General features: G+C 42.8%; 1 protein-coding gene and 1 pseudogene across 1 annotated transcript; both read left to right on the top strand.

Annotated features, from left to right (window-relative positions):
- The first annotated feature begins 48,714 nt into the window (after window positions 1-48,714).
- LOC147438784 (uncharacterized) lies at window positions 48,715-108,122 on the top strand. Its single transcript, XM_086484760.1, has 8 exons — window positions 48,715-50,072; window positions 50,188-50,663; window positions 50,799-50,923; window positions 104,476-104,548; window positions 104,677-104,776; window positions 104,847-104,915; window positions 105,017-106,144; window positions 106,605-108,122. The coding sequence occupies exons 1-8, from the start codon at window positions 48,888-48,890 to the stop codon at window positions 106,962-106,964; spliced, it is 3,516 nt and encodes a 1,171-aa protein (XP_086340886.1). The 5' UTR covers window positions 48,715-48,887; the 3' UTR covers window positions 106,965-108,122.
- A 35,436-nt stretch (window positions 108,123-143,558) lies between these two features.
- Window positions 143,559-144,179, top strand: part of LOC147438783 (uncharacterized) — a 1,014-nt pseudogene continuing 393 nt past the window's right edge.

The following is a 144,179-nucleotide window of genomic DNA, read 5'->3' as shown; positions in this document are numbered from 1 at the left end:
TGCATAGCCCAGGGTCTAAGCATTGGCAGGCTGTCAAGAGGATTTCCACTACCTTAGTGGCACTTTACATCTTGGCTTGTTTTATCCCAAGGGGGGATCATTGCCGCAGACTTACATGCTTTTTCGAACTCAAATTGGGCTGGTTGTTTTGACACGCGAGTGTCCACAAGTGGTTTTTGTTTCATGCTTGGCAATTCATGTATGTCATGGTTAAGCAAGAAGCAACCTACTGTGGCCACTTCAAATTGTGAGGCTGAGTACAAGGCAGTCTTCACAACTATGGTTGAGTGTGTATGGCTCAGACGCCTTATGGCTGATTTGGGTGTTGGACAGGACACTGCCAACACTATCTACACTGACGGTCATAGCGCATTGGCAGTTGCGAGGAACCCAGTTTTTCATGCTCGCACAAAGCACATTGAGGTGCATTACCACTATGGCAGGGAGAGGCTCTCAACAGGAGAGATCAGCTTGGCTTATGTGCCAACACAGGACAACCATGCAGATCTTTTCACAAAGGCATTGTCATGTGAGCCTACTTAAGCCCTACAGGGCAGAGCCACAATGCTTTTCATGTGAGACTACTTAAGCCCTACAGGGCAGATCCACCAAGTGAAGCAATTATTGAAGACCCTCCTTAAGTTGAAGACCAAGAAGAGGTTCTACAACCTGAAGCTATCCTTCGCCATGAAGACAAGGTACTACGACATGGTAAGATTATCCGACGGTATCATATTAAATTCAAAAATTATCCTTTTGAAGATGCTAGATGGATGCAAGGAATATAGCTTAAGGATAGTATGAACCTTGTGAATGCTTACAATACTACATTGGAATAAGCAAATGTACATTTTTTTTAAAAAAAATCCATGTTTTTGTCTTATAAGACTAGTTCTCTTTTTATTGTGCACAAATTTAAATAGTATGCATGCTTAGAATCATGTTTGTGATGACGACCTCTCTCAAACACCAAGTAGAATTTGTCACTCTACTTTGGGAGAATGAAATGGACTTACGCGAGCAGACATGCTTGCGGCAGCTATGTCTTCCAAGCACCAAATGGATTAGTCATCCATCTTGGAAAGATGTCATAGGGTAAAAAGGGATCCTCTACTGCTAAGTAAAATTGACTAATGACTACGACTTTATATTCTACCTTATAGTCGAGGACGACTATGATTTCAAGAGAGAGGTAATGTCATAAAAGCTAATATCTAACCAACCCAAATGATTTTCTCATATTAAACTGATCACTTAATGTGGGAGAATAAAGGGGAACAAGGGTTGAGATACAGACGTGCTTATAGATCTATTTCAACACGGGGCTAATGGTAAAGGGGCCCAAATGAGAAATGGTCTATCAAAGAGCAAGGCTAACCAATGGAGCAAAAGACCTTAGGGTTGGATTCATTAAAGCCTCCAAAGGTAAGTGTTAAAATCCTTAAGACATAGTCTTTAATTTTTAAACTTTAGTCAATTAAGGTCCAAGCAGGCAAGGGGGCAGCTTGCTTAAACAAGGGTTGTGCTTAAGCAGGGGGCCTGCCTGCTTACCAAGTTCAAAGAACTTGCTACAAAGAAGGGGGCAAGCCCTACAAAGGAGGGATGTGAGTAGTATGTATGCACCTCACCAAGGACCTATAATCTCATGAGAGGAAAGGGGCCACATGTCAGGTGTAGAGGCACACTGCTCAAGCAGGCAAGGGTTGTGCTTAAGCAAGGGCTGTGCTTAAGCAAGGGGGGTGCTAGCTTAACCTCACAAGAGGGAAAGAAGGACACTTGTCAAGAGAATACACAACTTGCCCAAAGGGAACCAAGCTCTCATTGGCTAGAGGGCTACATGGCCCAATGAGCTTCAAGGGAAGCCTAGGAAAGGGGGTCGACCAAGCTACCTCTCTCTCTCTCTCTCTCTCATTTTTGAGCATCCCACGAGCCATCTCTCTCTCTGATTCTTCTCTTCACACACTCTTGTGAAGCAAGAACTCCATCTCCTTCTCCAAGCTTGAGACGTTGAGTGCCTACTACAAGAAGCTCTTGGCTATGGATGCAAATCCACACAAGAGAATGCATATGCTTGCTTATCGATCTCTCTGATCTCCATTATCACTATGCTAAGCTATGCTACAAGAACTATGAGTGATTATGTGCAAGGGGGTATTGCTTTCTCGTAGAGCTACTTCTACTTCTCTCCTCTTCCTCACTCCCTGCAAGCTCTCCTCACCTTTCATGGTGTTTGAGGTCTTGGGATTGAGGCTGGGCATTTTTCAAGTTCATCCTAATCATGTTTATTATTGTTGTTATGCTAATGCTTGGTGAGTGAAGCTTTCCATTTTCACCTCATCAAGAAGGTCTCAAGGAACACAATCAGTTGTATTGTAAACAAGTCTTCCGTCATGGAAGAATCTATATTACAAATACCTATTGGAGGGGGGACCATCTTCAACTAATCCGGTCCTCTATTGGTGTCAATTTCTCTAAGCTCTCACTCTCTTTTACAATTATTGTTCATGCCATGTTAATGAAGTAATGTGTTAGTGTTGCTCTCTCCATCCAAGCACTTTCTTTCTCACTCTACATCTACACACAAAGGAATGCTCAAGGAAATGTTCAATATGTTATTCACTTTCCGCTCCAATTCGAGTTAAAAGGCTAATTCCATTACACATATGAGCTTGCTCATTCACACTTGGACACCTATGCTTAGCCAACTAACCCTTGAATGTTCCAGTTATTGTGCGCCTCTCATTGGTGATCACTCTTACCCTTTTTATATTGGACCGACAAGCCCAGCCCATGACTACTAGAAGTGGATGTTGATGGTTAACATGCCCCTCTTCCTAATGTAGATTCCATCCTCGAAAGCTATTGAGTTGAAGCTCGTTCGTCGAGGTGGAAGAGCATTTGAGATGAATTTCCTTAGCCTTCTTCAGTCCTCACTGCAAAATCAAACAAAATTGGCACAATAATTGCATTCTTATATATAATTAAAAAGCATATGCAGTTGTAGGCAGACAAACTGATTGGTAACAGAATATTAAACAATTTGTCAGCAATAAACATTAAATTGTAATATAATCAAACACATAAACAATTGTAAAGGTCAAAAACTAAACAAGTATGGGGTCACTAATTTAACGGTCGAAAGGCACTAGAGATCAACTATTAATACCATGGGCAAGCTTCTCAATTTTCTTTCGTGAATTAAGTTGTTTAATCGCGAGAGCCAAGTATTTCATGTCCGAGGACTGATTAGAGGCTATACCTAGAAGACCTTGTAGTTAACCTACGATAAAAGGAATTGCTCATGAAATCATCGCCTGACTTATTTTCTTTTCTTTGACCCCCCAAAGTCTTTTCACATATGATTCAATTTTGATGTGTGTGCTTCTTTTGTATGCCTTGGGTTTTTTGCTTTTCAAGGAAAAGCGCCCACACTGGGAACCTCTAGGGCTCTAGTACCATAGGCGATACATGTGAGTGAAGTATCAAATCAAGCTGAGATTTCTCTTCCCGCTTAAGATTTTACATTGTGGCACTTTGATTTTTTTTTTTGTTCATTTTCAGAATTTTAATTTTGTAACTTGGGGGGGTCATATAACACTGCTACCCTCCCCAGGCTTATCACATTAGTAAACTCCCTTTTTAATACTTAAGCTAAAGGTTTAAACCCATTAGAAAGCCCTAGTGCATTGCACACAATGCTACCTAAATCGGATTAAGAACCTAAGTAACCATTGATTATTAGGAAGGCATTCCCCATGGTATTAAAAGAATATCTCTAACGCCTAGCTTGGTTAAACTAGCTATGTCAGACTACTTGATTTTTAAACCTAGACAAGTGATTATGACAAAAAATTACATTGAATTTAATGTTTGATACTAAGCAAATGCGCTGAATATTATGCTACCAATCACAATTAAAGCAGACAAACATGGATGCGAAAAAGATAAGGGGAAATGCTAATGGACAAGAAACACCTGTTTGTGTTCATGATCACGCTTGATTTGAAGAGTGAACGAGAGAAAGATTCCATGAAGGTGCAAATCCTAACAACAACAACACGTTCTTGTAGACACTAGGAAACACCAAGAATACCTCTAGGAGGCACATCAGGGGGAAAAAAGAACTTTGCTAATCACTAAACTCTAAAACAGGAACACTCCTATCGTACTAATCCTACCTACCCTCCATCACTCGAGTGATGAGGATCAAAGTAAGTGGAGGTTGGAGAACTCGGTCAGTAGCTCTAAGGCTAAACTGCCATCCTCATCATCAAGGTAGGTGTAATCCTCTTTGGTAAGGCCGTGTGTCTCGTCTGTCCAATCACCATTATCGTCCTCGTCCTCTTCTGTGCAGAATAGTATTAGGAATGTCACAAGGCGTGCATACTCATCATGGGCAAAAGGGTAAACTTGGGCAATTGGGCAAATTTCTTGGATAGAATAGGGATTTGTCATAGTCAAGAGGCAGACCAGCCACTCTAACTCCTCAACATTTCTCTCACAAGCGAGTGTTTCAACCGAATCCCATTCAGAGGAAATCTGAGGATAACATAAATGCATTACTTGGGACAAGTAAAAAGAATATTTGTAAAAATCAGCCATATCTGTGAACACAAATAGAGGATGGTTAGGTGTTTGATGACATAGGTTTCTGTTTCAGAGTACCTGATGTGACATGTGTAGGTCTGGGTCAATGATTTTGACTAGTACTGTGCACACTCGTTTGCTAATTACTCTTGCTCTTTACTTTTTTTGTTAAAAACTAGGGTGGTTAGCTACTATATATCTCTATATATACAATCCCTGAAATCGGAGAGCTCAAGGGTCAGGGAAACAAGGGTAAGAGGGAAATAATTCAATAGGCTGACGTGAATGAAGACTCCCTCCTTCCTTGGGTAGATCATACTTTAAAAGGATGTCATCACCTTTTGGAACGAGTTATTCCAATTGGTAATAGGTGAGGATTTTAGCCAATAGTTCTCTATTACCTTGGGTGCCTCATCGAGTTACAAGGGTGGTAAGGTACTCTCCCATGAACGAACTTGAAGTAGTGCATCAGGTAATAATTGAACAATGGGAGGTGTCGAATCTTTTGTAGCTTCATGGAGGCTGCCTATGGTAGGTGGAGGTTGTGTAGAAGCTTTAACCTCTATGAATGCATTACATGAGGAGCTAGAAGCTTCATGGAACTCCCCCTTTCCTGAGCTAAGTCGAATAGATTGGTTTTGCCTTGGAACCCAAACTAGCTCTGGAATAGGTGTGTAGCATTCTGTGATCTTTCCTTTCCCACAGTCTTCCATTGGCTTTGTAATCACAAGGTTTGACTCACGAGGTTTGACTCACATGGTGTACTTTGTGATGGCTTCTCGGTAACCTCAATCAAGTTTAATGGCATAATCTTTGGTGCATTTGGATTATTCTGACATTGGGCAATCAAATGATCTATGCCACATCAATTACAAATGAGTATCGCCATTGTAGACGTGCTGGCTTGATTGGTTTGCATTAGTGTGGCGTTCTTTTGTAGCCTAATAGGACACTCGGCTACACAATGTGGACCTCCACACTCATAGCATTGAACAGGTGGTCTCTTGGCAATGTAATTGATATTTTGGCCTCTTGCTGCAAGAGCAACTACTTGATAGACAGGTTTGACTTGTCCCCAATAGTCCTCCGTGTAGTATTGTGGACTTTCTTCAAGCGCATCAATCCCATATGCAATATTAGGGTCTATATCTTCCTCACAGCCTTCCAAACAAGCAATAGATGACTCACAACCCACTTGATTCACATAAGTGATTCCCGTATGTGGTGGTTGCAGTCCTAGCACGCACTGGAGGTGGTAAGGGTGTCGTTTGAACAACATTTCGGGCCCTAGGGACCATGTGTTGTGACGTTTGTTCAAGAGGTGGGATCGGCATCATCCCATGCTAAGGTTGGTCTATTGGCCATTGCGTGCTTAAATACTATGCAATCCTTAGCTTAATGGCCATACCTCCCACAGGCATTGCGATTCCCATTGAATTTTACTCTAAAAGTAGGGCATTCACTGATACTATGCGGACCATAGCATAATGAACACCATTGTTGCTCCCTTCTTGGATACATATGATTGTTTTGCGGAGCACGATTGTCTCTAAGACTCTCTTGAAGGGCTTTGGTGAGATCTGCTAAAGTCATCTCAGATATCTTGGATACATATGATTGTTTTGTGGAGCACGATTGTCTCTAAGACTCTCTTGAAGGGCCTTGGTGAGATCTGCTAAAGTCATCTCAGATATCTTTGGCTCCTTAGCAATAGGCTTTAAGGTCATTGGCTGATGCCCCGATGCTTGCAAGCTAGTAGATTTAGGGTCAACAGACACTCTTTCTCCTTAAATCATTAAATTATCCTCCAATTGGATCGCATTGGTGGTGATTGCTTCCCAAGTGGTGATACCTCTAATGACTAGGCCATTGTAGATATCCTCATGTCGTAATCCCCTAATGAATCTATCAAGAAATTGATTATTATTGAAGCGCTCATCCGGATTCCAACGAGAATTCAAATGCTTCAAGCGACTAATAAAGTCTCTCACCGACTCTCCTTCCTCTGGTTGGGCTTTCTGGTGCTGAGAGGCTACACCCTCGTATGTATTCTTTCAAGAACAATCTCTTAAGAGTAGGGTAAATCTTTTTTTCTTCCACCCTTAGGATTCTATACCAATCCCCAGCCTTCCCACTTAAGGTTAGGCTTAAAGCATTACTCTTATGCAGGGGAATCAAAAACTATTTTTGTTTCCGCTTTTGTGCATAGATATGAGCTACAACAATTAGCCTTTGCTCGTCTAGCTTTTCCAAATCTTCAAGTCTTTCTGACAATTCATGTCCACTCCACTCAAGAGTCTGTGCTACCCTTAATGTCGGCAATAAAAACTCTATTGGTAGTATGGCATCAAGACCATAAACAAGGTTAAAGGGTGTAGCATTTAGAGCTATTTTGAACGAAACTCGATAAGCCCATAGAGCAGCATGGAGATTCATTTCCCAGTTTGTCCTCCCTCAACTAACCACTTTGGTCAATACCGAGCTAAGAATTTTATTTGTATGCTCAGCTTGTCCGTTTGCTTGTGGGTGATAGGGATCTAATTTGTTATGAATAACCATAAACTCATTAAGCAAATACTCTATTACCTCGTTGAGGAAATGAGTTCCCCGTCTATACCTTGTGAATACATACTCATATAAGAATGCAGCAGTGATTCTGGCATCATTCTTTTGGGTTGCTTTAGCCTCGGCCCACTTGGTCAAATAGTCCGTAGCTACAATGATATATATTGAACTTGGGTTCTATAAGCAGGTGGCTATACCGGTCCAACAAAATCTATACCCCATTTTGCGAAGGCTCTAGCCCCCATCATTGGTCTTAAGGGCATGTTGTCTACTCGTGTTGCCATTTTTGCTCGTTGACAAGAATCACACCTCCGAACATATTCTTTGGCATCTGCAAAAAGTGTTGGCCACCATATGCCTGCCATCAAGATTGCTCTTACGGTGGTCTCACTAGAAAAGTGATCTCCAGCTAATCCAGCATGTGCTTGTTCTATAATCGAAATATACTCGTTTTCATTTGCACAAAGACTTAAGTGTTGATCTTTACGTCTCTGATACAATTGGTTCCCAATAAGAGCATAGTCTCTTGCTTCAGTTTCAATTGCTCTTTGACGGCGTTTACTCATTTCCTCAGGAAATGTTCGGCTCGATAAGTATGTAACCATATAATTACTCCACTTAGGAACAGGTGACATTTGAAACAATGTTACATGAGGAATGGGTGGTTGTTTCTGACATTGAGGGCAATCTTTTTTCAAAAGATCTAACATCTCTCCTCATAATCGGCCAAAATACTCCAAGTCTTAAGATTCGTTGCATAGTTTGATCTTCCACAAAGTGAATTCCTACTATGGTAACATGTACTTGACTTAGGTATTGTTCCTTTTCTTTAGGGTTAATGCATAAAAGAAATATCCCGCCTTGATTCCTTTTATATAGCCTTCCAGCTAGTAATTGATACATAGCCGATTGCTCGATTAAATTAATTGTGATAGAAAGTGGTATTTGTGAATCCACTTGAGCTATTGTCATTAATGACACAATGTTTTCCGACCATCTAGGTATCATTTCCACAGAGAACAAATAGACATCTGGTAGATCATCATCTACCCCTTTAGGTGATTCCCCTGAAATGATTCTTGACAAATGATCTGCTCGTTGATGTGTAGTGCCTTTTTTTACAACCACAGTGAAATCAAATTTGAGAAGAATGATGAACCATCTCACTATTCTCCCTGTACTACATGGTTTGTTGACCAAATATAACAAGGCTTGGTGGTCCACAAAGAACACAAACTTGTTGGCCAATAGGTAATATCTATACTTTTTAACGGCATAGATCATTCCTAGTCCTTCTCTTTCAGTGGTGGTGTAATTCTTTTCTGCCATATTCAATTGTCGGCTAGCATAAGAAATAAGAAAGTTAATTTTTCCATCTCCTGGTTGGGCTAGTATACAACCAATAGCAAAGTTTGAAGCATCTACATGTACGTGGAATACCTTATCCCAATTGGGTGCTTTCAATATTGGAGCTGAGGTGAGAGCTTGCTTAAGCTTCATGAAGGATTCTTCACATGCCTCGGTCCATTCAAAGCGCGTAATCAAGCTATACATGGGTTTTGCAATTATAATGTACATGTAGATGAACCGTCGGTAATATCCACAATGTCCCATGAAGGCTTGTACCCCCTTGACTATTGTTAGTCTCGGCAAATAAAAATGCCATGAATCTTTTCAATATCGGTAGCTATGTCATTTTTAGACACTATATGTCCGAGAATTTTCCCTTGTCTTTCCATGAATGTGCACTTTTCAGGATTTAAGCAAATCCTATAAAGTCTACATTTCTCGAATACTTTTTTGAGGTGTTCAAAATAATCAGCCCGGATTGACGAATGTACGCATAGATCATCCATGTATACTTCCAAGAATTTCCGAAGATACTCTTTGAAAGCATGGCTCATCAATCTCTGAAATGTGGCTGGAGGATTAGTTAACCCAATCGGCATAACCCGATAGGCAAATATACCCCATTCTGTTGCAAAAGCAGTTTTTGTTGATCTTTTGGGTCAACCAAAAGTTGATTGTATCCCGAAAAGCCATCTAAGAAGCTGTAAGCTTCTTTTCCTGCCACTCATTCTAAAACATGCTCAATTATCGGAAGAGGAAAGTTGTCTCTAATGGTAGTTGCATTCACTTTTTTGAGATTAACACACACTCGTAATTTCCCATTCTTCTTAGGTACTACCACAATTGGAGACACCCAATCAGTGTGTTCAATTTCGTAAATGAATTCGGCTTCCTTCAATTTTTCAATCTCTTCTTTGATCTTTCTGGCAAATGTTTCGTTATAAGTGTATGGTCTCTGTCTACTTGGTTTCGCATCATCTCTCATGGGTATAGTATGTTGACAGGTTTCTGGATCAACACCCTTGAGATCCTTGTAAGACCAAGCAACGATATCCCGGTATTCCTTTAACAAGCTTAGAAAAAGCTTATCTTCTTCTTCTGTTAGGTCATTTGCAATGTAAGCCGGTCTAGGCTCTTCTCCCGGTTCAACCAAGTCTACCCTTTTAGCATTTTCAGGTCCTTCGTAAGACTCGCCTTGTTTACGTAGTTTCCTAACAGGTTGTTCGATTATGATTTTCGGATCTTGGAGAGTATACTTTTTGTAATGGGATGGAACATGCATTACCTCCTTACCATCCTCTTCCGTGGTTTCCATTTCGGTGGTGTATATCTCCTTTAGAGCTTTTTTCAACTCTTGATATTTCTTTTTCCGCTCGACTCTAGTCATGAGTGGTTTTTTATCCTGATGTTCTTCGTGAGTACCCTTCCTTGCTTTTCTCAATGTCTGAGACATTTTTGAGTTTCTGTTTGAAGGATATCTGCCAGTTATTTTGTCCTTGACACAATCATTAGCATCTATCTGCATTAGGAATTGTGTTTTACTGGAAACTGATGGCATAGGTCGTGCTTTCACGATTTTAGTGTCTCTCTTTCTTCTAAACCATTTTTGTCTTCTTGATTTCTGGTTTGGAAAGTCAAAAAACTTTTCCTCCCCTCCCTTTAAGAGTAGTTGAGCCCATGTATGCTCTTTTTCTGACCCCGAATCTTCTGAGGTAGCTGAGTGTTCATCTAACTCATCAGTTGCATCGTAGTAGAGGTCAGAAAAGACTTGTCGAGCTTTCATCAAGTCCTTTGTTTCCTCATTTTTGTTTTCAATGTTAAGGGCTGACATCATTTGGATGGAAATTATGTCGTAGCCATCCTCATTGCAAAATTGAGTAGGCATAGACGTATTCACACATACATCCATTGTCGCTAAAATTTGAGTCCACTCGAATGGTTCAAATAAATGCTCTGAAAAGGGTTCAAGTATGTAAGCTTCGTCTGTACAGTCCCTTTCTAGGATACATTCCTCTCGTCTTAAGCTTCCATTTTCTGAAGCTCCGCACATTCAAATAGAAGTGTCTTTGTTTAACCAAGATGGGAGTTCAGTTTCAGCCGTAGAGATTGAATCAAACTCTTGGATGGGTGTTTTCAAGACATCTCTATAGGTGTGATCTTTTAGATTGACTCTTGTTATAGATCCCACCTGGTTCAAGTACAGATAGTCGTTTCCCCAATCTTGGATAAGCTGTACCTGTCGCATGAAAGGTCTTCCCAATATGATTTCATAGTTGAGTTTTTTCCCAAAGTCTACTATGGCAAAAGTGTGTTGATATTCAATTCCACAGGAGTTGACTATCGCTTTTTCTAGTAGCCCTAGTGGTCTCTCAATGTGTCCAACTACAATTTCATTCGCATTTGTCTAATGGCTAGCTGCCCCAAGGATTCCCATACTGCTTTAGTGGCTATGGCTATGCCAGCTCCACTATCCAGTATTGCCATGGTTTCAATGTCATTATATTTCAATGGGAGGGTGGTGTTTCCTTCTTCCCCTTCATAATATTCTCCGACCTTGTCCATAGGAACTGATCGAATCTCTTTGTTTTCCGTTTCATTTTTCAAGTTTCCCAAATTCTTAGAGATTAACCCCGTTATCCCCACCTTCTCTAGGGTTTTCTGTAAATCGTTCCATAAGTATTGCCTGAGTTTCAACAGTTCTCCCAAAGTAAGAGTGCATTGGAGAGGTGTAGACACGATCAAGTGAATGTTGTCTACTTCTAGGGTTTGTTTGGCTCTTTTTACTTGAGTGGTCTTGCAAATGATAGATTCATCTTCATTATCTCCCAAGTAAGAAGGTAATGCTTTTAATGTCACAGGTTTAGATATATTTTTGAAGCCTCTGATCCGCAATCCCCGTACAAGGATTGTAAATCCATGTTCATATCAGATGGTAGGTTATCTAACCAGACTTCCTCTATAGGAGCTGACTTTAAAGTTAGGCTCCCATCATTGATCTCTCTTACCTTTTCCCATAAGTGTCCTGGCCAGTCTTCCTCTACGAATGGAATTCCGTCTAAGGCATCTTCGTTGTCCGGCACTATAAGCTTTGGTTCATTTGTTTCAAGGTGGGGTTCTGCCACCACATTGGATTTTGCTTTCGTTTCTTTTATCGCAAGCTCTTCCGGTTTTGCAATATTTTCAAGCTTTGGTTTTTGTTTATCCAGCATTTCTTGCGTGATTCTTACCAAGTTTTGAAAGTTTCCAGCTTCGCTGCTTCCATATCTGGAGATGGATAGTTTTTCCATTTGTTTTCCATGTTTTGGCCTGCTTTAAGTCCTGCTTGGTAGGCTTCCAAGGCAATATTAATAGGCTCAAAAATTTTATCAACCAGAATGCATCCTCTAAATTTCGTGGTTGTATCCTTGAATTCATTGCCAGTTTCTTTCAACTTGTCCTGGGCTAGCATTTTTGCTTTCTCTTCGTTTTCAATCCGTTGTTTTTGTTTTCTCATCTCATATCTTTTGCTTATGCTCCTTTTGATTCTTTGAGAAGAAACTTTCGTGTTCTCTAAATCATCACAAGAATTGTGTTTCTTTTTCTTTACATAAGCTCTAGTGATTACCTTGATTGGAACAATCGGTTCGCTCTCTGATGAGCTACTAGGCATCACTTGGACTACGCTTATTACAGTTTTTCCTTGTTCAAAGGATTCTTAGGACAATCTTCCGGAAAGTGTCCTCCCCTTTTGCAACATTGTATGCAATAAGCTTCAATTGGTTTGAGGTTTTTGTCAGGCTCTGGACATTCGTTCTTCCGATGGTCATCAGCACCACAGTTATGACAGTTTCCTGTTCTGGGCTTCATCATGGGTCTTCCCATGGGAGGTCTGACACCTTTATTAGCTACATAATACATTGGTGCGAGCTCTGGTGGAGCACAAGTCATGGTTTCTTCCATTGGTGGTGGATGTGGACTATACCATTCTCCCTCTACCATTATTGTAGATGGACTAGGCTCTGCATAGGGTGTAACATGCACTAATGCTTGTTCATCTATGACTCCTTCTGAGTGCATGTACTTAACAGGCACCGTGTTATGTTCTGGATATGGAGATTGTTGTCCCAACACAGGTTGAGGTCTTTCCCATCGGTGGTCTTTGAGCTTGGGCCATATCAGGCTGATATCTGTACATGGGTTGTCCCTGGGGCGTCAGGCGGTACGTACTAAACATTCCCATCATACTTTGGTCTGAAGTAGCACTTGTGGGTCTCATGATTGGTCCATTTACCCTCCATTGCACACCATTTTTGTGGCCTAATTGGTTATCCCTGTTGGGGTATACCCTGTCCTTGTCCTCTCATAGGTGCTTTTTGAAAATTGTTCACCATGTCATTCATCCTTTTTAGCATATCTTCTATGGCTGAGAGTGGTGCCGCAGCAGCCGTTCCCACTTTTGCTAGTTTTGTGGGCGCTGTCTTCTCGCTTTGGTTATCCTTAGGGACATCCTCTTCATTGAAGATCTCACAATTGTCTCCCATGTCAATAGCATCAGACACACATGCCTGTAGGGTTGTATGCTTTTTACTATAGAGTATAGCATGAAGTTCTTTGTTTAGCAGTCCCTCCAGAAACAATGATACAAGTCGTTCTTCTGCAGGCATCTCCATCTCTGGGCATCTGACAATGTATTGTTTCATTCAAGTTGCACAATCCCTAACAGCCTCACCATGTTTCTGTTTAAAGCTGTAGATTTGAGCTACCGTATTATGTTTAATCCCCATTTAAGAACAAGCAGCTACAAATCCTTGAGCTAATGTGTTCAAGTCCATAATCGACCTTGGTGGAATGTTTTGGAACCATGTCAAAGCTTTTCCTTCTAATATCATTCCAAACCCCTCGAATTGAGTATGAAAATCGGATATACGCTCTGCTGTTAGCACTTGCTTAAAGCTTGCTAAGTGGTCATAGCGATCCTCTAATCCACTATATTTTCTTACCCATTTTTGAGAATCAGATGGTCTGACACGTCTATTTGGTTCAACTCCAGGTCTTCTGGGAGTTGGTCTTGTTCTGAGTCCTTCAAACCAGTCTGTCAAAAATAGTGACTCATGTAGCCCTGCACTGGCCTTAGTGTCACTCGATTTCCTACGTGATGAGGCGATTTTTTATTTCTTCACATTACTCTCAGATGATCTCTCACGATGTTCGTCTCTAGGAGTGGTTTCTGGTTCTTAACCCAATAACCAACCCCGTATGGAATACCCCTGGTATTAGGTTTGTTCTACCTCCTCATGAGTCATCATAACAAAGTTGTTGTTATAACAATCCCTAAACAGGTAAGCTGGTAGATTCGTAGATCCCTTATCTTTGATCTTCATGGCCGTTAATTGTCTTGGTCTAGCATGAGAAGTCCACAAAAGATCCTTTATATTTCTATCTTCCCAACAATAGACTCTGATCCTAGGAGTATCTGTACTAAGCCGTTTTAAAGGCTTCAAGTCTACTTGATCGTATCCCTCGAATTCCAAAGTTGGTGGTTCTTCTTTTGCTGACATGTCTGGGATTATAGTGTTTACTTCTACCCCCCATTTGTCTACCACATCAGGATTTTCGACTTGTATATATTGAGTTCCGTTTGGATCCATGTACATTTTTCCTTATTTGTTTGCCCTAACCTCTTCTTCGAACTCAATACCATGTTCATTAATGCGAATAGCATACTCTTCGTTAGGATCCAAGTAAACCTGGGCTCGATGATGGTTAGTCTTGTAAAAAGAGAGTATATGCTTATAGCGCATTGTCGTTCCGGTTTCCGAGTGAGTCGAGTAAGAAGACATTTCGGATCTTGAATCTGAAAAAGTGTCCGAGACTTCTTCAGTAATTGTGTGCAAGAAGTTGCCTTGATTTACGCTTTCTTTAGTGGATACTCTACTGGTGTTTTCTTCGAATAGGCCTTGATTTCCTAGTACACGACCAGATCTAAGGTTCATATAGACTTATGAAGCCCTGGATAGAGTACTCACCTTGGATTGACTTGTCGTCAATTTCCACTCAATTCAATTGCAAGTTTCTGTTAAGCCACTGATTCCTCGTCTGCAACCTGATTCCTATACAAAATTAATCAAATTAGCTATTTTTCTATAAGGACAGTAGAGCTCTTGAGAACTCTCGTGATTGGTCTCTGTATCTCACTTCAAATCGTGCTATGGAAGTCAAAATTTTGACTTTCAGATTCAGCTTTAGCAAAATCAACGGTCTAACCTGCAACCTGTGTTCTCAGCGTATCTGTACCAATTTTGATCCGATTGAACCTAAAATTGCCCTAAGGCCTTATTTTATGCTGGTCTAACACTGTATAAGCCCAAAAGTTAAAATTGAAGTCTCTAGATAGCAGAAGTAAATAATCGCAATTATTTACTTTTGTCAAGTTTTTGCACTTTTTTGATAGGTTTGGTAAGTATACAACTTGTTAAAGCCCTTGGACAAGTTTCAACAAGTTTATACAAAATTTGATCAAGTTTACCCACTGTTCTGTGTCCGCAGACTCTGATTTCGAGAATCTGGCTTAAGTCTCACTTTTGTGGTCCAAATTTCACCAAAATTGATTTGTGGGGTCTACTTGATGTTCTTGACCTTAAGGTATACTCAAATTTGCAAAATCACCAAGTTTTGAAGCAGATGCAAATAATCACGATTATTTACTCCTGACAATTTTTTGCAAATTTTTGCCCCAACTTTAACACAGATCTATTAAGCACCTTATGTTGAGGTCACTAGCCTATTTTCATTAAATTTGGACAATTTTTGGTCAAATGGTCATCAATTCTCTGTCCGCATACTAACTTTGCAATTTTAGTCACAATTCTCACTCCAATGATTCAAATCTTACCAAATTTGGTTTGTGGGCTTATTACAACATGGTAAAGCTAGTGGTATGCCAACTTGGTCAAAAAAGTTCAAAACATGGCAGATGTAAATAATTGCGATTATTTACTTTTGTCAAAATTTTGCAAGTTTTTGGTCAACTAAGCATGTACACATGTTTATCACATCAATATAAGCCTATGGATCAGTTTTCAACAAGTTTGGACAATTTTTCACCATTTATCCTCAAGATTCAAAAAGTCAGTACAAACTTTGGTTTTTACCTAGTTTTTTACTTCGTTAGCGTAGTGGGAAAAATCTCAAATCTGGAAGCACGTTCATCCACGTGGCTGATTCCCAAGCTTTTTTGAAGGGAAAATTACCAAAATACCTCTCTAACTTGTCGAAATTCCCCTCAAATTTCAAAACTCCCCAAAACACCCCCAATATTTTGTCACAAATTCCCAAAATGCCCTTCAATTTTTGCAAAATTCCCAAAGTATCCCTGGTCGTGAGATTAAATTTCTTGAAAGATGAAATTTTTTGTATCTTTTCATAAGAAGACCGATTGTCTATCAATACAAGATGCTGAAACTAGAATTTGGGTATGTTACGTAAGCTTTGGAGATAAATTTCTTCATTGTTTTTAGACATAATTGGCCTTTTTACGAGGTAATTTGTGACAAATTACATGCTAAGCACTCAAAAACAGATCTTAATTGTAAAAAAGGAATAAAGATTAGAAAATCTTGAATAGTCCAATCAAAATAGATGCAAGGGTATTTTGGTAATTTTTAAAATTTGAAGGGTATTTTGGGAATTTCCACAAATTAGAGGGGTTTTTTTGGTAATTTTCCCTTTTTTTAATGCAGGAAAAAAAACTCTCAGAATAACGTTGCCCTCGTGCAGCCTCCGATCAACCTCCCGCCCCCGCTCCTGCACACCTCAGTCCTCCACCTTTTTTGCACGCAGTGTGCCCCGGGGGCTGACCGACACCAAGCACGCTGGGCAGAAAGAAGCCATGCGCGCATTTGTTTTGTCTGCCCATCTGGTTGGTTCTCATGCCCTTTGCTGGTGTAGATTGGAGCCCTGCTGTAGAGTCCGCGCTTCCCGTCCAAGATGTCGTCTCTCTCTCTCTCTCTCTCTCTCTCTCTCTCTCTCTCTCTCTCTCTCTCTCTCTCTCTCTCTCTCTCTCTCTCTCTCTCTCTCTCTCTCTCTCTCTCTCTCTCTCTCTCTCTCTCTCTAAAGGCAATTTCACGAGATAGCCCAGGACAATTTGGAAAAAGACTTTGTGCTTGGAACTACTTTGGTCGACATGCCTGTCGCATTTGGTGCAGTCGCAAAAGCACGACACATTCTTGGCGTGCTTCCTACAGGATTGGGATGGCATGCGGTCTCTTGGTATGCACTTATTATTGCAGGACATGTGCCAAATGGGGTGTATATTCATGGGAGAGCCTATGAAATCACCTATGCATGCATCTTGAAGGCATGTGGCACAAGATGCTAATATGGACACAAAAATTAATTATGTTGTTTGTCAGAGTCTGTTAGAAAAAGTTGTCATGCTTGGCACTATCTTGGTTGATATGTATGTCAAATTTTGTGCGCTTGAGAAAGATGTCGTGCTTGGCATTGTCTTGGTCGATATGTATGCCAAATGTGTTGCACTTCAAAAAGCACAGAAAGTGCTTGAGGAGCTTCTTGTCTGGAATGTCACCTCTTAGAATGCACTGATTGGAGATGTGCACAACAAGAGTAGCACCAGAGTCCGGAGTGTGGGACTCTTGGAATGTAGTGATTTCAGAACGCTCTAGATTGTTCTCATCAGATGCAATCACCTGCACATGCATCTTGAAGGCATGTGGCTCTATGCACAACAAGAGCAGGGCTAGAAAGATTTCGTGCTTGGCACTACCTTGGTCGATATGTATGCCCAATGTGGTGCGCTTGAGAAAGCACAAATAACTGCTTCAGGAGCTTCCTGTCTGAAATGTCGCCTCTTGGAATGCATTGAATGTGGGATGTGCATAGCAAGAGCAGAGCCATAAAGCTCTAGGTTGTTTTTGGCGGATGCAAATGCTTGGAATGCACTAATCGTGCGATACACACTACAGAAGCAGGGCGAGAAAGCTCGTTGTTGAGAGTGTGGACTCTTGTAATGCACTGATCGCAAGATTTTCCCAAAAGGGACAATGGCAAAAGGCTCTAGTCTGTTTTCAGCAGATGCAAAGTGAGGGCCTCTCTCCAGATGCAATCACCTATGTAGGCATCTTGAAGGCATGCGGCTCTGTCGCGCTTTATTAATTGTCGTAGGAAGAATCCATATGGGAAGTGAAGGCCTCTCTCTAGATGCAGTCACCTATGCAGGCATAGATGCAATCACCTATCCAAGCATCACATGTCACAAGCTTTTTTAATTGCACGTCGATCGCAAGCGTTGACGAATTTCAAAACTATCATGCTCCCTGTTAGGTGTTATGTTCAGAATGTCATGGTCGATAGTATGCTAACTATGGTGCGGATGAGAAAGCACAAAAAGTGCTTAAGGAGCTTCTTGTCTCGAATGTCTCCTCTTAGAATCGTCTTGGAATGTCCTTCTCAGTTGCAATTGTCCAGTGTTCTATTCAGAATGTCAGTAGATGTGAAGCGAGGGCCTCTCTCCGGACATGCACAGGGAGGAAGGCCGGAGTGTGGACTCTTGGAATGCACTGATTGCTGCAGGGCAAAAAGCACGCTCTTGAGAGTGTGGACTCTCGGACTACACTGATTGCAAGATTTTCCCAATAGGGACAAGGGCAAAAAGCTGTAGTCTGTTTTCAGCAGATGCGAAGCGAGGGCCTCTCTCCAGATGCAATCACCTACGTAGGCATCTTGAAGGCATGCGGATCTGTCGCGCTTTTTTAATTGTCGTAGGTAGAATCCAGATGGGAAGTGAACGCCTCTCTCTAGATGCAATCACCTATCCAAGCATCACATGTCACAAGCTTTTTTAATTGCACATCGATCACAAGCATTGAAGAATTCCAAAACTATCATGCTCCCTGTTAGGTGTTATGTTTGGAATGTCATGGTCGATATGTATGCTAACTGTGGTGCGCATGAGAAAGCACAAACAGTGCTTGGGGAGCTTCCTGTCTCGAATGTCTCCTCTTGGAATTGTCTTGGAAAGTCCCTCTCAGTTGCAATTGTCCGGTGTTCTAGTCGGAATGTCAGTAGATGTGAAGTGAGGGCCTCTCTCCAGATGCAATCACCTATGCATGCATCTTGAAGGCGTGTGGCTCTATGTAAGAAAAGTTCTTGGCACTGTCTTGGTTGCCCCTAGGCAAGATGTTGATATAAGCACAAAAACTCAGAAGTATATTATGAGTCAGAGGCTCTTGAAGAAAGTTGTCGTGCTTGGCAGCACTGTCTTGGTCGATATGTATATCAAATGTGGTACGCTTGAGAAAGCAAAAAAAGTGCTTGAGGAGCTTCAGTCCAGAATGTCGCCTCTTGGAATGCACCAACTGCGGGATACGCACTGATGTGCGGAGCAGGGCTAGAAATCCCTAGGCTGTTTCTAGCGGATGCAAAGCCAGCTCTCCCTATATCCTCATGCAAAGATCACTTGGAACGGCATATCTTGGAATGCACTGGTCGTGGGATATGTACAATAGGAGCAAGGCCAAAAATCTCTAGGATGTTTTCAGCTAATGCAAGGCAATTGTATTTCTCCAAATTCAGTCACCTATACTTTCGTCTTGAAGGCATGTGGCTCTACGCAAGTGCTTGAGGAGCGTCTTGTCTGGAGTGTGGACTCTTGGAATGCACTGATTGCAAGATTTGTCCCACAGGGGCAGGGCCAGAAAGCTCTAGTTTGTTTTCAACAGATGCAAAGCGAGGGCCTCTCTCCAGATGCAATCACCTACGCATGCATCTTGAAGGCATGTGGCTCTGCACAAGATTGTTGATATGGGCACAAAAATTCACAATTGTGTTGTTAGTGAGAGGCTGTTGAAAAAAGATGTCGTGCTTCGCAGTGTCTTGTATGCCAAATGTGGTGCACTTGAGAAAGCACAAAAAGTGCTTGAGGAGCTTCCAGTCCAGAATGTCGTCTCTTGAAATGCACTGATTGTAGGATGTGAGCAAGAAGAGTAGAGCCAAAAAGCTCTAGGTTGTTTTTAGCGGATGCAAAGCATTAGAATGCATTGGTTGCGGGATACGCACAATAGGAGCAGGGCTAGAAAGCTCTACGCTGTTTTCAGCTCCCTATTGGGAGTGTGGACTCTTGGAATGCATTGATTGCAGGATTCGCGACAGGAGAAAGCTCTAGTCTGTTTTGTGCGGATGCAAAGCATTGGAATGCATTGACTGCAAGATTTTCCCCACAAGAGAAGGCTCTAGTCTGTTTTCAGCGGATGCAATCACCTATACATGCATCTTGAAGGCATGTGGCTCTATGCGAGATATTGGTATGGGCACAAAAATTCACAATTATATTGTTATTCAGAGGCAGCTGAAAAGAAAAAATATGCCGTACTTGGCAGTGCCGTGGTCGATATATATGCCAAATGTGATCCGCTTGAGAAAGCACAAAAAGCGCTTGAGGAGCTTTTCGCCCGGAAACTTGCCTCTTCGAATGCATTGATTGCGCGATGTGCCAAACATCAGAGGAACAAGCAACCTCTAGAATATTTTGAGGTGATGCAAAGCGAACGCAACTCTCTACAAGAAACGAGCACATCTCTCTAGATGCAATCACCTAGGCTTGCATCTTGAAGGCGTGCCGCAATTTGGAAGATGCAAAGATGGACAAAAGTCATGGGCTGTTTTGAACAGATGCAAAGTGAGGCCACCTCTCCACTCGGTGAGCACTGCCTTGGTCAATATAAGCTAGATGCAGTACGCTTGAGAAAGCACAAGAAGTGCTTACGGATCTTCCTGTCCGGAATGTTGTCCCTTGGAATGCACCAAACCGTGGGATGTGCGCACTAAGAGTAGGGCCACAAATATGTAGGCTACTTTTAGCAAATGCAAAGCAATCTCTCTCTATATCCTCGTGTAAGGATCACTTGAAAGGGCGTCTCTTGGAATGCACTGCTCGATCGCAGGAGGATGCGCACAACAAGAGCAGGGCCAAAAAGCTCTAGTGTCATGCCAAGGGTAGGACCAGGCACAGCCAAGGGCCAGGACGGACATGCAGTCAAGGGGGTCCCTATATTTGGAAGGCTAAGGGTCTATATAGGGCATGGCTGGGTGATGATGAGCATGTTCCAGTTCCCTTGTCCTTTCACTGGTATCAGAGCTCAGGGGGGAGGAAGGAGAAGAAGGGTGGAGGGCATGGAAGCAAGGTCCCTCTCATGAATGGCATTGTAGGGTCTCACATCTCTCTCTCTCTCTCTCTCTCTCTCTCTCTCTCTCTCTCTCTCTCTCTCTCTCTCTCTCTCTCTCTCTCTCTCTCTCTCTCAGCGGTCTTGGAGCTCGTGGAGGCTCGGATGGAAAAGGATGTGGGCATAGCCCCTTGAAGACAACGACAGCAGGGACGAAGTCCAGGGGGCAAGAAGAAGATTCGTGGGAGTAGCTACTTGCAAGGAGTGGGAGCCTTGACAGGAGAAGCCGAGGCCAAAGTCGACCTGCATGAAACTGGACCGTGTTAGTCTTGCTAGGTTCACCCTGTGCCAAGGATAATAACTCGTCGCATGGCCATGGCGTGAGAAGCCCTACAACGTCCATCACCTCCGCGGGACTCTCTGCGCAGTTGGCCCGCCATGACTGCATGAGGGGTACTCACATTATTTATGTATTTTTGAGTTGGGCACCCTATTTTGGGCCCCCCTACTCTATTTTAAGCCCTTTTTCCCACAGTGGCGGCAGTCGCAACAGTCGGAGCTGCATACAAGGCCTCTGCAAGGCACGCTAGCGGCATTATGATCACGGCCATAGTACCGTTTGTAAAGCCTGCAAAAAACTGCGCCATGATTATTTACGATAGCCATGCACGGCATCGGTTTGTTTGGCAATCTTGACAAGTACAAGGCCAATATCAACAAAGCAACGATGAAGCTCGATCCAAAATCTAGTTCTGCCGCATTGGACAGGCAATTATTGTTCAAGTTTGGAATATTGATCGGGTCGAGGATCAAGGGATGTGCATATTGCCATGACTGTTGCCGCCCACGACTAGGGTCCGTCAAGTGGCATGCAAGGCTACCAAAAAACTCAAGGACATCCGGAAACCTGCCAATGCTAAAGCCTATCTTTTGATATGGAGCACTTTCGGTACGAAGGTATTGGCAATGCAATGATATGATCGTCAATATTCGAGCAAGGCATTGACTTACGATTGGACATGGTTTGAGGTTCAAGGATGCTTGCAAATGCAGGCACTGTGGTCGATACGACAAATTGCTTGAAGGCATTTAACAGGTACACAATAGGAGGTAAATAAAAGCACATAAATTTCTTGATGAGCAAGGAAACTTTGTGTTGCTTTCATTTGTGGATGTGACGAAGGGAAGAGCTCTCTCCAAATGCAAATCACCTATGCTTGAACCTTTCAACCTTGTGGCCTTATTTACACAAGACATCAACATGGGTGAGAACATTCACCGACGAGATTTCCAATCAAGGTCTATTGAAGAAAGTTGGCATGCTTGATAGTGCTTTAGTTTATATGTATGCCAAATGTGGTGCCATCAAGGAATCATGAAAAGACTTGATTGGCATCCTCTCGGTAGTGTCACTTAATTTGTGGAGCTATCAAAATAGGACTATGTCAACTCAAGGTAATAGGATTTGTGGAAAACAAAGCACAAGCTCTCTCTCTCTCTCTCTCTCTCTCTCTCTCTCTCTCTCTCTCTCTCTCTCTCTAATTTTCTCTTCTAGGTTCTTGTTTTCTCTTACCCTCGGATTCACTTCAATTCAATACAAATCCGGCTAACGAAGCACTCTAGTTGCCAATTTAGTGATCCAAATCTCTTGGGCCTTTACAAAAGTTGTTTGTACACATGTAATGAGTCAATGGTATGAATCTTGGCCAATTTAGAGCAAATAGTTAATAATCGCGATTATTAACTTGAGGCTTGAAATGACCACTTTTTGGCAATTTTCTCAAAGATAGTCTTTTTATGATGTTTTTTAAGCCTATAAATCAAGTCAAAACTTAATTTGGCCTAAAATGTCAAGAAAAATTAAATAATCTGAGTTTTGATCGACTTCTTGAAATTTTTACCTCGAAGTGTCTTTGAGCTTACCCGCTGGTTCATACAACTCTTAGGCTTACTCTCCAATCGGATTGAGTGAATTCGAGTCTTTTCAAGCTATTTCTAGCCGTAGACCTGAAATTCTGCAACTTTACATAACAACTCACACTTGATTCCTTCAGATAGAGCAATGTTATGAACTCCACTTCGGATCCTACTTACCCTACTCCTAGTTTCTCATGCAATGGGGTTGTGAAAAGTGTCCACACACATTCGTTTTCTTGTATTTATTCTGTTTTTCAGAGTCTTGATCTTAAGACTTGTCTCGTCTATCAATCATCCTCCAAATCCTAATCTAAATCTACAGTCCTACAGTCCCAAAGGTACTCAGCAAGTATGATTACTTCCAAGCTACCTCTACATAGCAAAAGAGGACAATCTTAAGCTATGCGGTTTCTAAAAGAGAGTTTTGAACTCTAAGCAAACCTAGAGGAAGTTAAAGGACAATTACACAAGATGCTCGTGTTTTTCCCTAGTTTAGGTCTCTTCGATCCCCGACAGCGGGACCAAATGTAGGACGCATGTCTAACCTCACCATCCTATCTTATTGTAGTATTAGCGAGAACCACGATTAATTTGTCAAACCATGGGATGAAGCTGACTCGACTAGTGCATAGAGGCTACATGAGGTTGTCAATCTCTCAGAAAACAACTAACAACTCACATCTAACTCAAGTGACTGAAATCACCAAAAGCCAATCGCTCATCGGCAAGCAAATCACATCCGTTACAGCATCAAATGACATCCAAACGTAACGAAACTTCTCGGACAAGTTTATAAGACCTAAGCACACATGCATATGGCCTCAAACCCCACTTTAGGTCAAGTTCCAAAATCGCGATTATTAACAGCAGTGGATTTTTAACCTAGTCGTTTTCAACCCAGAATGCATCTAAATGCTTAGCAATGATGCCCCAATACCTCGCCTATGCTTAGTTTTCGATTTAAAAGTGTGAATTCCTAGTAATGATGAAATTAGGCCGCGGCTCAGTAACACCAAAAGCTACGAAATACTATAAATGGCTTACGTCAATGTGTAGAGCTCTTACCTACGGCACTTGCAATGCAACAAACGGGTTCGCAATGTGACAACCGGAGAGGGAGTAGGAAGCGCGAGAAGGAGAGAAGTGAGTGCCGTTAGCTCACGCTGTGTATTTCTTATCCAAAAAACTTACAAAAATTGGCTTTTATACCTTAGCCAAGGTTTTTGAGTGGTCAAAAGTAATAATCTGGAGTTCTACCAAAGCTAGGAATCGACTGGCCGATACAATCTGGAAGCTTGTAGCCCTGGCGCATTAATTACAAAGTTTACCACGAAAATAGGAGTTACAAATTCCTGATTTATCAAAATAATTATTGTTTTACAAGGAGAACTCCGAAAAATGGTGTCCGCGTTAGCTTGCTGCTAACACAAATATATCCTTGAATTCCTTGAGATGCATGCTCCTTAAGTACATATTCCTCGGTCTCTATTAGATCTTGGGCAATGAAAACAGGTTTGGACTCTTCACATGGGTCTGCTAACTGTATTTCCTTCACTATCGTTGGACCATCATAGACTCCATTACTTTCATCGATAGGTGTTCTCTGGGCCCTTGTACACACAACCTTACGCCCCTCCGTGGTGTAGGATTTGAAATGATCAGGCGCATGGTGTAAGTCCGTGGGATCTTGTTGTTTTGTGGATTGTGATTTCTCTTCCGCTTCCTTTCGTTGTTGAGTTAGCTCTTGATTCTGTCGTCTTCTTACAGTACGGCTCAACTTTGGCTTCTCTGTAGCTTCTAGTTGTGCGATGTCAATGGGTTGTAGACTGCACCACATGACGCCTTGAAGGTATTCACCCTAATTATTTACTAGCTTTCGATGAGCATCACATGCCCCCATATAACTAAGTCATTCTATGGTAGATCTATTTTCATTTATCCTAGCATGTAGATCGGCTCAATATCATCGCCTCTTATAGCTCTTACTCCTCTTGTTTATTTTTTGATTTTATGACCCTCCTCCAGTGAAGTGTCACTAGATGAATCTCTACTTGTGTCTTCTCCTCTTCAGGATAGATTGTCATCTAGGGTACCATTGGGCCTTGAATGGTTTGTCCCCACATTTGCACCAAGCTTTAACTTAGATTCTTCCTCCTAGGAGTGAATTGCAATTGATGATTCTGACTCCAAATCGTGTGGGCTATATTCTTTTGAGACACTACTGGTTCCAATGTCAGTCGAGTCTTCATCTAGTAGGTCATCAGAATCTATATGCATTTCTCCTATCATATTTAAAGGTACGACTTGTGGCATTTCATCCCCCTCAGGTGTTACCCAGGTCGTTCCTCTATTTCCCCAATGTCTATGGTTGCTGCTAAGTGGACCCAATCCACATTGCAGACTCAGTCATCCCAGGGAGAACATCCATATAAGGGGAATCTTCCCCAACATCAGTGTCCTTTTTACACGTGTAACAATACTGCAATCGGGCTGAGTGAATGGTGGTGTCAAATCTATGATCAATTATAAATATGTTTTCCTAGAGGATGTGCTCGACCAGTTACAAGATCAACTCGAATGATAGAGTCTTGGAACTGCAAGTAGACATGGTTTTTAGACCAGTCATGCACTATTTTTGCTTCCCTCATGAAAGGACGTCCTAATATCATCTCAGATGACATAGTGTGCTTGGAAAAATCCATAACAATGAAGGTAGGCCTTATTTTGTGTCCAAGGACCTTGACCTTGAGATCTTCTAGCATCCCAATAGGTTTAACAATAGTCCCATTGGCCATCCTTACCACTATGTTTGTAGTCCCAAGGTGAGGTCTTCCCATAGATTCCTTGCAATTTTTAGTTACAATGCTAACCCTAGCGCCACCATCAAGGATTCCCTTCACAGTTAATCCCTTGGTAGTGATTGGTATGGTTGCATTGGATTCATCGCCTTCAAAGTATTGTTCCAACTTGTTAACATGTATTTCAACAACAGAGTTCTCATCTAGGTTGGGTTGTGGATCTCTAAATGTTTCTACTCTATTGGCACCTCCCTAGCTCCATCCATCTATGCAAATTGTGGTAGCCCGACTTTCAGTTCTCCATTGAGGAAAGCTCAAAGAGCTAAGAATAGCTTGGGATATCCATATAGTTTAGACATGATGGTGGTTCTAACTTCTGAAGCCATGAAATCCATCAATTTGGCAATATTTAGCGGCACTTTTTGGGCTTCAGTCCCTTAACATGGGGAAGATGGGATCTCCATTTCTTTGATAGGGTCACGTAATCCCTCTGTAAACATTCTCTCCAACAAGAAGGGAGTATGCCTACTTCCCAATGACTTAAAGTCACTTTCTTCTTGGATAACACTAGGTATGGCTAGTGGTCTATGGTCTTTTGTGAGGCTGATTTTGCGTAGGGAACACTGTGTCTCTAATCTGGATCTGGCTAGGTGTTGGCTCTAGATCCCTTTGGGTCTCTTCTACCAAACCCATTGATTGCTTGACTCGCTCAATCTCCTGTATAGGGTTTGGGTAAGTTCCTACCTTCTTTCTTGGGTTCCTTGGGTCCTGGCCATTGTGGCTCATGATGATCTTCCTTGTGTGTTTCTTTCCTAGTGACCGTTTTAGTCTCCATGGTCTCATTCAAATCAGAATCCTCTTCAGTGTCGTTCATATACACGGGGTCGTCACCAGTCCCTATGTTGGTCTTTGAATTGGGGTCTAACTTCGCTTCTTTTTGTGATCTCTTCCTTCGTGTTTTCTTCTTCCTCTGAGATTGGGCAATTGATGTTGTATCACTTTCTTCAAGAATATAATTTTGGTTTTGGAGCATCGAGTGTGTGAGTACATTTACTGGTACCACATGTATACTTTGTGATGGTTGCATGGTACGTCAATTAAGTTCAATGGCGTGATCTTTGGTGCATTTGGATTATTCGGACATTGGGCGATCAAATGATCTATGTCACATCGATTACACATGAGTATTAGCATTGTAGTTGTACTTGCTTGATTGGTTTGCATTAGTGTGGCATTGTTTTGTAGTCTAATAGGACACTCGGCTACACGATGTGGACCCCCACACTCGTAGCATTGAAGAGGTGGTCTCTTGGCAGTGAAATTGATATTTTGGCCTCTTGCTGCAAGAGCAACTACTTGATAGACATGTTTGACTTGTCCCAATAGTCCTCCATGTAGTATTGTGGACTTTATTCAAGTGCATCAATACCATAGACAATATTAGGGTCTAAATCATCCTCGCATTCCACACAAGCAATAGATGACTCACAACCCACTTGATTCAAAAAAATGATTCTCAGATGTGGGGGCTGCGGTCCTAGCACTTGAGATGGTAATGGTGTTGTTTGAACAACATTTTGTGCCCTAGGGACCATGTGTTGTGATGGATGTTCAAGAGCTAGGACTGGCATCAATGCAAGCACTCAAGGTGTGTCCGTCCATGCTAAGGTTGGTCTATTGGCCATCGCATGTTTAAATACTATGCAATCCTTGGCTTGATGACCATACCTCCCACATGCATTGCAATTCCCATTAAATTTTTACTATAAACATAGGGCATTCACCAGTACTATGTGGACCAAAGAAAACTGAGCACCATTGTTGCTCCTCTTGGGATACATATGATTGTTTTGTGGAGCACGATTGTCTCTAAGACTTTCTTAAATGGCCTTGGTGAGATATGCTAAAGTCATGTCATATATCTTTGGCTCTTTAGCAATAGGCTTTAAGATCATTGGCTCATGCTCCGATGCTTGCTAGCTAGTAGATTTAGGCTCAATAGACACTCTTTCTCCTTGAATCATTAAGTTGTCCAATTGGATCGCATTGGTGGTGACTGCTTCCCAAGTGGTGATACCTCTAATAACTAGGCCATTGTAGATATCCTCATGTCATAGTCCGCTAATGAATGGGGACGGTTACGGAGCGAGCTCAACAAAGCGAGCCTTTTTTTTTTCATCCCACCACCACTACCTCCCATTGCCGCTCCTTAGCACCCACCACCCTAGCCCACCACTGGTGGGTAGTGGTGCTAACTTACCAGCACCATGTGCCGCCCCTACTCCTACCACCACCTTCCATTGCCGCCCCTCCCTCCAATGGAGTAGCCAAGGACCTCCTCTCTCTCTCTCTCTCTAAATTAACCCAAAACATTACGATTTTGCTTGTGCCTCCGGCTTTTTTTTAAATCAAAGCCTCTCACCGCTCCCCCTCTCTCCCTCTTATGATCCCTCCAACCCATTCCCTCTCTTGCCCCTACTCTCTCTCTCTCTCTCTCTCTCTCTCTCTCTCTCTCTCTCATGTCAAACCCTCCCCTCCCCCTGCTCTCTCTCTCTCTCTCCATCCCCTCCTCTCTCTCTCTCTCTCTCTCTCTCTCTCTCTCTCTCTCTCTCTCTCTCTCTCTCTCTCTCTCTTTGCACGAATGACTTTACATGTAGAAAGCACAATGGTGCTAGCGTAATTGAGTATATGTTGTTTTCGGAAGTCACTTTAGAATGCATACAAAGCTTTACACTTGGTGAATGAAATCCGGAATCGCATCATAGGATGTTATGTATTGACCTCAAGTGTGGTAAAAGACCCGAGCATGTAGCCTCCAATCATGATGTGAATCATTGTACCTACGTCTAGACTTCAAACGATCACTTATATATGCTGATATGGTAGACCAAAGTTTTACCAAACACCGAACAAGCTTTTCCAAGCAAAGAAAAAACCGAGCGATTATGACATAAACTAAACGTGAAAAGAGAAACATAAAATTCCACACCAAAAATGCATAGCAACATTAAAAAGGAATATAAATGAATATTGGTAATATAGAGGACCATGAGGCACAAGAATATTGATGTGCTTGGAAGACACTATCTACACATGAGGTGACAAGCTCTCTCCTATAAAGCCACCCAAAAAACAGCACGATTGTGGGCTACTTTAAGGATATATATTGTTAAAGAACATGTAGTAGAAATTTAACGCATGCATGTAAACTATGCTTTATATATGCAAGGATAGATATAGAGGTAGAGCTATTAGGTGGTGAATATGCTTCGTTAAGAGATGCAACAAAACCGTCCTTTGATGTAGACTTGTGTACCTTTTGATATTGATCAATATTAGATCAATGACTATAAACAAAATATTTGAGTGTGAGAGGGATACGTTAAACAGAGCTCAAATGGCCATAATCTCATGCCATTTATTTCATTGCCTACTTGTGTGGTAAAGGGGCCCTACCTTATTTGATACACTATAATCAAGTATGCAGTACACATTTTTAGAAAATATCAATTAGTCAAAATATTTTGAAGTTGCCCAATAGGAGATACGTCTGAGAAAAGGTGCGCAAGAACCCCCCCCCCCCCCCCCCCCCCCTCTCTCTCTCTCTCTCTCTCATTAGGTTTTGTGCACAAATAAAGATAAAAAAGGCATGAGGCCAAGGGGAAGTTAGGACCTCCTTGGCTATCTTCACCAAGCCGATGATCACCACTAACTTTTGTTGGCACTTGTGAGGGAAGAGACTGGGAGAGCTAGAGCTAAAGATAGAGGAGCGGAGAGAATGTACACTTCTAAAACCTCTTACTCTAAAATTTTCAAATCACGAGAGTGTATTCTCTCTCTCTCTCTCTCTCTCTCTCTCTCTCTCTCTCTCTCTCTCTCTCTCTCTCTCTCTCTCTCTCTCTCTCTCTCTACGACCATCATTCTTCCTCACTCATCCTTGCTATTTTAGCATTCTCTCTCTCTCTCTCTCTCTCTCTCTCTCTCTCTCTCTCTCTCTAGCCGTGATTGAGGTCCTACTCCCTCTAATCCTAGAATGGAGGGTATCCCCTTATCGGTCCTTCACTATGTTCACCTCATCTGTCATCCTTCCCAACAGCTCCATTGTCAAAAGCTAATTTATGTTTTCTACTACCTAATCATGGCTTTGCATAGGGGAAATGCATGCAATGTTAGGATGTATTGAGAGGTCTCTCTCTCTCTCTCTCTCTCTCTCTACCGTAATGAAGAGAGAACACATCTTTTACAAACAATAATGAGTCCACAATTGATTTGAAGCGTGTACATAATTGCAAAGGCTAAGCCGCTCTACAAGAAAACCATGTCAAAGACTTTGATGCCACCATGAAATCCACATTACAGAGATCCACACTTCCATGCCAATAATGAACATTACATATAATCTGTCGAGCAAAGTATTTGACAACTACAATATCCTATTCTAGGAATTCCAGGCTTTCCATTTACCATACTATGATCGGTGACGTCTTAAATTGAAAACCCTCATTTGCAAGATAGCTTGGTTTTGTTTTTCACCGGCTAGCAAAATAGGCTACCAAGATATATAGTCGCAGCAGGCCATGCTACCCACGCCGCAAATAAGGCAACTCTAGACACTAGAGGTTGTGCCATTACTGCAAAGAGATTTTCTAATGCTAGAAAAGACCCAAGCCAATGGAGAACCCTATCTCTCTCTCTCAATTTGCATTAACTAGTGATTTAAAAGTCCCTCAAAACAACGCGTGCTGATTTTGGGGGGTTTGGGGTTTCCTTTAGGCTAGGCGGTCAGGCTAGGAGGACTATGTGGTGGCGGCAGTAGGCCTCCAAGGCCTTCACCTGGAAGAGCAAAGTTGGCCGTATTGGCTCTAGGAGCAGCTCTATTGCTACCGGTGTATATATCCACCACAATGCTGTTCGTTTCAGGATCTTTGACGATAAATGGGTATTGCTTATCCACTACCAACTTTGTCTTACTCATTCCGTCCTCCCACGCCCTCACCAACTATATTCCTCCCTTGCAATGCCCAAAACAGCACCACAGTACACCTGCGGCGCTATCCTCCACCCACAAGCCCAACAGATTCGTTGTCGTTAACTACTTCTACATCATCGCTATGCCGTGCGGCTCATTATACAAATGGCAAATCAAATCCTTGTTCATTATCTTTATCAAAGTAGGCCGGATGTTGCGCTTGTGATCACTGGCTATAAGCTTTCTGAATGCAAAACCCAGGATGTCCACCCGCGGGGGCAGTCTCATCTTCAACGTTGTCGTGTAGACCTCACCCTAGAAGAAAATGAGGCTATCCTACTGGGTAGGCTTTTGAGAGAAGCAGCCTATAGCAAAGATAGAATTGCAGAGGATGATTATGTAGAATATAAGATCGACGTGCAGGAGGGAGATAATCCTAGGACCCATTGCTAGATCAGGAGTGGTTTCTAGAGGGCACAACGGCCATATTGAGAGGCCAAGAAAAGGCAAACACAGGTGGAGACGAGGCTGGCAGTGGCGAGGAAAAATTAACTCATGAGGGACTGACCCAGGAGGTCGAGACGCATGCAGACTAGTGTGGGAGGCAGATAGGCGTTTGTTGAAACATCAGAGCGTGCGCGCTGAAGGTCTGAACAATGAAGAGCCACATGCCCTCAGCCAGCAAGAGGGCGCTGATGAGGTAGAAATCCACGAGGCGGTGAGCAGAGGAGAATCCACCAAGCAGGACAACAGTGTCCTGCTGTAGCCCCTCAAAACAGCACCTTCAACCTAGGCTAGCTCGCATGCTCCAAAGCTTGGTCTCGTCACGCCAGCTATCATACAAACTTCAAAGTACAACAGTTCCTTGCCCCACCAGGAGCGGACATCTCCGACGGAATATAGACAAAAAGAGACGCCTTTTTAGCTCTCCCTTGTCGGAAGCCCTTTAATTCATTTTTTCAACATGGCATGGTGGTAGGAGTAGGGAGATCACACCTGATCTCTTGCATAGTGAAAATCCCCCATTGTCGGCCAGGCATTAAGAGGCAATGATTTCTACGCTCCAAAGTAGCAACAAAGGCACCAATGATACAACAAGATAGACAGGGGCCCCAAAGTCGATGCACTCTGCATATCGACCCTTCTTGAGCCCTTCTTAAGGTAGCGTACCAAACAACTTGCAGTGGATTGTAAGCCCGCCTTCACAGTCGTTGACACCGCCCTTCTTGCCTCACACCCTCTTCTTCGTCTCCGTTGCATGTTGCATCATTAAAATGGGAGAATTAGTATTAATCTCTCTCTCTCTCTCTCTCTCTCTCTCTCTCTCTCTCTCTCTCTCTCTCTCTCTCTCTCTCTCTCTCTCTCTCTCTCGCTCCGCTTTGCTCGGTCTATCCCTCGTCACACAATGCATACAAATCAACATACTGCCCACAATCCTCAAGCCACACCCCAATATTTTGGCTTCCTTCACCAAGCCAAACAAAAGACTAGTTTTAGATTTCAATGACATTATATATGGCACAATATATCCATGGCATGCCTGCCTGCATGTTGATGTTTGGTATGGATGGACTAGCTAGAAGCACATCCAACATGGAATCTAGCTGCTATCAAGCCTACAATTTTATAGCTTAAGAAAGGTCACTATGCATGGTGCATTGGCTTTGTGGCCCCTGTCTTTCTTGGTAGTCAAGGTACTTGAGCTTGGTAGTAATGTGGCACACGATAAAAAGATAGCAAGAAGAATAGGATTACTCCTCATCACATACAAATCACCATCAGGAATGATGAAGAGCTTGGGAAACTTTTGACAGGAGTTACCATAGCCAGTGGGGGTACCTCTCAATATTCACAAAATCCTTTTACCCAAGAAATATGTAGAAAAACTTGACAAAAGGAAAAGTCTTCAAAAGCTTCAATGTCCCCATCAAAAGAGTAGACCATGACAATATTTGGATTAAGATGTAGGTCGTGGTTAGCTTTTAAGCTTTTATTTTGTACAAAGTTTAAAATAGAACACAAAATTATTCAAAAGAAAAATAGAGAGAGGGAGAGAGAAGGGGGAAATTTTGAATGGATGCAAGAGGTGGATGTTATGGTGATGATCGAGCTAACTGTTGATGAACCCTGAACTTATTCAAAGTTGTTGCATAGAAACATGCATATAGATGAAATTGACACTACCTCAGGACACGAAGATTGTCACCGCAAGCATGAAGACCATGATTGGGAGAGGATGTGGACCTGAGTGTTTTGAAGACACCCTCACTAAATAGGATCAAGAGCATGAGGTCTTTGTCACAAGAAAATTCCACCAAGGTTGAAGGAAATACTTTGTATGCTGCAAAAAAATATGAAGTTGCATTAGCTTGCTATGCTAGTTTCAATTCCATCATTGAACATATAAATAGAAACTACCATGCTAATTTTGGAGTCTTGCAATGCTAAGAATCCTAAAGAAGCATCATATTTATATCACTAGATTCTCTTCATTCCAACTTATCTTTTTCATGTGTGTGTGTGTGTGTGTGTGCGTGTGTGTGTGTGTGTGTGTGAGAGAGAGAGAGAGAGAGAGAGAGAGAGAGAGAGAGAGAAAATATAAATCTCTTTCTATTGAGCCATGCTTAGAGCTATTACCATGTACCCACATGATCCTCAACTTCTTGGAACTTGGTATTATTGTGAATAATAAATTTTGAGTTCAAGACTCATAGGATAGATATTTCAGATCTCTTAGATGTAAATAATAAATTTTGAGTTCAAGACTTGTAGGATAGATATTTCAGATCTCTTAGATGTGTGTGGGTGCATGTGTGCATGCATGTGTACATGTGTGCTTGTGATTAAGAAGAGGAAATTGGATTAACATGTCTATCACCCTAGTGTGGTAGATTAGTTATCTCTCATTCCTTTGGAATAATAGAACTTGAGCTCAAGACATTTTAGATAGAACTCTTAGGTCTTATGGGACTGTTCATCCTACAACGTTAAACCTTCTTTTCTCTAGAACTCTTTTTCTATGATCATAGTATACAAAAGTTGCCTTTTTTTGTTATTTATGGCCAATCAAAAGTGCACTATTAGAGCATCTTTTGCAAGCCCTCTAGTGTCCCATAGACACACACCCAAAGAGAGAGAGAGAGAGAGAGACAAAAAAAAATAAATCTACAAGTGTTCCTTGTGCCTCTAGAGTTGTGTAAATTTAGCATTATGAAATGAATCTGTTTGTGTAATTGTAGCAATTTAGCTATATGAAATAAATCTGTTTATGTAATTGTAGCAATTTGCATGTGTCGAAGTGTTGACAGAATATACATAAAGTGTACGATGTGATGTGAATTAATTTTTGAGATTGGTTGTTTTTGCTCGGCTTTTGTTTTGCTCGAGAACTTTTGCTCGGTCTCTGGAACTCCTCGTAGACCAAGTGTTAAGCATGACAGAGCATCAAGAGAGCCCAACATTAGAATGCAAGTGGAAAGTTTTCAAAGAAGTAATTTGCTCTTGTGCAAAGGAATGCTTTTTGGTGAAACACATGTCTTGCAAAAGGTCTAAGAAGGGTAGCACCAAGAAGAAATGGTTCGACATGGAATGTAGTCAAGCTCGAAAGCACTTGCTAAGGTTGGATGCAAGCAAAGACAAGGAAGTTTAGTTGGAATGTTCACACACATACAAAACACTTATTCAAAAAAAGAGGAGAAGGTGGGAAGTCAAAAAACAACTTCTTTTAGCGCAAGAGAAAGCACATACCTTAGAAGATGCACAAAAGCTTATGAGTGTCTTGGAACGCTTTTGCCTACATAGCGGGCTGATTGTGAATGGATCCAAAACGAAGGTTATGCTTGTAAAGACCCTCAATGACGAACATCCATGCATTGTATACAACAATGAGCAACTTGAAGTGGTAGATAGCTTCAAGTACCTTGGCCTTGAGGTTCCATCCAATCATAAATGGAAGGATTGCACAAGCTTGGAAGCCGGAAAGAGGGCTTATTATGCATTTGAGAACATGTGCAATGCTGGAGAGATCAAGTGTTGGGCTCTCAAAAAGTACCTCTTTGAACATTGGCGACACCGATGCTCTTTTATGGAGTGGAGGTGTGGGGTGGTAGCATCGGGAAGTATACTTGGAAAGAGTTTGAGAATGTCCAAAAGCGTTTTCTTACCAACTTTCTCCAGGTCAAGACACAAACACCCTACATGATCTTACTTCTTGAGTCCGGATCACTTCCCATTGAGGTATTGGGCATGCAAAGGGTTGTGGAGTACATGCTTAAGACACAACGTAGCCCTTTGTATCGACTTCCTACAATTGCATATGAAGCAAGTCAAAAGGTCCAAAAGACATGCAAGAGCAAAATAATAAGTTTGGGGTGGATGCTTGACATCAAGAAATGGTTTGGAAGATGGGATGCATGTCACTTGGTGTAGGATGTGTCGATCGACTCCCAAGTTCATGAGGCCTTCTCACAACACCAATGTATCACGGCTTGGGAGAAATCCGAAGGTTCTCGCTTCAGCCATTACACCACACACATTGCCCCAAACTACAAATCTCTCTTCTTCTCCGAACGAGGTAACCAAACCCCTCCCTACATCCTTGAGCCCATCCCATTGAGTGCGATCTGCACCATTGCCTCCATTCCTCTTAGCTCCCATTCTCAACGCTACGAGACAGAACGTTGAGACATTGGCGAGGAGTCTCGCCAACTTTGCACCTTATGGCCTCGTCAAGTGCGAGAGAGTGAGTACCACACACTACTTGAGTGCTCAGCTTTTGGCCACATGAGGTCCTCTTTTTCCCATATATTCAGCCATGAGCTCTCCCTACATACCTTCCTCTCCCAACCACGATGTGGACTCTCTATTGTGATGCTCATTTCAACCATTTTTTAGCATCGAGATTCACTTATGACCGCCACTCACACCACGTGCCATGTTCATTTGGTCCCATAGGTCATATTTGACCTCCGAGGAAGATAATAGAACTATCTCTCTCTCTCTCTCTCTCTCTCTCTCTGGCCTCCACCTCTTGCTCTGCGTCTGTCCCTCCCTCTTCCCTAGCTCCGATCCTTCCCCTTTTCCTCTCTCTCTCTCTCTCTCTCTCTCTCTCTCTCTCTCTCTCTCTCTCTGCCCCCACCACACCACCCCTCGAGTCCCTCCAATCCTAGAGAGAAATGAAACAAAATGGAATGAATTGTTATATTAATTGAAATGGAATGAAATGCTATATTAAGCATTTCATAAGGCAAAAATGACCTATGAGACCATACAGTCTTGGTGGACCTAATACAATGCATGGGTACAAAGTAAAATGAGAGAGAAAGAGAGAGAGGGGGTGAAAGGACATAGGGAGATAGACATGCCAATAACCACCCAACCATACCTATATATAGGCCCTTGGCCCTCTGGCTCCTAGCTATATATAGCCTCTGTACGCATGTGGATCCATCGGCCCTTGGCCAGGGCCGTGCCCTCCTATAGTCCTACCCTTGGCATGACATTACTCCCCCCTTGGAGAAGCATTTTCATTCGCGAAAACAAAAGTGGTAGGATCTTCATAAGAACACTAATGTTTTTTCCACAGTGGTATCCCTCATGGATCCAGTTGTTTGTTTGATCGAAACATGGTGCAGTAGGAGGTTCAATGTAATCAAGAATAACATCTTGATTTTGCACATTGTTGTCCATTTGCAACCATCTTGTGTTAATCACTTCTAGAGACAAACAATGAAACTTTTTCATTAACAACTTAGAGCCTTGCTATATGTATAAACAACCATCTGTAATGTTGTTTAGCAGTACTTGTACCTGAACAAGTCATTCTAAGTATCCGACAATTTTTTGCCACGAAATTGCTCCTGATACGTCGTGCTGAAAATGGTTTAGAAAACAGATGTGACCAACACCTAAGAACTTTGTCGTGACACATATTTGAAATAGTGGGCGCCAGTGTCAATCCCATTGACTCATATTCACCACATGTGGAATATGTCTCAATTAAGGATGTCTGAAAAAAGAACATCCTACAAGTACAAGATGTACTTGTGTGTGGAGGTAACTCTAAACACTCCGCGCGACAAGAGTGAGAGGGACCCTCATTCATTGCTCCACACTGGCTAAACCGAACTCCTTGAGTCCCTAGACCATGTTGTATCCCATGTGACAACATGTGCCAAATCGAATCCGACAAGTGGGTGCATAACATCATAATGTACATTGGACACTATGGCCCAAAATACTTGTTCGACCTGCCCTTGGCATGGCCCTTGGGATTGAATTGAAAGTTCAGTTACCCGTATTCAAATGCACAGGAGCACGTCTCCCACCTGTGAAAAAACTAAGCAACATTGCACTAGAAACCTTGGGTGTTGCCTTCGCAATCCAAACCTGTTGGGTAGAATCTATGTAGTCAACCCCATGGTAAGACCCTTTGTAGAAACTGCTCAACTAGCAAGTAACGGTAACCAACATAGTTAACCGTGTACAGAATGATGAGAATCAACTTGAAAAGTGGAATTTTCCACTACCACGTGGTAGATTGCGGAATTATTTCCTTGAAAGTATAACGGGAATAGATCAAACTGTGATCCTCAATGCCAATGGGGTGATTTAGTAAGTACCAGCGGGGTCTTACCCCAAAACCGTGCGTCCATAGACACTCGTAGTGCTATAAAGAGAGCGGGAGATCCACACAACTGGAGAGGCCTAGCTCTGATGGACAGCCATGCTGTCGCAACGGTATGTTGCATCTAAAATCCGTGGTAAAAATCAGTTGAGTTGAGTTTATGGTTATCAAAAGCTCAACTCGAGTGTCGCACTGAAACCATGTCGTGCAAAAATGACACCAGAAACATCCGTAATGACAAGACTCTTGCTTGTCCATTAACGTCGTTGTGTAGTCCAGTGGGTAGATTTGTTCGATCTTAAGAACAATCACCCAAGGAATGTCAACAGTTGGGTCATACCCGAGATCTGACAATGACTCTTAGCCAGCGTGTGTGGCTCATAGCCCTTATGGCAATTAGTGTTCAATCAACGAAACAATGAAGACTAATATAGAGGGCGTCTTGCCCAATTTCTAGCTGAGAGTAGAGTACCTTGGCTCATGCCGACTCCCAAACAAAACATGTATCAAAAACTGCATAGAAAGTTTCCATTATTCATGGAGAGAAATAAGAAAGAAAGAGAGAAAATGCTGGGCTGAGGAACTTTCCTTCAGTGACGACTTTGTATATGTTGTGCCCAATCTGTGTGCTCTGACGCATCGTATGCCTAACTTGTAGCTTATCCTATAAGCATGCAACAATCTGCCTGTTTAACGCTCTCATCAAGAGAGGGAACAGAAAACACAAGCCACAGCTTGACCCACTTACCATGTATGGGGTCGTGACTTTACAAAAATGACTTAATATGGCACTTTGCCTGTGAAATAAGTCCTAGATTTAGGTTCCATTTAGTTGTATTGTGTGTTGACAGCAACCAAAAATTTAAACAATCTAGAACTTAGTTTGTCCGTGACAGAGTGTCTGGTGTGATAGCGGAAGCGTAATCTCTGAAGCGGTGGAATGCATGCCACTTGGTTAGCATGCCTTGCATACAGATTTTTAAGCCCTTGGCGAGAGTGATGGCCTCAAACGTGAGAGCCAAAACCATTAGTGCCTTGCACAATTTAAACTGATAGGGATTTTGTGAGGTGATATTGCCTATTTTGCCAGTTTTTCAAAATTGTGTGCCACTGCCCGTGATTCCAAGTCATTGGGCAGTACCTTGGCACAAGGGAGAAGCCTTGCTTCATGTAAAATTGTCAAAGAACTTTGCTTTGTACAAAAGCATTAGTTTCCAATGTAAATATATAAACATGGAAAAATAAACAATACTGAACATGGTCTAACCTGGTCATCCTGTTGTAACCAGTTGTCTGGAGATGTCGGAAGAAAAGCTCGCTCAAATGTAGATCATAACCATCTCTATTGCGCGAGAGAAAGTTGGCCTGAAATATCCTGCAGGCAAATGGAGAAATTCCCCAAAGGCGTGTGCTCATAGCATACCCCAAACGGGAAAAATCTCAATGCAAGCGTCGTAAATGGAAGCCTTGCTTCACATAAATATGTTTGTGTTGAGAGACCATGGCTGCGGCGGCAGATATCATTCAAAAAGAGTTAACCGTGTCATGCAATTTCAATTGAAATTAACCAATACTGTGTGGTAAGCATCCTCCGTCAGCATGTAGAAACCGTGACAAGGAGTCGGCCATGCCGAGCAACTTGCTTCCTTCAACAAGTCCAGTAAGAGGCCATGCATGTCTCCTTGAGATACTAAAAAATTGGCCCTTGCCATTAATGTATGCAACAAAATTTGAGTGCTGATGTGAACTGTCAGAAGCCGTGCCTTTGCTTGGAGTGGAGAAAGTGTGTCACCTTTGATGCATGTTAGAGATATGCAATAGAGGTGATACATGCTCCATCTAGGTCAAATGCTTCATAAGCAATTGACAGCCCTTCTATTATTACATCAATTCATGGTCGACGATCAAAAGATGTATGCTAAGTGCCTCATGCCAGTCTCATACATTACCTTATGTAGAGATACGGCCAGAATTGTGTAACCAGTTATGCAGATGACAATAAACAAAAATCAACTGCGTACTTCATTAAGCACACTTGCCGACCAATCTTGCCAACCCAAAAAATCGAATGACTTGGAAGCAGTAAGAAAAAAGGAGAAATGATTTTCTAAACACTGTCTACACACTGTTGTTTGGTGCAATAAATGATCTACTCCTACTATCAAGGGCCTTGCCCGATGCGCAAGAAAAGTGGACATAATCACAATGGGCATACTTGACCCATAGGTAGTCTCGTAGGGAAACATAGGCAAGATTAGCATAATTACATGTTTCTGCAATACAATTACACACATGAAAACTTCAATAACATGAAATCTCAAACCTGATAATCATTGCTTGTTCGTAGCCAAGGTCAACCAGGTCCTTTGAATTTGCGTGCCGGCTCCAAGTGCCTTACCGGTGATCTTGCAAACGGCCGTTGGCGACCTTTCATGCCATTGCATGCCCTGCAGCCATGATCCACTTGACGAGGCTCTTGGAGAACCATGCATGATACGATATGTGTGCCGCCCTTTCTTCTCTGCGAGGCTCGCCCGTCGTCTGGCCCGATGGGCATGTCGTCCCTGATTAGTCCTTTTGGCGATGAGCCGTACATGCCTTGCTATCATTACCCATAATGGCAATAACTTCCCAATCCGCCCCCCTTGGGTGGCTCCACAGGGCCGCGACCTCACTAAGGGTAGCCGCTTGGGCACCCCATGGGTGGGACGGTCCACTAGAGGATATTCTTGGGTGCCCACGTGGCGGCAAGAACCCTAAAAGAGAAAAAAAAGTTTCTGTTGTAGCGATGGCGTGTCTATCTACGCAGGCAAGAAGGCGGTCTTCCATGCCTGTGTGATCATCTTGTGGACGTGCAGCAGAAGCAAAATTTGCTACGCAGGCCATCGCGCATCCATAGAATCTCTCCATGCAGGGTGTCATGTAGGTCAAAAAAATTTCCTCCCTTGCCGCAAGCGGCACTTTTTGTGGATAAGGTTGTGCTGCGTGGGCATCAATGCACAGACCCTGTCTAAGACGTGCAGCTATACCTTGTAGCTACAACACACTGCACACTCCACACTAACTAACTAACACAACACACACTGCACACTGACAGCATTAATCACCTACTCACTGTCCATTTAAAAAAACCAGCACATTACAGAGCTACTAACACTAACACACCTCTCTCGCTCTTCTTTGTACACCTCTCTCTCTCTCTCTCTCTCTCTCTCTCTCTCTCTCTCTCTCTCTCTCTCTCTCTCTCTCTCAAGCATACACACACACACACACACACACACACACTCGTGAACACACGATGGAGAACAAGGTAGAGGTAGAGCAAGAGCACTTCTTTAGCATGCACCTCAAGAATGAGGATTTTAGGTCAAAATGGACCTTTTATATGAATCAGACCCATTCACACATGGGCGCCCACAGTGGCTAGTCATAGCAAAAATAATGTAAGAATGAGATAAGTGGTGCACCTCTCGTCGGCGATCACCTACGCACCTATAGGACCAACAAGCCCGGTCCATGACTCAAATAAAGTGATAAGGCGTCCGTGAAGGTGATAGGGTGTTTGTAAGTGGTTAACAGGCGCTCAACCTCAGAGATTTGTTGCTTCTCATCAACTCTTATAAAACTTGAGCCACTTTGTGGTGCTCACTTAGTCCTTTTTGCAAAGATTTGTTTGTTGTGTGCATTGTGTTGATCTCTATGCTGTCCAAGTGCTATTGTACTTAATTAGTGTGTTCATCATGACGAAAACAAAGAGGAAGGTTAAGAAGAGGCTCCTTCATCTCGCGTAGATGAGGATCCCACAAACTTTTATTGGTTGTTTGGTATTGCCATGGTTTATCAAAATTGTAGTTCTATGTGGAAGGTATTGCACTATGTGGTTGTCACATTAGTGGTACTGGGGGTTTCCCCTATAGGTGACCATATATGTTGGATTTTCATCCACATTTGTAATATTGGAAACATTTTTACTACTTCTAGTTGTACTAATACATTGTGCATAGCTATGTTGACACCTATGGTTGGGTACTTTATACATTGTGCATGAACTTGTTGACACCTATCATTTGTGTATTGGTGTAATAGGTGTGTTATGACACCGGCCATGCACTTCTTTGGTCGTCTCTTTTTTTTTTTTAAAAGGAGGAAGATACCCCATGAGGGGCCCCATGTACTAATGTTTTGTTCCATTCTTTGATTGGCATTATAAAACAATGAACATAACCTTAGCCGAACTTGCCAATTGTAGCAAAATGATACGGTTCAAGTCTCCCTCTCTGACAAGGGGACCATTATTTCCCTCTGCTGCTCGTAATGTAGAACCAAATTAGAGTAGGAGTTGGGAAAAAAATGCGTGAGTAGTAGCCTTTTGGTTTACCACTAGTACGGCCAGCCGCCTTCGGCGGCCTCTCTCTCTCTCTCTCAACCAACCTTGTGTTGCTTTCTCTCTTTAACCTTGATGATTGGTGAACTCTCTCTTCCTCCATTTTCAATGCTATTGCTCAGAGGCTGTAATCATTCTGACTGAGCATGGATGCAATGCGGCCCATGCTCACAACACCTTATGGATGCGATGCCCGTGTCAAGAACATGCTCGTGTGTCAGTCGTAGGCCGTCATCTTCGCCACCACATTGACAACAAGGGTACCTATGCCTGGAGGGTATGCAACATGTCGTCATAATAATAGTGCATAAAGGTTGGTTGCAGGCTGATGTCATCATGATGCTCTACCTCTCTTAGGTTCAAGCTTAACGCAAAAAGTGTCCTCCATGGATATCTTAATATGTTACAGCGCCATGGCAAGCTAAATAGAGCCGTGCGACCAATACTATTTATCAGCAGGTAAGCTAAAGAGATGGGGAATGAAACACCAAAGAAGGGATGGAAGTAAGCATTTTCAGATCCACTTGCCCATGTAAGAACTGCAAGTTTTCCCCTCAACATCGGCTTGCTCCCCTCACAACCGAAGGCAATATACACTCCATAGGAGCCGTGACAATAGTGCCCTGCAACATCAACAACAACCCAAAGCATGGTTTAGGATTTTGAGATGCGCTGAACAGGGTTGCTTGGGAATGTACAGAGCTATTTTGCCATGACTGAGCGTGATGATTCACCAACCATGATGCAGATGATGCCCCCTCCGCTCATGAAAATGCTTGCAGGACCTACATGTGACTTATGAGGGAGGTTGAGAGAGTACACATGCTAAGGCGGTTGAGCTTGAGGCTTGGAGAAAGCGGAGTACGCAGATAAGAGAGCATAGGCAGAATATAAGCAAGCAGATGAGGGCTTAAGAAAAATTGCAGGCAAGGAACCCCAGGTGAGGCCGTGGGTTAAATAAAATTCCCCCAGGTCATCTCACCCTTTGCAAGCTGGCTGCCCGCACATCAAGGGTCATGCTAGCTAGTGCGCTCCTGCGGTCCCACAGACCAAGGCGAGTATTCACGCTGGCAAGTGACTACTATCGTTGCACCAAGTTGATGCCATATTTGCCCACGTAGCTAGGTTGGTAAGGCAAAGGGCCGTCTCTTGTTGCAAGCATGTGCAGCCACGTGGAGGTTGACCTTGTCATAATGTCAATCCACTACAGAGGCAACCTTCGTCTCCAGTAAAGCGGCCAGGGAGACACAAATAGTGTTTGCCGGGAAGATGCTGCAGCGTGGAAGCCATGGTGGCAGTCTGCAGGGCGACAACAGATAGGGCAAACAATCTATAGGCCACTGCATTGATTTTGGACTTTATTGTTTGGCATTAGAGAGAAGTTGTATACTCCTTACTCTCGGTTGCTTTGTCATGTGTAGCCTTAAACTTCCAAGAACCTGGGTTAAAACAGAGGGATGAGGTTGGAACGTTACTCTTGATAATTTGCTTTCTGTGATTATAGAGACATAGAAATTGTCACATAGAAAGCGGACCTTATACAAGATGCCTTACCAGAGGTGGACTATTGTTATAGATTCTACTTAGGTGAGGTGACCTACTTGGTGCGAGAGGGGGCTCCACGGCCATATTCGTAGGCTCCACCTCGGATTCTTGCTATTGAGGAGGAAGCAAGGAGGCAAAAAGACACGCTCATCATGGCCTTGTTGGCATGGTGGAGGAGATCTTGCAAGCTATGATGACCTTAAATGAGGATGGAGCACAAATTTAATAGTGGAGACTCTGGAGAGGGTAGACCGTAGTAGGAATGAGGAGATTCTTTCATGAGACTGCACACTCCTGCTTTGGGAGTGTCAAAACTCAGATCGGTCCTTGCCCCGGGCAGTGGTGATCATGAATGTGGGGAGTTGCACCTGTTTAAAGTGCAGTGATGAGCGGGGCGGTGAGCAGTGAGTGCTTAACGTACAGATGGTGGGGAGGTGCAAGCACTTAGAATATTGTTGATTGGGGGGAGCTCTTGATGCCGTGAGGTGCCGATTCATACAGAGTTCATGCACTGAGGTATTGCATGCCGCCCCGCATATATATATATATATATATGTATGTATGTATGTATGTAGAGAGAGAGAGAGAGCTGGCAAGGCCACTTCATCGCTTCGATTCAAGGGAAACAACAGTGGCAAGATCGTTGCTTTGATTTGAGGAGAACAACATAGGTACCCGCATATCAAGGAGCACTGCTGGCAAGCAGGTCTGGCATGGAGCACTCCTACGTAGCCTTTGTCTGCCATGGAGTGCTGTTGCCGTGGCCGTTGGTGTTCCACTGAAAGGGGGATGGGAAGGGAAATGCTACCAAGTGGCAGCTCACTCTTGCCGTTTTAATATAAGTATAAGATAAAAAAGACTTGATACTTGCTTCCTCTTTCCTTGACTAAGGATTGGGAATTATTATTTATAACAAATGATAGCTAAGGTTTACATAACTCTACATAACTCTTTTGGAAGGTAAGATGTCCTAGAAAAGGCATGGTTAACAACAACACACATACAAAACACTAAGGAACAAGTAAAACGTGGAACTAGGGTGAAATCAATAACACATAGAGAGACTTTTGATGCCTTCAAAATGCATAAAGAACTGTAGATCGAAATGTTGTCTTTTTTTTGTATGGATGTAGGTAAGGATTTCTCTCTCTCTCTCTCTCTCTCTCTCTCTCTCTCTCTCTCTCTCTCTCTCTCTCTCTCTCTCTCTCTCTCTCTCTCCCTCCATCCAAGTTGGTTGCTATTCAAAGAACCCCAAGGATATTCAAGCTTATAGATTATTAAATCCTTTTACTTTTGAATGGACTTTCATTCATTAAACTCTTATACAGGATCTAAAATCAATTTAGGTTTTTGTACAATATTGTCATCATCTATGTCAGATGATATAGTTTTATAGTTCAATTGTGGTTATGTTTAGTAATATCAAACAAGAACACACATTATGCATAGGGTGCTCTACCTCGGCAAGGTATCGTGATGCTGACTTAGACCATTCTTGGCATTTGGACTCTCCTTGTGAGCCTTCATTCTGGCTTGCCTCTCGGTCTCGGCTACTTTGGGTTGTTCTAAAGACTAGGGTCCCCTCTCACGGTCCTCGATGTAGATGGGAATACCATCTACACTTCATAAAAACTTGCTAATCACCTCATGTTTTGTAAGGTTCCTAGGAGCCTCAAATAGATCGCTTGCATGAGGGCGGTTTTTGACCTAGTCAAGTGATTTGAGATAGATAAAAAGATTCAGCATGCACTTTCAATATAAGTTTTTGGCCCCTTTTAGTCTTCCCCTATAACTAGGTCTTACTTGTATCGTGTTCTTGAAAGACCCCCTGTAAAGTATACCTAAACTGCACCTTAACTGAAAACGTTTTTGATTTAAATGCCTTACTCTTTATCAAAGGCACACCTCTGTTTTATGAGTGAAGAACACTCCTTGATCTTGTCCCAAAAGTATCAAAAGTTCTCCCATTTCTTCCGGTTAGATAGATTGAAATAGAAGCCCTAGGGGTAGACCATAAGCTATGGACTCTACCTCGGGTAGACCATAAGCTCTAGATTCTACCAAACAAAAGCTTATTAGCCCCTATTCATATGGAAACTTGGATCTTCTTGGATAGCCTTCCAGCCGCTCACTAGAAGAGTGCACCTTAAGGTATTGAAAGAAGTACAATCTTAGACAAAGGTGAGCTGGTTAAAGCTGCATTTACTATATGATCTTTTTAGATATTGCAAAATGCTCATCTACGATAGGACTCGTGGTAGAACCAAAGGAGTAATGGTGTTTATACAAGGCAAGATCGAACATTACTCTGATTCAATATGGAATTTTTACTACCCCTACATCAAGTGTTCTTGCAAATTCCTTGACAATAGGGCTCCACGCGACATGGTTCAACCATGCAGCCCCATGCAGTCTGGTTTATTCCCAACCATCTTGAGTTAATATTCCCCTATAAAACTTCTAAATACCACCTCTCCTTCCTTGATGCAAAACCAAATTACTAGTTTTCTTGGAATAATATAATTCTGCTACTATGTGGATGGTTCCCCTTGAGATGCTTTCAATGGTTATTGGCTTGGGTTACCGGAATTGTATCCTCAAATATGTTTGGTTATATTGCATGCAATGATATACTTGAATAAGTTCCCTTGGGTTGTTTTCAAGGGATGTTGGCATAGGTTAATGATGATTCTCATGCGTAATCTAAAGCATAAATGGAAACTCTTGCTAAAATTGGTATTGAACAGGCTCAATTATGTGGGCTCTAGTCATTTAGCCTTCTTGACATGCGCTTTTTTTTATTTTTGTTCTAAGTGAAAGCGGGGTATACTTGAAAGGTTTCCCTTGAGATAATTTCATGGATATTGGCTCGATTTATTCTCATGTTTGGTCAAAGCATGGAAAGAACCTAATGCTATAACTGGTTTGAACATAGGCTCGAGGATGTGGGCACATGCCATTTGGTCTTCTTTATGGGTGCCATTTTGTTTTGTATGGTTTTTGAAAAGTTGGGCTTAAACCATAATCGATTTTTTGGAAAAAATGCACGACTGACCCTTCAATATATCATAAAATAGAATTGATACTTGCTTATCCTTGACTAAGAATTGGAGAATATAATTGAGAAATTTCTAAGATTTTGTGTTTACATTACTCTGTAGGAAAATAAGACGTCCGCAATAAAGGCATGATTAACAATAACGCACATAAGAACAACTAAGGAACAATTAAAACTTGGAACTAGGGTGACATTTAATAACATGTAGAGAATCTTCTGATGCTTGCAAAACACATAAAAGACTAACAAAATGTTGTCTTTTCTTGTATGGATGCAGGTGAGAATCTCTTTTTATATCTTTCCAAGTTGGGTACTGCTTAAAGCATATCAATGGTCTTCAAGCTTATAGTTTAAAAAATCTCTTTACTTTTGAATGGAATTTCATTCAGCAACTCTTGTACAAATAATAAAATTGATTTGGATGTTTGTACAATTGTCATTGTTTATGTCAATTGTCATTCGAAATAGTTTTACTGCTCGGCTGTGGTTATGTTTAGTTGTTACCATATACATGTGGTAGTGATGCCTGTGAACACACATAAGACCGCTAATGCATTTTTTCCCTCAATAGGAGGTTCCCCCCCCCCCCCCGTGCATTGTATATACGCCCATCATTCTAGGGCTATCTATCTTTCCATTGCACACTAATTAATGCTCTCTTTGTTGTGTTCCTTGAGCTTCCTTCCTCTTCTCCAAGCTGTGTGTGTTTTCCTGCAACCCTAATTCCAACAATTGGTATTAGAGAAGGTTGCGTCCTCTCGAGCTTAGTCACCAACAGGTCCAACACACGCTTGCTCACTTTCTTTGATTATTGTGAGCTTTGACGAGCGTTCACAGGTCGACAAAATCTCAAAAAGGCTTGAGGAGTTTGGTCTACTCAAAATTTTGATTTGGGCTCATTTCGGCCCCCGTTTCCACTATAGACAATGCTGCACAGGCTATTTCGTCATTTTGTGCAAAAATTCTATCAGTGCCATTTTTTGCATAACAAGTCCCTTACGGTCTTTTAGAGCAGTTTTCACATCAGGTGCAACATTTACCATGGTTGACAACAACACATATGTGTTCAAGATGTTTGCTGTTGAGGACAGATTGGATGGGGACGATTACCCTATGTGGGCTTTTATGATGCAACATGTTCTTGTGTCAAAGGGGGTTTGGAACATTGTGCATGGCATTGATGTACGTCCTGGTTCTAAGGATACATGCGATGTTGTAGGTCGTGCTGCAAGAATTACTGCTGTTAGAGTTGTCTTGCCTACGACTGAGCAAGCTTGTTGGGATGTAAAGGATGCAGAGGCTCATGCATTGATTGCATTGTCTGTGAAGCGCACCATTACTCCTCACATTCATTCAACAAAATCTGCAAAACAGGCTTGGGATATTATGGGTGGTCTTTATGCAAGTCACAATGAGGCAAAACTTGCATTGTTGTGTAAAGGGGACTGGAGTCGAAGATATGCATGAGGAAGATGACATGGACACTTTCCTTGCTGGTGTCAAGGATATCAATGAGCAACTTATTTCTGTAGGAGAAGTCATTTCAGATAGTTCCCTTGTGTAGACTGTTCTTGATGCCTTTCCAGATTCTTACCACACTTTTGCTAGTACTTGGAGACTTATGATCCAAGGAAATCCTGAAGTTGTCATGTTTGATGCATTATGCACATTGCTGTTGCAAGAGTCGCTTTAAAAAAGAAAAACAAGACTAGACAGCGTGTAGTTGAACATGCCTTTATTTCTCCTCAAAGAAAAGGTGGTAATAGCAACACAGTCACTTCTTATGGTTCTTCTGCGAGAGCGAGTGGGAAATCACATGTTCCTAATGCTTCTGCTGATAGCAATTCGTCTGGGAATTTTGGTGATAAGGGCAAAAAGAAGATGCGTCGCCATTATTGTATCACTTGATCAAGAAATGTCCTAAGTTGAAGGCCAAAGAGACTAAGAAGAAAGAGGCTGGTTCCACTACAAATGCAGCTACTGTTGAGTCTTCTGTGAAAGGAGACTGTGATGCTGATGTTGGTGCAGAATGGGCTTTTAGTGCAAGTAGGAGTGAGCACCATGTTCTTGCCTGCAGTTGAATTTCAAAAATAGGAACTGTTCATTGATGCTATTTACATTAGGAGAGTGAATATCCCTAATAATAAGTGAGTAAAATGTGTTGTGATGTTGATATGCTAAACACCAAATACTACAATAACATAATTACAATTCCATTGATATTCACAACGTAAATCAATACGAATTTCCAATATACATTCTCACAGCAATATAAAGTCATAAATTCAAGAAACATCTATTTCAAGACAAAGTATGCACTCATTATAACAAACTTTTCTATTTTCCCCTCTCCAAACCAAGGGTGGTATTTCATATTTGCAGATGCACCTCAATTCGTAAATACATACTTGTATGAGTTTTGCAAAATGAAAACATTTATTCACATTGCACACATATTAGGACAAGAAGTGTATAAACATAGAAGACATACTCAATCATTTAATTCCAAAAAGACCCAAATGGAATCTAGCCATCCCCAACACACTCATCCTTAAGTGGTAGGGGTGGGGCAAGAGGAATTCATAGCTTAGAAAGGAGATCTGGAAGAACAAGGATATCCATCTGAATAAGAGAGTCCCTTGGATTCAATACTCAATTCAGAATCACACATTCCTCCCACCGTTGATCTCCAGGGACTCCTAATCCTCGACAAAAGAACCCTCTAAATAGAAGCATAAAACCATGGAGGACCCTTAAACCCTCTTTAAGGAAGAGTGTTACTTAGGGTGGCAGCTAGGAGTGGACTCGACGAAGGCCATGGTGGGCAGCGCTCTCGACCGTCACCGCGAGAACACATGTTGCTGGTAACTGTTACGAGCTCTGTCCCTTTGTAAATTCCTTCGTAGGCGAGAAAGGGCCGGAGCTTTCGCTATGTTGCCCCAGCAAGGGCCATATTACCCTGCTGCTGTAGCAGCTGGCGCACCCTCTGTTTACGGGCAACCTGGCTTTTATTCTCCTCCGAACCAGAGCTTGATTGTGCCAGTAGGTATCCCGGCCGGTGTAGCTCCAGTATACGGCGCTGTTGCTCATGGCGGCAATGTGGTTCCTGCTGGCACCCTTGTTCATGTGGGTAATGTGGGGAATATAGTTCCAGCCGTTGCCCAAGCGCATATGGGCAACTCTGTCATGGGCAATACCCATGTAGGGAGTTTTCCTGCTCAGTCTTTGCATGCAAGCAACTCATTTATTCAGGCCCAACAAAGCTGCCTCATCCAAACTTCAGGATCAAACAATATTTATGAAAGTTCTTCAAATACAGACTTGCCTGGACATTGGCAGGGGCACCGCAGGTGTCCATGCTCCCCTCCCCCCTCCTCGTTCCCACCCGGGTTTGAACCAAGGCATAGCAACAATGTTGCTATGGGGATACCCTCCCAGCCAACTGTTGATAACTTTGCCACAGGAGGCATGGCCATGCATGCCAATCAACATCAGCGCCCGTTTCAACAGCAACATCAACAACAAAGTCAGCTTGAATTTGAACATCAGCAACACTCATGTCCTCAACCCCCACATCAGCAACAACATCAATCTGGACAGCAACCTCCACATTCACATCAACACTCCCAGAGTCAATCTTCACATTCTCTTTACCATCAGCATCGACAGCAGAATTTTCACTCAGGTCAACATCAACATCAAAACCAGCATCAACTCCAGTTTCAACACCAACATTACTCCCAGCAACATCAGCATCAACAACATCACACAGTCCAACAACGGCTTCAGTATGAGCACCAGCAATATCAACATTCACACTCACAACCCCAACCTGTTATGCAGACCCAACCTCAGAATTTACATCAGTCTAATTCTCATGCTCAACTACAGCTTCAACCTCAACCCCAACTGCTTCCAACTGTCCACCAAATGCAGCCACTCATGCAAATGCATCAACCAAATTTTCATACCAATGGAGTTGCCATTGGTCTACCTGTAATGCCCACACACTCTAGTGTAGATGGAACAAGTGCTCAAAGCAGGGTCCAGAGTCAGCAATCTACACCAGCCTGGCAGCAGCCAGCCCACCTCGAAAATTTGTCATCGACTTTGCAGGTAGCAGCTCTGATCTGTTCGATACAGAGTATCTAATACTCTGGACTTCTACTTCTTTGAGCTTACAGTATGTGCATAAGTGTGCGTCTGAAATTTTATGTTTTCATGTGGGCAGTTATTAAAGAGCAATGGCTCAGATAAGGCCCCACTGTTGGCTGTTTCACAAGGAGAGATTTACGAGAATGGTCAACATTCTACAAACATCCATAGAGCTGGGGAACCACATACAAAAGGTTCTTTTGAACAAGCTCAGTCAATGTCTTCCCTTATGCCAAAGGCACATCCTGGCCTGGAAGTGACAAGGGCTGCTGATTCTCCAAGGATTGACCACGCACGGATCAATGGGCATATGGCATCAGTCACAGCTCGCCCAAGCTCTACTATTGAAAGCAACCATCGGAACTGGCTGTCACCTTCTCAAGCTCAGTTACAAGCAGGGAGCGGTGCAGGTAGCATCTCCCGTGCCTCTAGGGATTATCAACCTCACTCTAATAAGCAGTTTAAATCTCAGAGCAACCGATCCTTTCCAACCTTTCGAGAAAAATTTGGTGATTTTAGAGGGAAACCATTTGGCAAAGGTCTTGGGAAAAGGTAAGCTCTTAAGGTGGAAACAATGTCAAATGACAGTGCATAATTGACTGTTGAAGTTATACATGCTTTTCAAGCTGCTTTTGTGTGTTTGTTTGCACCTGGAGTCTTCTGTTTGTTGAGGCTAATTGGTTGCAGGTCAGACATGCAGCCATTGAAGTGTGAACCTTGTGATCGAACCTTTACTACCTCAGAAGTCTTGGCCGATCATTTGAAGTCACATGTAAAATGTGGTGAGGAAGGATGCTTGTTTGAAGCTGCGGGTAAGTAATTGTGCAATACAGACAGTGCACACTTTTTGGCATAAACATTGTTAGCTAAGCTGTTTGCCACGTGTACAATGCTATGGAGAGGCTATTATAAGCAAAGAGTCACGGATGATACATGTATTAAAACAATCTATTTCGTTCATATGGTTTGAGGTGTTTTTGACCCCTTCCTTTAGGTTGCAAGTATTGTGGTTATGTGCATGGGATCCGTGCTAATATTTACTGGTTGATTGTTAAAAGAGAGTACTATGAAAAGTATTGAAATTTTTTGACAAACCTTTAGTGGAAGCACAAGCAAAGGTGTGAGAAGGAGCATGGGGACTCTAGGTAGGCCAAAGTCACGAAACAAGAATGTGTTGGGGTGGGGAAGGGACAACTTACGCTTCATAAAGATACCCCATTTGCAATGAGCATATCGGTACTATTGTACGTGTGTATAAGTAGCTTTTCGTAGCGATCTGGCTCTTTGTCATCCATTAGAGTATGATCATACAAGTGAATTTCGTTCAACTCACTTGAAATGTATGGCATATCAAATTGTTGCGTATCATGTTTTTTTGTGCGGGCATTCATGTCTCCAAAGCAAATAACATCATGTTTGCCAACAATGTCCTCTAAGTCAACAAATGGCTGTTCTCTATCCATGCAACCATAAAAGGGGGAGTTATGACGAGGAATGTAGTAACCGGCTATAAAAATGGGTGCTCTTTTGGTGTCAAGAGTACTTCGCCATACATGTCTGTTGTGCTTGTCATCTTTTAGAATCGATACGAAGTCTTTCAACCCTTTCTCAATCATGCATGCTAGAGAGAGAGAGAGAGAGAGAGAGAGAGAGAGAGAGAGAGAGAGAGAGAGAGAGAGAGAGAGAGAGAGAGAGAGAGAGAGAGAGGGGCTAAGCCTTGGAAACAGTTTCTACACCATGCTTTGTCACATGGCTCTTCTTGTCTTGGGTCTATGGATACCACGGACGCTTGGCGCTCGACCATCAGATTCATCTTCTCAGATGCACTCGTAGATATATCTTCTGCTGCTTGCTGTGGATTTGAAAGGAATTGTGCCTTGCTCTGATTCGACACCCACCCCCTCTTTTGCAGAGCAGGTATCAAGGCAACCACTTGTTTGGAATCCATATTTGATAGATTAAGAGGGGCGTCAGCTAGGCGCAAGGATACACATTGACGAGCGTGATGAAATGATGGGCCGGCATGTTGCTACCGTCGATTAGATGCTTACTTGGTTGGTGCGCATGTCATTCGTGCTACCTCTGGGATTCGCAGAAAGGTTACTATCCGCATGGGAGAGATTGATGAGGCTATTCTTGCTTACTGGCATGACTACATTGGGAGACAGACTTTGATACCCTCTCATCAGGGTTGGTGGTGGTTTTTCGCCCCTCGCTCAGAAGACTTGATTGTTGCACAGCATGGGACTCTAGTATTTAGTATTCCAGAGACTGGCCATCACATCAGACTGAAGTTTCAGGGTGAGGTGCGACCTGATCAGCAACTAGATTCTCATTGGCAGCCTATTAAGAGAGGTGCTTGTGTTGATCTTCTTTTCACTGCAAAGGAGGCACCACTCTAGAGATTGTGGATCTGGCAAGAGAAGCCCCTTGTTGAGTTGCATTGGGATTTCGGTGAGTGGCAGTGGCCTTCCTTGTAGGTTGATTGTCACGTGACACATCCAACCCTATGTGTCCGTGGACAAGCTACACCATAGCAGGGTTTCCGTCAGTCGAGTCAGTTTAGATTAGAAGTGATATGGCACTTTTGTGAGTCTATTCGTAGACCGTGCATGTCCAGTCACATAGTGTAGATGCATATCCTCTGGTTGCACACCGCATAAGCATAAGCATTTCCATCAGAGTCAGTTTGGGGATTTTTCAAGTGACTTTATCCTATTTTTCCCTATATTTAACATTTTTCACTTATTTATTAAGTGACTTTTGTTGGGTACTTAGTAGGGCAAATTGGGTAAGTTAATATATAAGCAAACCCAAGTTAGCACAAATTGGCAGAATGAGCCAAGGAGCACAGCAGGCTACCAAGCAACAGGTGTTCCCTCCCTCTCTCGGCAAGACCCTCTCCCAGGCAACTTGGTGAGGCCCCTTCACCCGCAGCCACCAGCGTTTTGGGATCGCCCCTCTTCTTGCAGATCCTGGCGTTTCCCTCTTCAGTAGCCATCGCCAGCACCCTCCAGTTCTTGGCGTTTTTCCCCTATCACTAAAGGCAGCCAGTTCAGCCCATTCACTAACGCCAGCAAGCCAGACCTTCCAGCGTTTTTGTTCAGCATTGGAACCCCTTCCATCCCAGCGTTTTTCAGCATGGGGTATTTACTATTCCTGCATAACCAGCGTTTTCAGCATACAGCAGTGACCTTAAAACGCAGCCTGAAGAGTAGATGCATCAGCGTTTTTCATCATCACATCAGCCCCGACAAGAGCAGTCATTTTCAGCCAAAAATCAGCAGTAAAAACCAGTCATTTCAGCCCCCAAAAGTGGCACAGATTCTCAGCCTTTGCCCCTTTGTGGACAGCAGATAGAGAAGCATCGAATTCAGCCCTAAAGTCTTCATGGTCTTCATCGACATAGTCCCCGTTTGCATTAGTCCATTGCATACGCATTGTACACCTTTGTGCAACCAAAGTAGACCACTCTCGCCGACGAAAGTGGGGCCTTTGGAGGAGGGTTTTACAACCTCTCGGGTGTCGTATCTCTTTTCTCTCCTCCTCTCAGTCTCATTCACTTGCACATACAATATCCACTCACTTTGTTCGTGATCATAGCACTCTCCATGAGACGGAAGGCTCTCTCCTTCCCTAAGAATAACCTCAAGAACCCAAGTTCCTCGTGAGCTTAAGACCCCAAGATTATAGTGCATGGTCGTCACCCGAAGCGGAATGGATACTTCGCATACATGTGATGAGCATGAGAGAGGCGACGAAGACTCGTCCCCACCGGGAGATGATTTCTTCAACCCTCCCCCTTCGCCAAATACGCCACCAAGTGCACCAAACCCTATGGAGGCAATGGTCAAGCAGATGATGGCCATGATGGATAGACAAGAAGCAAATCGCCTTGCTCAGGACCGTGAGCGCCTTGCTCAGGAACGTGAACACCTTGCTCATGAGCGGGAGCGCGATGAAAGAAATGCAAAACTTGCTGCAAAACAAGAAGAAAATCGACTTGCTTTCGAACGCGAGCGTGATGAACGAGAGGCTCAAAGGGAGATTTGCCATCAAGAATTTATTTCCCACATGCTAGCCTCGAAGACCGAACCACCCAAAGATCGTGGGAGTTCCTCTAGTGGTGCATGCCACGATGCGGATTCCAACAACCCAGTCACCGAAAAGTTGACTTTCAGTAAGTATGATGGTAAGATGGATGCTACGGTGATTCATTCTTGGTTGCATGAATTTAATGCTTATTTTGCGACAACTAAGAAAACAAGAAATAGCAAAGTTTTGACGACAGCTATGTACCTTGCCGGTGATGCCATCAATTGGTACCATGCATGGCAAGAGACACAGCTAGCTGCGCACCTAGAGACAGCCGACAATTTCATGCCTCTCTCTTTTAGCTGGGCTGATTTCCAAGACAAGCTCAAGGCGCGGTTTATGACACCTCAGTACCTCGCACGATTGAAAGAGGATTGGCGTAATCTTAAGCAACATGGTATGCCAGTCATGTCTTTTTCTAACCGTGTTTTGCAACTAGACACTCAATTACACAAGTTGGATGATGAGTGCAAGGAGGCTTTTCTCTTTGGGTTAGACGAATCTACTATGGAAGATTGATAGGACTAATGTGCAAACGTGCTTGAGGCAGCTTAGACTCTCAAGCGCCAAATGGACTAGTCACCCATTTTGGACGATGTCGTAGGGTAACATAGGGATCCTCTACCTGCTAGAAAAAGGACTAATGAATATGCTTTATCTTCTCTACCCCATAGTCGAGGACGACTATGATTTCAAGAGAGAGGTAATGTCATAATAACTAATATCTAATTCTCCTATATGATTTTCTCATGTTAAATTGATCATTTAATATGGGAAAGTGCCAGGGGAGAAAAAGCTAGAATATTGGTTAAGCTGGTAGACCGTCCATAGTAGGGATCTAAAGGAGGGAAAATAGGGATCCAAAGGGGGTTTGATGTTGAAGTCTTTGACCTCGGGGATCTCAACAAGGCGTTAGCAATCGCTCTCGCCCAAGAGATAAAGCACAACAAGGGAAAGCCTAAGGAGAACAAGTCTTCTCAAGGGACATCTCCGAATTCCCAGAACACACAGAATGGTAAGAACGGTAAGAATGGTAATTCTTCCACCCCTTCTTCTTCTAATTCCTCGGAAAAGAACTCTAACAATGAATCTAAGGGTAAAGCTAAAGTACCTGTAAAACCAAAGCTAACCCCTGATGAAAAAGCTTCACAAGGAATTATAGGAGGATACATCACGGCTGAAGAACAAGTGATTTATGCTAAAGATGGTGGATGTTTTCAATGTTATGTCAAGGGGCACATAAAGAAGGCCCGTCCTAAGACAGTCCCACCTAAAGAACGAAAGACACCTACAACTACCACAAGCACTGTCACAACACAACCTGCATCTTCTCCTGACTCTGACACACACATTGATGAATCTCTCTTGAAGTGTTATGGTCATGTAAAAGGGCAGCGTTTTATCATATTGTTTGATCCAGGCAGTATGCATGATGTGATTAGTCCCCTTCTCGTTGAGAGAGCCCGCCTAGAGGTTAGTCAGAAAGCTCCTCTCGAGGTTTCTGGCTTTGCTCTTGGTATGGACTCTCTCATCTCGAAGGAGTGCCTTGATGTGCTTTTTACCGTTCAACAAGCTTCTTTTCGTAGGAAATTTCTTGTATCTCCTTTCTCAGGATGTGATATGATTTTAGGCATTAAATGGTTTCGTGAACTTGATCCTCACATTAAATTTGGTGCTAACACGATCACTTTACATTCCGATACTGATTCCCCTCTCACATTCGTGCTGAGGAGGGCTTGCATTCTTTGCCTCTCATCTCGCATGTACAGGTAAAGCGTGAATTACGACGAGGAGCGCAAGCGGCATTCATTTATGCTGCTTCAGTTTCCCAGAGCATTCAGGCTCCAGGTAAGTATTCGGAGTTGTTTACGAAGTTTAAACATCTCTTTTTGCAGGATGATCTTCTGTAACCGGCCTGTTCAATCCAAAAAGGGCGGTAGACTTTACTTCAAACCTTGATTTAGCTTTCACCCATTATTAGTCGTCTATTTTACCTGTACTTTCAAGACACAACAAAGGGGAGAGGGATACAGGCTGCTAGATTGCACCTGTATGAGTAGACGGACACCAGATTGGCCCCTAACTTAGGCGCCCCTTTCGGTATTTCTTTATTGTTCAAAAGAGGGAATAAACGCTGTGGTTCCTACAAGCTGCCCCGCACAAACTCGGCTGAATTTCCACTGTTCCAGCCCGATTTCGGCAGCATAACTGTACTAGAACCCTTCACAGTCAGTATTCCCACGCATTGGCCGACTTTCCCGACGCATACGGGCACTTTGCAAAACCTGGCGAGAATCTGCAGTACGCTGAATTCTCTGTTTTCAGCCCCGAAAATGCGCCAGATCACCTGTACAGCAGTCCCCTTGCGTCCCCGAACCTCTTGGGGGTATTAGGGTCCGTTTAGGGCCAAAACCCTAAACCTGCAAAAATACACAGCAGGCTGTAATTTACTGTTTCGGGCTCCGTTTCGCGAGCCGGTCGCATCCGTAGCAAGTCCTCGAGCTCTCGCACCTGTAGGGCTACTTGCCCTTTGAATCGGACAAGATTTCTGGCGTGAAACCTCTCCGAATTCACCTGTACCTGCGGGGGAATTAGCTGCTAGCTAATCCAGTACCTGTGCAAGAGGCTCTTGCCTCGGCAATCGCGCATGAACCCACACAACTGTACATTGGTCAAATGAAGAGCCCACTAGAGGGGCATAACATACTGCCAAAGGGGAGAGAGAGGGCAGTGCGTAGCGTGCAGGGCATCACTCCTGGCACCGCACTGTGCATAAGAGGGAAAGCAAGCACTCCATAGCTCTTAACCTGTGACAAATCTGAAAATGAGGCTCTCCCCTCTTCAAATTCAGCGCCACTTCTTGTTGCATGAGGCAAGTGCACTAGAATGTGCCACTTGGCACATTTACAAGCATTTTCCCGTTTCGGGGTTGCCGCCTAAAAATATCCCAACCGGTTGCCCAGTTGACTTCACGGCAGAGTAAGAAAATGTTCCCCTTGTCATTCCGGAGGTAATGACGCCAACACATTTTCAGGTCCCAAAATAGCAGTTCCCTAAATTTTAGGAGATATTGCCATTGTATCTTTCTAGGTCATCCGACCCTCTTTGTACACTGCGGCCACATCCAGAACTGAAATGTAGCCTCTGTAGCAAAGGATTCCACTTTGGCTAGTCAATGATCCCACTTGGCTAACCATAGTCCTTGTCCAACCTTAGTGCTCTCTTGCCCTCAGGCCTGGACTCCCTCTGGACAGTTCCACACTAGCTATGCAATGCAGGGCAGTTAGATTTCCCGAGGGGTGTTTCAAAAAAGTGAAAGTAAATGGATAATAAGAAAGAAATCAACAAAAAGGATAGATAGTAGTCACACGCTGGTGACATACCCCCCTCTTGAAATCTCAAACGTCCTCGTTTGCATCTATGGCGTTCATGCTCCTAGTCAACACTGATGTATTCAACACCTGTTGACACATGTACGACACATACATGCTCATTGTGAACCCTGGTGTATTCAACACCTCGTCGACTCATGTATTGCTTGCGTGTGAACCCTATCCCAATGACATAGTGGTAGCTTCGCACTCTGCCATGCTTTGAGTCACTAACTTTCCAATGACAAAATGGTAGCTGCACATTTTGCCACTTTCTTATAGTACACGTTGGATCCCGTAACACTTTCGAGCATACCCAAACCGATAGTTTAAGAATGCAGTTACACATGTACTCTTCAATAGAAGCAATTACTGTATCCTTGACAAACTGACAAGAAATACTCACTTCTATAGCACTAACCAAACTTTTGGACATTCCATAAGAGCAATTGCCAAACTGACAATCTGTACAGCTCTAACATTAATGTAACAGGTATTTCATTTGAGCTCACTTTAAATACCATGTACATCATTTGTTTCACAAGCCATTGTCACACTGACACTCCATGTAGCTTTGAAACTCAAGGGGTCAAGGTAGGTTGCAAATCGAAGGCTTCAAGGTAAAGTGATAACACAGTTGGTGACTCTGCAAGTTCACCTTCTTCCATCCACTTAGCATCCATTGGTGGATAGTTTCTGAACTTTACCAAGTAACGCCTAGCAACCTTGCCTTTCACTTTCCTTTCTTTGTGTGCCAAAATCTGTTCCGGGACCAAGATCTCGTCAAGTTCCTCGACTTCCGGCTGATCTTCAGCTGGCATATCTTGTGGCACATCACCCACATAGGGTCTGAGAAGACTCACATGAAACGCATTGTGAATCTTCCAACTGTCAGGCAATTTCAGCCTATGTGCAACATCACTGATTATGTCGCATACTTGAAAAGGCCCATAGTAACGCATGCTGAGCTTTGGAAACACTCTTTTCTTGCCCTTCATCTTCTTTAACCTTGCCTTTTCAAAGCGTAGAAGCACCCAATCACCAAGTGAAAATACCACTTCACGACGGTGACGATCAGCTGCTTTCTTTTGCTTTGCCCGAGTCTTTTCTAAGGCCACTTTGACCTTCTTGTACATTTCATCCATGTCCTGAACATACTTATCTGCTTCAAATATCTTGTCCTTTGTATGCAGTATGGGAGGAACTTTCTTGCCACCTTAACTATCTCAAAAAGTGCCTTGCCAGTTGATGAATGCACTTTATTATTGTATGCATACTCCACCAATGGCAAATACTGCTCCCACTTTCCTCTATGCTCTGACACATAACACTTCAGCAGATCTAGGACAGTAGAATTTGCCTCTTCTGACTGCCCAGCTGTTTGAGGATGAAATGACGAAGCGAATTTGAGCGTGGTGCCCATATTCTCAAACAAGCCTCTCCAGAACAAACTTGTCATGCGTGGATCACGGTCGCTAACAATCGACTGTGGCATGCCATGATACTTGAAAATATTGCTCATAAACAAGCGTGCCATCTGATCTGGCTTTATCTTCTTCCTGACAGGAATAAAATGAGCCTGTTTGCTGAATCTGCAAATAATGGTCCAAATACCATCGTTTCTTGTCTTCGTTCTCGGAAGATCAAAGATAAAATCCATAGCAATACTTTCCCATGGTTTATCTGGAATAGGTAGTGGTTGCAATAACCCTGGTGCCTTTTGCCTGTCAAACTTGACCTTTTGGCATATTAGGCATTCTCGCACAAAGGCATCCACATCTCTTCTCAATGTAGGCCAGTAGAAGAATGTCTCAACCGCTTTAATTGTAGCATCGATACCACGATGCCCTGCATACGGTGGGACATGACTCTCTTCCATAACTTTGCGTCGCAATGGCTTTGTGACACACAATCTGCCATGCATCATCATGAACCCGTCTTTAAGAAGATAGTGTTCATGACGTTGTCCATCCATTAGTTGCTCGAAGACCCTTGCAAAATCTTCATCATTTGCATACTGTTCTCTCATATCATCAAGTTCATGATGATAAGGAATCGACACAGCTGAAATTTGTGGTTACCTTAACAAGGCATCAGCCACAACGTTCTTCTTGCCTTCCACATGCACAATCTGAAAATGAAACATGGACAAAATATTTGCCCATCGCATATGCTTCTCAGATAACTTTGTTTGTGTCAAGAAGTATCGCAAGGTCTGATGATCCGTTTGGACAACGAAATCTGCACCTAGCAGGTAGTGTTTCCAACATAAGAGCGCATAAATCACAGCCAGTAACTCTTTCTCATAGACCTACATGGTCATCTCTGGCCCTTGCAAAATTCTGCTCTCATAGGCTACTACCCTGCCATCTTGCATTAGCACTGCACCAATGCTACTACCACAGGCGTCACACTGGACAACAAATGACTTCCTAAGATCTGGCAACACAATGACTGGATCTGAAGTCATCTTTTCCTTTAAGAGATTAAAAGCTAAAATCTCTTTCTGTGTCCATCTAAAGGTGACTGCCTTCTTTTGAAGAGCATGTAAAGGTGAAGCAATCTCAGCGAAATTTCGGATAAACCGTCTGTAATAGGAGCATAGTCCCAAAAAGCTTCGGACATCATGCACCGTCTTCAAATTTGGCCATGACTTGATCGCTTCAACTTTTGCAGGATCCATTCTGACACCATCCTTTGAGACAATGTGTCCCAGAAAGTGAATCTCTTCTAGAAAAAACTCACTTTTCTTTGCATTGATGAGCAACCTATGACTGCGTAGCTCTTTGAACACAATGGCCAAGTGATGCCTATGCTCCTCTTCATTCTTTGAGTAGACTATCATGTCATCAAAGAATGTACCAACAAACTGCTGGTGTGGACGTTGAACGTAGCAGGAGCATTTGTGAGACCAAAGGGCATCACTAAAAATTCGTAAAGGCCAAACGTTGTTCTAAAAGCAGTCTTGTGCACATCCTTTGATCTAATGCGGATCTGATGGTACCCACTCTTTAGATCTATCCTGCTAAACATAGCTGCTCCTTCTAATTTGTCCATAATATCATCAATTCTAGGTATAGATAACCTATTCTTGATGGTATTCTTGTTCAGTGCACGGTAGTCGATGCACATACGCCATGAGCCATCCTTTTTCTGCACCAACAACACTGGAGAACAGAATGGAGATGAACTGGGCTGAATCAGCCCCTTTTCTAACAACTCCTGTACTTGGCCCATTATCTCTTTCTGCTGAGCCGCACTAACCCTGTACGGAGGCTTATTTGGTGGGCTACTGCCTGGCACCAAATCTATCGCATGGTCCTCGGGTCTCTCTGACGGTAATTGAGACGGTAATGAATCGGAAAAACAGTCACTGTATTGTTGTAAAAACATTGACCTTTCTTTATCTAGCACAGATAAATTTGATTCATCACAATCTGACACTTCACGTGCAAAAACCAAGTACGCAGAAAGATGCTTTTTCATTACAGAAGTAATAGCAGAAGCTGATACAGTAGGAATAGACTCCCCTTTAAGCTTTACATCCAGAATATGAGTCTTTCCGCTGCTCTGTACAGTGATCTTTTTGTTGTAGGCATCCATGATTCCCTGTACACGAAATAACCAAGGAATACCTAACAACACATCACATCCGTCCAGTGGCATGATGTAAAATTCTTCAGCATCTACATAGGATTGGATATGTAGACGCAACTTTCCAATGATGGGTGTCACAGCCTCTGTATGGCCAGGACATGCCAAACCTGCCTCTGCTGTATACCCCATCTCTTCAGGTCTGATTCCCAACTTTGAAGCCAATTCTGGGGAAATGAAGTTGGCTTTGGCACCTGGATCAAAGAAGATGAGCACTATTTGATCCCTGACCTTTCCCCATGCTCTGCAAAGCTCACTTGCATCTGAATTTGGCTTGTCGCCCACCATATCTGGCACTAGACCAGCCATGGGCTTCTTTCCTTTCTTGTCTTCCTTGTCATCAGAATCAGCTGGCCTTTTCTTTGTAGGACAGTTGTAAGCAATGTGGCCAGGCTGCTCACATATAAAGCATTTGTTCTCTGTCCTCAGGACCTTCTTTTGCTCTTCTGACTTGCGAGGAAAACGTCTTTTCCATTTCTTTGCTGGTCCTTTTTTTGATTCAGCCGTAGCTTTGTCTTTCCCTGCGTTGGCCGACTCCTGAGTCCCTTTAGGAGCCTCATTGGGAACGTGCTTCTTGGTTGAATTTTTCTTGCCTGATCCTGCCTTGACGCCAGTGTTAAATTCACAATCTTCTCCCTTGAGCAAACCATTGCCAGTGTTTGCTACCTCGATGAGCTGCGTCAAAGTAGTGACTTTGGTCTTCGTGCAGTACTTTTTCAATCCTTTAGGTAGGCCACAACAGTATTTTTCAATCTGTTCTGTCAATGGCACAAACCTATAGGAAGTTACTGGAAGTAGAGCTTTCCAAAACTTCCGATTGTAGTCATCGAGATTCTTGCAAGTGGCAACATTAAGCTGGTGCCATTCTGTCATGACATCTGCTTCAAAGTCATCAGATAACCATGCCGCTGCAAAAATCTGCTTGAAGTAAATCCATGTGGACGGAGCTTGCCCTTACAGCAATAAAGTTGTCCATCATTTTCTCGCATTCCCTATCAAGAAAGTGGCTCTCTTGCGGACCTTTGAAGCCTCTGTAAAGTTTCCCCCTACATAGGCCTTGTCAAACTGCTGGAGGAATGAGAGAGCCCCGAAAATGCGCCAGATCACCTGTACAGCGGTCCCCTCGCGTCCCCGAACCTCCTGGGGGTATTAGGGACCGTTTAGGGCCAAAACCCTAAACCTGCCAGTGTTTGCTACCTCGATGAGCTGCGCAAAGTAGTGACTTTTGTCTTCGTACAGTACTTTCTCAATCCTTTGGGTAGGCCACAATAGTATTTTTCAATCTGTTCTGTCAATGGCACAAACCTATAGGAAGTTACTGGAAGTAGAGCTTTCCAAAACTTCCGATTGTAATCATCCAGATTTCTGCAAGTGGCTTCATTTAGCTGGTGCCATTCTGTCATGACATCTGCTTCAAAGTCATCAGATAACCATGCTGCTGCAAAAATCTGCTCAAAGTAAATCCATGTAGACGGAGCTTGCCCTTGAAGCAATAAAGTTGTCCACCATTGTCCCGCATTCCCTGTCAAGAAAGTGGCTGCCTTGCGGACCTTTGAAGCCTCTGTAAAGTTTCCCCCTGCATAGGCCTTGTCAAACTGCTGGAGGAATGAGAGAGCCTTCTTCCTGTCATCAAACCCTGTAAAGGTCGTGAAAGACACACCTTTGCCACCTTCTTTGTACGGAGTTGGCCTCTCCAGCGGCGTTAAATTGTCATATGGAAGTGACTGAAACATGGGAACACTATTAGGGTTCATCTGTGTTCCTTGGCCGCTATTAACTTGACCTGGAAATGCCATATTTGGCTGCTGATTTGTAATTCCAGCCATACCAAAATTTGCCTGTGGCATCCCAAATTGGCCGTGAGTGCTCTGAAACCGTGGTTGCATACCCATGACACTGTACATGGGGTTAGGCATCATCGTTTGAGCACCCCCAAACACTGTTCCTGGCGTATAAAACTGATTTCCAGGTGCATGACCAGCCATGCTCTAGAATACGGATCCACCTCCAAAATAGCCAGGGTGTACTGAAGGTGGTGGGAAGACCCGTTGCATAGCCTGTAGGTTGCTTCCCTGCCCATTAGAACCAGCTATAGGCTGCTGAAAGGTGGCGGGCTGAACTGGTACAGCTTGAAAGACTGGCATCTCAGCCACCTGTTCTTGCACCTTAGGCACAGGTTGTGGAGACTGCATGTTCTCCGTCAAGTGTATAGGTGTTTCCATTGACTGTGCGGTATGAATCACCTGTGCTCGAGCCTTAACAAGCTTTTGAATATGATCCAGTGACCCAACTTGCTGAGACGGAACAGGAGGTTGTAGAAAGGCTAAAAACCTCGGGTTCTGCATTACTTGTGTGAACATAGCCACAGCAGTAGTCAACTGGGTCCTGAATATATCATCATCTGTCTGTGGTGGTCTTGAGGACTCACCCACTTCATGTGTCTGTTGACCCTGTGAAGAGGAGACCTCTTCAGTCACATCATCTGGTCTGTCAGCCATAATTGCAATTCCCTGTGTCTGGTCTATGATCCCCTGTGTCTTCAAGCCCAAAACTGACCAAGGCTCACTTCTATGGGAAAAAGTGATTTAATCCCGACAATGGAACCATGTAACCGGCCTGTTCAATCCAAAAAGGGCGGTAGACTTTACTTCAAACCTTGATTTAGCTTTCACCCATTATTAGTCGTCTATTTTACCTGTACTTTCAAGACACAACAAAGGGGAGAGGGATACAGGCTGCTAGATTGCACCTGTATGAGTAGACGGACACCAGATTGGCCCCTAACTTAGGCGCCCCTTTCGGTATTTCTTTATTGTTCAAAAGAGGGAATAAACGCTGTGGTTCCTACAAGCTGCCCCGCACAAACTCGGCTGAATTTCCACTGTTCCAGCCCGATTTCGGCAGCATAACTGTACTAGAACCCTTCACAGTCAGTATTCCCACGCATTGGCCGACTTTCCCGACGCATACGGGCACTTTGCAAAACCTGGCGAGAATCTGCAGTACGCTGAATTCTCTGTTTTCAGCCCCGAAAATGCGCCAGATCACCTGTACAGCAGTCCCCTTGCGTCCCCGAACCTCTTGGGGGTATTAGGGTCCGTTTAGGGCCAAAACCCTAAACCTGCAAAAATACACAGCAGGCTGTAATTTACTGTTTCGGGCTCCGTTTCGCGAGCCGGTCGCATCCGTAGCAAGTCCTCGAGCTCTCGCACCTGTAGGGCTACTTGCCCTTTGAATCGGACAAGATTTCTGGCGTGAAACCTCTCCGAATTCACCTGTACCTGCGGGGGAATTAGCTGCTAGCTAATCCAGTACCTGTGCAAGAGGCTCTTGCCTCGGCAATCGCGCATGAACCCACACAACTGTACATTGGTCAAATGAAGAGCCCACTAGAGGGGCATAACATACTGCCAAAGGGGAGAGAGAGGGCAGTGCGTAGCGTGCAGGGCATCACTCCTGGCACCGCACTGTGCATAAGAGGGAAAGCAAGCACTCCATAGCTCTTAACCTGTGACAAATCTGAAAATGAGGCTCTCCCCTCTTCAAATTCAGCGCCACTTCTTGTTGCATGAGGCAAGTGCACTAGAATGTGCCACTTGGCACATTTACAAGCATTTTCCCGTTTCGGGGTTGCCGCCTAAAAATATCCCAACCGGTTGCCCAGTTGACTTCACGGCAGAGTAAGAAAATGTTCCCCTTGTCATTCCGGAGGTAATGACGCCAACACATTTTCAGGTCCCAAAATAGCAGTTCCCTAAATTTTAGGAGATATTGCCATTGTATCTTTCTAGGTCATCCGACCCTCTTTGTACACTGCGGCCACATCCAGAACTGAAATGTAGCCTCTGTAGCAAAGGATTCCACTTTGGCTAGTCAATGATCCCACTTGGCTAACCATAGTCCTTGTCCAACCTTAGTGCTCTCTTGCCCTCAGGCCTGGACTCCCTCTGGACAGTTCCACACTAGCTATGCAATGCAGGGCAGTTAGATTTCCCGAGGGGTGTTTCAAAAAAGTGAAAGTAAATGGATAATAAGAAAGAAATCAACAAAAAGGATAGATAGTAGTCACACGCTGGTGACATCTTCCACCTCGTCTCCCACCCGAGTGGCTCGAGCACGATTGCATCGAGCTTATGGAGGGAGCGCAGCCTGTCAGTAAGGCTCCCTACCGTTTGAACAAGTCACAGGAGGAAGAGTTAGAGCGACAACTCACGGAGTTGGTGGCTAGAGGATTCATACGTCCGAGTGTAAGTCCTTTTGCTGCCCCTATTTTGTTTGTTCGCAAGAAAGATGGTTCGTCTCGTTTGTGTGTTGATTACAAGGCATTAAACAAAATGACCGTCAAGAACAAGTTTCCGATGTCTCGCATTGAGTATATCCTCGATAGGCTCAATGGGGCAAAGGTTTTCAGCAAGGTCGATCTCAAAAGTGGATACCATCATGTACGGGTATTCAAAGGCGACATTTTCAAGACCGCCTTTCGCACCGAGCGAGGGCAATGAGAGTATATTGTTATGCCTTTTGGATTGACAGGAGCTGTGGGTACGTTCAATCGTCTCATGGTAGGTCGTTTCGGCGATATGGTAGGTGTATGTGTGTTCATCTTTTTAGATGATATTCTCATTTTTTTTGCATCGTGGGAGCAACATGAATTAGATGTTGAAAGGGTATTAACTCGTTTGGATGAGTGTCAGTTGTATATGGCAGCTAAGAAGTCGGAATTTTTTCTTACTGAAGTCACCGCGAAGGTGGAACAGGTTCGTAATTGGAATTTGCCCAAAATTGCATATGATGTGCGTTTTTTTTCTTGGTTTATGTCAAGCATATAGTTCATACATAGAGAATTTTGCACGCATTGCTGCACCTATGACTGATGTTTTGAAAGGGGTAAAGACTCGCCGTCAGTGCGTAGACTTACCCGAGGGAGCCATTGAGGCTTTCGCAGCTCTCAAGGTTGCGGTGACAGAAGCACTGTCTTATCCTTGCTTCTTGGGATGACCCCCTTTGAGGTATGGACAGATGCGAGCAATGTCGCCATGGACGCTGTGCTCCAGCAGCATGGTCGCCCAAAAGCTTTCCTTAGTCGGAAGCTCAATAGTGCGGAAAAGAATTATTCAATTTATGATAAAGAACTTTTGTCTGTCATTCACTCTCTTAAGCATTGGAAGCATTTTTTGTATGGTAGAGAGTTTACAGTGCGCACAGATCATCAAGCCCTCAAGTGGCTCCAGTCTATGCCTAGTGCACATTGGAGTGATCGCCAAGTGCGGTGGTTACAATTTTTTGAGCAATTTGGAGGTTTGATTGAGTTTGTGCCTGGAAAAGCTAACCCTGTTGCAGATGTGGTGAGTCGCAAAGGACAGATTTTGGCTCTTGAGTCAAGAATCACATTTTCTATACAGGGTGAGTCTATTAACAACATGAAGAATCAATCTGCAGATTCGGAGTTTGGTAAGTATTGGTTGCAGGCTCTTGCTTCCCAAGGGCCCAACAACTATCTCATCGTGATAAATTGTTATTTTTTCTTCAGCGTCTATGTGTGTTGCCCTCTTTCAGGCCAACCATATTGCATGATGCACATGATTCTCTCACGGGTGGGCACAGGGTTATGAACACCACATAGGAAAAGATTGAACGATTTTTCTATTGGCCTAAAATGCGGAAGGATGTGTTTAGTTATGTCACACATTGTACTATATGTCAAAAAGTAAAAGCTCCTTGGGATAAGCAGCAAGGCTTCTTGCTTCCGTTGCCTATTCCGGAGGGACCTTTTCAGGATATCTCTATGGATTTTGTGACTAACTTACCACCAAGTCTGCATTCAAGGAACACTCAATGTTTAACTATTGTTGATCGTTTCAACAAATTTTGCATGTTGATTCCTTGTAAGGCCACAATTATTACACAAGATGTTGCACGATTGTTCATAAAGCATTGGTACCCCCTCTGTGGTTTGCCAAAGTCCATTGTTTCAGATAGGGATGTTAAGTTTACGTCCAACTTTGGGCGTGCACTCTTTGAAAATTTTGGCACAAAGTTTAATTTTTCATCCGCTTTTCATCCACAATCAGATGGTCAAACCGAAATTTATAATCAGTTAGCTTTCGATGTGTGAAAATCTTATGTTCATGATCAACAGTCTCAATGGAAGCTCTATCTCCCATTGGTTTAGGTTATTCTCAATGATTCCTTCTCTTCTGCTATTGGTCGAACTCCTTATGAGGCAGCTTTTGGCCGCCGATTTCAGTCACTGTTGACTCGATCGGTCAGTCAAATGCCTGATGCCATCTGAGAGTGTGAAGCTTCGGCTAAGCAAGGCTCAGGAATCTTCTTCTAGACAGGCTAACAAGCATCGTCAGGTGCTCTCGATCGAGGAAGGAGATTGGGTGTATCTACGAATTATGAAACAGCGTCTTTATGCAAGTTGGAAAGAAATGTCCTAAGTTATCTTTTCATATGTATGGTCCATTTCCAGTCATCAAAAAGATTAATGAGGTTTCAATGAAATTGAAGTTGCCTAACTCATGGTCAATGCACAACGTTTTCCATGTTTCTTGGTTGAAAGTGTTTCAGGGAACACCTCCAAAGGATGTTTTGGAAGAAGAAGAACCGGAGATCATCGATGAAGCTGAAGTCATGGAGCCGGAGCAAGTCTTGTTGCATCGGTTTCGCCATGGTTTGAAGAAACAAGTACGACAATATTTTTTGAAGTTCAAAGATCGAGGAACCTACGAAGCGATGTGGGTAGACGAAGAGTTCTTCAAGGATTATCTAGAGTTGTTTGCTGACTACAAGGAAGCCATGCAGCTCGGTACCAGTACCTCACTTTAAAAAGGAGAGGATGTCACGTGACACATCCAACCCTATGTGTCCATGGACAAGCTACACCATAGCAGACGCCAGCAAGCCAGACCTTCCAGCGTTTTTGTTCAGCATTGGAACCCCTTCCATCCCAGCGTTTTTCAGCATGGGGTATTTACTATTCCTGCATAACCAGCGTTTTCAGCATACAGCAGTGACCTTAAAACGCAGCCTGAAGAGCAGATGCATCAGCGTTTTTCATCATCACATTCATTCCGCTGCACCTTACATTGATGGGACCCCTCTTTCCTTTTTCGACTACACTGTCTTAGTTCCCGAGGTCACATACCTCTTTCCAAGGCTTGCCTACAGATCCCGTCTTCATGCTTATTGCCTTAGGATATAGACCAAGCAAGCCTTAGGATATAGACCAAGCATTGTACAAATGATTCTAGTCATAGGTCACCAGTTGGACTTCTACCAGCAGGATACTGTTTTCACTACTTTTGCATCATCAACTATGGACCATGTGGGAGGCTCGTTGGGCTCACATTCTAGGCTTATAGTCTTCCCCTACATCCACCTGTATGAAAGCGATTTGGACCGAGCTGCAGCACACTCTTCGCAGTCAGTGGGATACGTCAACAGGCTTCTCTAGGATAGGGGAGCAGCGTAGATGCTCCTTTCTCCACAAGCATAGACTCTCCTTTCTTCACACATGGGCGAGATCTTTAGTTGTATTCACACGGGACCTTAGTCAGATCACATGGCATTATGCACCTTCCCAATGGTTCATTTTACGTAAATCGTACAAGCCACCTTGATTTTCACATAGCCCTCACTTTGTTATCCCGCTCTTGTGCTTCCTTTGGATGATAGGCCGCTAGGAATCTCGAAAGATCTCTTTTGTACACGGCATATAGCCTCTTTTTCTGCACCTGCAAAACGAGAGAGAGAGAGAGAGAGAGAGAGAGAGAGAGAGAGAGAGAGAGAGAGAGAGAGAGAGAGAGAGAGAGAGAGAGAGAGAGAGAGATGATGAAATGAAATGTAATGTAATATTAACGTCTTCAAAAGGCCAAAATGACCTATGAGACCAAAAGGTTACATGTGGTGAATCTAATACCAAGTCTGGGTACAGAAAGTATAAAGAACTGAAAAAAAATAGTGGGTAGAGGTGGGGTGCAAGCTGACACAAGTGGAATACTAAGGGTGAGCTAATACAATGGAGCTCTCTGACAGTCGAGGCATCATATACATATACATCAGTATCCAAAACGCTATACAGATTCAATGTCCTCCGAGAGAGAGAGAGAGAGAGAGAGAGAGAGAGAGAGAGAGAGAGAGAGAGAGAGAGAGAGAGAGAGAGAGAGAGAAGAAATGAAATGTAATATTAGCGTCTTCAAAAGGCCAAAATGACCTATGAGACCAAAAGGTTACATGTGGTGAATCTAATACCAGGTCTGGGTACAGAAGTACAAAGAACTGAAAAGAAAATAGTGGGTAGGGGTGGGGTGCAAGCTGACACAAGTGGAATACAAAGGGTGAGCTGATACAATGGAGCTTTCTGACAGTCGAGGCATTATATACATATACATCAGTATCCAAAAGGCTATATAGATTCAATGTTCTCCAAGGTATATAGAGAGAGAGAGAGAGAGAGAGAGAGAGAGAGAGAGAGAGAGAGAGAGAGAGAGAGAGAGAGAGAGAGAGAGAGAGAGAGACGGGTACATGTGGTGAATCTAATACCTAGTCTGGGTACAAAAAGTACAAAGAACTGAAAAGAAAATAGCGGGTAGGGGTGGGGTGAAAGCTGATACAAAGGGTGAGTTGATTCAATGGAGCTCTCTGACAGTTGTATATCATATACATATACATCAGTATCCAAAAGGCTATAGAGATTCAATGTCCTCCAAGGTAGGCACTCTGTCAAGACGGCTCCTATGTCGCGCTAGTATGGTATGGATCCTCTGTCGCAATCTGCGTCGATGTCGAGAGGGCCCCCTCATCCGTGGGCGACGGGACCGCCCCAGTTCTATCGCCCGATCAAGCAGTATGTCTTTGGTGCCTCTTGTGTTGTTATGTTGCTGGGGCTGCTCAGACTCCTTTGTCTGTGACTAAAAGAAATCTGTAATTTTCCGCTGTTGCTGGATCTCTCTCGTTGTGCCCCTCTTCAAGAGATCCTCTGTGTTTGCGAATCTCTAGTAAGTATAATCGGAGGCATCTCTGATTCTGGTATCTCATAACTCTAGAAAGTGGCCCAAAATCCTCTTTGAATAGACAGTGAAAGTGGCCTCGTATTTCATAGTATGCTGGGCAGTGACATATGTAATGTAGCTCTATCTCTGGCTCTATATGGCACACCTGATAAATCTTGGACTCAACGAGTACTCCTCTAAATTTGCCTGTCTCGATCTCTAGTTGATGTGAGGATGTGTGTATCTGACCAATAGCACATCGTATCCCGTGGAATAGATGAGTGTTCATGTATCCTGGTCTGATCACAGAACCATCCTCCGTGAATTGGAGAAGATGCTCTCTATAGAAAGTCATCTTCGTACCTAGCTCATGTGTAGGTTGTATCCATGTCCTCTTCGTATCCAGTTGAATCAAGTCCTATCTGAGGAGCTTGGTAATCTCTGTCCTAGTGAGGGAGATGGAGGGTGCATCCAAAGAGTACTGAAATTGGGGTAGCCGATCCATACTAAAGCTATGTAACTGAAACCAAGATGCCATCTCTGTATACCAACATGATCTATCTCCTTGTAATGCTAGCTGTCGCGAAGACTCTAGTGCTAATCGAGCATATGTGTTTCTAGGGAGAGCCCAAGTGCTATGCATAAATGAAACTGATCGAGTGAGTGCCTCCACTACCAATGGAGGAGCAGAGAGCTCCGCCGTAATAATGTCATCCGAGAAATCATAGACACCAAGGGCTTCTCCATACATCTCCATCCATCAGTACTGCTAGCTCTGCTATGATGATCAACTGAGGGGTCCCATATCTCCACTCCGTATAGCTTGGCCGAAGTGACCAAAGTGTCAAAAGAGCCAAAGCTTTGTTCGAGGTTCCTGGAACTGAACCTGCGAACATATCCTCTCAAGTCTCCCCAGTGATGTATAGGCTCTGGTCAATCGTGTATTTGCTGCACGCCTCGGGGAAAATACTGGACCACTGAAAACCGCCCCAAGATAAGTGTATGTATCTGCATCCTCCACAGTCTCTCGACCATATGTAAAAGTGGGGGTGGACCTCCTTACCCACTGCGCCGTGGTGTTAAACACCATTACCTTGGTCTAACCAAGGTTCACAGGCAATCCACTATCTCGTGCAAATACATGCAATGCATCCAAATGACGCTGCATCCCCTCTGGAGAATCTGAGATCAGCACAATACCATCAGCATATAATAGCAACGGAATCCATGTCCTTAGAAGCTGAGCACCTCTATCACCCTCTGTCTGTACATAATCTGAAAACTCATCTACATATACCCCAGAGAGTCGGAGATAGGGGACAACCCTGCTTCACCCCAATGGTGGAGTGAACCATGTTTGACATGCCTTGAGTAGTGCGTACCTGTCCTACCACTCTCCTGTATAAAGCTAAGATCCCCCAAATCAGCTCTGTGGGCACCCCCATGTCTTGCAATCTGCATATGAGTCTGGCTCGTGGCAATGTATCAAAGGCTTTGCGGAAATCCACAAAGCTACAATATATCCTCCTGCCATGGTGTCTACCGTCCTCAATAATGTCTTTGAGTGTCAAAATCTGGTCAAGAGTGGAGAAACCTCTACTGAAACCTGCTTGTCTTGCTGCTCGTATGCCCTCTCTTTCTGCCCATCCACTCAACTCGCGCTCAAGAATTGATGCATATAGCCTAGCGAGAGTGTGACCAACCATGATGGTTCGGTAATTCCCGGGAAGCATAGGATCTCTCGACTTGAAGATAGGCACAATAGTGGACATACTCCAAGTCTTAGGGAAACCCTCGTACATGGCTGTATTAAACATCATAGCAAGAGGCTCTGCAAGCATATCTCGCGCATGGATAAAATGCTACTAGACCATCATGATCGTGTGCTCTTCCTGTCTTCATCTTGTCAATGGCTTTCCTTACCCTCTCAACAGTAAAGAAAGCACATGTTTCTGGGCATGCCTGTGGAGGGTCAGGTAAAGGTGGCTGCCCCGATGCTGTATATAGAGATGTAGCATATTCCCCCCATGTCTCTGTGGAAGTGATGGCTGGTGGTGGAGAGTGCTCTTTGAAAAGCCTCCATGCCTCACTAGAGTCCTGACTCATAAACACTGATACAGATCACACTCTAATTGAGATAGGTAAGCCCTCTTCTTTCGTCGCATTAGGCGGTGAAAGATAATCCGTGATTGTCTATGTGTAGTAGTACCCATGAGCACCACTCTGTGTAATCTGATCCTCGTCTCTCTACACTCCTCATCATACCAACTGTTCTGAGGCATGCTTCCAGATCGTCTGTGTGTAGGTTGGCTGTGGGGATATGCCTCTGATGCTGCATCATGTAGAGTCTCTGTCAGAATCTGGGTGAGCTCATCTAGTGGTCGTCCTGGCTCCTGAGTGCATAGCTGCATGTCACGTGACACATCCAACCCTATGTGTCCGTGGACAAGCTACAGCACGACAAGGGTTCAATCAATTCAGTCAGTCTAGATTAGAAGTGATCTTGCACTTTTGTGAGTCTATTCGTAGACCGTGCGTGCCTAGTCACTTAGCATAGATGCATATCCTTTGGTTGCACACAGCATGATCATCAGTATTCCCATCAAAATCCATTAGTATCAGTTAGGGGATTTTTCCAGTGCATTTAGCCTATTTTCCCTATTTTTGACATTTTTCACTTATTAATTTAAGTGACTTCCCAACAAAAGTAGGTAGGGAAATTTGGGTAAGAAAAAATATAAGCAAACCAAAGCTAGCACTCTTTGGCAGATGAGCAACAGGCCTTTGGCAGCAGGTACTCCCCTCTCTCAGCAAGAACCCCTCAAGCACCCATCGCCTAGCGTTTCCCATCTTCAGGAGCTAGGCATTTTTGATCCTAGCCTCCTTGCCAGCACTTCAGCCCCTAGCGTTTGTACTATGTAGCATCGCCAACCATCTCTTGCCTTGGCGTTTTCAGCCCGATCCGGTCCGCAGTGTTCCCTTGCAACTAGCGACTTCATCACCATCAGAAGGCGGCAGTTTTGATAGCGTTTTCAGCTCTAGGGACAATAGGTAAAATCAGCGTTTTTGCAGCAGGTAGACCTGCATTTTTTCAGCCCTAACACCCTGTAGACTCCAGCGTTTGTTAAGTCATTTCAGCCTCCAGAAAAACGCTGCCAAACCTGCGTTTTCAGCCGCCCAAAACAGCCCCAAGGTTCAGCAGATTTTCAGCAGATAGTGTCTTTGGACAGCAGTTAGATCCACCACCAATTCAGCCCCCATTGTCGCCATCGCCATCCCGGTTGTTGTCGGCGACATAGCCTAGATCTGCATCAGCTTTTATGCATCATCATTGTACCCATTTCTGCAATCATAAGTAGACCACTCTCGCCGACGAGAGTGGGGCCTTCGGAGGATGGTTTTACAACGTCTCTGGTGTCGTATCTCTCTTCTCTCTATCTCTCAGTCTCATACACTTGCACACACAGTCTCCATTCACTTTGTTCCTGATCATAGCACTCTCCATTAAGAACGGAAGGCTCTCCCTTCCATAAGAACTAAAAGGAACCTTGAGCAAATATGGATCACTCATCTTGAGAAGTACAACATTCATTCCACTGCACCTTACATTGGTATCAGAGCTTTGGCAGTGTTCTGTATCACTCAAGGAAAGAACCACAAGAATTTTTTTTTTGCTTGTTGCGGTCGCATGAACCCAAGTTCGCTTGGGCGTGTCGATTCCTAATCGTGTTTTTGAAGAGTGACAAGAATTCCAGAAGGGCTTGTCCAGATTCCCCTTGTGTCTCTTTTCACTCATTGAGAGCGAACCGTGCACTTAGCGGCCGGCCAATCGACGTGAGGTGGAAAAAAGCAACCTTAGTGTGAGTGCAAGGCCGCCAAGGGGTGCGCCCGCGGAAAGGAGTAGAACTCGGGTGAAGAGAAGATCCTTCTCAAACACGGTTTGCAAGCGAAAGAAAACCTCAAGAACCTCAAGAACCCAAGTTCCTCGTAGACTTAAGAACCAAAGATCATAGTGCATGGTCGTCACCCGAAGCGGAATGGATACTTCTCATACAGGTGATGAGCATGAGAGAGGTGACAGAATTTTTCCCACCAGGAGATTTTTTCGACCCTCCCCCTTTGCCATCTACGCCACCAAGTGTACCAAACCTTATGGAGGCGATGGTCAAGCAGATGATGGACATGATGACCAAACAAGAAGCAAATCGCCTTGCTTTAGAACGTGAGCGCGACGAACGAAAAGAAAGAAAAGAACAAAGAAAGGAGGAAGCGGGAGCACGAAGCGCGGCCTTGGAGGCTGAGCGCGCAGTTCAAAGAGCGGCCTTGGAGATTGAGCGTGAGGCTCAAAGAGAACTACGCACTCAAGAATTGATTCGACAAGTACTTGCCTCGAAGTCCGAACCAGCCAAAGATCGTGGGAGTTCATCAAGTGGTGCAAGCCACGATGCGGATTCCAACCATCTAGTCACAGAGAAGTTGACTTTCAGTAAGTATGATGGATGCAACGGTTATTCATTCTTGGTTGCATCAATTTAATGCTTATTTTGCGACAACTAAGAAGACAGGAAATAGCAAAGTTTTGACGGCAACCATGTACCTTGCCGGCGATGCCATCAATTGGTACCATGTCACAAAGTGATGACGTGGCAGACATCAAAAACCCTAATTTATGCCTAAAACCCTAATTTTCGGAAATCGTGGAGGCTTTAATTTTTTTAATTTTTTATTTTTTAATGATGAGCGACGCGAATCTTGTTTTCTTCTCCATGCCATGAGAAAGAGAGAGAACTTGCTTTAAAAAAAAAAAAGAGATTCTCTAAGAGAGAGAGAATTGATGCTTTTTATTTTTAAAAGCTTTTGGGGCTCTGCTTTTGTGCATCCCTTGTACCTTTAAGTACGTGGTGAGGGCTTCACTTCTCAGAGCATCTGGACGCAGAGTCTGAGAGTGAAACCCTAGCCACTCTCTTGTACTTTGATCTGATTAATATAAAAAGAAATACCGAAAGGGGCGCCGGTCTTTGGGGCCAATATCTCTAGGCACGAAACTCGTCGGGCCAGTGCAAATCTATTGTGATCTGTGAATTGTTTTGAAGTGGTTATTTGGTGTTGTCGTGGTTGATTCTTGACTTGGAGTGTCCAAGTCTATTACAGTGGTATCAGAGCACGGCCGATTTCTCTTCTACGGGAAATCCGATACCCGAACTTTTTTTTCCGCGGCACCTATGGCTTCAGGCAATGATCAGTCGACTCCCTCTGTATCTGAAGATGCGGGCATGGATCACAACGAAGATTCCGGCACAGAGTATGGCCCGCCTAGGCCTACTCAGGCGGAGCAGCAAGAGATGGAGCGTCGTCAATTGATTGGCGATGCAACAAAGATGATGCTCAATTTTGCCAAGGACCCGAAGATGGCAAAATATATGAACCAGACCTCTTTGGAAGAGGTACAGATGAAGTGGCAAAGAACCACAACACCACTCCCGAAACCCGCTCTCAAGAAACTTTCTGCCTCTAAGAAATATACGGAGAAGGAACTGGAGAACGTGGTTGATGCACGGATTGCTCAGCTTTTCGACGTGCAAAAGAAAGGCAAAAAGCACGGCAAAAAGCAGAAGAAAGGCACTGACTTCCCAGGATATTTGGGTGTGCGCTCCTTGTCGCACTGTCGAAGCAAGGGATTTGCCAATACACCGTATGCGAGCCACAAACGGCTCCAAGCACACAACAAGCCTAAACTAGCAAGCTCAAGAGAACAAAGGGTGTGTCACTCACCCCTCTACGCTCGCCTTCGTGGTGGATTCCTCGCCGCGATGAAGAAGAAGCTGCAGTCGTGCCGCGCTCAACCGCTTCGCCGCCGTCGTGCCTTCGTAATGCTCGATCGCACACACACTCTCCCTCTCTCTCTCTCTCTCACACACACACACACACAAGGAGGTGAAGAAGAAGAAGATGGAGATGGAGCAAGAGCACTCTTCAATTGCACAAATGAGAGAATGAGTAAAAATTAGGTTTAGTTGGCTTTTATAGGAGCTCACCCCATTCACACTTGGGCGCCGATGCTTAACCAACTAATCCCTTGAATGTCCAAGTTAAAGTGCGCCTCTCATCGACGATCACTCTACCTTTCCCTATTGGTCCGACAAGCCCGGTACCTGACTCTACCAAATACATAATACGCGTCCATCGTAGGTGATGGGTGTCCGTGAGCCGTGAGGGTTAACATGCCCCCCTTCCTGATGTAGATTCCGTCCTCGGAAGCTATTGAGTTGAAGCTGGTTCGTCGAGGTGGAAGAGCATTTGAGATGAATGTCCTTAGCCTTCTTCAGTCACTGCAAAATCAAACAACATTGGCACAGTAATTGCATTCTCTTAAAAAGCATATGCAGTTTTAGGTAGACACATTGATTGGTCAAAGAATTTCAAAGAATTTGTTAGCAATGAACATTAAATTTCAATGTAATCAAATGCATAAACAGATGTAAAGGTAGAAAATTAAACAAGTCTGGGGTCACTAATTTGACGGTCGAAAAGCACTAGAGATCGAATATTAATACCATGGGTAAGCTTCTTAATTTTCTGTGGTCAATTAAGTTGTTTAATCGCGAGAGCCAAGTATTCATGTTCGAGGGTTGACTAGAGGCTATACCTAGAAGACTTTGTAGTTAAGCTACCATAAAAGGAATTTCTCATGAAATCATCGCCTGACTGATTACTTTTTCTTTGACCCCTCAAAGTCTTTTCACACTGATTCAATTTTGATGTGTGTGCTTATTTTGTATGCCTTGGGTTTTTTGCTTTTCAAGGAAAAGCGCCCACACTGGGAACCTCTAGGGCTCTAGTACCATAGGCGATACATGTGAGTGAAGTACCAAATCAAGCTGAGATTTCTCTTCCAGCTTAAAATTTTACATTGTGGCACTTTGATTTTTTGTTTGTTCATTTTCAACATTTAAATTTTGTAACTTTGGGGGGTCATATAACACTGATACACTCCCCAGGCTCATCACATTAGTAAACTCCCTTTATAATACTTAAGCTAAAGGTCAATAGGGTTAAGCCCACTAGAAAGCCCTAGTACATTTCATACAATGCTGCCTAAATCGGATTAAGAACCTAAGTAACCATTGCTTATTAGGAAGGCATTCCCCATGGTATTAAGAGAAGATTTCTAATACCTAGCTTGGTCAAACTAGCTTAGTCGGACTGCTTGATTTTTACACTTAAACAAGTGATTATGACAAAACATTACATTGAATTAAATGTTTGATACTAAGCCAATGCGCTGAATATTATGCTACCAATCACAATCAAAGCAGACAATCATAGATGCAAAAAAGATAAGGGCAATGCTAATGGATAAGAAACACCTGTTTGTGTTGATGGTCGCGCTTGATTTGAAGGTTCCATGAAGGTCCAAATCCTATCAATAGCAACACGCTTCTGTACACACTATGAAACACAAACAATACCTCTAGGAGGAACATCAGTGGGAAAAGAGAACTTTGCTAATCTCTCAACTCTAAACAGAAACACTCCTATCGTACTAATCTTACTTACCCTCCATCACTCAAGTGATGAGGATCAAAGGTGTTTTATGGCATAGGTTTCTGTTTCACTGTACCAGATGTGACATGTGTAGGTCTGAGTCAATGTTTTGACTTTTATTGTGCATACTCGTTTGCTAATTGCTCTTGCTCTTTTTTTTTTTTTTTTGAGTATAAAGCTTTATATGTACATTCCCTAAGATTGGAGATTGAGAGGTCAGGGAAAAAGGTTGAGAGGGAAGCAAATGAATGATGATTGTCAGCAAACACACCCCCCTTCCTTGGGTAGATCATACCGTTTGAAATGAGCTTGTCACCCTTTGAAACCAATTGTTCCAGTTGGTAATAGGTGAGGATTTTTGCCAGTAGTTTTCTATTACCCTAGGTGCCTTGTCAAGTTGCAACGGTGGTAAGGTACTCTCCCAGGATCGAACTTGAAGTGGTTCATCAGGTGATTCTTGAACACTGGGAGGTGTGGATTCTTTTGTAGCTTCATGGAGGTCCACTACTATAGATGGAGGCTGTGTAGAATCTTTTACCTCTATGGATGTATTACATGATGAGCTAGAATCTTCATGGGACTCTCCCCTTCCTGAGCTAGGTGGAACAAGTCGTTCTTTCTTTGGTACCCAAACTAGCTCTGGACTAGGTGTGTAGCATTCTGTGATTTTTTTCTTTCCACGATCATTGATTCGTTTTGGAACTACGGGATTGGGCTCACTTGGGTCAGGTGATAGGTAAGAGCACACTCTACGTTTTGGCACCCAGATTTGATCATTTCCTTGATAGTAGCCTTGGGCTTCCAATAGTCGTTTAGGGATCCATCGCAACATTTTCTTACTTTTCTTGGAGCGAGTGGTACTTTTCTTACAAGGCTTCTGTTTTTTAGCACTAGCTATGGTCACTAAAGAAGCTTTAGGGACCCACTTGTATGTTTTCTCTGTTACATTAGGATGAGTCTTGTCGGAAGCGATATGCATTGCTTGTAGCATATTTAAGGGTACAGGAATTTCATCCCCCTCAGGTGTTACCCAGGTCGTCCCCCTGTTTCCCCAAGTGTCTATGGTTGATGCTAGGTGGACCCAATCTACGTTGTCTGATTCCGTCATCCCCGGTAACACATCCATGTAAGGAGAATCTTGGCCAATGTCTGTATCCTTCTTACAAGTGTAACAATATTGTAGTGGGGCCGAGTGAACTGTGGTGTCAGAGCGATGATCAATAATGGTTTTACTCCCTAAGGGGTGTACCTTACCAGTCACCAAATCCACTCTAAGGACAGAGTCTTGGAATTGCAAATAGACATGATTTTTAGACCAATCGTGAACCATTTGTGCTTCCCTCATGAATGGTCGTCCTAAAATCATTTCATATGACATAAGGTGTTTAGAGAAATCCATTACAATGAACGTATGTCGTACCTTGTGTCCTAGAACTTTGATCTTAAGATCCTTGAGCATCCCCATAGGTTTGGCTATGGTACCATTTGCCATCTTTACCACAATGTTAGTAACACTGAGGCGGGGTTTTCCCATGGATTCCCAACAATCTTTTGTAACGATGCTAACTCCCGCACCACCATCAAGAATTCCCTTTATAGTTAATCCCTTGGTAGTGATGGGTAGGGTCGCATTAGACTCGTCGCCTTCAAAATACTGCCCTAATTCGTTAATGGGTACCTCGATCACAGACTCGTGTCCATCTAAGTCAAGTGATTGCACATGATTTTCCTCATCAATCATAATCGAGTCAGGCCTATTTGGTTGCGCAAACTGCGGTAATCCCGTTCGTAGCTCTCCGTTAAGGAATGCTCGAAGTGCAAGGAATAACTCAGGATCTCCATACAGCTTTGCTATGATCGTGGTTCGGACCTCAGAAGACATGAAGTCCACTAGTTTGGCAACATTCATTGGCGTTTTGCAGGGTGTAGGTCCTTGACTAGGAACTGGTGAGGATGGAATCTCATATTCCTCAATGGGATCAGGTATTCCTTCGTTAAACATCCTTTCCAACAAGAAGGGTGTATGCTCACTTTCTGATGTCCTGTCCTCACTCCCTTCTTGGATGATACTAGATATGGCTAACGGTCTATGGTTCATGTGGGGTGGATGAACTTGCGTGGGAAACACTGTGTCATGAATTTTGATATGCATGGGTTCTGGTTCTAGTTTCCTTTGAGTCTCCTCCACTAAACCTCTTAGATGTTTCACCTGCTCAATCTCGTCTACTGGGTTTGGGTACGTCCCAATCTTCTTTTTACGATTCTTCCCTTTTTGCCCCTGCGGTTTATCTTGGGGGTCTTGGATTGGATTTGGAAACACTTGTGGTGTTTTCAGAGGCTCTTTATGGTTTTCTCTTATTCGGTTTTCATTTGGTTCCATGTTACGGTTTTCTTTGTCAGTCTTTCCCTTTGTGGTATTGGTTCTAGTCTCCTTTGTCTCGACTGAATCTGAATCATCCTCGAGGTCATTCATATACATGGGGTCATCTCCTGTTCCTATGTTTGTTTTGGAACTTGGCTTTGAATTTTCCGTATTCTGCGACTTCTTCCTTCGTGTCTTCTTTTTCTTTGCTTGGATAACTGACGCGGTATCTCTCTCTTCGAGGATATGGCCTGGCCCTTGAAGCATGGACCTTGTAATCGCATAAGCGGGTGCGACGGGTGGTATTGGTGATGTCACACTAGCAATTTCGACCAAATTTAGGGGTGTGATTTTAGGCGCATTTGGGTTATAGGGGCATTGGGCAATCAAGTGATCTATGCCACAACGATTACATGTGAGTATTGGCATTGCAGACGTGCTCCCTTGATTCACTTGCATCTGTGCAGCATTCTTTTGCAGCCTAATAGGGCACTCCGCTACCCGATGTGGTCCACCACACTCGTAGCATTGAAGAGGTGGCCTCCTAGCCTGGGTGTTGATATTTTGACCTCTGGATGCGAGAGCAGCAGCTTGATAAACCGGCTTGACTTGTCCCCAACAATCTTCCATGTAGTATATAGGACATTCTTCCAATGTATCAAGTCCGTAGGCAATACTAGTGTCTATTTCCTCCTCACAGCCATCTGCATAAGCATTAGATGGCTCGCAACCCACTTGGTTCATAGGGGCGACTCTTGGATGCGGGGGCTGCGGTCCTAGCACAGGAGGTGGTAGCGGTGTAGCTTGTACAACATTTTGAGATCTAGGGACCATGTGTTGCGGTAGTTGCTCAACAGGTGGAGCAGGCATCAATACAGGAGCTCGAGGTGCATCCGTCCAGGCTACAGGTGGTCTATTTGCCATCATACGTTTGATCATTAAACAATCCTTAGCTTGGTGACCATACCTACCACATGCGTTGCAAGTTCCATTAAATTTTACTCTAAACGTAGGGCACTCACTAGTGCTATGTGGACCTAAGCAAATGGAACACCATTGTTGCTCCCTTCTTGGATACATGTGACTATTTTGAGGGGGTCGGTTATCCTTAAGAGACTCTTGGATTGCCTTGGTGAGGTCTGTCAAGAAGGTCTCAAATACCTTTGGCTCATTGGCAATGGGCTTTGCAGTCATGGGTTCATACTCAATGGCTTGTGAGCTAGTGGATCTCGTGTCAGTAGACACCCTCATGCCTGCTATCATCAAGTTGTCCTCTAATTGGATTGCATTGGCAGTGACATCTTCCTAGGTTGTGATACCTCTAATCACTAGTCCATTATAAATTCCTTCATTCCTCAACCCTCGAATGAATCGATCAAGCAGTTGGTTATTGTTGAAGCGCTCATTTATAGGGCAGCGAGAGTTTAAGTGCTTTAGACGACTAATGAAGTCCCTTATTGACTCTCCTTCCTTACGTTCGGCCTTCTGTAGCTGAGATGCTACACCCCAAAGCACACCTTCTCGTATGTACTCCTTTAGAAACAACCTTCGAAGGGTAGGGTAGATTGTTTTCTCGTCCACCCTTAGGGTCCTATACCAATCTCCAGCCTTCCCACTTAATGTCAAGCTTAAGGCATTGCACTTATGTAGTTCGTTGCGTTCCCCTAAGGAATCACATACTTGTTCAAACACTTCAATGTGTTTTCTAGCATCTTCGTCCCCATTGAATTTTTGCGTGAGTTTGGCAATTTGTACTGCCTTACTTCTAGGCTCTCTATCAGATGCATGACGCATATTTTCCGCGATAGATCGACCTATGGTTTGAGCAAACGCTGCCAAGTCACCTATGTGAGGAGGTAGGGCCGGTGGAGGTACTCTTGGAATCATATGTGGGAGAGGAACGGGTACCGGTCTTGGCATATGTGTAGATGATGCAGGATATGGAACATAACCGGGCATAGGTCCACTCGGATAAGAGCTAGGGAGCGGCACTCGAGGAGCATAAGCAAGTGGTACAATTGGAGGTGTGGGGGCCATGTGTGCATAAGGGGCTAAAGGCACATATGGTCGAGGCCCCATATTAGGTACTACAACACTAGGTAGTGGCACTGCGCTAACCGTAGATGTCATCGGTACATTCTCTGTTAGGCTTATCCCTGGAGTGAGCACTGTGTTTTCCTTGATAGAGGGTTGAGCCAAGTTAGGGAAGCTAAAGTTGTCGCTCGGAGGCTCAGATTGCATAGAGACCCCAGGTGAAATGACGTAAGATGGGTCCATGGGGCTCATTAGAGGAGTCTCCATTTGTGATAGAGTAGGCTGTTGAGCCTTGCTCGTATCCAGAAATCTCATGGGGCCAGTTGAGAGTATATTTACCCCTCGGTTTTGCCTTTCTGATTGAATAATGCCATGGATAACATTACAGATCATTTTCTGTTGATCTTCGATGCTCGTGGCACTAGAGGTGGATTGTACAATCTCTATCCATCCTACATGGTAGGCGTGGCCAGAGTGTATATCCGTCAACACCTCAGTGTGGAGGTCATATGTCCAATGATCATTAATGAACAATCCTTCTAGAGTCGACGTGTTAATGGTTTCTTGCGAGGTAGAAGCAATGTTGCTCCCCGTGGTTTTACTTGTCACCAACGGTACTCTAGAGGGAACTTCTGAAGGAGGCTGCTCAACAGGGCCTTCTTGGTAAGAAGTTGGTAGGATATCCACATGGACACTCTTTGGGGGTGTGGGGTCCACGTGCGATGTGAAAGGAGATTCCACTTCCCCACCCCCTTCGTGTGCTTCATTTGCATCAGGTTCCGAGCGAGTAGCTCTACCTAATGTTTCCATGAAACGGCTAAACATACTAGTACTAGGCTGTGGAGCTTCGGGAGGTGCATGGCCTTCTCTCTCAGTGTTTTGGGTAGGGTATGCTTCCATGATTTCTGAGTCGGAGGAGGAGTCACTAGCGGCTATTTTAGGGTCTTGGGTCGTGCTACCTTGTGTCCCCGCTGAGGGTCTAGAGCTTATCGTGGATGGGTAATGGGTGTCCGTATGAACAGAGGCACTCTCAATATGCTCGTGTTCTAGCACCCGCCCAGAGCGTAAGTGCATGTGCTTTTGATACCCTAAGGTGTCAAAAAGCTGCTCTAGGAGGCCTTGTGACTAGTTTTTAGCGTGTTTTTTGTTTGTTTTTTTGCTAGATTTTTTAGAGCGTGTCGTGGAATGGGCCGTGTGATAGCTCGAAACGAGCGTATCGGTCAGAGGATCGTGCCGTGCTTTACAGCCCTCCGTTTGGTCACTCTATGCCCTCGGAATCCCTAAAACTGTCAATTTCCAGTAGGGAACTAGGCCCAAACTAGAAAGTCTAAGGGTGCAAGTGGGAAGAGAAAGGAGGAGAGTGGAGGACTTGTCCCACATGCTCTCATTCTCTCTTGAGAGAGTAGGGTATATATATAAGAGTGAATCTAGTATATATCATAAGACTGAGGCCTGGGCCTGGGCCTGGGCCTGGGCTTGGGCTTGGGCTTGGGCTTGGGCTTGGGCTTGGGCTTGGGCTTGGGAAAATGATCCCGATCCCGATCTACCTTTTATACAAACCAACCCGTCCGTTTTTAAGAGTCACGTTTTTTATTTTCGAAAAATATCGCCGCCCACTCGCTCGCGTAAAAATTTTTTTTTTCTCAAAAAACTTTTTTTTTCCAAAATTTTTCTTTTGTTGATGCAGAAAATACAGAAATTGAAAAAAATGCAGAAAAACGCAGAAATGCAGAAAATGCAGAAAATGCAGAAAAAACGCAGAAATTGCAGAAAATGCAGAAAAAACGCAGAAATTGCAGAAAATTGAAAAAACGCAGAAATTGCAGAAAATTGAAAAAACGCAGAAATGCAGAAAATTGCAGAAATTGAAAACGCCGAACTTGAAAAACGCAGAAATTACAGAAATTGAAAAAACGCAGACAATAGCAGAAATTGAAACTTGACAGCAATTGCAGAAAACGCAAAAAACAGAAACCTTCCACACACTCCTTCCCTGCCTTTCCTATGATAGAAATTGCACCACAAGGAAGCGTAAAGTGCTAACCGAGCTTAGTGTAGGGCATATCCCCGGCAGCGGCGCCAAAAATGTGCGCTCCTTGTCGCACTGTCGAAGCAAGGGACTTGCCAATACACCGTATGCGAGCCACAAACGGCTCCAAGCACACAACAAGCCTAAACTAGCAAGCTCAAGAGAACAAAGGGTGTGTCACTCACCGCTCTACGCTCGCCTTCGTGGTGGATTCCTCGCCGCGATGAAGAAGAAGCTGCAGTCGTGCCGCGCTCAACCGCTTCGCCGCCGTCGTGCCTTCGTAATGCTCGATCGCACACACACTCTCCCTCTCTCTCTCTCTCACACACACACACACACAAGGAGGTGAAGAAGAAGAAGATGGAGATGGAGCAAGAGCACTCTTCAATTGCACAAATGAGAGAATGAGTAAAAATTAGGTTTAGTTGGCTTTTATAGGAGCTCACCCCATTCACACTTGGGCGCCCATGCTTAACCAACTAATCCCTTGAATGTCCAAGTTAAAGTGCGCCTCTCATCGACGATCACTCTACCTTTCCCTATTGGTCCGACAAGCCCGGTACCTGACTCTACCAAATACATAATACGCGTCCATCGTAGGTGATGGGTGTCCGTGAGCCGTGAGGGTTAACATTGGGTTGTCGGCGGTCGACATTTGACAAAGCAAAGAAATTGAAGAAGCGTGTCACGTTTGAAGACCTACCCAGTTCTTCTTCTCCGTCTTCACACAGTTCTTCTAGCTCTTCAGACTCGAGCGAAGAAGACCGGAAAAGCAAAAAGCGAAGCAAGAAACAACGGTTTGGAAAGGGCAAGAAAAAGGCAAGGAAGTATAAGTCTCGCCCAGTGAGTGACACTTCTACAGAGGACTCGTCTACGGACAGTTCAGACTCTGACAACGGAAACTTTTATGCGAACAAGAAGAATTTTTACAAAGCCAACCAGTATGACTTTCTCGAAGATAAAAGCAAGAAAGTCCGAGAGTTGAAGGAAGGTGGCCACTCTATCAAGTTTGATACTTTTTCAGGATACTCAGATGCTTCGAAGGCTTTGTCTTTTATACAGCAGTTTGACATCGCTTTCGCGGGAGGACGCTATTCAGAGCACTCCAAGATTCGGAGAGCTGCCTCTTACTTTAAGAGGAATGCTCGTACTTGGTGGTCCACGCTTCTTTTAAACAAGACTGCGCGAGTTAAATGGCTGAAATTTAAGAAGCTTTTTATTTCTTCTTGGTTGACACAAGAATATGAATGAGATATACGAGCTGCTTGGAACCATCTTCAGATGACCAAGAAAGATACAATCAATGCTTACTGTGAAAGATTCTGGAGCTCTTTTCTACCCGCCTCTTCATTCAAGAAGATCTCGTTCAGAGAACAGATTGAGCGGTTTACCTATAGAGATCCGAGATTACTGCTTGGAATAGAAGTCAGCTTCTATTTAGGAGTTGATGAGTCATGCGAAGTGGGGCTTTGCCATTCACTCTGGCAGTTTGACCTACCCCACATATAAGGCCATGACACAACGAGCCGAACAGACTTCTGGGAATCAAAGTAGAAAGAAAAAGAGCAATCCAGAGAAAAAGGATGCACGACCCAAGCTTACTCCTGAGGAGAGAGCTCGCTTCATCAGAGAGGGGAAGTGCTTTGGATGCAGGGAACATGGACATATCTCCGCCAAGTGCCCTGAAAAGGCACAGAAAGAACAGAATGATAAAGACGACGACAGGCCTGAGAGTTCGAGAGCAGCTGAGGAAAAGGCAGATAGAAAAGCAGAACTGGTACCACATGGCGTGGGACTTGCGCCGAATCTAATGAATGAAAGTACAAACTTTGCCGCTTTTTGGGGCAAAGTGAAGGATCAGGAAGCTCTTTTGAAGGAGCCAAGGCTTACTTATTTTCACTTGGAATTGACGGCTCGATTTGGAATTAGGCCCGAGAGACTGACGCCACAGACGGAGGTAGTTCGACTGGCACCCGGATGGGATGTTGCCATTACACCGAGCATTGGCAAACTTCGTTTGCAATGACAGGGGTGTTCAGGGCACGCGAGTGACGTTGTACTCCCAATCCCTTGGTACCACCAGAACTACGCCGTGGTTGACTACCGGGCTGAGAAAGCGACTTTGATAAATGAAGGGCTTAGAGATTGTACTTGATGAACTTCAGTTTCTTACTCATTCTTTTGGGAGAGAATTGAACGATGGATAAAGGTTGAATATGTTTTGACCTGATCAAAAGAACGCCAAGATTTTTCTCCGCACTCATGCTGATTGCTTTTCAGAGGGCCTGAAGATCAAACCATTGATCTGATACCTGGAAGCACGCCACCGAATCGGCCACCTTATCGTGTGAGCCGAGTACAGAATGAAAAGATTATGAACCAGTGAAAGACCTCTTGGAAAAGGGTCTTGTCCAGCCTAGTACTTCACGGTATTGCTCTCCAGTGTCGTTGGTTTTGAAGAAAGACGGATCCTGGAGAATGTGCATCGATTATAGCACTCTCACCGAAATCACCATCAAGAACAGATTTCCGATTCCTAGGATCGATGATATACTCGACAGGTTACAGGGATCCTAGTGCTTTAGCAGGATTGACTTGAAGAGTGGATATCATCAGATCAGGATAGCGCCAGGGGATGTCTACAGAACAGCTTTTCGGATGACTTTTGGGTTATTTGAGTTGTTAGTGATGCCTTTTGGCTTAACGAATGCTCCTGCGACATTTAACCGGATGATGTACAGGATTTTTTGAGAGTACAGGGTATTTGTTGGCACTTTCTAAGGCAGAACACAGATCATTTGCTTCAAGTCTTTCAGGCATTCGAGATCACACGTTAGTGATTAATGCAAAGAAAAGTGAATTTTTCCTACCAGAGATACACTTTTTGGGACACATTGTGTCAATAGCAGTAGTGCAAATGGACCCGGCCAAGATAGAGACTATCCGTGATTGGCCCGATTTGAAGAATGTCCATGAAGCTAGAAGCTTCTTGGGAGTGTGTTCGTACTACAGGCGGTTCATACGAAAGTTTGCGGAGGTTGGTTCCCCTTTGCATACCTTGACACAGAAAGGAGTACCTTTTTTGTGGGGACCCATAGAGGTGACTGCCTTTCAGACATTGAAAGAGAAATTGACTATGGGACCTATTTTGACTTTGCCAGACTTGTAGAAGTCATTTGAAGTAGATTGTGATGCTTGTGGTCGTAGTCTGGGTACGATCTTGATGCAAGAAGGCCATGTCATAGCTTACGAGAGTCATTTGTTCTCTAGGCCGGAGATGACAGCACAGATTTATGAGAAAGAGTTTTTGGCGGTTATCCATGCTCTTACTCATTGGCGGCATTACCTACTCGGAGCAGATTTTACTGTCTTTACAAACCATCAGAGTTTGCGCTACTTCTTGTCACAGAAGCAGCTTTCTGAAAAGCAAATGCGGTGGGCGAACATCTTGTCACAATTCCACTTCTAGATTGTCCATGTGCAGGGACAGAAGAATGTGGTGGCAGATGCTTTATCTCGGAAACCGTTGGTTCTGGCTATTTCCGCGATACATCATAGGAGCTTTGAGGATATGGTTGATCAGTATGCCACAGATACAGATTTTGCAGATATTTTCACACGGATACGGGATGGGGAGACAATAGCTGGATATTCCCTTCGGGAAGGCTACTTAATGAAAAAGACTATGTTGTGTGTTACACAGCTGTTGAGGAAAAAGGTTATGATTGAATGCCACTGTCCACCTTTTACGGGTCACCGCGGCATTGCTACCACCATGAAAGGGGTAGAGAGATACTTCTTTTGGCCGTGACTCAAAAAGGACGTGGAAGAGTTGTGCGCAGTATGCCAGAAGGTCACGTTTGATATGCATAAGGCACATGGATTGTCACACCCTTTACCCATACCCACCCACCCCTGGGAAAGTATTGAAATGGATTTCATTTTCGATCTCCCGATTACACAGAATGATCACGATGATTTTCCGATTACATGGCACGTTTGAGACGATTGTCTCTGACAGAGACCCCAGATTTATGAGTTTGTTTTGGAAGACAATTTGAGAGAACATTGGCACGTGGTTGCAGTTCTCGTCATCGTTGCACTTGCAGACTGACGGGCAATCTGAGATTGCCAATTCAGTGGTTTTAGATTTATTGAAGTCTTGTATCTCGGATCAGAAGACTCAATGGGAAAAGAACTTACCTTTGGTGGAATTTGCCTACAATAACACGATACACTCTTCGACGGGGAAGACGCCATGTGAGATTGTTGAAAGTGTTGCGAAGGTTCCATCCTTCCTGAGCACGAAAGATTAGATATTGGAAGCGGATGAATATTCGCGAGAGTTGGATACGGCTTTTGCCAAGGTTCGCGAGACTTTGCATGAGTCTCAAGAACGACAGAAAAAGGCAGCGGATCGCCATCGTCGCGACTTGAAATTGAAGGAGGATGATTGGGTGCTCTTACGTTTTGAGAAGGCACGCCTACGAAAGAAGAAGGGAAAGGAGAGGCTTTTTTCCAAAGCGTAGTATGCGATACTACGGACCTTTCCAGATCACTGACAAGATAAATGATGTCTCCTTCCGATTGAAATTGCCAGATACTTGGAGGATTCACAATGCATTGCATGTGAATCTCTTGAAACCTGTTAAGGGTGATGTGCCTGATGATGGGGAGCCTGATGAGCAACCTGAAGTGGAAGAAAACGAGGAGATCCTTGTTCCTGAACAGATTTTGGCACATAACGATATGAAGAAAGGTGAAGTCCGAAGGCGGTTCTTGGTTAAGTTCAAGAACTTTCTTGCATTTGATGCGAAGTGGATGGAGGAGGAGGACCTAGTAGATACTCCTCGGATTGTGAAACTTTACCTCGATGTTTTGGTTTAGCATAGTCTACTCCAAACGGAACCCAGAATTCAGCTTGGTCGGAGATCTGGTACAGTGGGATGCACAAGAGGGGAGTCACTTCGCTCCTTTGTCAACAGATGCCTTGATTTTGATACTAAAGTCACTGATGTCTCTTTGAGCTTCAAGGATACTGAGAGCTGACAATATTCTGCTGGATGACTTTATGAAATGGAATTCCTGATAATGATACTGATTTGTTCTTGACTTCTTGTGAGCGCAGGAACTGACAGACGAAATGACTGCAGCATTTTGGTCTACTTGATCTCGAATAGACATGGTTGCAATAGGGGTTAGTCAATCGGACATCGATGAGGTCCCGACTGGACCTAGATGTGATTGCTAGCTACATTGCCGATAAATCATGGTCTAAGATCTGAATGAATGTTGAATGTCCTGTGATGTCCTGTGATGTCTGGTCATGTCCTGTGATGTGACTGTCGATTTTGTACATGTACTAGATGTGTATTCCTAGTACGTAGGTACTAACAGTCAGTGTCTGCTAAGACGATTTATGGCTTTTGTCGGTTTTGCAGGCATAATCGCGGTCGATTACAATGCTTTCAAGAGGGGGGTATGTCACAAAGTGATGACGTGGCGGACAACAGAAACCCTAAAATTCTTGCAAACCCTAATTTCCGAAAATCGTGGAGGCTTTCTTTAAAAAGTTATTTTTTTATAATAATGATGAGCGACGCGAATCTTGCTTTTTCTCCATGCCATGAGAAAGAGAGAGAACTTGCTTTAAAAAAAAAAAAAGAGACTCTCTAAGAGAGAGAGAATTGATCCTTTTATTTTTAAAAGCTTTTGGGGCTCTGCTTTTGGGCATCCCTTGTACCTTTAAATACGTGGTGAGGGCTTCACTTCTCAGAGCATTTGGACGCAGAGTCTGAGAGTAAAACCCTAGCCACTCTCTTGTACTTTGATCTGATTAATATAAAAAGAGATACCGAAAGGGGTGCCAGTCTTTGGGGCCAATATCTCTAGGCACGGAACTCCGCCGGGCCAGTGCAAATCTATTGTGATCTGTGAATTGTTTTGAAGTGGTTATTTGGTGTTGTCGCGGTTGATTCTTGACTTGGAGTGTCCAAGTCTGTTACATACCACGCATGGCAAGAGACACAATTAGTCGCGCACCTAGAGGAAGCCGACCAATTCACGCCCCTGTCCTTCAGTTGGGCTGATTTCCAAGACAAGCTCAAGGCGCGGTTTATACTTCCTCAGAAGATTGGCGCAATCTCAAGCAACATGGTATGCCAGTTATGTCCTTCATGCCCCTGTCCTTCAGTTGGGCTGATTTCCAAGACAAGCTCAAGGCGCGGTTTATACCTCCTCAGTACCTTGCACGCTTGAAGGAAGATTGGCGCAATCTCAAGCAACACGGTATGCCAGTTATGTCCTTTTCTAACCGTGTTTTGCAGCTCGGCACTCAATTACGCAAATCGAATGATGAGCGCAAGGAGGTTTTCCTCTCTGGGTTAGACGAATACATCAAGTTTGATGTAGAAGTCTTTGACCCTGCGGATCTCAACAAGGCGGTAGCGATTGCTCTCTCCCAAGAGATGAAGCACAATAAGGGAAAGCCTAAGGAGAACAAGACTTCTCAAGGGACCTCTCAGAATTCTCAGAACACGCATAATGCTAAGAATGTTAACTCTTCTAGCCCTTCTTCCTCTAATTCCTCGGAAAAGAACTCTAACAATGAATCTAAGGGTAAAGCTAAAGGACCTGCAAAACCTAAGCTAACCCCAGATGAAAAAGCTTCACAAGGAATTGTAGGAGGATACGTCACATCGGAAGAGCAAAGCACTTACTCTAAGGAAGGTCGTTGTTTTCATTGTCACATTAAGGGTCACATAAAAAGAACATGTCCTAAGCTTGAATCAAATGAATCTAAAGAATCCACAGAACCCACTTCTTGTGTCCATGCAATTAATGATAACACGAGTGTGCCCCAAGTTTCTCATCATCCTCCCATTGATGATTCTCTCATTAAATGTTATGGTCATATGATGGGGCAGCGTTTTGTCATATTGTTTGACCCAGGTAGTATGCATGATGTGATCAGCCCCTCTCTTGTTGAGAGAGCCTGCCTAGAAGTTAGTCAGAGATCTCCTATCGAGGTCTCTGGCTTTGTTCCCGATATGGATGTCACCAGCGTGTGACTACTATCTATCCTTTTTGTTGATTTCTTTCTTATTATTTATTTACTTTTACTTTTTGGAAACACCCCTCGGGAAATCTAACTGTCGTGCATTGCATAGCTAGTGTGGAACTGTCCAGAGGGAGTCCAGGCCTGAGGGCAAGAGAGCACTAAGGTTGGACAAGGACTATGGTTAGCCAAAGTGGGGTCATTGACTAGCCAAACTGGAATCCTTTGCTATAGAGGCTACATTTCAGTTCTGGGTGTGGCTGTAGTGTACAAAGGGGGTCAGATGACCTAGAAAGATACAATGTCAGCATCTCCTAAAATTTAGGGAACTGCTATTTTGGGACCTGAAAATGTGTTCGTGTCATTACCTCCGGAATGACAAGGGGAACATTTTATTACTCTGCAGTGAAGTCAACCGGACAACCGGTCGGGATATTTTTAGGCAGTAACCCCGAAACGGGAAAATGCTTGTAAATGCGCCAAGTGGCACATTTCTGTGCACTTTCCTCATGCAACAAGAAGTGGCGCTGAATTTATAGCTGGGAGGCTCATTTTGCAAGATTTTGTCACAGGTTAAGAGCTATGGAGTGCTTCCTTTCCCTCCTATGTACAGTGCGGTGCCAGGAGTGATGCCTTGCACGCTACGCACTGCCCTCTCTCTCCTGTATGGCAGTATGTTATGCCCCTCTAGTGGGCTTTTCAATTGACCAATGTACAGTTGTGTGGGTTCATGCGCGATTGCCGAGGCAAGAGCCTCTTGCACAGGTATTGGATTAGCTAGCGGCTAATCCCCCGCAGGTACAGGTGAATTCGGAGAGGTTTCACGCCAGAAATCTTGTCCGATTCAAAGGGCAAGTAGGCCTACAGGTGCTAGAGCTCGAGGACTTGCTACGGATGCGACCGCCACGCGAAACGGAGCCCGAAACAGTAAATTACAGCCTGCTGTGTATTTTTGCAGGTTTAGGGTTTTGGCCCTAAACGGTCCCTAATACCCCCAGGAGGTTCGGGGACGCGAGGGGACCGCTGTACAGGTGATCTGGCGCATTTTCGGGGCTCTCTCATTCCTCCAGCAGTTTGACAAGGCCTATGTAGGGGGAAACTTTACAGAGGCTTCAAAGGTCCGCAAGAGAGCCACTTTCTTGATAGGGAATGCGGGAAAATGATGGACAACTTTATTGCTGTAAGGGCAAGCTCCGTCCACATGGATTTACTTCAAGCAGATTTTTGCAGCGGCATGGTTATCTGATGACTTTGAAGCAGATGTCATGACAGAATGGCACCAGCTTAATGTTGCCACTTGCAAGAATCTCGATGACTACAATCGGAAGTTTTGGAAAGCTCTACTTCCAGTAACTTCCTATAGGTTTGTGCCATTGACAGAACAGATTGAAAAATACTGTTGTGGCCTACCCAAAGGATTGAAAAAGTACTGCACGAAGACCAAAGTCACTACTTTGACGCAGCTCATCGAGGTAGCAAACACTGGCAATGGTTTGCTCAAGGGAGAAGATTGTGAATTTAACACTGGCGTCAAGGCAGGATCAGGCAAGAAAAATTCAACCAAGAAGCACGTTCCCAATGAGGCTCCTAAAGGGACTCAGGAGTCGGCCAACGCAGGGAAAGACAAAGCTACGGCTGAATCAGAAAAAGGACCAGCAAAGAAATGGAAAAGACGTTTTCCTAGCAAGTCAGAAGAGCAAAAGAAGGTCCTGAGGACAGAGAACAAATGCTTTATATGTGAGCAGCCTCGCCACATTGCTTACAACTGTCCTACAAAGAAAAGGCCAGCTGATTCTGATGACAAGGAAGACAAGAAAGGAAAGAAGCCCATGGCTGGTCTAGTGCCAGATATGGTGGGCGACAAGCCAAATTCAGATGCAAGTGAGCTTTGCAGAGCATGGGGAAAGGTCAGGGATCAAACAGTGCTCATCTTCTTTGATCCAGGTGCCAAAGCCAACTTCATTTCCCCAGAATTGGCTTCAAAGTTGGGAATCAGACCTGAAGAGATGGGGTATACAGCAGAGGCAGGTTTGGCATGTCCTGGCCATACAGAGGCTGTGACACCCATCATTGGAAAGTTGCGTCTACATATCCAATCCTATGTAGATGCTGAAGAATTTTACATCATGCCACTGGACGGATGTGATGTGTTGTTAGGTATTCCTTGGTTATTTCGTGTACAGGGAATCATGGATGCCTACAACAAAAAGATCACTGTACAGAGCAGCGGAAAGACTCATATTCTGGATGTAAAGCTTAAAGGGGAGTCTATTCCTACTGTATCAGCTTCTGCTATTACTTCTGTAATGAAAAAGCATCTTTCTGCGTACTTGGTTTTTGCACGTGAAGTGTCAGATTGTGATGAATCAAATTTATCTGTGCTAGATAAAGAAAGGTCAATGTTTTTACAACAATACAGTGACTGTTTTTCCGATTCATTACCGTCTCAATTACCGTCAGAGAGACCCGAGGACCATGCGATAGATTTGGTGCCAGGCAGTAGCCCACCAAATAAGCCTCCGTACAGGGTTAGTGCGGCTCAGCAGAAAGAGATAATGGGCCAAGTACAGGAGTTGTTAGAAAAGGGGCTGATTCAGCCCAGTTCATCTCCATTCTGTTCTCCAGTGTTGTTGGTGCAGAAAAAGGATGGCTCATGGCGTATGTGCATCGACTACCGTGCACTGAACAAGAATACCATCAAGAATAGGTTATCTATACCTAGAATTGATGATATTATGGACAAATTAGAAGGAGCAGCTATGTTTAGCAGGATAGATCTAAAGAGTGGGTACCATCAGATCCGCATTAGATCAAAGGATGTGCACAAGACTGCTTTTAGAACAACGTTTGGCCTTTACGAATTTTTAGTGATGCCCTTTGGTCTCACAAATGCTCCTGCTACGTTCAACGTCCACACCAGCAGTTTGTTGGTACATTCTTTGATGACATGATAGTCTACTCAAAGAATGAAGAGGAGCATAGGCATCACTTGGCCATTGTGTTCAAAGAGCTACGCAGTCATAGGTTGCTCATCTATGCAAAGAAAAGTGAATAGAGATTCATTTTCTGGGACACATTGTCTCAAAGGATGGTGTCAGAATGGATCCTGCAAAAGTTGAAGCGATCAAGTCATGGCCAAATTTGAAGACGGTGCATGATGTCCGAAGCTTTTTGGGACTATGCTCCTATTACAGACGGTTTATCCGAAATTTCGCTGAGATTGCTTCACCTTTACATGCTCTTCAAAAGAAGGCAGTCACCTTTAGATGGACACAGAAAGAGATTTTAGCTTTTAATCTCTTAAAGGAAAAGATGACTTCAGATCCAGTCATTGTGTTGCCAGATCTTAGGAAGTCATTTGTTGTCCAGTGTGACGCCTGTGGTAGTAGCATTGGTGCAGTGTGTTCAAAGAGCTACGCAGTCATAGGTTGCTCATCAATGCAAAGAAAAGTGAGTTTTTTCTGGAAGAGATTCACTTTCTGGGACACATTGTCTCAAAGGATGGTGTCAGAATGGATCCTGCAAAAGTTGAAGCGATCATGTCATGGCCAGATTTGAAGACAGTGCACGATGTCCGAAGTTTCTTGGGACTGTGCTCCTATTACAGAAGGTTTATCCGAAATTTTGCTGAGATTGCTTCACCTTTACATGCTCTTCAAAAGAAGGCAGTCATCTTTAGATGGACACAGAAAGAGATTTCAGCTTTTAATCTCTTAAAGGAAAAGATGAAGGGCAAGAAAAGAGTGTTTCCAAAGCTTAGCATGCGTTATTATGGGCCTTTTCAAGTATGCGACATAATCAGTGATGTTGCATATAGGCTGAAATTGCCTGAGAGTTGGAAGATTCACAATGCGTTTCATGTGAGTCTTCTCAGACCCTATGTGGGTGATGTGCCAGAGGATATGCAAGCTGAAGATCAGCCGGAATTCGAGGAACTTGACGAGATCTTGGTCCCGGAACAGATTTTGGCACATAAAGAAAGAAAAGTGAAAGGCAAGGTTGCTAGGCGTTACTTGGTAAAGTTCAGAAACTATCCACCAATGGATGCTAAGTGGATGGAAGAAGGTGAACTTGCAGAGTCACCAACTGTGTTATCACTTTACCTTGAAGCCTTCGATTTGCAACCTACCTTGACCCCTTGAGTTTCAAAGCTACATGGATTGTCAGTGTGACAATGGCTTGTGAAACAAATGATGTACATGGTATTTAAAGTGAGCTCAAATCAAGTACATGTTACATGAATGTTAGAGTTGTACAGATTGTCAGTTTGGCAATTGCTCTTATGGAATGTCCAAAAGTTTGGTTAGTGCTATAGAAGTGAGTATTTCTTGTCAGTTTGTCAAGGATACAGTAATTGCTTCTATTCAAGGGTACATGTGTAACTGCATTCTTAAACTGTCGGTTTGGGTATGCTTGAAAGTGTTACTGGGCCCAACGTGTACTATAAGACAGTGGCAAAATGTGTGGCTACCATTTTGTCATTGGAAAGTTAGTGACTCAAAGCAATGGTAGAGTGCGAAGCTACCACTATGTCGTTGGGACATGGTTCACACGTAGGCAATCATGTGTCGACGAGGTGTTGAGTACACCAGGGTTGACAATGAGCATGTATGTGTCGTACATGTGTCGACAGGTGTGGAATACATCAATGTTGACTGTGAGCATGTACGACATAGATGGAAACGAGGACGTTTGAGATTTCAAGAGGGGGGTATGTCACCAGCGTGTGACTACTATCTATCCTTTTTGTTGATTTCTTTCTTATTATTTATTTACTTTCACTTTTTGGAAACACCCCTCGGGAAATCTAACTGCCCTGCATTGCATAGCTAGTGTGGAACTGTCCAGAGAGTCTAGGCCTGAGAGCAAGAGAGCACTAAGGTTGGACAAGGACTATGGTTAGCCAAAGTGGGGTCATTGACTAGCCAAACTGGAATCCTTTGCTAGAGAGGCTACATTTCAGTTCTGGGTGTGGCTGCAGTGTACAAAGGGGGTCAGATGACCTAGAAAGATACAATGCAGCATCTCCTGAAATTTAGGGAACTGCTATTTTGGGACCTGAAAATGTTTCCTTTCCCTCCTACGTACAGTGCGGTGCCAGGAGTGATGCCCTGCACGCTACGCACTGCCCTCTCTCTCCTGTATGGCAGTATGTTATGCCCCTCTAGTGGGCTTTTCAATTGACCAATGTACAGTTGTGTGGGTTCATGCGAGATTACCGAGGCAAGAGCCTCTTGCACAGGTACTGGATTAGCTAGCGGCTAATCCCCCGCAGGTACAGGAGAATTCGGAGAGGTTTCACGCGAGAAATCTTGTCCGATTCAAAGGGCAAGTAGTCCTACAGGTGCGGGAGCTCGAGGACTTGCTACGGATGCGACCGGCACGCGAAATGGAGCCCGAAACAGTAAATTACAGCCTGCTGTGTATTTTTGCAGGTTTAGGGTTTTGGCCCTAAACGGTCCCTAATACCGCCTGAGGTTCGGGGACGCGAGGGGACCGCTGTACAGGTGATCTGGCGCATTTTCGGGGCTGAAAACAGAGAATTCAGCGTGCTGCAGATTCTCGCCAGGTTTTGCAAAGTGCCCGTATGCATCGGGAAAGTCATTCAATGCGTGGGAATACTGACTGTGAAGGGTCCTAGTACGGTTATGTTGTCGAAATCGGATCGGAACAGTTGAAATTCAGGCAAGCTTGTGCGGGGCAGCTTGTAGGGAACCACAATGTTTATTCCCTCTTTTAAACAATAAAGAAATACCGAAAGGGGCGCCTAAGTTAGGGGCCAATCTGGTGTCGGTCTTCTCATACAGGTGCAATCTAGCAGCCTGTATCCCTTTCCCCTTTGTTGTGTCTTGAAAGTACAGGTAAAGTGGGTGACAAATTAAATGGGTGAAAGCAAATAAGGTTTAAGTCTAAAGTCTACCGCCCTTTTTGAAGTTAACAAGCCGGTTACAATGGACGCTCTCATCACGGAGGAGTGCCTTGATGTGTTGTTTGCAATTCAAAAAGCTGCCTTCACTAGAAGATTTGTTGTCTCTCCTCTCTCAAGATGTGATATGATTTTGGACATTCGATGGTTTCGTGATGCTAACCCTCTCATTGATTGGGAGGCTCACTTTTTCACTCTCAATGCCAAAAGTGATTCTTGCATTGTCATTCATGGAGAGGACATTGTTCATTCTCTATCTCTCATTGTAATATGCAAGACAAGATTGAACGGATTCATGAGAAGGAGACTCTCTCAGTCTCTTTTTCTCCAAAGCATGACACACAGGATTTGCATGATTATGAGAAGCATGATGAATTGAATGACAATGATTTGCATGATGATTTGGATGACACTGACAAGCATGATGATTTGCATGATCAAGATGTGATTTCTCACAAGCATGATGAGTTGCATGAAGATGATGTGGTTGTTTACAAGGATGATGTGTTAGTGGATGCTTTTTCTACCGAAGCTAACCTCGTTGTAGATTCGATCAATCACGAAGAACCGATCTTGGCTTTCGAGTCGAGGTCCAATGAACCCCCATAGGACGATTCGATCATCCAAGAAGAAGCGATCTTGGCTCTCAAGCCTAGGTCCAAAGACTTTCCCACAGGAAGTATTATGTGTTCGCATCATTGATACGCACGCATTGTTCGAGGGTTTCATTCGTGATCGTTTCCTGTATTTTAGTCAGCATCTTTATGCGATTCCTTTTCCTAGGCATGACATATTGTATGTTGAGCACGTTTCTCTCATGGATGAGCACGAATGTATGCGGATTTCTCATGAAAAGCTGAAAAGTATGTATGTAAGGAAGTCACATTCCATGTCTCTTCCTTGGCATGACACATTTGTAGAACGAGCACATGAAAGTATGAGCACCAAGCATGGGCAATTCCGTTGTGAATTACCACAGTTGATTGCTCTAGATCATAAGAGAAAGATTCGATCTCATTGTTTGCGTGTATGTGGTGAACGGTTTGGCATTCCGTCTATTGGTTCATTTACATTACATGCACAGTCTTTAGAGAAGACAAGATTTTTTCCACTCACTTTACATGGAATGAGTATGTTCATGGTTTTGTGTTGGAAATGGTTTCAGGAATTTTCAGCCATGGAGATTCTTGAAGAAGAAAGAAGCACGACTCTAGACGAAGAGTTGAAGCATCGAAGGAGCCACAGAAGACTTTGTGTTGCTTTTGGCGCGGCCCAAAGAAGCAAGCGTTGCAGACCTTTATGAAGTTCAAGTACCGCACGACCCACACAACAGAGTGGGCCGGCGAAGAGTCTCTTCCAGGATTCCGGATGTTGTTGGCGATCTCCCTCGACGCCATAGAGTTCGGTACCGGTACCTCACTCTGAAAAGGAGGAGATGTCACGTGACACATCCAACCCTATGTGTCCGCGGACAAGCTACAACACGACAAGGGTCAGTCCAGTCCAGTCAGTCTAGATTAGAAGTGATCTGGTACTTTTGTGAGTCTATTTGTAGACCGTGCATGCCCAATCACTTAGCATAGATGCATATCCTCTGGTTGCACACAACATAATCATGAGTATTCCCATCAGGATTCATTAGAATCAGTTAGGGGATTTTTCCAGTGCATTTAGCCTATTTTCCCTATTTTTGATATTTTTCACTTATTAATTTAAGTGACTTCCCAACAAACGTAGGTAGGGTAATGTGGGTAAGAAAATATATAAGCAAACCAAAGCTAGCACTCTTTGGCAGATGAGCAAGGAGCACAACAGGCCTTTGGCAGCTGGTACTCCCCTCTCTCAGCAAGAACCCGTCAAGCACCCATCGCCTAGCGTTTCCCATCTTCAGCAGCCTGGCGTTTTTGATCCCAGCCTCATCGCCAACACTTCAGCCCCTAGCGTTTGTAGCATCGCCAGCCATCTCTTGCCTTGGCGTTTTCAGCCCGATCCCGTCCGCAGTGTTCCCCTGCAACTAGCAACTTCATCACCATCAGAAGGCGGCAATTTTGATAGCGTTTTCAGCCCTAGGGACAGCAGGTAAAACCAGCGTTTTCACAGGAGGTAGACCTGCGTTGTTTCAGCCCTAACACCCTGCAGACTCCAGTGTTTGTTAAGTCATTCCAGCCTCCAGAAAAACGCAGCCAAACCTGCGTTTTCAGCCGCCCAAAACAGCCCCAAGGTTCAGCAGATTTTCAGCAGATAGTGTCTTTGGACAGCAATTAGATCCACCCCCAATTCAGCCCCCATTGTCGCCATCGCCATCCCGGTTGTCGTCATCGACATAGCCTAGATGTGCATGAGCTTTTATGCATCATCATTGTACCCATTTGTGCAATCATAAGTAGACCACTCTCGCCGACGAGAGTGGGGCCTTCGGAGGAGGGTTTTACGTCTCTGGTGTTGTATCTCTCTTCTCTCTATCTCTCAGTCTCATACACTTGCACGTACAGTGTCCACTCACTTTGTTCGTGATCATAGCACTCTCCATTAAGAACGGAAGGCTCTCCCTTCCATAAGAACTAAAAGGAACCTTGAGCAAATATGGATCACTCATCTTGAGAAGTACAACATTCATTCCGCTGCACCTTACACTGGCTGTATATCTTATCACTGTACACGTGATCCGTCTCCCTCGTGAAGGTATACCAAGTATGTGTGGAGGCCTCTCCCAATGGAGCTGTGTTGAACTGGAATGATAGTGAAAGACAAGATAGCATGATCAACTGCTACCCCAACCGGCCTAGTTCCCACCACGAAATCCTGAAAGGAAGGAATGTGTCGTGGCGGAGCCATAACATAATCCACTATACTAGCGCCGTGTCGATGTGGAAAGCATGTAAAACCACCAGCTGGCAAGGAATCTCTGTAGGCCATTCAAAATGGCCAATCCATGGGCAGTCCCCAGATCAATCAGGTATCTGCCATACTCAGTGTGCTCCTCATCCTGTAATAATCTAGACAGGTCCATTTCTATAATATCAAGCTCGCGCATCAACTCCTTTGAGGTATCATAGAATACTGTCTGGTGATGGGCAGTCCTAGCATTGAAATCCCCCAAGATAATAGTATCGCCATCTCTGAAAAACTCCCATTTATCATCATCTATCTATATATATATATATATATATATATATATATATATATAGATAGATAGATAGATAGATAGATAGATAGAGAGAGAGAGAGAGAGAGAGAGAGAGAGAGAGAGAGAGAGAGAGAGAGAGAGAGAGAGAGAGAGAGAGAAATGAAATGAAATGTTATATTAAACATCTTCAAAAGGCCAAAATGACCTAAGACCAAATTGATACAATCTTGGTGAATCTAATAGAATGTCTGGGTACAAAAATAAAATGAAGGAAAGCAAAAAACTAAAATCGTAACCGCTAGATGTGAACTAGGAGCTAGCTAGAACTGTGTAGGATATGAGTAGGGGGGTGAGAGTAGTGACTAGGGGCTAATACAACACAATGTGGGTGTGCGTGAAGGAATATAATGGGTGAGAGCTGATACAAAGTGTCACAAACGGGAGCGCATAGCAATATAAAATATACTCGGATAAATAAAATTAATCACTTAATATTGAAGCCAGAGGATATAGAGAGAAATAGATAGAGAGAGAGATACAGTGAGAAGATTGACACAGTACTAGGGACAAGAAGATGGGTTGGTCCCCCCCCGTAATAGTATCTTTATTACTGAGGAGAACTCTATACAAGCACTTGAACCGAACGTATTACCACGTTCGTTCTAGAAGAAGACTTGATGGTTCCCGGAAGCCTCAGCTTCCGATTCCTAGGGCAAAACCCTATTCCAAGGAACTTCCGTTCCTTATTTCAATTCCTCGAGAATCAAGGTTCTCGCCTCTAGATCTCACCTTCCAGACTAAGGGCATGACATCCCTGCAACTCTCTTTTAGAACTCTATTTCCAGAGTCCTCTTCCTGCAGAACAACTCTGCTTTCCCGGACACGAAGTCCTTACTTGGGAATCCCAACTTCCGGATCGCAACTTGAGAGACTACCTCTCTCCGATCCGTGGATCTACTTCCCAAACTCGGGTACGAAACCCCTGGGCTGATCTGGCTCTAGTTCCTCAGAGCGCTTTTCTCCTGCAGAGGCTCGTACCTTCCTCTGCTCCTACTCCCTCACTAAGAGGAAGTACACGTGCAAACAAATACTCAGAGTTCATAACATGAAAATCGTTACCTTCAAAGTCTCGACGCTCGAAACGCAACTCCATTCTCGAAAAGCAATTCCCCGGAAGAGATCTCTCCATAGAAAATCCTCTCTTCCAATCCTACACACAAAAGAGGTGTGTTCTGCGGTTCCTTCTCATAAATCAGCCCCGTCTACGACGTTTAGGGGCTGAAATCAGAGAAAAACAGCAGCTTGTCGCGATGGAAACACGCTCCGTAGGCACTTCTTCGCGAGGGAACTCGCGTACTGGGTCTTGGCGACATCTGGTACAGTTGGGGCAGCCATGGGCATCACCTGCAACGTCTTCTTTACGGCTGAAATTTGTAGCAGCATCTCCTCCTTGCAAAGATTGGTCCTCCTCTCTGAGTAAGGGCATGTGATGCTTTTATAGCTCCTAGCCACAGGCATGAATAGTTGCTCGCGTAGAGATCGCGGCTGTTTTTTTTTTGTTTTTTTAATTTTTTTTTCCGCTTTTTGCCAGAAAAAGAGAGAGAGAAAAGGTTGGTTGATCTGTTGCCTTATTTATCAGATGGCTGCCCACTTATTAAGTGGGCGATCGGTCACCTTTAAAAAATGGTCTGAATCTGTCCAAAAACTCAATAAAACCTGATAAGTTAAAAACAATGCTTTCATAGCACTTCCCAGGCGTCCCTGGATGCAATCACATGCATAGTTGCAATGCAGACATAGACTTCCTCGCGAGAAAGCATCTGCTTTCCCGAAAGGCAATCCCGCTTTCTCAAAAAGCATCTATTTTTCCTCAAAGTTTCCTCTGAGCCCATCTTCATTCAAGTGCTTGCTTTTTCCTTGTGCACAATTCTAACATAGTTCGGAATTTCCTCCCGACTATGGATATTCCCTTTTCGATGCACCCGTCACCCACCTTGTGACGCATCAGGAATACCCATCACCTAGTCCTTTCCTACCGAACTTACGGTACAATCTCCTTCACGATGCTCTATGTCACCCATCCTATGACGCATCAGAGATGTCCGTTCCCGGATGGTCGGATACTTCTTTCCGATGCTCCCTGTCACCCATCCGATGTGACGCATCAGAAGTACCCGTTCTTGGTGGCCTTACAGATATTCCCGTTCTCAGTGTTCCCGTCATTACTTTAAATGACGCACTAGGAATACTCTGTACTCGGATGTCTCCAGTGAGAAAAGCCCTCTCACTTAAAATTCCAATAATTCATTTAGAATTATTTTTCCTTGGTGTTCCAAGCGAGAAAACCCTCTCACTTATAAATCCAATAATTCATTTAGAATTATTTTTCTGGAAGATAAAGCCAATTTAGCAACACAAAGGCTGATACAATATGAGCAGGGTGTACAATCCTCAAAGAGCTAAATCATAGGAGATCCATCATCGATCGCTGGTGGATCTCATCAATCTCCTCCATGGTCTGTAGTCTGACCAGGCGTCGTGCATGTGGGGCCAAAGTGATCTGAATCCTCTGATGCAGCCTTCGTCGATGCTGTGTAGTAGTTCTCCTCAGTAGAGAGAGAGAGAGAGAGAGAGAGAGAGAGAGAGAGAGAGAGAGAGAGAGAGAGAGAGAGAGAGAGAGCTTGGAGGGTTGGCAGCTTGGCGAGTGGACTCACATTGATTGGGCTGGTTGGGATAGTGGTCCGACAACATCTCTACACAGCTGGTTTGAGGCCACATTATTAGCTTAAAATATCATTGGCAGTTTGTATGGGATCTGACATGGGGTTGCTACACATATGATAGAGATCGATGTTGCTATCCTGTTGATTGGCATGCCATGATTGGAGGAGACTACCTTGCCTTCTCATGAGGGGTGGTGGGCTTGCTTTGGCCGAATAGGCTACCAGTGAACATCCAAACACTGATCAAGTGGTACCACACCCTGGTCCCTGAGAGACGAGCCGTCGATGATGTCCATGATGACCAATGTGAGAAACGCAAAGAACAAAAGAACAAGAATCCCATGACAAGCGACATCAGGTGGGTTCCCTTGACAAGCACTCTTGTGTTGATCTGGTGTCCCCACAGAAGAGGCAGATTTATGGATTTGGGATTGGGTCCCCTCGTCAGAGTTGGTCTGCGATTCTGGTGAGTGCTTGAGCAAAGTGATGGGGAGCGACTCTCCTTTGAGTACACGGCTTGCATTTGGTGGCGGATCCTTATAAGGGAGCAACACCCTCTACACTGTCCATGCCAATTAGGCCATTGGTCTCGGCAACGAATCTCTCTTGCTTTTTAGTTATAGTTTTGGTATGCATCTGGAGCCTTAGGGTCAGCCGCCTGATATGTTACTTCATGTGGATGCTTGCACATCCAGGACCTCTTGTTGACACTTGGGCTTCATGTACTCGCCATGGTCGGACATGTCAACAATGTACTACATAACAAGAGGAGTCCCTATGCCATTGATTTTGAATATGTCCATATGCACAACTCGTTTGGTGGGCTGTATGTGTTTGCTTATCAGAGTTGGCAATGGGTTTGTGACGTGGGGGGAACGACTGCAGGGCTACCGCTTCCAGGGTCGCACACTCTAGTTGAGAGCTTGCCAATAGATCAAGTCTTCTTGATTACATCTTTGAGCTTCAGATGAGGCACCCTTGATATGCTTCCACCCATTGTACTTTAGTTTGACCTCCATCCACAGGGTACAGTTTAAACACGATTTACTGCATTAAGTTATGGATTATATGGAAGGTCATCGTGCTCACAACTACATGCAATGCATAAAGAGTTTTTATGTTTTTACTATTTTTTTTTGGTCTCCAATGGAAACTCTAAAACTTTGTTCCAGACCGTAGTGTTTCTCCCATTTCTATTGTGCCTGGTTACTATGGTCTGCTATATATAAAATATGGGTGCTATACTCGGCCAGAAAGGGGGTTGCTAAGATATTCCTATCTTTGATGAGTGGTACCACCTATAGGCTATTTAGAATCCTTCTCTTTTTTAAGGAGTACTTTAGCTGACTTATCAGTTCTTTTGAAGGGTTAAGGGTTTATCTACTTAACTGCCTCTTATTTTTGTTGGGCTGCTAACCTTAAGCGTTTTTGTTCCAATACTGAAGGAAAAATTGTCAAGGAGCATAAGGTTGTTGAACATGGGAAGGTTGAATTTCAGTCAACGTATCGTGGACGCAAGTAAGTCCAGGCCAGCCTTGAAACCAAAAAGTCTGTGTGTTAGTGGGTTCATACATGAGCAATGTGTGTTGATGCGTGAAAGAAGATAGGAAGCTGAAAAATTGATACTCATGCAATTACATGTACAGAGCTTTGGCACTCCGGTCCATGGAAGACAAAGAAGACATAAAACGCTGGCGAGAAGAGCGAAAAAGGAGCTATCCAACTTCTGGGAATATCTTGCGAAAGGTTTGCGTGTTTCTTTAGAATTAAAAGCTGGGCTTCGTAAACGGCAGTGGCTCATCCAGGGATTTTACAGGCTGAGAAAAAGAGAGAGCGGGAATCTGAAGGAGAATTATTTGATGAAGAGGCACAGCAGCGACGTCAGGTAATGTGCTTGCAAAGGGATGCATTCAAGAAATGGAGGGCTTGTTGAAGGTTTAGTTTTTTTGTTGGCTCTTTTTCTCATAGGACTTGTTTCTATGGCAGCGAATGTTGGATGTCATAGCTAAGCAGAAGCAGCTCGGTTATCAAGTTCCAGAGATTCCTTCCCATTATTTCCGTACACAGAACAGGCAATCCAAAAAAAGCAGACAAGATGATAATGCTAGGTCAACCACCGCTCAAGAGAAAAATTCAATTAGACTAGACGATAATGCTAGGCCAGCCATCACTCAAGAGGGAAATTCAATTGTAGATGGTTCAAATGGGAAGAGTGGGATAAAGGAAGCTGGAGATGTCTCTTCTATTGGCATGCAAAATAGGGAGGGCTCACCTCATGAAAAGAAAAATGATGACGATAATCAATATCACAGGAATGGTCATTTCAAGAAGGGTCATCGTAATAAGTTCTCATCGTGGCAGGATCGCAGAAAACTGCACCAGGATTCGCACCCTCCGTTTGCACGGTGGCAGCGGCCATCACTTCTTTCCCAACTTTTAATTAAAGACATTGAAGCAGAAAACAGCCAACTTTTGCAATGTTGCAGATTCATTGTGAACAATGCCTTCTTGAAGGACTGTGCACTCACTTCTATGAAACACTTTGAATGGATAGAAGCAGCTTTGGGTCCAAATGGGAGCGACCCACTTGTGGATGTGATGGATCCAAAGGTACAGTTGAAATTGGAAGTTGGGGAAGAAGCGTCTACTTCGGACCATTCTCCATGCGGAGAAGAGTCTTATCAAGCGTCGGATTCAAAAAACCTGATAACCGTCACACAAGAAGTAATTAGCAATATAATGAATGAGTCTATAACAAATAAGGATGTTATTTCTTGTGATGATGTACCAGGTGTATCTCCAAGAAAAAGGAAAGGAAATGAGGAACAAAATACGGTGCAGCCAGGGAGGGACTCCCATGATTCTTGTCTCCCAAAAGGCTCTGGAAAGACAGAGTGTAATACTTTGCAGATGTGCAGTAAGGGACTCCCAGATGCGCTTGTTGAGCTAAACCATGCTGCCAGTGAAGACATAATTGGCGATGTACAAGCATCATGGAAACCGAGAATTACTGAGTTCTTGTCTCAGGACTTGGAGGCAGGAGAAGCAGCATCCGGAAACAGTGAAAGCGTAGTTGAAGACGAGGAAGACATTTCACAGTACATGAATCTTGATGTAAGTGGAGCAGATTCCGGATGCTGCTATGATTGAGATGTGGATCATGTATATAACCATTTAGCTGGAAACTGTTGTTCAAAAGTTTTGTAATGTACATATGCTCCAATTAAATGCTTTGTATGATGTGGTGAAACATGCTTGATGATGGGGTACACATACAGCTAGTCCTTTCAAAGGCAATTTACTCCAGGATAAAAGTTCACTTTGCTGATCGATGTGTGAACAGTAGCGCATCTTGTGGATGTGGATATGTATGGGTGGGTGGTCGTGCACGCCTAGAGGACCTGCATTGTTGGTTGGGTTGGCCACCCAGGAGGTCTGCATCCTTCGACCCCCTTTTTGTGGGTTTTTTTTTGGATAAGGGGGGGTGGGGTGGGGGGACACGCTTAAGTTTATCCAGTTTATAGGTGCTCTCCTTTTATATGTCATGGGTTTGTCTTGTGGCTGCCCTTGCCAGGGTATATCATTATGGGGATTAAGTGGTTGGCATGCAGGTTTTCCCCAGTTGATGGAGCAAAGGAGTGAGCTGCATTGTCAACACCTTGGTGCTAAGTTTTCTCAGCCAAAGGATCTGCTTACCTGCTTTCTTCATCCCTTGCAGGGCAATTACATAAATTATGGAAGGTTTCAGAGGCTTCCGACGCTGAAAACATTGCCACTCCTCTTGCTTCCAGGCTGCAAAGGCAACAAACACAGCACCAGTACAAGCCTCAATCCTTATGGCTGTGTTTTCAGCCAATGGAGGAGTGCTCGGCTTCGGCTTGCATCAGTAGGGCTTGTGTTTGGAATTAAGCAGGGAATGTGTATGTATGATTGAGGAGAGAGTTGACATCTGCCTGCATTAGGGGTAAGTGTGGGGCTCTGCTTCGGCTTGCATCCGAAGGGTTTGTGGTTGGGATTAAGCAGCCCTTTGAATGTGTACGTCTTATTGAGGAGAGACTTGAGATCTGCCTGCATCAGGGTTGAGTGGTGCTCTCACCTGACGATTATTACCCCTCGTAATCCATGGTTGTGGTGGTAGATGATGCGGAGCTTTGGTATTGAGCTGGAGGATATCAGTATGAGCTGTGGTGCTTTACCCTCACCCAAGAGGTGATTAGTGGCTGGAATATACTTGGGCTTGTGGTAATGACTTGCTTTCAGGAGGTGGTTGGTGGGCTTTGCTGTAAGCAGCAAGTATCATCTCATTACTTGTGAAATCTTGGACGTCAGACCTTGTGGACAACATCAAGGAACTTAGTATATGCAATAGAAGGTATGGAGGATTTGGATGGATGCATTTTGGGCGGTCGTGGCTTCATTATTTTTTAGCAAATACATGAAGAAACGTAAATCAATAAAGAAAGAACAAACATTCTCTCTCCTTTATTTCTGCTACTTGTCATTGTAAGCTTGCAAGGGAGATGATCTGTACCCGTAGCCCCATCGACTGCCATGGGGGTTGGTGTTACTCTCTCTAAGTACCCCACCTCTCCTACTATCTTGTGTATTCTCATGCAAAGCTTCAAGGTGTTTTGGTCTGAGATGTGAGGCAGAGTTTAGGCACAGGTTTGCTTGCTTGGCTTCTGGTAACAAAAGAAGAAGGGCGATGCTGTGGGCTTTGCACAGTGCTAAACAATGCTGGATTTACAGTCTTTTAAGTGGTGAAAGATCCACTTAACAAAGAGTTTGCCATTGCTTAGACCTTGACTCACATGTGACATTGCAATTTGCACTACGTATACACAAATAGACATATCAACTCCTTGTTGATAGACACTGAAATAAAGTAATCTCTAGCATCGCGACGATGCAACTGTCTGACTCCTTGGAAAAGCAGTAGGTTTGTGCAGCCCTCAAGGGCAAATCTACGCAACAATGTCTAAATGTACTTTGACCGACACAAAGCAATATCCTCCTTGCATAGCTTAAATGGAGAGCCCAAATAGTGATGCAAGAAGCCTTAATGTGGCATTTCTAAAGGTGCTTACAAGTCAAACTTGAACTCTCCAATGTGTCCTATCTACAGCAATGAGAAGTGTCTCATCCAAATTAAGAAGAATTATTAGCATTGCGTCACTTGCATGCTTCATATGATAAGCTTTTAGTCGTACAATTTAGAAGACCATGCATAATCCAGTAAGCATGTATTTTCTCACAGAAGCACGTGCTTTAAGCCATACAAAGCTTTTCAACTTGCATATTTTTGTTTTCATGCCTTTTAAAACAAAAGCACTAGGTTTGATTACACACCCTTCCTCCATGTAAGACACCATTCAAAAACACGCACATTACATCCAATTGATGTACATTTCAACTATATGAGGTGCTAAGAACAAAAGGGTGTATTCATGCAAGGGAGATCAATATCAGTGCCCATTCCTTTAACATAACCTTTTACCACAAGCGTAATCTTAGGGCGCTTGATGCCACCATTTGGTTTAAACCCTCTTTATATACAGATGACCTTTTTTTAGGGGCATGATGCAAAGGTCATGTACCGATGTTCATAATAGCACTAAACTTTGATTGCTTTTAGCAAAAAGTTTGAATTTTATGCCTCGTAAAAACATGCTCTTCCTTGAAGTAGATACTTGAAACAACCAAATTACACAAGGGCTTGGGGAGGAGAACTTCAATAATAGAGAGGACGTGCCGATACTTGAGATGACAACCTCAACAATAGTCAAACCCATTATGGACCTTTGTTTGTAGTAGTCATGGTTGTTCCGATAATATACAATGTAGTGAAATAAAAGAGTCATCCTAGTTTTTAACTACTCATATGTTCCACACAATGTTTACAGAGATTGATTATTTTGGACATCAATGGAGTGATGTTGTTTTGAGACCATATTTACAAGATGAAGAGTACATTGGGTTGCGTACTTTGAGGAGGAGAACTTCAATAAAAGAGAGGACGTGCCGACATTGGAGATGACAACCTCAACAATAGTCAAACCCATCATGGACCTTTGTTTGTAGTAGACATGGTTGTTCCGATAGTATGCAATGTAGTGAAATAAAAGAGTCATCCTAGCTTTTAACTACTCATATGTTCCACACAATGTTTGCAGAGATTGATTATTTTTGACATCAATGGAGTGCTGTTGTTTTGAGACCATATATACAAGATGAAGAGTACATTGGGTTGCATACTTTTTAATCATAGGATTATTGTTCATTCGTGCACCAAGGATTTTCTTCTTCCACGGTTTAGGGTTTTGCATTTTCTTCTTCCACAGTTTAGAGGCACAATTTGGTCTTTGATGCAACCAAAACTTGGTCTTTGATGCAACCAAAACCTCGAGCCACTGACAACCATAGTTTGTATCGAAGCCAAAATTTTGAAATTAGAACTGAATTTTGTGTATAGCCAAAAAAATTGTGTTTCATTGAGCACAGTTACCGCTCTACAAAATCCAATGTACACATGTTTTACAAACCTTTTTTTCAAATCTATGTGGCATTTGATGCTCACAACACTTCGTTGATAGATGACACACCCCATAAAGGTTTTCTTAACCCACTCGACACAACTTTCTCTCCACCCTCATTTGAAGGACATCTTCATGATTTTTACCTAGAGGATATTTTGATGCTCACAAGACTTTGTTGATAGATGACACACCCCATAAGGGTTTGCTTAACCCACCCAACACAACTTTCTCTCCACCCTTATTTTCATGATCTTTACAGGACATTTTGATCTCATATTTGTAGCAATTATATTTAAGCCACTTGTGTACCTCTGAATTTGTACTTGCAAGTACACTCCGTAATATCAACTCTATACATGAAAATGATTCTTTGTACCTATCAAGTTGCCAACGCACACACACACACACACACACACACACACACACACACACACAGACACAGAGAGAGAGAGAGAGAGAGAGAGAGAGAGAGAGAGAGAGAGAGAGAGAGAGAGAGAGAGAGGATTTATTTCACTCTTAACACAATTTATATAAAAATGTGTATTTATCCATTTTTGTGGGAGTCATAGGCGATGTATTACATTGGCACGATTTGAACTCACCACAAAGATCTCTACAAGAAACTCATTTCTCCCTTAGTTGCATTACTTTGTATTCACCCAACAAGACATACCATTTTGAGGGATCATTGTCTACAGTCTCCTCCACTATGTCATGTCAAAGTTAGAACATGTTACACTGCTCCCTTATTGTTATCAATGTCACAAGGTTGAGGCCTTTATCCATCACTTTAACATCTATGACAATGTTGTTTTCCAAACCTGCCGACTCTTAATCAATAGGACATATCAACTTTCGACGATGTGAGAACACTTGTATCAAAAGGACATGATAACCGACTAACAATCATATACTTGACAATTAGAGTGCCAAGTGCAATCTTGAATTGACTGAGTAACAATCATATACTTGACAACAACCAGAGTATCAAGTGAAATCTTGTAGCACATGCCATCCTCCTCTTTCACATACCAGCCTCTATCGAGAAGCTTATCACAGAAGAAAGAATAAAGGGATTTGCAGACTAATATAACCTTAGCAACATGTACATGGGAGGTGTGGAAAATCTCAACAATATACTAATAGGACATAAATTTATAAGCTTGAGCAATTCATTGGATACAAAGTTTTGAAGAGACCTTTGTACATCCCTATAAAGCTTACTCTGCAATGCTTCAATGTTATGTCAAAAGCTGACTAGTCCACACAGTTCCAATTGGTTGGTAGAGGAACCCTTACTAGTGTTCCTTTTTTATTCCTTTGATTGAGTTGGTAAAAATGGTCGTTGAAGAATACACATTCATCTGCAAGGCTCTTGCTAGTTCTTCTTGCATACTGTAAGACACAAATGTGAGCATGGGTTATAGAGATGAAGCCTATAATACGCTCCATGGGCTCCCATCCTCGTATAAAGAAGGATAATCATCTATAAATGTAAGAGCTAAATATAAGTGAACAAAAGAAGAATAAACATCTATACATATAAGAGCTAAATGTGAGAGAAGCCATCACAATTGAATTTACTTACAATTGCATTGTGGATGACCATTGAGACATTATCACCATGAACAATCGCTTTAGAGTGAGTAAAAACGTGTTGAACTAAAACCTCTTTTACAATCTTCTTACCAACTTCCATGACTTTAAAATCTAGCACTCTCGCTTTTCATGCGAATGAAAAAGATTTGCTATAGAGGACCTATTTGCTTGGCTGCATGAGAACCTAAGAACCCTTCCTTACCCTTTTCTCTTGCGATTGATTAACTGCGGTGAGGGAGTTTGAAAATGGAAATAGAGCTTATGCTTTCCATGGCCTTCTTGGTTGAGATCAATTGGAGAGAGAGTAGAGCAGTCCCTAGAGCTTTTGGGTAGGAAGAAGAAGAAGAAGCCATAGTTCTAAGAGTAACAAGAAAGATAGCCTTCAAATGGAGGGAGAATGAGTTTTGAAAGATTTTGTTATGGAGGGAGAATCATGGTGCTTTTAAATATATAGTAAAGTCACTCTCTCTTAGTACCGGACAATTATTAGAGTCACCCCCTCTCAGCTCCTGGACAGGGAACCAATTCAAGGGAACTGGCATGAGAGGATAATGTCACTTATGGTAGAGGTTTGGGAAAGATTTCAATAGGTTTTTCGGACATCAAAATGTACTATAGTTGAATAGAGCCTTACTTGGCCTTCTCATGAACATAATGATATTGTACTCTAAAGGCCTAATGTGGGCATAAAAAGTCAGTTTCTCGCAATGGCTATACAACTCTAGTTATCGAAGTAGATCATGGTCATTTGTTCTGGCAAGCCAACTTAAAAAATTAGCCTTCGTAACCACATTGAATCACATGTATCACTACAAACAACCTATACTTCACCTATGTGGATGATAAGGCCATTGTAGGATGTTTCTTATTGCTCCATGAAACTGCTCTTGAGCTAAAAGAAAAGGTGTAGCCTGTAGTCAATTGTCATCCATTTGGATCTCCTCCCCAATCTGAATCACTCCGTCCTTGAAAAATGATCTTAGATTTCGTACCTCTAGTCGCATAAAAAATGCCTAATAATGTTGATTGCTTTATATACTACAAAGTCGAAGAGCCTGCTCCATATGTGACTTGGTGGGTCTCTGCACAAATGAGTTGAGAATTCCCACCAGGAAACTGACATCAAACTAGGTGTTGAGCACCCAAATAAGAGAAACCATTAGCCTTTGATAACTTGTAGCATCTACTACATATGAGGGGTCATATTGTGACAACTTCCAATTGAGATCTATAGGAGACAAAAAAGGTTTACACTTTGTCATGCAAATACTACTCTTGGATATAGTGCTGATGAGAGAGAAAGATGCCCCGCTCTGTCTACCATATCTCCAATCCAAGGAATTAATGAAGCAAGTCAAGATCTATCATCATGGTACTACGGATGTTGTCAACATGGCTACCGAGGATTATAAGTGTCACCAATCCTCCATCACTTAAATTATACAATTTTGGGTCTATAGAAGATGACAAGAGCATTTAGAAAGAATGAGTCTATCTTCTTGTACCACACTCAAGAGGCTTGTTTCAAGCAAGCCATAGAGAGAGCCTTTCACAACATGCAAACCATGTCATCATTGAAATATGGATCCAAGAACTCTGGAGGTTGCTCCACATACTCCTCTAAGTCACCATTGAGAAGATCCGAGATGACATCCATTTCATTAACGGGTCACCTAAAAAAGGTAACAAGGGAAAATATTTTTTGAATGGTCACCATCCTCGTAGGTGATGCAAACATCTTGTCGTAGTCCACACCATGTATGTAAGAGAAGCCCTTAGCACGAGCTGTGTCTTGTGTTTATCCACCAAAGAGCCACCAAATTTATACTTGGTCTTGTAGACCCATTTGACACGAATCACCTTCCCCTTGGCAAGCCGCACAACCAACTGCCAAGTGTTACTCTTCTTAATGGAATCAAGTTCTTTCTGCATGGCCAACTTCCCCTTTTATTTCTGAAAGCGCCTCCTCAAGTGCTAGAGGGTCTCTTGATAACTATAGACATCAAAGCATAGTTCACCTACAATAAATTTTGCTTCATCAATCGAAAATTGAGAACGTCACATCATACTAGCATCACACAAATTTGGTGGAAAATGTAAAATAGCTGCATCTCACAAAGTCTCCAATAGCCACTTTGATAACTTGATGGGTTTGCCCTCGGAAGCGGGAGCTATTGGTACATCTCCTCTAAATTCTCCCCATGGTCAGAACCACTCTCATTTGCATCATCAAGGATATGTGGATTCTCCTCTTGAGCTTGAGGGAAAGGAATTGTAGAAGAGGGTTCATCAACCTCAAGAGGAATATCATGATCTAGATCTCCAAGTATCAAAAAATCAGGGTTTGTCATGGAAGACTTGGGAGTAAATCCCTCTCTAAAGGAATAAGCTCATTGAAGACCACATTGTGGCTCAATACAACATTCTTCTTCACTGGATCATAGAGTTGATATCCCTCCAAAAGACTATTGTTGCCAACAAAGAACATTCTCATGGACTTGGGGTCAAACTTCCCCCTTTGCTTCTTCAATACATGGACGTATGCATTGCTCCCAAGTATCCAAAAATGAGAGACATCATTATTTATATTAAATTAAGCCTCAAACAAGTCTTCCCTAGAATTGAAGAGGTTGGAGATCGATTTATGGTGTGAACTGATGTCACAACTTTCTCTGTCCACACAAACTTTGGCAAATCTCAATGTTCGAGCATAGTCTGCACCATCTCAATTACTGCCCTATTCATTTGCTCCACATTCCAGTTTTTAAAAGTGATATTTGCAAGATCTTGCTTGATGCCATGGTCCACCAAAATTGAATAAGAAATTTGGAGGTAAACTCTCCACCTTTGTTTGGTAAAATTGTCTTCAATACTTTGCTGCTCTCCTTCTCCAAGAGCTCTACCCAAAGATGGAGTCTGCATGGGTTCCACAAAGGTGGGTGTGAACCAACTCCAAAACCACAATATCTGAGGAACCGCTATCAAGGATCCAATCTTGACCATCTCAAACCGCAATAGTGTTGCAACCTTCGATGTCCCTAGAGATTCCTCTGACTGTAGCACCTCCAAATTAACAAAGGTTGGTTTTTGTACTGTTGTCGTAAAAGTCGAAGCATCGCCAACTCGCTTTAGACACATCCACAAATAATGGCCTTATTCCCCACAATGATTGCAACGCTGAACTCCTTTCAAAGCATACTTTTCAACATTGCTCTTCAGATTGTTGTTGCTTTCTTCTTACCCTTTTGCTTCTTGTTGTTATTGTTTGGAAGGACCATCCAAGGCTTTGAAGCCTGAATTCTTCCCTGTATTGAACCACTCCTCTTGGTCCAACACCATTGGAGCAATCTCACCCCAAGAAATAGTATTTGATTTGCCACTCCTGACCAGTGAAGAATAGATATTGGAACACCAAGGGAGTAGCTAGGCTAAAATCTTGTGGTCACGTCCTCTGAATTCATCAGCTTTCCCATATGAAGTATCTCATACTGGAGTTCTTGCATCTTGTTGATATGGTCCCTCATGGATGATTGCTTGGCATCCAAGGTCCACAACTGCACCTCCAAAGCAATTCGCTTCATTGGAGGAACTCAATTATATAAAGATGAAATTTGATCCCAAATTTGCTTCACGTCCTAGATTTATTGGATGTTGTTGATGACCGATGGTGTACTATTAAGAATAATAAATGATCGGACTCAAGAATTGACATGTTCCCATAGCTTCACACCCACTGGATCCTTTGGGTTTTGAAAGTTACTATTGACAAAACCTTCAAGCTCATAAGAGTTGAAGAGTACCATCATGGTTGCTTTCAAAAGGCATAGTTCTCGCTACTCAATGATCCTAGGGAAAGGTACGAAGGGTAGGTATCTTGATTGGTTGATCACCTACATCAAAGCAAAATTGGACCAATCTCCCCACCTCTTGTTGACCTGTTCTCCATCATGCACTTCTCTCATTGTACTTCTTCACCATGGATCGAGTTAAAATCAGAATCATCACCCCTCTCCAATGAACGATATAACTTGGGAATGTAACAAGGCTATAATCAAGATGGATGAAGGGAAACCTTCAAATCACTATAGCCAAAAGCAGCCCCATATGAGTGAAAACCAATAGGAAAATAGCACACCGTATCTTTTCATGATGAAATTTTAGCACCACATACTTGCACAAATCACTGAATTTGATTGAAGAGCACTCTAAGGCTCTGATACCTTCTCAAAGGTGCAGCACAAAAGGGTGAATTAGGTAATGATCTCTTCTGAAACCACGATCAAAGGTCCTCTTGAGACCAGGAATCCAATGGATCTTGGATCTATCAGAAAAAAATTCCTCTAAAACATGCTCCAATTGTGTACCGCCCACCAAATGGGCACGAACGCAAGATCTGCTACACAACCCACAAACAAAGGAAGTTGAGTAGTAGAGAGAGGGAGCGCTAGTGACAGAGAGAGAGATTGGTTGGAGAGAACGCCAGAGAGAGAAATGCTTGTGAGAGAAAAAACTTAGAGAAAGAGTGTGACTGCACATAGCATAAATGCCAGAGAGAGAGAGAGAGAGAGAGAGAGAGAGAGAGAGAGAGAGAGAGAGAGAGAGAGAGAGAGAGAGAGAGAGAGAGAGAGAGTCCCAAACATTGGCTTCTTTGCAATGCACTGATATGCCAAAAACTACAGGGGAGAAATTACATTTGGCTTTGGGTTCACACTTGATGCACTCTTGCTGGGTAGTGATACTAGTAGTCCATGACACATGGTAGATAGAGGAGTGGTGGCCAAGAGGAAACCATGGCTTGTTCACCACCTCCACAATCCGAAGATAGGCATAGCTATGTTGTCTAAGATATTTGGGCTAGTGGTTGGTTGCCTTTTATGTTTTGTATATATGCTCAATTGGTTGGTATTGGGACGTCTATGAGTTTAGAGTCGTGTCCTTAGCCTAGCACTTGCACACGTTCATTATCTGTGCACAATTGGAGCACCCCCATTGTACCTTTGAGTCCTTGGCTTGGAGCTAAATGTGCTACTAGCCAGACTCTGTATCGGTTTTTTGAGTATAGTTGAGCTTCCATTTGGTTTTGGAGTTTGTCGTTGTGTCATTTTGAGTACAGTATTCCTATCTCAATTCATTCCATATTCTTATACAATGTTTGATATGTGTGTGGAGTGAGATTTCTTGCACACTGCACTAAGGAGCACCCACAATAGAGAGCATGACATAGATTTCTTGCTACAGGTGCTCTCATTTTTGGCACGCCTCGATGGGACCTCAACAAAAGTCTCACTATGCTACTAAGTTTACACAATTGAGGAGCTACCTAGTGAGTACTTCTTCCCTAGTAGAAGTAGGTGCAATTTGCTAAGAGCCACTTTCTAGACTCAGAGACACTAAGGCAATAACTTTGTGAAGCTTTCAGGCCAGGTGACTTTCAAGAGAAGGTTTTAGATGAGTTGGGGAACTTGGTGCCTCAACTTGATAAGAATTTTGTAGAGCCTATGACAAGAACGAAGCTATGGTTTCCAAGCTAGCTAGCTAGTTAGTACTTCTTCCTCCCTAGTACCCTAGATATCTTTGTAGACAAATGGTATAGGCAATTTGCTAAGAACCACTTTCTAGATTCGGAGACACTATGGCAACAACTCTGTGAAGCTTTCAAACCAGGTGAATTTCAAGAGAAGGTTTTAGATGAGTTGGAGAACTTGGTGCCTCACCTTAATAAGAATTTTGTAGAACGTATGACAAGAAGAAAAGCTTTGGTTGCCAAGATTCTCCAACAACCAAGAGACTTTATGGTCAAGAAGTGGGTGGGGAAGGCTCTTCCCAAAGCTTCTCAACAGAAGCTAAGGGAGTCTCTCTGACCTAACGCCACACTCGATGAATTTGTGGCTGCAACTACTAGGTTAGAAGGGGCAAGGAGGTTGTTCAAGGACCCTCTTCAAGTAGATTCCACTTCAATTCTCTTGGAAAGTGCATCCGACCCTTTGATTTCTTTATGCAAAGAATTAGAAGCACTAAAATTACAGCAAGCTCTTCATGAGGAGAGATACGGTGTGTATGTGCGCGCGCACGCATGCACACACACACACACACACACACACAAAGAGAGAGAGAGAGAGAGAGAGAGAGAGAGAGAGAGAGAGAGAGAGAGAGAGAGAGAGAGAGAGAGAGAGAGAGAGAGAGAGAGAGCACAGAATGTGGGTGGATCACCTCACCATAATGTGTGAGAGAGCCCCTTATTATTCTATCTAGTAATAAGTGATGGGTGGTCAAAAACTTCTAATGTGTCCGACTAGGGTAAGAGGCACACCGCCTGTACCCCAACAATCTCCCACTTAAAGGCAAATGCGCTGATAAGTGGTACTACTATAAGACCTAGCAGTATGTACAAGAGTTATAGGGGAGAATCTCATCTCAACCTATAGCCATTGGCTCTTTCAAAGTCGATGCATTCCATCTTATAGGCTATAGCGATGTGCAAACCCATATATCCATGTTGACCCTGCAGATTTCCTGTAATGACCTGCTTTTCTCCATGATGCATCATGTTGTGTCAGTTATTGCTCGACTGACAACCCCATCTATAAATACTCCCACTACAACTACTATGTCGGGTCTCAACACTAAGAGGTCATACATGAGAGTCTCAAAGGCTGATGATAAATGCGTAATCTTTGCCAGCATATCCATTCCAATTGCATCAGTGCCAAGTGCAGTGGCCTCTGGCAATCTATTCGCAGTAGGTATCTCAACACTCACTGTATCACCACCAGAACTAATCACACATGAACGTGTCAATCCTGACTCTAGGGTAGTTGTCACTCCCTCATCATCCATAGGGACTATATCCATGTGTAGTGGCATCATCATATTAGTCTCTAGCATGAGCATGTCAAAGACTCCATATCACTCATCTCTGTGTTAGGAGGCATCTCTGTCCTGAGAGGGTCAATCTAATGTGTCTCGCAAGAGCATGGATGCTCTAACTTTGTATCTACAGACATGTCATGCATAGCACTCTGGAGCTCATTTGTGAAAGATATGTATCTCATCTCTTGTTGACATGACTGAAATGTAATCAAGACTATGCCATCTCGCACCTAAGATACATGTATAGGGTAGACCAACCAATCATGGCTCCTCTCGCAATGACTAGCAAACCGCAATGCATCTGAAAAGAGTGCTCTCTAAGCAGTACTTGAAATCCACTATCTCTCAACTGTCTCATCGGGATCAAACCGTGTATCAGCTGAGGAACATAGCATACATGTCGTAGCATATAGGATGCACCACTGGGTAATGACAAGCATTATGTCGTATGATGACCCATCAACTAGATGCACATGACTAAGACTCCCTCTTGCAAAAGTGCTAAATCACTCATGGCATGATGTGACGTGGAATGTTACATACTCATCTAGCAACCATCAAGAGCAAGTGGAATCTCTATCCAACATTAAAAAACGAGGAACACCAGGAGTAAATGGGACATTATTGTCACTAGCATACAAAGCCACTTCTCTAGTTTGTGTCAAAACCATCTTTGCATGACACATACATATGTGTTGTTGTCTCATGTGTCTAATGCAATGTCATCTAATGTGCCTTATGTGACAATGCCAACATCTCAAGTGTCAACATGAACGAGACCGTTGTATCACATGAGTTATCATAGTGGACTCAAAACTGTCACACATATCGACTGCCATATAAATGAAGCTATGGCTCTACAACATGTACAAGGGAAATACAATGTGACCTCTACCAATCTATTCACAGGTAGATATCTCAACCCTCAATTCATCACCACCAGAACTAGTCATGCATGAACGTGTCAATCCTAACTCATGACTACGTATAAACTATATGCAGTAGACTCACAATCAAAATATTCATTGATCGAAAATAGTGCATACCATAAGTCTACCTATAGCCACTGTGAGCATACATAAATCTCACTCATGCAAGATTGGATATAAGAACACCAATCCGTGTCCAAAAACAACCATATGCTCCTTAATGCAGGAGCAAAGTTGACCACAACAAAAGCAAATCACATAATGACTGCAAATACATCAAAAGAGTGTATGTTAGTCAAGGCAAAAGTATGGCAAGAAATCTAGGGAAAATGGAACAGTCTCCCATGGAGAATGAGCAAAAATTCAATGCAAACTATCAAGCCATAAACCGCATCCAAGATGCCAAAGTGGGAGATAATCTTGACCACTACAAACTGACCAAAATTTGTCAACAAAAGATATGGAAAAGTGGGAGTAAAACTCGACCATTGTATTCTCCTAGAAGATATCTTGAAGAAAACCTTTTAGCAAGTGTCACTCTATGAGATGCTTCATGATGAGATTAGGTTAGGGATTAGTGCTATTTGTGGAATTTCAATCATAATACTACACTAACCACAACTTAGATAAAGGTTAGTGGTATGCATGGGATAGAGGTTAAATATAGGTTAGTGGAATTCATGGGATGTTAATCATAATACTACACTAGCTGCAACTTAGTTGATCAAGGCAAGGACTCAATGTGTGAAAAATGTAAATAATAATGAAGTAGAAGAAATTTTGATACAGAGAGTGATTTTATAGCAAAAATCAAGGCTTGGTGGATGAGATGAGCAATAATGTTAGACTTGGAGTGGGAGGACTAGGAGGACGGATGCATGTGTGTGGGTGGAATGTGAGAGAGGTTCCAAATGGGAGATAAAGACTTGGGCTCATTAAATCACCCTCATGATGTGGTGTGCTATGATTCATGGATGGCATGTATGCCTCATGCATGAGAGAAGAGGGCAAGAAATATTACAATGATTACATTGATTAAGACTCAAGATAGTGGCCTTAGAATCTTGCTGGATGGTTGACCGACTTGGAATGCATCCTTGATCTAGCTAGAAGTTTTGGATACCATATTCATTGTATTTAGCTATTATCTATGCATTTCGGAAGAATTTGCTAGATATTTGACTCGCCTAGAGTTTGTTCTCGATCTAACCTTAGTCATGATACCATAATCAATGAATATGGTTATGACCTATGGATTTGTATTGGAATAATACTTTCCCTCAAGAATGTCCGAGGCATGAAAAGATTACTATACATATAGGGACATGAGATTTGTCTGAGCCCTTACCGCTCTTAAATTGGACTACCTTTTAATTGGCTTACATTAGACTTTTTGGTTTTGCTGGATTAGTCTACTGTAATTTGTAAACACATGCTAGGTTACCTTACCTTGGCCTCGTTGAATAGTTCTGATCATTTGTTTGCCGGGTAGTTTATGACCATGTTGCATAAATATAATACATCTTGAATCAAACCACTCATTTATATCTGGCAGACTTGGTAGTGGTTGCGTAGCCATGAATTGATCTAATCTTAACTAAATTAAACTATGATATTGAGCTAGTGCTAACCATTTCACTATATACTTGGGCTTAGCATGTTGGTTAGCTTACCAGATTGGATAGAATGAACAAAATTGGATAAATTGAGAGCTTAACTTGATTACTTTGAAAAAATATGTTTTCAAGCCACTTACATCAAAAGGGGTAATGGCCTTTTTATGCCTTTATGGATAATCAAAAAGTGATGTTGCTTTTACTTGGTTAAGATCAACATGACATCTTTTTGATAATATGTTTAACTTGGATACTTCATACTTCAAAAAAACTTCTAAAAAAATGATATTAAAATGTGGTAACAAAGAAAAGAGGTTTTAAATTAATTTCGTTTGAAATCAAAAGGGGTAGTGGCCTTTTTATGCCTTTATGGATAATCAAAAAGTGAGGTTACTTTTACTTGGTTAAGATCAAGATGACATCTTTTTGATAATATGTTTAACTTGGATACTTCATTCTTCAAGAAAACTTCTAAAAAAATGCAATTACAATTTGGTAACAAAGAAAAGAGATTTTGAATTAATTTCATTTGACATTTGGATTAGAAGGGGTGATGGCCTTCTGATCACGATAAAATCATTTGGAAAATTGATTAAAGAAAAGTTTGTAGGTGCTAGCCACTTACTTCAGAAGGGGTAATGGCCTTCTGACACTTTGCACTATTTGATACTACTAAAAATTTATTTATGAATAGATGGTTTATGTTAATTATTTTTTAAGTAGAACAAGGATAACAAGTGATTGGTTCTTTGACACCTGTAATAAGTATTCAAAGCTAACAAATATGTTGTCTTGTTTATATGGATACATGTGAGAACTTTATCTTTACTTAAGACTTTTTTTGACTTTGTTGCTGTCCGACTTGGGAGAAGCTTGCCAATGCAATCTGGATGACCTCCACAACTCTATATTTTTTTGTATAGGATCATTGGAATGATGCCTCGTTCTTATTACATTGTACAAAAATTAATCTAAGACTTAGTCATTTTTGTGCAAATCTTTGTCCTGTTATTTAAAGCCAATTTTCTTTTGAACATCATGTTCTTTTGTGTATATGTATTAATTTTAATACAAAAACACACATGTCCTAAATACAAGGCTCTCCCAAGTGAGTAGGCGGACCGGGACACTGGCTTTATATTATTTTTGTCTATAGGCTTTGATTGTCCCACTTTATATAATTCCTTGTTAGGTTGACATGTGTTAGGGGGTCTTTCCTTGTCTTTAGATTGGGTTCCTGCTCACAACTATTGTAGTCGTTTGGCTATGCTGATTTTAGGTTGCAAAGTTACTTACCCATGTGTAATTAATTTGATTCTTTTGGTTTCAAAACAATATTACTTATATAAAGGGATTTCTTTGGTGAGGATTATCCACGACCCTAAGAAATATGCTAGAATAATGGAAAACATCAACGAAACATTATGTATGACATCTATACTATTTTCTACTGCCGTAAAACTCCTATTGGAGTACAGTCTTCTCTGAAGAGATTATTGAATATTATTTTGTTGAAATTTGCTTCACTATGGTCTTCTTGATGTGATACATCTTTTGTAAGTTTCAAATTGGATTGTTCTACTCTCATCAACTTGATGGTAGAAGTAGGCCCATACGCAATGGCCTTACTGACTTAACATCTCTTGTAAGTTTCAAATTGGATTGTTCTACTCTCATCAACTTGATGAGGCAGTCGGCCCATACTCAATGGGCCTACTGCCTTAACATTGAGTATGGTACTTGGGTAAGGGTGAGCGTGCACGTGCACACACACACTCTCTCTCTCTCTCTCTCTCACACACACACACACACACACACACACACACACACATACACACACACACACACACACACACACACACACACAAGCGCGCGCACACACACAGGCGTGCACGCGCGCGCGCACACACACACACACAATCTATGGAACACGCATTGACATATCACACACCTAGGCCTACATGGTCAACCCCTTATATATTCTACATATTATGACCCAATTTTTTGGATCGGCTCTATGTTTGTCACACTCAACTCATTACTTGCAGATTTAAGGTCTAAACACATGATTCGAGATGCACACACATGCACAATACATGGAACACAATGATGCATGATATCCAACATTTGATAATAACTACGAACATGCAACCACACCACACACACATGCTAACATAACGGCAGTTTTACTAACAAGATTTGTCATGACACAGACAACAACATCATTGGCAGAAGAGTAAAACAAAGATGAAGGACATACAACACGAGCAGGATGATGGAGCATTCAAGCAAGAACCCCTCCTCTTTTCAGTTTATTTTGGCATAGACAAAGCCAAGTACTCTGTAACTGTTTTCATGATGCATGTCAGCATCCTGCAAATTATCAAATTTCTATAAATGTACACTCTTTGGAGAATAATGCATGCAAGGTCTCAAAGACATTATGGTGTTTGCATCTCAAGTATTAACTGTCCCCCCCCCCCCCCCCCCCCCCCCCTTTTTTTACAACCAGAGCACTTATTAATTTACCAATTATTATGTAACAATAAGAAGCACTATTGGCTCTGTATCCATCTTATCAGTGGGAATCTACATGTACTCATCCATACCCTTTCCCTATGTTTGTAATTATACAAAATCACCAACAATGAGTAATGTTTTGAACTCAACACATTGAATATCATTATCTAAAGCCTTTAAGTTAACCAGCCCATGCAAGGGACGTTCGTGCTCTTGGTCGCACCTTAGTCTATTTACCCTAGAATACAACCCTCCCACCACCTACACACAAGTTGCTAGCTCATCTGTTATGACCCACACGCCATGCAATGGTGCGCTTTGCTTGGCCTAACCACCTGACGGCTTCCTCAACATGTGGTAGCACGTGTCTGTCCATATTGGCCCCTGCGAAGCTCCTCACATCTCTGGCACGTGCCCCCCTTCCTATGGCACCCTTATAAGGTCTTGCTAACAAACCCAAAATTGAACCCACCTACTTGCTTTTATTGGGTAAAATACGTTTTTCCTATGGTTTAACCACTTGCAACTACACAACTGCTAAAAGTAGCAAGCAACTAAAGCTAACGCCGTATCCGGCTCTGGCAAAATCTTGCTGCAGTTGGCATGGCCAAAATAATGCCTTTAAGGCACCGAATGGGGATTACCCTATAAAAGAACGGCCTCGCAAGGTAGGTGAAGGCAAAACTGAGCCATCTTCTTCGCAGAGCATCACACACACACACACACACACACACACACACACACACACACACACACACACACACACACACACACACACACACACACACACACACACACACACACACACACACACACACACACACACACACACACACACACACACACACCCACGCACGCACGCACACACACCCACGCACGCACGCACACACACAAGCCTGGACTGCTGAACTTCTACACCTTCACGAAGAATCATCCTCTCGTGCACACGCGCAAGGTGGGCTACAGAATCGTTGCACCTTCTCACAAGCTTGAAGGAATTTTGCACACAAAGGCAGCTCGCAAGTTGCGCAAGAGGTAAACCGGTTTATTTTGAATCAATTATATGGCATGGTACATTAACAGTGAGGTATTTAAACACCTTTTTATAGTTTTTTCACACAGAATGGTTTTTTAAGCATGATATTTCCTTATCTTATCACATCTTCCATTAAAGAGGTTCCATACACAAGGTACTCGGCTATAGGCACGCACATGAAAAACGTCCAACTGCACAAAACATAAATATCTGGCTGTAGAAATAGGACTTGCCTACGGGCATACAATCCGGTTAAACATTGACATGACATGCATACATATAAACTATAGCAATAGAAGGTTTTACTTACAGTTTTGAACAAATACACCCTATATAAAGGGCACACAATAGGCACAAGAAAATACATGGATCCACCAAAGCTCGTATTGTTTGCATACTTGTGCATATGGCGTGCATTCGTAAGCACATATAAGCAACAAATTGGCATGTAAACAGGTATGTAGTATACCTAAACTGTAAACGATGTGTGGTCCGCTTAATTTTTTATTACTTGACAATCGAAGGTAACGTTTTTGAGGAGAGCACTACCTTGAACATCCAAAAGCAAACAGAGCACTTCAAGATGACTGCTGCAAGTAACAATCAGGTGAATTTATATTGAAAGCCTTGAGTATAAAGGTTTTTTTCAAAAAAGAGCAAAGCTTTGTTTGTTCTTATCAGTTTGTCTTGTAAGTATTATCGGACATAAACAAGTATCAATACTTTGCATGAGGGTTTAGGATAACCTCATATAAAGACAAAGTTAGTATGTAAAGACCGGTTTTTTTTTAAAAAAAGGGGATGAAACAAACAAAATTCTGCCTAAATTTTCACGAAAACTGATCGGAGTATATACTTACTTTTAAACCATAGGGAGAAAGGTGGCCCCTAAGGCAACATACAATGTATAAGCACTAGTACAATAAACCTTAGATAGAAGGTTTTGTAAGTAAAAACGAAAGATTTTAAAGCTACTCTTCTTTATGATTAATCCTTTGTTGTATAAGACACTTCTTGTAAAGACCAATGTCCGTCTCGTTTGGAATATGTTTTTTTTTTTTAAATAAACGGTTTTATAAACAACATGCTGCCGAAATTTTCAAAAAATCAGGAGTACTTATAGATTAGAATGTTTTCTTATATAACATAATGATAGGGTTACCCCTTTAGAAACACATAGTATAGTCTCTAAAGAATGCTAAACTCAGAATCATTGATGACAAACAGTCGTACAGGCAGACAACTAGGATGAGTGTCACTCGTGATATATTCAAGCTACAAAGGATTTGGGACAAGCTCATGGCAGCACACAACGGGCAAAATCTAACCAGGCCATTAGCAATTAGAGACCCCATTTCCAAGCCGAAGGATCTTGTAACAATTTTTATATCAAAAAGTTCTACTTTTCGTTGTTATAACCATATGATAAGTGCAAACAGTATTTAAGTTCTCTCAGTATATGATTCTAAATGATGGGATTTTTCAATCAAACACACACACAATTTTCCCAAGATACCTTTGGTCGGGTATCTATCATATACTGAGAAAACTTAGTATTGATATAAAATAAATGATGGTTTAGTTTTTTTATTCAGGATTTTTGGATTCCATCTCTCACCCGTCTGGGATATGGAATAGAAGAAGGCATTCCTATTCCTCTGGTCGGGACCCAATGTATACTGTCTTGTTTCAAGGGTGTGGAATTTCATAAAAAGTTGCTAGATTTTGAGAAACAAGCCATACACACCCACTCTGTTTCAGTGTTAAACACAACTTCTATTAATGACTGGCTTTCCTTATTGATTCTTTCTAGAAAAGATAAAGATAAGCTTCTTGAGGCCTTCGTTACCTTCTTAGCTAAGCTTCCCATTATCGATGCACAAGATAGTTCAGATCTTGATTTCTATTTTACCTCTTTGCCTACTATTGTGAACAAACTATATTTTATCAATAACCTTCCAGCCGTACCTATAGAAATCAAACACTCAGAAAAGGTTATCAACCCCCTTCTTGATCTTGACCTTCTGGAAGAAGAGGAGAAGAAAGCCCTCAACTTTTTGGCAGATGCAAACTGTGTATCCCCCGAAAGGGCAGTTTCTAAACTTTTTTCCGAGGTAATCCCTTTACTAACACCTAGACAAGTAGAGTTAGATGCTATTAGACTTGAGCATAAACTTTGGGATTATGAAATCCTGAACCATCGGGCACCTTTTACAATTTCCTCTCCAGGGTTGCTATGTAGTATTCCCACAGACATTGTTGAGTAGTGTAAAACCTTAGCCTTACATTCCAAGCATCTTTTAGCACAAGATGTTCTCTTCGAACTTAAACAGGTCAAATTATCAGATGTCGATGGAAAGAAGTGTTCAAGCTCTTCAATCATTGCTCGCACCAAAGGACTCTCTCTTATGGACAGAGCAAAGGATCAAAAACGGTTTTTGAGAAACTGTTGGAACTCCTATCGACCCTTCCTAAAATGCCAATGCAAAAGGGTGGATCCAAACTCCAATTTTTCGTCGTTAATTATTTGGTTTGATCAATTTTTGTGGTACGTGTTCCAGAATTTACCAAAGTTTTTTCAATTTTCATCGGGACCCGCCCAGGTTTATGCCTTTATTGCATGGGTGGCCTCATTTCCGATTGAATTAAGGCATGCAGTAATCATCTACTATCAGTTTCATGAGCACATGCTAGAAGCAGCCAGGGGATTGGTCTATACACACTGGGGACTCCACTGCTTCAGAAGCTACACAACACACCTATTTTCAACGCAATCGAAACCCTACTTAAACCACCCAAAGGCAAGGAGCAGCTAAAAAAGATTACACATACACCAAGCAACATGGCATCAACAAGCAAGAGGCCAAGGCAATTCAGAGGATTGGAGGACTATGGAGATACTCCCAAAGCACTTGAATACCCAACTTCTGAGGCTCAGGTACATTTACTTCATACAAGAAATAATGGATTATTACACTTTGAACGCAATGTTAAGATGCATGGAAGATTTGTTCATATATTGTTTTGTAACAAATTTTTGGACTTTATTAATCCTCATAAGTTTTTTCAAACACTTATAAATGATTTTCACATCAACAAAGAATAATCTAAAATGAGGATTTGCTTTGGGTGGAAATATACCCAGAACTTGAACCATACTCTCTATAAACCATCTGGGTGTTTACCCAGGAAATATGAATCACAACCATGTGGTTGTTTGACACATAAAAGGTTTTCCAACTTTTTGGTTGACTTGAAACCATTTGGAAGACATGTGATCACCACTAACCCTAGCATAGCTAGACATAAAACATTCCAGGAATTCATCAAGAAAGGGTTAAATCACATACCATTAGTACCACTAAACCCTAATTCAATAGTAAAAGAACTTGGCAATGTATGGAAAACCTTATGTATCCTTCTAGGGTGTGAGGAGAGTAAATTACATTACAATTATATCTAGGGATCGGTTAATGAAATGTTTTCCCAAAGATTTCCCTTCTATAGGCAAAACCAAAATCCCTGGTACAAAAACACGGACCTGATGAATGAAATAAATTATATTTTACAATATCTATTCGTATGCGGACTTGACAAATCTGCGCAAACTCCCGTTTTCATATGTAAAAAACTTATCCAATTAGCCGCAAGGAGACGACTGGAAAGCCCCGAATTCGGTCTTCTTTCTTCAGAAGAAGAGGAAATTTGCCAAGCCATAGGATCATATACCCAGGAAATTGGGTTAAAGACACCAGCTATGTTCTCTCTCCCGTATCTTATGGGAAATTTTAAAATCCATAAAATGGATTTCCGATGGATCACTAATGCACATAATTGTGTATTTACTCCGGCCACGACTATAATCACCAAATTACTCAAAAGCATAATACAAGGATTGGAAGAATACACCGAAATCACACATAAAAAGCTACAAATGATCTCTGGGACACAAACCAACAGGTATTGGTTGATTAATAATCAATACAATTTTTTGATTAATCTACCAAAACGTGTTATAAGCATTCATTCCTTCGATATAACTTCCTGTTATGAAGCTATCCCTCACAAAGGCATGCATGGGCTACTTGGGGTACTGGACTCCATTATTAGACTCATCAAAAGTATGAAATATCTCGGGTTTAAAAAGAACTGCAAGCAGATTGTGCTCACAAAAAAGAAAAGGGAAGTAGTCTGGACTTTTGACTATTTACATAACATCAATGAGTTTGTTCTTGATAACTGCTTTACAAAATTAGGTAAACACATTGATCGCCAAGAAAAAGGTATACCAATGGGATATAATTGTTCACCATTATGGTGTAATTTGTATTTGGCTTGGTATGAAATTGAATACATAAAGAAAGTATCCTGACTTACTAAATTTGATATGATGAAAGCATTTTTATATTCATGGCGGTATCTGGATGATTTACTATTTGCTAATAATCCGTTTATTTCACAGTGTCCTAGTCACAAAAAATCCCTGTCCCAAGAGGACCCCTTTACAATTTACCCTTTGGACATTATTGGGATTAAAGCCACACACAAGACGAATCAAACCACATATTTGAACACACATATCCAATTGTGCGAATCAATGGAAGGTGAGTATATAACGTGCACCGCATGGAAAAAAGACAAATTACCATGCCCTAATGTTTCGTTTATTCATGCAACTAGTAAATCGAACAAAAAAGATGGCATATAATGTGTGCATATCACAAGTTCTTCCCATATTGTATAATGCATCCCAAGAATCATATGCGGTAACGGATTTAAATAAATTAGTCTCGATGTTTGTGGAGAATGGTTTCAAAAAAGAGAAAATAATTACATGTATTACCAGTTTCATTAAGAGGAATCAGTTTCCAGGCATTAGGTTTACCATCACTACATTAAAACAACGAATTTGTAGAGGATAGGTCCACTTGGTGGCCTATCCTCCACCAAGTGCACCTTTCCTCAGGGTTGGGGGAGGGCCAGCCACACACACACACACACACACACACACACACACACACACACACACACACACACACACACACACACACACACACACACACACACACACACACACACACACACAGAGTCTATGGAACACGCACTGACATATCACACACCTAGGCCTACATGGTCAACCCCTTGGTATATATTCTACATATTATGACCCAACTTTTTGGATCGGCTCTATGTTTGTCACACTCAACTCATTACTTGCAGATTTAAGGTCTAAACACATGATTCGAGATGCACACACAGACACAATACATGGAACACAATGATGCATGATATCCAACATTTGATAATAACTACGAACATGCAACCACACCACACACACATGCTAACATAACGACAGTTTTACTAACAAGATTTGTCATGACACAGACAACAACATCATTGGCAGAAGAGCAAAACAAAGATGAAGGACACACAACACGAGCAGGATGATGGAGCATTCAAGCAAGAACCCCTCCTCGTTTCAGTTTATTCTGGCATAGACAAAGCCAAGTACTTTGTAACTGTTTTCATGATGCATGTCAGCATCCTGCAAATTATCAAATTTCTATAAATGTACACTCTCTGGAGAATAATGCATGCAAGGTCTCAAAGACATTATGTAACAATAAGAAGCACTATTGGTAACTTGCTTAAATTCACTTGGTATTGTGTATACTCGTACTAGTACTGGTACATACTTGTACTACTAGATTATACTAGTACTGGTACTATACACTACCGATATTGATACTGTTACACTAGTACGGGTAGTTCTGGTGTACTGGTACTGTATATACTAGTACTGATATTGGTACTTACTAATACTATTGGACTATACTGGTACTGGTACTGGTACACACATACACACTCATGGCTGGTTATTTCCTATTGCCATTTTCTTGGTATAATTCGTTGGAATTGTTGGCCTGGGGTACCTTTATTTTTGAATGGTACTACTAGACTATATTGGTTTTGGTAGTGGCACTATACACTACTCATACTGATCCTAATACTGCTATACCACTATACTAGTACTGGTACTAACTCGTTGTACTGGTATTGTATATACTGCTATACTTGTACTAGTAGTACTGATATTGGTACTTACTGGACTATGTTGGTACTGGTATTGGTACACACACACACGCGTGCTGTCGTGCTGTGACACGTACATAGTGGGAACGCATGCTACAAGAGTTATCTTGTAATTTTTTAGATACATAATTATCTTTCCTATAATGTACATATGTATATTTAAGTATAATAATAAGCCTTCTATCTCATCCTATTATTTTTCTCAAGGGTAACATATCCTTACTTTACCATCAGAAAATACTATGGGAAAAGCATCAATAGCTCCGCCTCTTTAACTTGGGGCAAAAAGCATTGATTCTTTATTTCTACTATTTCATTATCATCTCACACCCTAGCTAGATCCTATATCTAGGGTAAACTCCAATATATATATATTCTATGTATTTTTTATACTTTTCTTATATTTCTTTTTAAATAGCTACTAGGAGAGAATCAAATCCTAGTGGGACACTAGGTGGCATGATTTCAAAGATACACTTATTTTAATGCATTATTGCAAGCATGATTACAAAACTTTGTCAAGGAGCAATGTCATGCTTTCATATGGCATGAGGTGTCCTTTGGAATCAAATGAAAGTTTAGGCTAAGGGGGACCACATGAAGACTTTTGCTGCCAGAAATGGACCCTATTTTGATGAATTTCTTACACAAGGTTCCAATCCGAATTGGAAAACAATTTTTAAATGAAAATCATAGCTAATGAGCTGAATTTTCTGCCCATATTTTTATTTTTTTATTTGGAGCTACGGTTGAGGAGATATGATCAAAATACTGGACCCCAGTCTGCCCACATCATGCAGGGACAGCTCATTTCCAACTTTTCCAATTCCTGTTCACACTGGCTCCTCTCTTCTTGTGTAAACCCTTGGGGGTTCCCTTCACTTATAAAAGGGGACCTCTTCTTCCTTCAAAAGAACTCAAGCATTCAAGCCATTGATGGGAGGAATTCTTGAGGGAGTGAGTAGTAATGCCTAATTGTACTTAGCCATTAACATAAGCCCAAGCCTACACTTTCTCCTAGAGGGAGACTAGCCATTCTTGCAACAAGCTAACCTTGGAAGATCAACTCTAATCAAAGAAGGTCTTGCACTTGGTGTATCAATCAAAGTAGAATTATCCACTCTTCTTCTCTCTCCCATCAATAATGGTGCCAAAGGGTTTCAAGTAAAATGTGTTCTACATTGATGTTTTCTTGATTTCTTGTTGTTTTCATTTTCATCTCTAATCCAACATATATATATATATATATATATATATATATATATGTATCTAATCTCATCTCCTTAACCAAACCTATCTCTCTCATTCTTAGTAATTCATCCTCTCTAGGTTCTCTTGCTACAGGTACATCTCTCCCCGCAGTATCCTTATTGCCTACGGGCAAGAATAGGGCTTGGGAGGGAAACTTCTCATCTCTTCACTTCTCTCATATCTACATTTTTCTCATATCTACATTTCTCACATACTATCCTAGATGAATAACCCACATTATGATCATTTCTATCGCTTTCAGTCTGTACGATCTATTATAATTAACGTATGGATTAGCCGTAAAATACACTTTCAACAATGTATAGTGTTTCTCTTCGGCCCTGAAAGGCTCAATGAAATACTTCTATCACCGGATCCCATTATACTACCTCTCATAGACTATAATTTTTCTTTTGATGTAAGCGTAGTTATCTTGCTATGAACCAAGAGGATTTGTACACACAATTAATCCCAATCACTAGACAAAATATATATATTATGGTAAGCACAAAACTACAATTCCAAAGAACAATTCGTAGCCTATTTGGTCAGCCAAGATTGAATGCCATTAACTCATCTATTAACCCTTTCATATTACCCATGATACGATATGACCATAGCCTTGATGTTTTCATCTTTGTGTTGTTTTGACATTCTCTTTTGTGTTCTTTCTTTGTGTGTGTGAGTGCAAGAGAGAAAGAGTGCGTCTTCTTTGATTGCACTTCTTTCCAAACCCTAGTCTTCATGGCATCTATGGTTTAATTCCTTCATATAGTTTTTGTTGGGTTCTCTCACAAACTCTCACAGCCATAAGCCCGGTGCTTTCCCGGCAAGACCGCTAATTTCTCGACAGCGCGCGCATGCACACACACACACACACACACACACACACACACACACACACACACACACACACACACACACACACACAAATCTTTTCACATTCTCTCGCACTCTTTGAGTGTCTCTATCTCTAGAGAATGGACCTCTCCTCAGGAAGGGGTAAAGCTACACACACACACACTCTTAGATATACAAGACACCTTCTATTCTCACCTTCTATGTTGGCTACTGCTTTATATCCTACCCTTGCACCACCAGGGACTCTGGTTTACTAATAGAACAATTATGTGATAAAGACACCTACCCATAGACCCTATGGGTAGCCCCTCTCATATCGCACTTTGCTAATCTTTAGGTAGGATAATCACTAGCTCCTGGAATGATAGGTTGAACTCACATTTTAATTGAAGTCAGTTCCGTCTTGCAAATGTTTGCTGCTCTAAACACTCTATTAAAGAAAGTCAAGTATACCCATATACACCCACACACGCTCGCATTTAAGCAAGTCATGCTCCTAGTTAACAAGGATATCAGGTGGTGCTACCTTGTTGACTTACGTGATATCCCACCCACACACTTGCTGGCTCATTTATATATATGCTAGTTTCCTCTCGGCCCTTCTCACCTAAACCTTTAATTTTCTCTTGTATCTCATAACCTTTGATGGCCCTTGTTTTTTTTGTTGGCTTCTTCCTCCACGCGAGCTGCAACATCAGAAGGTACTTCACCTTTGATACTCTAACCTATGGCCCCTCTATTCAAAGTTATCCCCTACTCACAGTCTTGTCAGCCCTTGGTGGCCCTTTCCCTCTTTCACCTTGCTCACAACTTTGTACACAATGCCGTATCTTCTATCTAGGTCTCTCTCTCTCTCTCTCTCTCTCTCTCTCTCTCTCTCACACACACACACACACACACACACACACACACACACACACACACACACACACACACACACACACACACACGCACGCACGCACGCACGCACATGCAAGCACATGCGCACGCACGCGTGCACACGCGCACGCATGCGTGCACACACACACGCACGCGTGCACACACACACACACACACACACACACACACACACACACACTATGGTACTATAGGTATTATGGTTATAATCAACTACAAACCATCCCCACCCAACCCCTCCCCTCCCCCCCCCCCCCCCCCCCCACCCACTTGGATCTAGCCCAGAATTTGCTGGGTCACTTTAGTGATACTGCTCAAATTATGCCATTACCTTATAAAGACCATGGAACCAACCCTTGAGTAATAAACTAAGATGTAAAAATATGTTTCCCCGGGCGTGTCGACCGTGATTAAGTTCTCTGTCCTCATTACACCGTGAAGGCGGCCTCTCCTCCATGGCTATGGATCTCCCCATTCATGGGTATCTGCGTGCCGTTTGATGCTACCACACACTCACAAAGGAAGGCGGCTCGGCTCACTCATTACTCCTGCTCAGAGGACTGGCAGTCCACCCTCTATTGAAACAGGTGAGGGCGCACCTCTGCCCCTCACTTAGCTAGTGTTGTTTTGTTGTGTTTTTCTGAGAGGATCTACTGCCTGCTTCACAAATAGAGCTATGGAGCTCACCACTCAGGTATCTCAGGTTTTTTTCTACCCTAGCTTTGCCTCGCTCTGCTGGTTATTTTGGAATTTTTAACAGTAAGCATTATTCTGCTATTTGTTAACACAATAGGTAAAATGCTTATCAATAGCATTGTGGCGGTTGTTTTATCTTAGGCGTTTTCTCTTGCGTTCTTGATTGGGTTGTACAACTGCCGATGACTGTCGTTTTTTTACACTATGCACATCTGGTGTATGTATTACTCATGAATAATAGGTTTATTATTGTACTCATCATGGAATATGTTGTTAAAATTGGTCAGTATAATCTGTCACTTGCATATATTGGGAAAGGAAAAAATTGGGTTATGCTTGGCTGGCTTAAGCCTTGAATTCACTTACGGTAATAGGGTGTTTTTCCCGGGTGCTAACCAATGCTGTACTGGTTCTCTGGCCTTAATGAGGTAGTTGCATATAGAAGGTATGGTTTGGGATTGGATTGATAAGCATGGTCTAATGGTTCATTGATAAATCTGGTAATGGTACAACCTGGTAAAACCCATCGGTTGGGTTATTTGAATAGGACTACTTTTTTTGACTTCGTGCGCATTGCGTGCGGGGTTGGTTGGCCCGACTACATACGTTTGCTGTACCAAACTTAGTAACTTGGTTGTATATTATTTTTGTCGCATTCACTGGGCAATTGTAATATTTTGTTAGAAAGTAATCCGAGACATGTTGCACCTGATGCTTTGTAACAAACCCCATTTTTTAACCAAAGAAAACCTGTACCAACTAAAGGTAAGTATACATTATGGGACTAATTTGACTACATTTTGACTGAATTATTTGTACCCCTTGGATGGGCATGAGGATGATATGATACCGAGTATCTTCTTGTGTAAGAATTGGTACTTGCTCCGTTTAGGCTTTTGGTGATATTTTGGGAGGCTTGGCCTGCCGACAACATATGGGTATTGAACTACTCTTCAGTTATTTGGTTACTTCAAGGGTTCCTTGCCACTTAATGTTCTGAGAAATTTAGCTGGTAATAGATATGCACACTAGAAGATGTTTTGAATTCCATATACCATGGAGAACATTAAACTCTATTTGACCTAAAACTAACTTAAACTAGCTTATTACATGGTTTTTTTAAAAGAGGTTTTTTGTAAGCTTCGGTTGAGTTTCATTAATCTTGAAGGCTATTTTGATAGGGGACTATGACACTTGGATTAGAAGGGGTGGTGGCCTTCTAATCAAAATAATGTTTTTTGCTAGTGATTTGGGTTTAGGAGAAATAGAAAAAGAAGAACATTTTTTAACACATATATCACTAAGCTTGTTAAAATAAAAAAAATTCATAAGATGGACATGGATAACAACTGGTATGGTCCATTGATACCTGTAAAACACATCCAAGGGTAACTGAATTGTTGTCTTTTTGGGATGGATGCAACTAAGGACTCTATCTTATCTTGGAAGGTTTTTTTACTTTGGCAACTAAGTCCATTAACTGGTATGGTCCATTGATATCTGTAAAACACATCCAAGGCTAACTGAATTGTTGTCTTGTTTGGATGGATGCAACTAAGGACTCTGTCTTATCTTGGAAGGTTTTTTTACTTTGGCAAGCTACCCTACTCTGGATGGAACACTCACTGATGACTTGGGAAGTTCTTTTACTTTCTGCATCCTGAAAGGGGATCTCTTTCCTACAAACATTGTACTTAAATGATTCTAATACTGAGTTGTTTTTGTACATATCTATTCCTTGTTCCATTGCCAGCTGTCTTTTGAATGTAAAAATTCAATTATGTCTTATTATCTAAGATTTAACAGCTACAGACACACACACACACACACACACACACACACACACACACACACACACACACACACACACACACACACACACACACACACACACACACACACACACACACACAACCAAGAGGAAGGTATTGGATGCTCGGCTATTGATTAGCTTCTATGTGGTGGGTTGCCATGATGACCCTCCTGTATATACATACAATCTCCATTCGATATTCTGGAATACAACATGAGGTTGCAACCAATGGTCATGTTTGGACCGCATCATGCTTGGCTATGTTCAAACAAACAGGAGAATTCGACACACAAGTAAGAGATTCTTTCCTTGGGCTTACAACCACAAGTGCAACAATAACAGAAGATCGTCCAATGTTCGGCTAATTTTTGACCCTTGTATATGATTCTTTGATGAAAACATATAATACACTATATATCACTATCCAGTTTAAATGTTAAGTGCAGTCTTAAGTTTATCTACTTGTTATCTAATGTATACATAAGGTTTGATTATTTACATGTTGGCTGGTCTCTAGTCCCATTGTATGGTTCAATAGTTTGTGAAATCAAACTATTGTTGGATAATTTTTCTTAAACACACACACACTTGTTTCTAGCTAGCCTTTGGTCGGGTTAGCACTATACAATGGGCCTAGACTTGCTATAATGTTTTTGACTTGACCCACCTAATCCAAAGGGATGGGTTGGGGCTTCGACTCCTAATCTGGTCAAGTACATATATCATAGTTTGATTACCTTAAACTGACAGAGTCTCTTTGATTCTATACTTGACTAAATATACGTAATCAAATGGCTGTTATTATAGGAATGTGATGCGTGTATAATTTAGCCCTATTGGCACCACTTTACTAAGTTGGTAACCTTTTTCCATATGATAAATGCCTATTTGGACACTTCTTACGGATTATTTGGATATTTTTGTCGCTAGATTGTTCTTATTTGGTTGGGGGTAGGGTTCCACATGGTGGGCCCTACCTCCCACCATGTGGATTCTTTCCTCAGGGATGGGGGAGGGCCACACACGCACACGCACACGCACACGCATGCACATGCACGCGCACGCACACATGCACACGCACATGCACACGCACACGCACACACATACACACGTGTACGCATGCGCACACACACACACATAAATTTATGCACATTCTCTCGCACTGTCTGAGTGTCTCTATCTCTAGAGAACGGACCTCCCCTCAGGAAGGGGTAAAGCTACACACACACACACACACAAAAAAAATAGGATCACTATAAAAAATAGGTTTCCCATTCCGCGGGTAGAAGACCTATTTGATAAGCTACAAGGGTCCACCTATTTTTGTAGGATTGACCTAAAAAGTGTCTATCATCAAATAAGGATAGTTGATCAAGACATTGTAAAGACCGCATTTCGCACTACGTTTGGTCTTTACGAATACATTGTCATGCCTTTTCACTTGACCAATGCACCAGCCACACTGAGAAGCTATTCAGGCCTCACCGAACCTTTACTGGAGTGTTCTTTGATGATATCATCATCTACTCTAATTCATTAGACGAACACAAGTGACACCTCCAGGTAATATTTCAAGCTCTAAGAGAGAATAAACTTTATGTTAATCAAAAGAAAAGTGAATTTTTCTTAGAAGACATTCAGTATTTAGGTCACATTATCTCTCAAGTGGCATCCAAATGGATCCATCAAAGTTAGAGGTAATAAAAGGATGGCCTAAACCAAGGAATCTTCATGAGTTAAGAAGCTTTATAGGTATGTGCGCATACTATAGATACTTCATAGAAAATTTCTCACTAATAGCAGGACCATTACATGACCTAACAAAGAAAAACTTTAGGTACACATGGTCTGCCAAGCAGAACAATGCTTTCGAAAAGCTTATCTCTCAACCTGTGCTTACATTACTGGATCTCTCAAAGCCATTTGGGGTCCAATGTGACACTTGTGGTGATTGCCTTGGAGTTGTTTTTCTCCAAGAAGGGCACGCCATGGGCTATGAAAGTCGAAAGCTCGACCTTGTTGAGCAAGCTCTAGGCATTTATGAAAAGGAACTCCTTGCAGTTCTACATGCCTTAGACTCATGGAAGCACTATTTATTGGGGACTCCTTTCATTCTGCGAACGGATCACCAAAGTCTTAAGTACTTCATGACGCAGACCAAGATCTCCGACAAACAAATGAGGTGGGAAAACTTTCTTTCACAATTTCATTTTCATATTGCTCACATTGATGGTAAGCATAATCAAGTAGCCGATGCACTCTCAAGACGACCGAGAGTGAATGTGGTTTCCATAGCAACTCACAATGATCTATCTTCTATGATAGGTGAGTATACTATTGATCCCAATTTTAGAGATGTGATTTCAACCCTTGTACTAGGGAAGAAAGAGAAACCATTTACTTTACGAGATGGTTATCTTCTCTATGGCAATAGACTATGCGTTACTAGCTCACTACGTGAGAAAGCAATGCATGAATCTCATGCTCCTCCTTATGCAGGGCATAGAGGGATTCAGTCTACCCTAAAGGGGATTGAAACATATTTCTATTGGCCTACCATGAAAGCAAACATACAAGAGTATGTTTCTAAATGTGTGGTATGCCAGAAGACAAAGTTTGATAGAGGGAAGCAACTTGGATTGCTTCAACCTTTGCCAATCCCTAATTCACCATGGGAGAGCATATCCATGGATCAAAGATTGCCTAAGTCTATCCATGGGAATACGGGAATATGGACGATAGTAGACAGGTTTAGTAAACAAGATCATTTTATACCTGTCAAAAAGACTATCAAAGCCCATCAAACGGCAACCCTCTTCATTTCACAAATTTTCAAGTACCATGGCTTGCCAATGTCCATAGTGTCGGATAGAGATCCTAGAATGACCAGTAATTTTTGGAAGGGTCTCTTTGAGAATTTAGGAACAAGGCTAAACTTCTCTTCGGTCTATCACCCGCAAACGGATGGCCAAAGTGAAATAGCTAACCTAACAATTCTCGATCTACTAAAAGCCTATGTAACAGAAGTAGATCAAAGATCCCAATGGGAGAAGTACTTACCCTTAGTGGAGTATGCCTACAGTAACACTGTACATACTTCCACAGAAAAAGCACCTTTTGAGATAATTGAGGGAATATCAAAAAGTCCCTTGCTACTTAAAGTACACAAGAAGATATTCACTGCAGATGAGTATAGACGAGACCTACAAGAATCTTTCCAAAAGATTAAGGATGCTATCTCTATCTCACAGCAAAGGCAAAAGGCTACTGATGATAAGCACAGAAGAGCCCAAGACTTTAAAGAAAATGATTGGGTCTTACTCAAATTTGCCAAGGCTCGATTAAGGCACACGACGTGTAAGAATCCTACGGGACACCAAAAGTATTATGCTAAGTTAGCAAAAAGGTACTATGGTCCCTTCCAAATTCTTAGGCCAATCAATGAGATGGCCTATCAACTCAAGTTGCCCAACCATTGGCTCATACACAATGCTTTCCATGTGAGCCTACTAAAGCCTTACAAAGGAGAGCCACCGTAAGAACCAACTATTGAAGACCCACTGGAGATCGAGGACCAAGAAGAGGTGCTGCAGCCCAAGTCCATTCTCCGACATGAAGACAAGGTACTAAGACACGGTAAGACTATCGACGATATCTTATTAAGTTTAAGAATTATCCTTTTGAAGATGCTAGATGGATGCAAGGCATACAATTAAAGGATAATATAAATCTTGTCAATGCTTACAATTCTTCCCTAGAGTAAGCAAATACAAATGTTTAAAATGAACAAAGTTTTTGTCTTATAAGACTCTCTTTTTCTTTATTGTGCACAAAAATGAAGTAGTATGCATGCTTAGATCAAGTTTGTGGAGACGACGTCTCCCGAACACCAAGTAGAGCTTGTCACTCTACTATGGAAGACTGATAGGACTAATGTGCAGACATGCTTGCGGCAGCTTAGGCTCTCAAGCGCCAAATGGACTAGTCATCCATTTTGGAATGATGTCGTAGGGTAGAATAGGGATCCTCTACCCGCTACGAAAAGGACTAATGAATATGCTTTATCTTCTCTACCCCATAGTCAAGGACGACTATGATTTCAAGAGAGAGGTAATGTCATAATAATCAATATCTAATTCTCCTAAATGATTTTCTCATGTTAAATTGATCATTTAATATGGGGAAGTGCCAGGGGAGAAAAAGCTAGAATATTGGTTAAGCTAGCAGACCAGCCACAGTAGGGATCCAAAAGGAGGGAAAATAGGGATCCAAAGGGGGGGCCATCTTCAAAAGAGCTATGTGCAACAATGGGCTCAAAAGACCCTAAGGTTCCAAAATTCAAAGGTTGTGTCCAAAGGTCAAACATTAGGGGAATTGGATGCTTTGTGTGTGTCCCAAAAAGTCTTTGTCAAGCCCTACATAGGAGGGGGCGAGCCCAAGAATTAGGGGATGAGAGAGAAACACCCACACACACTCACAAGCTTCATTTGTACACAAGGGGAAAGAGGGACACATGTCAGCTCCCTAGGCTAGATGCCCACAAGGTGTACTCAAATCCTATTGGATGGCCATGGAGGTGGACCAATAAGAACTAGGCTAGAGTAAATCTAGTTTAATCAATTTAAAAACACTTAATAAAATAACCAATAAGAATCAAGCTCTCTAGAAGACTATTGGACAGTCTCCCAAGGGGACCAATGAGCATCCAACAGCCCAATGGCTCGCCTAATTCCTATTGGCCAGGAGGCAAAGGGGTACAATGAGAGTTTAGTTGCATTTATTAATTACCTAAAGCTCTCACAAAAGGGGAAAGGGGGACACATGTCAAAAGGCTATAACTTATGCTACTTAATTTTCATTGGCTAGGCCTGGGGAGGTCCAATAGGGCTGTAGCATGAGCATTTAGCAAAGGGGGTCGACCAAGAGAGAGAGGGGTTTGATTTTTGCTAGGCATTATCACACACACACTCACACAATATCATGTGTGAAGCAAAAAAGACTCTCTCTCCTTCTCAAGCTTTAATGGAAAGCTTACCACCTACTCCAAGCTTGTGAGAAGGGATGCCTACACCAACAACTCTTGGCTTTGTGATGCAAATCCAACCAAGAGCCAAGCTTCAATGCATGCTCATCTCCTCTACCTTGCTAGTTACTAAGCTAAGCTATGCTAATATGAGTGATTATGTGAGGAGATGTACATCTTTCTCGTAAGAATACTCCTTCTTCCTCTCAATCTACTCTCATACCCCGCTAGCTCTCACCATCTTCGAAGGTGTGTGAGGTCTTGGGTCTGAGACCGTGAATGTTGTGTTTGATAAGTGTTTTGCTTAGTGCATGAAGTTTCCATCTTCATAGCACTAGCTAGTATTGAAGGAACACAAAGAATTGTATTGTAAAATGTCTCTCTTGATGGGAGAAACCATAATACAAAGCCTTTTGGAGGAGGGACCGGCTCCATGAAAATCCGGTCCTCAACTGTTGTCAATTGCTTAATTTCTCTCTCTTTTGAAGTATTGTTCATGCTATCTAACTAGGTGTTATGCTTTTTGTTGCTCTCTCTACCCAAGCACTCTTGTTAATCTCATTAGGAATCTATTCTAATGAAATGCTCACTATGTTCATGCTGTTTTCCGCTACAGACAAGCAACTAGGCCATTAAATGCTACACACTAGATGGTTCCAAATGGACAACAATGTGCAAAATCGAGATGTTATTGTTGATTTCATTGCACCTCCTACTGCACCGTGTTTTCATTCAAACAAACAGCTGGATCCATGAAGGATACCACTCTAGAAAACATTAGCGTTCTTATGAAGATCCTACCACTTTTGTTTTCGCGGACGAAAACGCTTCTCCAAGGGGGGAGTAATGTCATGCCAAGGGTAGGAATATAGGAGAGCACGGCCCTGGCCAAGGGCTGATGGATACACATGCGATACCGGGGCTATATATAGGAGGGCCAAGGGCCTATATATAGGTACGGTTGGGTGGTTAGTGGCATGTCTATCTCCCTATGTCCTTTCACCTCAACATCTCAGAATCGACCTGACATATTGTCCCATTCCTCGACGATGATCCTGGGATAGCTACTACACATGGAGAAGCCACCGACCATCAATGCTTAATTATTTGGTGCTCTCAAAGCCAATGAACAAGTACAAGCCTACAGAGTCATACATGGTAAACAACATATAGGCTGTGATCACTTATATGTGGGATGTTCTCGATCTAACCTACCAGATGCTCACAAAAATAGCCAAGATGATTATTACATGTATACATATTTTTGAAGACATAGAAGCATCAGAAGACCCAAGGAAAGTTTTCCTTGAAGGCACCCAAGGCATTGCATGGAATTTGGAGACAGAGGTCCCTAATAGGAATATCATTATGGGAATGTATGTAGCATGTTTCTGCCCTTGCACTACATGTAGACATTTGAAGATGCATTCATGATCGAATTCTTTGAAATGGACTCAACCATTTTCAACCCGCTCACAAAGGACCTACCAGCTCGCCACATTGCATATCAGAGTGCGGTCCTCAACAACCCTTTTAAAGACGTGGTGGCTTGAGAGAAAAATTCTAGAATGATTACAAAGATGATGGAAAAAAGAACCTTTGACTAATGAAGCCACTGCCAAAGCTTGCAGGAGGGCATGCAAAGTTCAAGAAGGGGGAAATGTTAGCAGATATACCCAACGGGCACCCTCCTAGCCAACCACATCAGCAAAGGGCCAAGATCTTCTGTAATCATATTATGTTTTTGACAAAACCTTTTAAAATGAGGAGTCATGATTATTGAGCCACATCAAAATTTAAGTTGTAATCCTTTTGTCTGAGCTAAAAGCCTTGGAAGCCGGTCATTGGCCTAATGAACCCTAGGTATAAATTTCAGATTATCAAGTTTGAACACATACTTTTGTATCTTATCTAAAGTGTTGAAGAGCTCTGAGCGTACGACTGAGAGTGGCTACTCTGAAGCACATTGTAATCCATTTTTCTCAAGCTTTGGTAATCAAATTTAAATTTTGATAAGTGCATTGTGTTCCTTGTCTCTTGCTCTTTAAGTTAAGTGTAATCATTCTCAATTTTGTTGTGGTTCACGATTGTTTGTCTATGCGAAAAATCTGTTTTTTTGAGTGCAAAAATGATTTTTTTAAAACCTTTCAACCATAGGAGAGTGTTCCTAGACCATTGGGTGACCTTTCTAGATAGTTCTATTGCAATTTTCATGACCTTGATCATGATAGATGGTGATTTTCGTACCTTGTTGGATTGCAACCAAACTATGTAGCATAGTTCCCATAGGCGTGTTATACCTCCTCCTAAAGTTTCATTGCATTTTGAGTCCGTTCGATTGCCGAATGGTGTGACGATCTAGAGTGGTGAGACATGATGTAGGCTGATTTTCCTGAGTAGGGAGTGGTAGATTTGCTAGAGCCAATGATAGATTAGTTTTGTAGGTTCACTTCTTGAGGTTGACACTCTCAAAGAGTCTCCATGCCCCATCCGAGTCGCTTCCCTGAGTATTGACATTATGTTAGTGCCAAACAGCTATGCTGCAGACGTTCATCGGCAACCCGCCCACCCCCCCCCCCCCCCCCCCCCCCCCCCCCCCACTTTCCCAACCCCCCCTCTCTCTCTCTCTCTACACACACACACACACACACACACACACACATATTGAGGGCTCTAGCAATGTATTCATCTACAAATTACCGCTCATTAAGGTCAAATGTGTCCATAATTCTCTCTCTCTCTCTCTCTCTCTCTCTCTCTCTCTCCCCCAAACTAACTATGCTTTTGAAATGTTGATGACAATGCATCCCCAAATGTATTCTCCCAACCCTCTTACTACTCCTTCACACGGACCCCCTTCATGATGCCTCCGCATGGCTTCACGGCCATGCTAGCTTCTCGATCACCCTCATCTCATTTCTTATTCAAGCGCCCCCCCCCCCCCCCCCCCCCCCCCCCCCATGGGCTCCATCTCTATGCTCTAAGCCTACGCATGTAGATAGTGGCCAAGCCCAAACCCCTCCTCTCATCAATCTACTAAAGGGTGTACAAAACCATCCGGGAAGAAAGCCTTACACTTGGGTGGTGAGGATATGCAAGAGATTACACCAACAACTCCATCAGAGAGGCGAGGGTGTCTAAGAGGAAGGGTGTTGTGGAGCTCAAAGATAATGAGGAAAACATCCAAAAATCCAAGGGCCAATGGAGGGACTTCTGGGTTGATCATCTTATCCATGTGACGGGGGGGGGGGGGGGAGGGGGGTATATGCACGAGGAATTCAACAATCCTCAAGAGCAGGGGGTCAATCTATGGGCAAAATTGGTTGCATGATTGGCCTCCACATACCATGACTTTGATAAAGATAACGAGGCATGCTGCAAAAAGTGGGGCTCTGTACTTGGCCAATAT

This window comes from Adiantum capillus-veneris, chromosome 16 (assembly GCF_014529385.1).
Source record: "Adiantum capillus-veneris isolate H3 chromosome 16, ASM1452938v2, whole genome shotgun sequence".
Taxonomy (NCBI): Eukaryota; Viridiplantae; Streptophyta; class Polypodiopsida; order Polypodiales; family Pteridaceae; genus Adiantum; species Adiantum capillus-veneris.
Note: the sequence above shows the minus strand (reverse complement) of the source record. Positions and strands in the feature narration are given on the sequence as shown.

Bases quoted from the DNA above. Each gene is read 5' to 3' on its own strand.
- LOC147438784 (XM_086484760.1), top strand. From the start codon at position 48,888: ATGTTGCCCCAGCAAGGGCCATATTACCCTGCTGCTGTAGCAGCTGGC. The intron at 50,073-50,187 runs GTAGCAGCTCTG...TCATGTGGGCAG, and splicing joins ATTTGTCATCGACTTTGCAG to TTATTAAAGAGCAATGGCTC. The intron at 50,924-104,475 runs GTAAGTAATTGT...CCAATACTGAAG, and splicing joins ATGCTTGTTTGAAGCTGCGG to GAAAAATTGTCAAGGAGCAT.